We start from the raw sequence: 144,179 nt of genomic DNA on the forward strand, positions 1-144,179 counted from the left end.
AAGTCCCATTATGCATAGCATGACGCCCAGAGGCATGATGCCCAGAGGCTTGTAGTTTTGCAACAGCTGGAGGTCCGCTAATTGCATATCCCTGAGCTAGAGGCTGGAAGGTAGATTGGTGGTAGATCGATCTTTGCAGTGGCAGACTTGTTTTTTTATTTGAGATTTTGCGCCTCGTGAGCTTTATCTCCAGCTACTTGGACCCATAGAGGACCAGGCATCTACTCTTTGCATTGAGGTTGCCACTACTTATTTAACCACTTGCTTACTGGGCACTTGAAACCCCCCCCCAGACCAATTTTCAGCACTGATGCATTTTGAATGACAATTGCGCGGTCATACACTGTACCCACATGAGTTTTTTTTTTTTTTTTTTTTTTTGTATTCTTTTCTCTCACAAATAGAGCTTTCTTTCAGTGGTATTTGATCACCTCCTGTGTTTTGTATTAATTTTTTAAACCACTTAAGATCCGGACCTTTAGGCAGCTAAAGGACCCGGCCAGTCTTTGCGATTCGGCACTGCGTCGCTTTAACTGACAATTGCGCGGTCGTGCGACGTGGCTCCCAAACAAAATTGGCTTTTTTTTTTCCCCACAAATAGAGCTTTCTTTTGGTGGTATTTGATCACCTCTGCGGTTTTATTTTTTGCGCAATAAATAAAAATAGAGCGTACATTTTGAAAAAAAAATATATTTACTTTTTGCTATAATAAATATCCCCCAAAAATATATAAAAAAAAAAATTCTCAGTTTAGGCCGATACGTTTTTATTTTTTTTTTAAATCGCAAAAAGCGTTTATTGATTGGTTTGCGCAAAATTTATAGCGTTCACAAAATAAGGGATAGTTTTATTGCATTTATTTAATTTTTTACTACTAATGGCGGCAATCAGCGATTTATATATTTTTTTTGTGACTGCGACATTAGGGTGGACAATTTTGACACGTTTTGGGACCGTTGTCATTTTCACAGCAAAATTCATTGTTTACTATGAAAATGACAATTGCAGTTTGGGAGTTAACCCCTTGGTTAAAGTGTGACCTTCTCTGTTTCTGACTGTAGGGGGGTGTGACGTCATTGATTGTGTTTTCCCTATAAAAGGGAACACACGATTGACGCCGCCACAGTGAAGAACGGGGAAGCTGTGTTTACACACAGCTCTCCCCGTTCTTCAGATCCGGGGACCGATCGTGGGACTCCAGCGGCGATCTGGTCCGCAGGTCCCGCGGTCACAGAGCTTTGGACCGGGTCGCGTGCACGCGACCCCCACGGCTGGACAACGTACAGGTACGTTGTGCCCAGCCGTGCCATTCTGCTGACGTATATCGGTGGGAAGGGGTCCTTAAGGAATTTTTTTATTTTTTTTTAAGCTAAATAGCTTCCTTTACCTTACTGCAGTACTGGTTTCATGTCCTTATTGTTCGTTTTTGCTTTGAAGTTGCTGTAATTCTGCTGTGATCTCCACACTTCCTGGTTGCCTGTTTCCTTATAACAATCATACTGGGAGCTTTTCACAATGGTCTAAGCTGTCATTATTGTGTGTCTAAAACGTAACAGAACCAATCAGATTAATTTTAAAAACACTGCCCTGGATTTGTTTTTGTTCTGTGTGTCTCTCGTTCACAGGAACATGAAACCAGTTTAAAAGTGAAGCTAACCTACAGGCACATTATATGATTGATTTGTAATCATTTTTAAAAAGAATCAAACTTGTATGTCTCTATACCCTGTAAACAGTCATTTCGGCAAAACATTTTTTTTTTTTTCCTTTTAGTGACCCTTTAACCACTTAAGCCCCGGACCAAAATGCTGCCTAAAGACCCAAGGTTTTTTTGCGATTCGGCACTGCGTCGCTTTAACAGACAATTGCGCGGTCGTGCGACGTGGCTCCCAAACAAAATTGGCATTTTCCCGAGGCGTCTTTCAGGACAGCACCTTGATATCATGATCCTCCCACTCCATCAGGAAACACCTTCTTTCATCCTTTTAAAAGGAGGCCCCTCCTTGCACTCCTCAGTTTTTGTGTTTCCTCCTCCGGAGGGAGCATCTTCTTGGGAAGGGTCTGATGTCTCAGGTGCTGCCTGAGAAACGGACTCTTTTCCTCTTACCTTTTTTTCAGGGACTGTCCGCTCTCCCGTACCACCCGCGCGGCGGTGATGGTAGTCGGGCTCCTCTCTCTCCCGGTGCTCAGTGGAGCCAGCCTTCGGCGATCGTAAGGTGCCTCGTGTTTGCGGGGCGTCGCCATTTTGGCGTAGCCTGGTCGCCGGAGAGGCGCGTCATTTCCGGCGCGCCAGGAGGAGGGGTAGGGCGGACGCTGGAGCCTACTTCCGCTTCCTGGTCCGGCGCAGCGGCGCTATTGGAGTCCGGGAAGCGCCGTGGATGCCACAGAGAAACGCTGATTCCTGCGATGGAGACTGCAGATGCATCAGCGGTGGAGACAGGCACGGGCACCAGCAGGACCTCGGCGGGAAGCAGCAACATGAGTCTGTTTTTTTCCCCAGGGGTGAGGGTTCTCTCCTTTTTGGGATTTCTCTCTCGGTCTCTTCACTTTTTCCCTCCAGTGGCATGGGGGCCTGTCAGGGCACGAGTGGACACCTTTTGTTTCCTAAGTGCACCTAGGTGAGGGGGGGGGTCATGTTTGTTTATTGAGACCGGGTCTCATGCTGGATCCCCCTATATTTTTTTCTTCTCTCCCTGTTCCTTTTTTTAGGTCAAACCTGAAAAAAAGAGATGCCCTTCTTGTAAGGAGAAAATGGGGGAAAGTTGGAAGAAGCCTTGGTGTAAGGCATATATAGCAGCCTTAGTACAGAAGGAGTCAGCCTCAGTCAGAGAGGAATTGATGGCTTCTGTCAAAGATGAGCTTTTGGCCACCTTTCAGACTATGAGAGAGTCGCTAGCTCCTGTCACCATTTCTCAGCCCTCCACATCAGTCTTCTCAGGAGACAGGGTGGGCTCCTAGGCCCTCTGATAACGAGGGGTCCAGGGATAGTCAGCCTCAGGCCCCCTCTAGTGAGGACTCAGAAAATGAGGAAGAAATAGAGCCTCCCTCAAAATTTAAGTTGTCCCTGGAGGATGTGGATGGCCTCCTCAGGGCTATTTATGCCACTTTAGGTCTCAGTGAGGAAAAGAGGGACTTAAGCCTGCACGATCGCATGAATGCCGGTCTCTGCGAGCCCAAGGGGCGTACATTTCCAGTTCACCCGGTCATCTCCGAAACAATCTTGCGGGAATGGCAGGACCCAGAAAAGAAACCATTTTTTTCAAAATCCCACAAAAGGAGGTTTCCCTTTGGAGAAGGTCCATCAGTCGTGTGGAACAAAATTCCTAAACTCGACGCAGCTTTTTCCCAGGTGTCTAGGTCCACAGATTTATCCTTTGAGGATATGGGGATCCTGAAGGACCCGATGGATAAGCGAATGGATCTTCTCCTTAAAAAAGCCTGGCAGTCTATTATGGTTAACCTCAAGCCTGCCATGGCTACCACCTGTGTGGCACGCAACTTAGAGTTCTGGTTAGACAAACTCAAAGCTCATATTGAGGCAGACTCCCCAAAACAGGACATTTTGGACTCTTTTTCTACCATTTCTGCAGCCGTAGCCTATATGGCAGATGCCTCGGCCGAGGCGATCAAAATGTCCGCTAGATCCGCTGCTTTAGCCAACTCAGCCAGAAGGGCTTTATGGCTCAAGACCTGGCCTGGTGACACAGCCTCCAAGAGCAAGCTGTGTGGAATCCCGTTTTCTGGGGATCTTTTCTTCGGCCCTGAACTGGATAGTATCCTGGACAGGACGGCCGACAAGAAGGCCTTCCCGGTCAAAAATAAGAACCCCCCTCCCAAGCGTTTTTTTTGGGCCTTTAAGCAGTGTGATAAGGGGAAAAGACCGCAAGGAAAAAGGAACTGGGCAGCGCAGAAGCGCAAGGGAAAGGGAGTCCTTTTCCATCCTCCTGCGCCGGCCAATAAGCCGCAATGACTCGACCCTGAGGGTAGGCGGGAGGTTACAGGGGTTCCTTCCGCAGTGGTCAGCTGTATCAAACAACCAGTACATACTGACCACTCTAGCTCAGGGATACGCTATAGAATTCTCAGAAACCCCGCCAAAGAGATTTCTGGTCACCCAGGCCCCAAGGGATCCAGTGAAGTACGTAGCGCTAAAGTCCTCGTTGTTGGAACTTCAACAGCAGGGGGTGTTGGTCAGGGTTCCCCTAGTAGAACAGGGCAGAGGGTTCTATTCCCATGTATTCCTAGTAAGGAAACCTACGGGGAAGTTCAGGCTGATATTAAACTTAAAGCCCTTAAACAGATGTGTCCTGTACATGAGATTCAAAATGGATTCAATATTCTCAATCCGGAATCTACTGACGCCAGATTGCTACATGGCGTCGATAGACCTGAGGGATGCGTACCTTCACTTACCTATCTCCCCTCAGTCCCAGACGTTTCTCAGACTGGCGGTAGAGATGGGGGGTCAAGTTCAGCACTTCCAGTACAGGGCCCTCCCCTTCGGGCTGTCATCATCACCTCGGATTTTTACGAAGGTGCTGGCCGAAGCCTTAGCCCCGCTGCGGTTACAAGGAATAGCAGTCATCCCTTACTTGGACGACCTCCTCTTCTTTGCTCCCTCAGAGGAAAAATTGTTGAGGGATCTTTCTCTGGCGCGAACCCATTTGGAATCCCTAGGATGGATTTTAAACCTTCAAAAATCCGCCCTGGTTCCTTCTCAGAAGATTCGTTTTCTGGGATACCAGGTGGATTTGCGGAACCAGAGAATTTTTCTCCCCCCAGAAAAAGCATCCAAGGTCTTGGACACTGTTCGGTTGCTTCAGTCCCATCAGTCTTTGACGGTCAGACAGGTAATGGCATCCCTAGGAATTTTGACCTCCACCATGCCGGCGGTCCAATGGGCGAGGTTACATTTCAGGCCCCTGCAGGCTTTTCTTTTAAAGACATGGGATCGGAAAACCAGTTCTCTGGACACCCGGGTAAAAATACCGGCCCGGGTAGTAAGATCCCTTTACTGGTGGAAGAACCAGCGAGTACTTGCAGAGGGTCTGGAGTGGTCCTTCCCCGTGGGACTAAGGCTCACCACGGATGCCAGCGCCTGGGGATGGGGAGCGCACCTAGAAGAGAAATTTTCACAGGGGAGGTGGTCAAGGGAGGAAGCCCTGCGTTCCTCAAATTGGAGGGAACTAAAGACGGTGGCCCTGGCACTAGTGGAGTTTGCTCCATTTCTCAGAGGCCATCATGTTCAGGTCCTATCGGACAACGCTACAACTGTAGCATACTTGAACAGGCAGGGGGGTACAAGAAGCCCTTCGCTTCTGTCCCTTGCCACAGAGATTCTCTCCTGGGTAGAGAGCAATTTGCTCTCCTTGACAGCCCTACACCTAAAGGGGTCCCTCAATACGGTGGCGGATTTCTTAAGCAGACACCAGATTCGGGAGTCAGAGTGGTCCCTGAATGCGGAGGTCTTCTCAGAGATCACTAGCAGGTGGGGTCTCCCAGAGGTAGACTTATTTGCCTCGAGGGAGAACTCCCAGGTAGGAAGATACTTTTCTCTGAGTCGGGCGGGATGGGTCCCTAGGGGTAGACGCTCTGTCGCATCCCTGGGATTTCCGCCTCTGCTTTGCCTTCCCCCCGTTTCAGCTAATTCCCCTAGTTCTGAGGAAGGTTCAGAGAGAAAGTGTGCCGGTCATTCTCATCGCCCCATTCTGGCCCAAGAGGGCATGGTTTGCAACGCTTCTAGCCTTGTCAACCAGGCCTTACTGGCACCTGCCCCTCAGGCAGGACCTCCTAGTTCAGGGTCCAATTTCTCACCCAGATGTGGCACGGTTGTCCTTGACCGCGTGGCTTCTGAAAGGGAAATCCTGAGTGGAAAGGGGTTCTCCGACCGCTTGGTTTCCACCTTACTCAACAGCAGGAAGAAAGTAACCCGAGCCATTTACACCAAGGTTTGGAAAGTTTTTTCCTCTTGGTGTAGTTCTTCGAGTCAGGACCCTAGGGAACTAAAATCTATCCTGGAATTTTTACATGAGGGAGCTGATAAGGGCTTAGCTGTTAGCACCCTTAAGGTACAGGTATCCGCACTTTCAGTTTTTTTGGAAAGATATGTAGCCATAGAACCATTGGTGGTGAGATTTTTTAGATCTCTTTTGAGGTCTAGACCACCAAGGTTAAAGGGTTTCCCGAAGTGGGAACTCTCAGTGGTCTTGAGATCTTTGGCAAGCAAGCCTTTTGAACCCTTAGGGGAAGCTTCAGTTAGGAACCTTACCTTTAAAACTTTATTTTTAATCGCTATTACCTCAGCACGTAGGATCAGCGAGTTAAAGGCCCTGTCAGTAAAGGAGCCTTATTTATGTATATTTTCAGATAGGGTAGTGCTTAAAACTGACCCTAAGTTTTTGCCCAAAGTGGCCTCTAACAGTAATCGTGTACAGGACATTGTACTTCCCACTTTTTGTTCTAACCCTTCGGGTGAAAAAGAATTATTTTTTCATATGTTGGATGTCAAACGGGTCTTGTTGTATTATTTAGAAATAACAAACCCGTTTAGGCGCTCGGATTCTTTATTTGTCCTTTTCGGGGGTAACAAAAGGGGTCAGCAGGCATCTAGGGGAACACTAGCTAGATGGCTGAAGCTGGCTATCAGGGAGGCTTATTTACAGTCAGGCCTGACTCCGCCAGAAGGTATCCGTGCCCATTCGACCAGAGCTCTCGCAACTTCCTGGGCAGAAAGAGCTGGTGCCACGCCGGAGCAAATCTGCAGGGCAGCGACGTGGTCAAGTTTCCACACGTTCGTGCGACACTATAGGTTGGACCTCGCCTCAGCTAGTGATCAGGCTTTTGGCAGGAAGGTCCTACAAGCTGTCGTCCCGCCCTAAGGTAGTAAGTCTCTGTGGTCCTCTCAAGGTGCTGTCCTGAAAGACACCTCGGGAAAATTCAAGTTAGGCTTACCGGTAACTTGTTTTCCAGAAGTCTTTCAGGACAGCAACGACCCGCCCTATTGTTTGTGATGTACTATGCTGTGACTAACATATATGCTTGTGTGTTCCAGCCGGGGCCGGAGGTTTTCTCTATAACAACTGAGGAGTGCAAGGAGGGGCCTCCTTTTAAAAGGATGAAAGAAGGTGTTTCCTGATGGAGTGGGAGGATCATGATATCTCAAGGTGCTGTCCTGAAAGACTTCTGGAAAACAAGTTACCGGTAAGCCTAACTTGAATTTTTTTTCCCACAAATGGAGCTTTCTTTAGGTGGTATTTGATCACCTCAGCGGTTTTTATTTTTTGCGCTAGAAACAAAAATAGAGCGACAATTTTGAAAAAAATGCAATATTTTTTACTTTTTGCTATAATAAATATCCCCCAAAAACATATATAACATTTTTTTTTTCCTCAGTTTAGGCCGATACGTATTCTTCTACCTATTTTTGGTAAAAAAAATCGCAATAGTCGTTTATCGGTTGGTTTGCGCAAAATTTATAGTGTTTACAAAATATGGGATAGTTTTTTTTGCATTTTTATTTATTTAATTTTTTTTATTACTAATGGCGGCGATCAGCAATTTTTTTCGTGACTGCGACATTATGGCGGACACTTCGGACAATTTTGACACATTTTTGGGACAATTGTCATTTTCACAGCAAAAAATGCATTTAAATTGCATTCTTTATTGTGAAAATGACAGTTTGCAGTTTGGGAGTTAACCACAGGGGGCGCTGTAGGAGTTAGGGTTCACCTAGTGTGTGTTTACAACTGTAGGGGGGTGTGGCTGTAGGTCTGACGTCATCGATCGTGTCTTCCCTATAAAGGGAATGATGCGATCGATGCGCCGACACAGTGAAGCACGGGGAAGCTGTGTTTACATACGGCTCTCCCCGTTCTTCAGCTCCGGGGACCGATCGCGACGGAGCGGCTATAAACGAATAGCCGCGCCGTCGTCCCGGATCGCTCCTGAAGCCACGGGGACCGCCGCATTTACGGGGGGGGGTCCCGATCCGACCCACGTCAAGCAGGGCACGTATATATACGTTGATGTGCCTGCCTGTGCCATTCTGCTGACGTATATGTACATGAGGCGGTCCTTAAGTGGTTAAGTAGTTAAATACTTGTTTATCATTGGTGCACAGTGTACACTATTCAGATATCTCTGCTTAGATCCATATACACACTTTTTTTTGATCATTTACTATCTACTCAGAGTAGTGCGGGAGATTATCATTTATTTTAGGTTACACTGATAGGCAGCACAGCTAGGTGGTACTTATTGGCACCACCTATGGGCACTGGCAGGTGGTACGGATTTTTACAGATGAGGCAGAATTGCCTCATTCTTTTCGGGACCGATGTCCCTTGCACAAAAGCCGATGATCGGCCTTTTTTTTTTTTTTTTTTGCGCTGTCAGTTATCAAGCTTTTGCTTACATCAGGTCATCGGCTGAGAGCTGATCACGTGGTAAGGGTCTGGGATCAGCCCCTTACTCGGATCTGTGACCACCCAAGTCTCAGTGACTCAGCTCGTGTCGCGTGCGAAGGGGAGGATCTCTATTGACTGCCTCCTGGTAATTGAGGTCTGCGCTGTGGCCGTAGCGTGGATCTTAAAGCGGGAGTTTACCCAATTTTTTTTTTTTTTTTTTTTTTTTTTTTTTATATTTTCCCCCTAGCTTCATGCTCGTTTTGTCTAGGTGAATCGGCTATTTGTTTTAAAATATGATCCGTACTTACCCGTTTTCGAGATGCATCTTCTCCGTCGCTTCCGGGTATGGGTCTTCGGGAGCGGGTGTTCCTTCTTGATTGACAGCCTTCCGAGAGGCTTCCGACGGTCGCATCCATCGCGTCACTCGTAGCCGAAAGAAGCCGAACGTCGGTGCGGCTCTATACTGCGCCTGCGCACCGACGTTCGGCTTCTTTCGGAAAATCGTGACGCGATGGATGCGACCGTCGGAAGCCTCTCGGAAGACTGTCAATCAAGAAGGAACGCCCAGTCCCGCAGCCCATACCCGGAAGCGGCGGAGAGGATGCATCTCGTAAACGGGTAAGTACTGCACATATTTTAAAACAAATAGCCGATTCCCCTAGACAAAATGAGCATCCATCTAAGGGGAAAATGTGTTCTACATGGGTGAACCTCCGCTTTAAGTGGTTAATGGAGGGGGTGGCATGATGGTACAATAGTGGCTTTAGCTGGACAGGACTGAATTGTAATCCTTTTTTTTATTCCTGCCCAGCGAGCTATTAGAACAGGCTGAGTATATGAAGGGATTGCCTTCTTGAGCAAGGCTGTGAGGTGAGACTTGGACACCATCTGTAGGTGTGACTGGGTGGCACTAAATGCCTTCAATCCCACCCACCATCAGAGCTGTGAAGGAAGTTTCATCACTTTGCAGAGTCTGAAAGACCTCAGGAGGTGGGTGTTAGACTCTGGCTGCTGTGGGAAGCGTCTCAGTCTACATTGGATTATAGAGAATGTCACACAGCCACACAACTAAACCCAGAATATCAGGGGGACCGCAGACAACAGAGCAATCTGGTACAGGGGTATGATCTATGCTGGGGACTGATCATTTCATTCAGTTCCAGTGAAAAGAAAGGGGCAATTCAGCTTTAAAGTCGCACAGATTTGCATGCCATCCATTGAAATACATGGACGCCACCTTTGTCCATAGTTGTATGACGAGTTGCAGAAACGTGAATGGAGCCTACAAAACTGTCTAACTTGCAAACCATCATTGGCTGGATCATCTGAAAGATAGCGCCTATACGGCAGCCCCAGATCACAATTACCGTATTTATCTGCCTATAGCGCGCACCCCTAATCTGGAAGGGAAAGTCCTGAAAAAAAAAAAGAATTATTTACAGTTTTGGTGTCTTGCCTGGCGGCCTTGTTCGGTGCGCGGGGTCCGTCCAGCCTTCCTAGTGGTGTCCGTCTGTGGCTTCCTCGCGGCGTCCGTCCAGGTGTCCGTCTGTGGCTTCCTCACGGCGTCCGTCCAGGTGTCCGTCTGTGGCTTCCTCGCAGCGTCCGTCCAGGTGTCCGTCTGTGGCTTCCTCGCGGCGTCCGTCTGTGGCTTCCTCGCAGCGTCCGTCCAGGTGTCCGTCTGTGGCTTCCTCGCAGCGTCCGTCCAGGTGTCCGTCTGTGGCTTCCTCGCGGCGTCCGTCTGTGGCTTCCTCGCGGCGTCTGTCCAGTTGTCCGTCTGTGGCTTCCTCGCAGCGTCCGTCCAGGTGTCCGTCTGCGGCTTTCATCCGCACGTTGCCCGGGGTTGCAGCAGTGTTCGTTTTTGAATTGGGCGCCGAGAGGAGCCGGAATTGTCTGTAGACCTCAGAGACTGTACGGCAGTGTTTCTCAATTCCAGTCCTCAGGCCCCCCCAACAGGTCAGGTTTTCAGGATTTCCCTCAGATGAAAAGGCTGTGGTGATTACTAAGGCAGTAAAACTGATCAAATCACCTGTGCAAAATAATGGAAATCCTGAAAACCTGACCTGTTGGGGGGGCTTGAGGACTGGATTTGAGAAACACTGCTGTACGGGATTGTATGGAGGCACAGATCAGGGGAAGGGTATAGAAACATTTTTGCAGAATGGAAGGTCCCAATGAGCACAGTTATCTGTAGATGGAAGAAGTTTGGAACCACCTGGACTCTTCCTAGAGCGGGCCGCCCGGCCAAACTGAGATCGGGGAGAAGGGCCTTAGTCAGGGAGGTGGCCAAGAACCCAAAGGTCACTGACAGACGCCAGAGTTTCTCTGTGGAGAGAGAACAACCATCTCTGCTGCACTTCACCAATCAGGCCTGTATGGGGGGGGGAGTGCCCCCCCTCAGTAAAAAGGCACGTGACAGCCCGCCTGTAATTTGCCTAAAGGACTCTGACCATGAGAAACAAAATTCTCTGGTCAGATGAAACAAAAAATGGTCTGAATGGCAAAAGTCATGTCTGGAGTAAACCAGGCACCGCTTATCACCTGGCCAACACCATCCCCACTGTGAAGCATGGTGGTGGCAGCATCATGCTGTGGGAATGTTTTTAGCAGCAGGAACTGGGAGACTAGTCAGGATCGAGAGAAAGATGAATGCAGCAATGTACAGAGACATCCTTGATGAAAACCTGCTCCAGAGCGCTCTGGGGCGAAGGCTCATCTTCCAACAGAAAAATGACCCCAAGCCAAGATAACAAAGGAGTGATATGGGACAACTCTGTGAATATCCTTGAGTGGCCCAGCCAGAGCCCAGACTTGAACCCACTTAAACATCTCTGCATCTCCCCATTGAACCTGATGGAGCTTGAGAGGTCCTGCAAAGAAGAATGGGAGAAACTTCCCAAAAATGGGTGTGTCGAGCTTTGAGGAATGTTTGTCTTTATGTTTGAATGTCCTTGTCTTTATGGACCTTGCTTTGTGCACTGTTCCAAATCATTTGGTGGGGGGGGATTATGGTGTGGGGTTTTCTCTTCCGTTCATGGACGGACACAGCATCCTTTGACAGTAGGGTTATATCCGCTTCCTTTAGGAGAGTTTAGGCAGAAAAAAAGCACTTTAAGTGTTAACAACACATTCCTCAGTGCAGCTCCTCCCAGGGGGCGTGGCCCCCCCCCCCGGTATAACCCACACCCTGCTCTAGCAGCCTCAGTTTTTTCCTGCCTAACGACAGGAGAGGTCAGGCACTTCTGGAGTCCTGTACTCTGGAGGTTTTTTTCGCTTTTTATTATTTTGTTCCTGCTTTTTTTGAATCCTGTGATTCTTCTATCAACAGCCGACTGGGTGACAGGCTGGGTCTTGACTCTTGTAGTCCCCCCATGTTCGGCCATCGAGCGTGTGCCGGCCCTTAGCTCAGCTTTGGGACGTCCACGACAGGCCCCGTTGCTCCAGGGGCGGCCGGGGGAACTTCGGTTCTAGGGCACGCATATGACCGGGTCTTTTATTGCTTTGTCACAGTGTGTCTGGCCGACAGCCATGCCGTTAAGCGGACGTTGGTTCTGTCTGGGATACCTCCAGCCGGTGGTCGCAGGACGGGTAAGTAGTGGCCCCTTGCTCAGGTAAGTGGTCTGGCTGGAATTTTCCCATGGGAGGTCGACTGAGGGTTTGCCCTGCTTCCCTCTCTCCCTTGTTCCTCTCCCTCCTTCCCCTTTGAGTAGCGGCTGCGAGGGGGAGCTTTTCTGGGGTCTCTTTATTACACTGGGGCCTGTGTGTTCACTGCTGGGTCTTTGTGTGCTGGACTGTGTTACTGTGCTGCTGTGAGCTGCTGGCTGTGTCTGTGCTTTTAAAAGCCGTAGCTGCACCTTATATAGCTCGGTGGCCATTTTCTTGTGGTCCTTGGCGTTTTTTTTCATTACAGCGGCCATCTTGGAATTTCGTTTGGCCTCGTGTGGCCGTTTTAGCAGGGACGGTCAGCAGCGCGACCGGCTTCTCAGCACATCATCAGGCTCCTCTCAGCTCGCGTTGCACCAGGCGGGGTGGTGAGTTCCCTGGGGGCCCTCATGCTCGGTAAAACGAGGTGACCGTGGGTGGTTTTCTGCTTAGCAGTTTGGGTGACACGGCGGTGGGACACTATGGAGCCTGTACAAGGTACTCTTCTCCCCACTAATGCCTGAGTTAACCCTTGATGCCCCTCCCACATCTGTTGAGGGAGTCTTTTATCACCAGGTTTGAAGCAGCTAGTGCCCAGATGGGGGGTAAAAAAGCGCCCCCTCCCTGAGCATGCTTCTGGGGATGCCTCTGACACTGGGCCATGCCCGGCTATTGCGTCTGGTTCTGTGGTGTCAGAGGATGCGGGCTTAACCCACGCGGAGGTTGAGGATGACTCTGCTTCAGGGTCATCTGCTGACAAGGAATTTATTGGAGCTCTTATTTTCTGCGGTGACACATAGAGCTTATAGCTCAGTGGTAGTGTGCCTGCCTTGCATACCAACATTTCATGAAACTAAACGGCTTGAGGTTTTGGCGGAAGTACCAGATGTACCGGTCCCTTTTGGGTTCCGAAAACCGCAGCGCACTACAAATGTGTTCCTTATTTGGACAATTTATTGTTACACCGCAGAATGTTTTTTTTTTGCAGTCCCTGAGTGCTTTGCGACCTGTTATCCCTTTGAGGTGGACTTTGTAAGAAAGTGGGTCTCTCCTCCTGTGGATCCTCCAGTGTCCAGATGGAGCAAAGCCGACACGTTGTCCCTGGAAGGGGCTCCTGCCTTTAGGGACCCGGCTGAGACCGGTCTTGGCTGGGTCTCTAGTGTCACAGACTCTGACTGAAAGGCGAAGCTCCTGCTGCAGGAGCTGGAGGCACAAGATGCTTCCGAGACCTGTAAGGGCCTAGCTGAACAATTGGTTCAGGGTCTGAAGTTCGTCTGTGAGTCGGTCCTGGATACGCTCCCCTTGTGGTGGTGTTTGCGCCGCCTCGTGTGGCGAACATGCTGGTCTGCGGACCAATCCTCAAAAGGGTCCTTGGTGGATTTACCCTTTAAGGGTGGGCGGCTTTTTGGGCCTCCCGGGATGACATCATTAAGGATGCCACAGGTGGTAAGAGCACGCTGCTTCCACAGTCTGGGGAGTGCAAGGAGCCTCGCTGTAAGCAAGGGCCCTCCTTTACTTTCCCGAGCGGTTCGTGTGCCCAGCACGGCGGGGAAAAAATCTGCATGGTGCTAAGACCCCCGCTGCGGGGCTGAGGCACGCCTGGTACCGCAAGTCTAACGGGCCTGCGGATAGTACTGCTTCCGCATGTGGGTCTGCCCGTGTCGGGTGGGGGGCCGGCTTTGTGACTTTGCGGCTCGGTGGAGGTCTCTTCTTTCCGACCGTTGGATTTGCGAAGTTGTTTCCTCTGGGTACAAGATAGAGTTTCTCTCTTGGCTACCAAACAGAATTGTTTCCCTCCAACCTCTGGCTTCCTCCGGTTCGCCGGTTGGCTCTGTTAGGGGCTGTCCAGGTTCTTCTGGTCGGGGGAGTGATTGTGCCAGTTCCCTCGATGGAACGGTTTTCAGGGGTTTTTACTCCAATCTGTTTGTAGTCCCCAAGAAGGATGGGGTCCGTCCAATCCTGGACCTCGAGGCCCTCTTGTTTTGTCAAAGTGCAAAAAAATTCAGGATGGTGTCAATTCGCTCGGTAATAGCGGCACTCCATCAGGGGGATCTTCTGGCGTCCTTTGATGTCATGAACACGTACCTGCATGTACCCACATGCTCAAAGCACCAGAGATTTCTGTGCTTTGCGGTCAGGGAGGACCTTTTTTTCAATTTGTGGCCCTCCCGTTCGGCTTAGTGTCGGCACCGCAGGTTTTCAACAAGGTGCTCGCCCCGATACTGGCCCTGCCGTGGCAGCGGGGGTTTGTTATCGTGGGATATCTGGACGACCTTCTACGAGTTTCTTCGGACTCAAAAATAGTAGGAGGACGTGTCTATCACGTGTCAGACTCTCCAAGAGTTCGGCTGGCTTCTGTATTGTCCAGAAGTCAGTGTTGGTTCCGTCTCAGGGACTGGAATACCGGGGACTAGTCCTGGGTTCCGCCGAGGCGAGAGTTTTTCTCCTAACGGAGAAACTTTGGGCTCTGCATTCTGCAGGGCAGCAGTTGTCGACCCAGAGGTGGTCATCTCTGCGATTCGGCATGAGGGTTCTGGGTCTGATGGTGGCCTCTTTCGAGGCGGTTTCGTATGCCCAATCCCACACCAGGGTGCTACTGAGGGAACTGCTGTCACATTGGGACAAGCTCCCATCATCTTTGGATTACCAGATTCAATTGAGTCAACTGGTCAAGTCTCCCCTGGTGTGGTGGCTGGCGTCTCCGGTGCTTCGGACCGGGAAGTCGTTTCCTGCCGTGCCACTGGACAGTGGTCACGACGTATGCCAGCCTCTCTGGCAGCTAGGGTTGCCACCTGATCCCTTTAAAACAGAACACATATTAATTACACAGGTTCTGAGGCTAATTTAATACAGATATGGCACCAAGTGAGTTTAATTACCACCTTAATCAGCCACAGAACCTGTGTAATTAATATGTGTTCTGTTTTAAAGGGATGATGTGGCAACCCTATGTCTAACATCATTGTGAGACTACAAGAACCAGCATTCAGTATGTTACATCTTCCATGAAAATAAGTATATTGTGGCCCTTTGCTTTTAATCAGGCCCTGGGGGCCCTATTCCTCCCACTGACCCCAATAATGGGGAGGGGCCCTATTCCTCCCACTGACCCCAATGATGGGGGGGCTTATTCCTCCCACTGACCCCAATGATGGGGGGGTCCTATTCCTCCCACTGACCCCAATGATGGGGGGCCCTATTCCTCCCACTGACCCCCAATGATGGGGGGCCCTATTCCTCCCACTGACCCCCAATAATGGGGAGGGGCCCTATTCCTCCCACTGACCCCAATGATGGGGGGGCTTATTCCTCCCACTGACCCCAATGATGGGGGGGTCCTATTCCTCCCACTGACCCCAATGATGGGGGGCCCTATTCCTCCCACTGACCCCCAATGATGGGGGGCCCTATTCCTCCCACTGACCCCCAATGATAGGGGCACTATTCCTCCCACTGACCCCAATAATGGGGAGGGGCCCTATTCCTCCCACTGACCCCAATGATGGGGGGGCTTATTCCTCCCACTGACCCCAATGATGGGGGGGTCCTATTCCTCCCACTGACCCCAATGCTGGCGGCACTATTAGGCCCCCTAATACCAATGATGGGGGCACTATTCCTCCCCCTAATACCAATGATAGGGGCACTATTCCTCCCCCTAATACCAATGATGGGGCACTATTAGGCCCCCTAATACCAATGATGGGGGCACTATTCCTCCCCCTAATACCAATGATGGGGCACTATTCCTTCCCCTAATACCAATGATGGGGCACTATTCCTTCCCCTAATACTAATGATGGGGCACTATTAGGCCCCCTAATACCAATGATGGGGCACTATGAGGCCCCCTAATACCAATGATGGGGCACTATTCTTTCCCCTAATACCAATGATGGGGCACTATTAGGCCCCCTAATACCAATGAGGGGACACTATTAGGCCCCCTAATACCAATGATGGGGGCACTATTCCTCCCCCTAATACCAATGATGGGGCACTATTCCTTCCCCTAATACTAATGATGGGGCACTATTAGGCCCCCTAATACCAATGATGGGGCACTATGAGGCCCCCTAATACCAATGATGGGGCACTATTCTTTCCCCTAATACCAATGATGGGGCACTATTAGGCCCCCTAATACCAATGAGGGGACACTATTAGGCCCCCTAATACCAATCATGGGGGCACTATTCCTCCCCTAATACCAATGATGAACATGGAACTGGGTTTGGGACTTTGAATGAGGCATGTGAATGGCACATGCCTCCATCCCTGACAATTGAAAGAAAGAAAGGGTTGGGACTTTAAATGAGATGCGTGTTGATGCAAACAGTATGTATAAGTAAATAAATAAAGTTGTATAGCGTAATAACCAGGCTCAAACAATGATGGGGCACTATTAGGCCCCCTAATACCAATGATGGGGCACTATGTCTTCCCCTAATACCAATGATGGGGCACTATTAGGCCCCCTAATACCAATGATGGGGGCACTATTCCTCCTCCTAATACCAATGATGGGGCACTATGTCTTCCCCTAATACCAATGATGGGGCACTATTAGGCCCCCTAATACCAATGATGGGGGCACTATTCCTCCCCCTAATGCCAATGATGGGGGCACTATTCCTCCCCCTAATGCCAATGATGGGGGCACTATTTCTCCCCCTAATGCCAATGATGGGGGCACTATTCCTCCCCCTAATGCCAATGATGGGGGCACTATTTCTCCCCCTAATACCAATGATGGGGGCACTATTCCTCCCCCTAATACCAATGCTGGCGGCACTATTAGGCCCCCTAATACCAATGATGGGGGCCCTATTCCTCCCCCTAATACCAATGACAGGGGGCACTATTCCTCCCCCTAATACCAATGATGGGGCACTATTGGGCCCCCTAATACCAATGATGGAGGCACTATTAGGCCCCCTAATACCAATGATGGAGCATTGTTTACTCCCACTGATTCCAGGACATTTTCTGCTCCCACTGGCCACAACCCGTCCAGTGTGCTGCTGTTACTCACTCTCTGATGCTATCTCTTCTATCTAGGGAACTGAAAAGCGCTCCAGGAGAGAAGAGGCCGTCCTTTTCCTGTGCCTGTGTTTTCATAAATCCAGGCACGTGCTGTGATTTGTCAGAACCGATCAGCAGGTCCAAGGCGAAAATGATTGGCCTGGACCTGTAGACTGATCGGTACTGGAGCATATCACAGCACCCGGCTCAGGAACACAGATCGCGTACATGTGATCCTGCGCAGAGCGGCCACCCTGTAGCAGTATAACTGGTATGGGGCGGTCGGGAACTGGTTAATGCGTGAAATAGGTGGCTCAATATTGCAATGCATCATATGTTGGTGTGGTTCGGGGAGGAGTACAATGTGTGTGTCTAACAGGGCCGCCATCAAGGGGGGTACAGGCATTACACCTGTACGGGGCCCGGCTGGCCCCTCTCCCGTTTTTTATTTATTTTTTGCATTACACCTGTAAGGGGCCCAATGGTCCCCAGGGCCCCTTACAGGCCCGGCTGGCCCCTCTCCCGTTTTTTATTTATTTTTTGCATTACACCTGTAAGGGGCCCAGTGGTCCCCAGGGACCCTTACAGGCCCGGCTGGCTCCCCTCCCGTTTTTTTTTTTAATTATTATTATTTTTTATTTATTAATTTTTTGCATTACACCTGTAAGGGGCCCGATGGTCCCCAGGGCCCCATACATGCCTGGTCGGCCCCCCTCCCATTTTTTTTTTTTTGCATTCCACCTGTAAGGGGCACGATTACCCCCAGTCCAAACCCCCCCCCCCCGTTTATTATCTCGCGTCAGAAGAGATTACACTATTTTTTTTTTTGTCAGCACCCCCCCCCTCCCCGGTTCTCTGCTCCATGGGGGCCCTGCCTAAAGCTGTGTAAGGGGCCCCAAAATTTATGATGGCTGCCCTGGTGTCTAAGGATCGGTTGGTGAAGGGACGGTCCGCAGAAACCGCTTTTATGTTTTGTTGAAAAAGCGAAGTGAGAAGATCTATGATATGTAATCATGGTGCCATCGGGGGCCCCCCGCCTCTTCCCAGATGGCAGGCTTCACACCACCCGAAAAAAAATGGCGCTTTATTCAGTGTTGATGCAGGGAAGCGCAGCTCCGGCGTTCTAATAATATGGGTCCCCGCGGAAATCTCAGAGAATGAACATCTGTTCCATCAGCTGTAGTTGGAGCATGCGCAGTTAACACGCTGCTCGCTCTATCAGATGGGGGACCCATGAAGATAGAACAGCGCTGGCCGCGCTCAAATACAGCAAGGTGCAGATGTTTTTTTCTAACGGGCAGGTGTATTATGCTCATCCACGCCGCTCGCTGATAGAACAGCGCTGGCCGCGCTCACTCAATACAGCAAGGGGCGGATACAATTAGAAGAGGTCACGCTCACTGAATAGAAGAAATTTATGATGGCCAGCCTCAAAGGGGCGGGTGCTTTTCTGAAATGCTCGGCCAGCGCTGCTCTATCAGCAAACGGCGTGGATAAGCACAATACACCCGCCCCTTAGGAAAAAACATCCACCCCTTGCTGTATTTGAGCGCGGGCGGATCGGATGTCAGCGGGCATGTCACCGCTGACACCCGTGGCTCCATAGAGGTGCACAGGAGCGCCCGTTCAGGTCCGCCTAAAAAAAACTGGCAGGCGGACCTGACCAGTCCGCACGTGTGACAGAGCCCTTATCCATAAACCATCCCTTTACAAACCACTTTTGTACCGTAGGACGTCATATGACGTCCTGTACTTTGTGTGGGGATATCTGAATGATGGGTGCAGCTAGAGGCATCATTCCAATATCCTTTTTTTAGGCGGCAATTCTGCGCACGATAAGAGCATAGCGGCGGTTCCAGTTAGAGGCACTACAAGTCCAAGCATAGCAGGCTGCTCTGGATAGGTTCTGCATTGCTGGTACTTGTAGTGCCTAACACCACAGATTGTTGTGGGTTGTACAGGGGCAGCTGACAGTTCTGGAGACACGCGGTAACAAGGGAAGTTTGTCAGTAACGTCATCTCCGTGACATTATCCGACGGTTTCACTGCTCTGCATCGTTGCAAATTGTTTGGAATGCAGCGCGCATGCGCAGTGCGAAATTTCTCGGCGGAACGTCACTTTTCCGTAGCAAGATGAGATGGGTAGCCGAATGTGACGAAACACTGTCACATTCGGTCGCGAATTAAAAAAAATAAAAAAGTATCGGTAATCAGAATCGGCGAGTACTTGGTCTTAAAAAAGTGGTATCGGGACAACCCTAATATTTACTAATTTTGGGCCAGTTTTGATAATGAAAAAGGAGAAGAAAAAAAAAAATCAGAAGATATCCACTTACCACCAAATGTAAGCCTAATTTGTCCTGAAAATAAAACGTGGCATAAGGCCCCTTTCACACGGACGGCTGTTCTGCTGCAGTTAAAAGCACGTTTATTTTCTGTGAAATTCAAGACTCCAGGCACAGCGATCAGCTGCATTTGTACAGTGCGATTAGCTGCGGCACGATATTGAACGAGGATCCGACTTGTATCACCGCCAATACCAGGCACTGCGTTTGGTATGAATCATGAGGGGGGAACTCCACGTCAAATTTTAAATAAAAAAAAAAACCTGCATGGGTTTTCCCTCCCAGAGCAGGCCAGGCCCTTGGGTCTGGTATGGATTTAAAGGGGGAACCCCTACGCTGAAAAAAAAACCAGTGTGGGGTTCCCCACAAAAGCCAGACCCTTATGCGAGCACGCAGCCCAGCCAATCAGGAAAGGGGGTGGGGACGAGCGAGGCCCACCCCCAAAGCACCTTGTCCCCATGTTGATGAGGACAAGGGCCTCTTCCCGACAACCCTGGCTGTTGGTTGTCAGGATCTGCGTGCGGGGAGCTCATCGGGACCCCCCCTTTAATAAGAGTGCCCCCAGATTTCAGCCCCCTCACCCTATATGAATGAGTATGGGGTACATCGAATTCACATGAAAAAAAAAACACTAGATAGGTTTTTAAAAGTAATCTGTTAGGCAGCTCCAGGGGTCTTCTTCCGACTTCTCCGTTCTCTGGTACTTTCTGCCGGGCTCCTCCTCCATCTTCTTCCAGCTCTTTTACTAGCGGCGGCCCGGTCTTCGCCGTAATCTTCTTCCCTCTTCTCCGATATTGACACAACGCTTCCTCCTGCTGTAAGGCCGGGTGCGCAACAATTTATATAGGCATGGGGCGTGGTCACCTGGTGATATCACTCAGCGACCCCGCCCTTTATGTTTCGTCACCACCCAGAGCATGATGGGACTGTGACATCATAAAAGGCCCATATAAATTGTTGCGCCCACGCTGCATTACAGCGGGAGAGATCGTCGAGTCAACATCGGAAGAAGACGGCGCAGAAGACCGGGCCGCCGCTAGTAAAAGAGCTGGAAGCAGATGGCGGATTAGCCCAGCAGAAGGCAGAAAAAAACGGAGAGTGGGAGAAGTCGGAAGAAGAGAAGACCGGGCCACCGCTAGTAAAAGAGCTGGAAGAAGATATCGGGAGGAGCCCGGCAGAAAGAACCGGAGAGCGGGAGCAGAGAAGACGGAAGACCCCACCAAAAGGAAAAAAAGACGACCCCCACCAAAAGGAAAAAAAGACGACCCCCACCAAAAGGAAAAAAAGACGACCCCCACCAAAAGGAAAAAAAGACGACCCCCACCAAAAGGAAAAAAAGACGACCCCCACCAAAAAGGAAGAAGAAGACCCCACCAAAGGAAGAAGCCACCCGAATGCACAAAATAGTTGTGATATGTACGGTTTTACTAACATATGTCAAAGCTACAGATCACCTTAACTCCAACCTATCCACCCTGATACTATAAATTAAAAGAAGGGACTCACACATCTGAGGAAAAAACACAACTTTATTTCAGTCGCCCTCATTGACATGGCCGGGTACACTCACCCCGATGCCTGGCATTCTGTTCAGTGCAAGTAGCTGTGCGGAACAACCGTGTCACCGACACCACAGCCAGCAAATAAAGCACATTTCACATAAATATTTAAGGTCATGTTTTAAAAAAGGCATACCACTTTTTTTGTGTTCTGATGAAACCTTCAAAAAAAGGGGCAAAAACACGTTGTGGGCTAGAAAAGAAGAATGGCCCGAGTGCTGTCCGAGAGAGTTGATAACCAGTTTTCTCCATGAACAATATGGATGCTGTGTCCGTCTCAAAATACAAAACTGCTGATGTCGATTCTGGCCAATGCTGGGAGGCTCCGTCACCCACTCAGGGACTCCCAGTGGCAACAGTGTAGATCCGCCCATCCATTTTTCCCCAACCGTGCTGCCTGTGGTGGCTGCTATAAAGAGGTCTCCTTTAGACCCCTTTTCACACTGAGCCGCTCATAGCGTTGGCGGTAAAACTCCGCTATTTTTACCGCTGGCGCTATGGGCGGATTTGCGGCACATTTCTGCCTCTAGCTGGGTTTTTTTTTTCACTTTGCCCATTAAGGCAATCTATCACACAGATGGACACCTTCGATGGAAGCTGCCATTCCTGAACACCTGGGATGCGTCGTAGTACTGCAATGTCATTTGTAGAGCATCTGAACAGATACGACGTCTGACATGAGCTCCCACTAGGGAATTTTCACAAAGGCATTTTGATCAGAGACAAGAGTCCCAGTAAATTATTTTTATGCCAATAAAAATTAGAGGACTGCCACTGGAAACAATTAAAAGATACGTTTTTGCATCAACTCCACCTCCAGCCTGAAAACCCATAGCAGATGTCCTGGTAAGACTTGAGGTGATCACACCAGAATTGGTGATGGGGGTACTCCAATCCTAACTGATTGGATTACTTCTGGTAGACTTGAGGTCACACCAGAACCAGCTATGGGGTACTGTAATCCTAACTGAATAGAGTACTTCTGGTAGACTTGAGGCGGTGACACCAGAACCAGCTATGGGGTATAATAATCCTGTCTGAATAGAGTACTTCTGGTAGACTTGAGGTGGTGACACCAGAACCAGTGATGGGGTACTCTAATCCTAACTGAACAGAGTAGTGCTAGTAGACTTGAGGTGGTCACATCAGAACCAGCTATGGGGTATAATAATCCTGTCTGATTGGAGTACTTCTGGTAGACTTGAGGTGGTCACACCAAAACCGGTGATGGGGTACTCTAATCCTAACTGATTAGAAGACCATCCGATAGACTTGAGGTGGTCACACCAGAACCAGTGATGGGGTACTCTAATCCTAACTGAATAGAGTACTTCGGTTTTGGTGTGACCACCTCAAGTCTACCAGAAGTACTCTATTCAGTTAGGATTAGAGTACCCCATCACTGGTTCTGGTGTGACCACCTCAAGTCTACTAGCACTACTCTGTTCAGTTAGGATTAGAGTGTCCCATCTCCGGTTTTGGTGTGACCACCTCAAGTCTACCAGGAGATGGGGTACTCTAATCCTAACTGAACCGAGTAGTGCTAGTAGACTTGAGGTGGTCACACTAGAACCAGTGATGGGGTACTCTAATCCTAACCGAGTAGTGCTAGTAGACTTGAGGTGGTCACACTAGAACCAGTGATGGGGTACTCTAATCCTAACCGAGTAGTGCTAGTAGACTTGAGGTGGTCACACTAGAACCAGTGATGGGGTACTCTAATCCTAACCGAGTAGTGCTAGTAGACTTGAGGTGGTCCCACTAGAACCAAAGATGGGGTATTCTAATCCTAACCGATTATAAAACCATCCAATAGACTTGAGGTGGTCACACCAGCACCAGCAATTGGGTACTCTAATCCAAACGGATTAGTGTACAGTCTCTGGTGGTTACACCAAAACTGGCGGTGGGGTACTCTAATCCTGACACAAGAAGCCCTACATCAAAGTGGTGCCTTCTGATCAGATGTCGCCTCGGCCCTCTGTTAAAACAGACCTTCCCCCTCAGTGGCATGGTCTGCTGATAAAAAGGCGCTCCTCATTTAAAATACTGCAAGTAAAAAAAAGGTACCTGGGGGGGAACGGGCTAGATATTATACTTCTTTACCCCGACGTCTGTAGTTGACAAGATGCCAGAGAATGCCGAATAGCCCAAATCTTTGGGATAAGATAAAGCGGAGTCATCTTCTTGAGAGATTTGGGCTACTCAACATTCTCCAAGACCCGGCGGCCGGAAGGAGGAAAAGAAGAAAGAAGGAGGAGGAAAAGAAGAAAGAAGGAGGAGGAAAAGAAGAAAGAAGGAGGAGGAAAAGAAGAAAGAAGGAGGAGGAAAAGAAGAAAGAAGGAGGAGGAAAAGAAGAAAGAAGGAGGAGGAAAAGAAGAAAGAAGGAGGAGGAAAAGAAGAAGGAGGAAACAAAGAAAGAAGGAGGAGGAAAAGAAGAAAGAAGGAGGAGGAAAAGAAGAAAGGAAGAGGAAGAAAAGAAGAAAGAAGAAGGAGGAGGAAAAGAAGAAAGAAGAGGAAGAGCAAGAGGAGACCTTTGCCTGGTCGAGGAAAGGCAAGAATATTATCTATTCTCCCCCCCCCCCCCCAGGTTCTTTTATACAGCATTATGGGGAGGAGGAGCAAACTGTATAAGCAATACTTGCCACTGAGGTGGAAAGTCCAATTTAATAATTTCACATACAATATTATCAACAAGAGTTTGCTTTGGAATTAAACAATGTGCGATAAGTCTCTCATTTTTTTTTTATTAATAGTATTACACAAAAAAAAAATATGATAAATAGTATCTGGCAGACTTGCAGATAAGTTACGAAAAATATCCCCCATTCCGACGCGGCGCCTCTCATCTCGGCGGCCCGGCATCGCGTGCTCGACAGCAAGGTGGGGGGGGGGGGGTGTGGAATTTATTTTTATTTATCTTTTTATTTAAATATACAAAGTGATTTTTATGGACTGCTTTCTGCTGCTGGGTAGGGGGGGATTTCGGTTCCCCAGAAGCAGCAGAGGAATTAGGAGAACATTACAGTGTTATAGATCTAGATCAGTGGCACATAGAAAAGGGACAAGAGTGACTACAGTATGGACGGGACGTGGGGAGGGCAAGTTATTTGTAAAAGATATGACTGTGACACAGGTGAGAGCAAAAAAAGAAAAAAAGAGAAACCCCTCCTTCAAAATTAACTTAAAATTTAGCCCCAAACATGCACAAAAAAAAAAAAAAAAAACGCACAATACTGCTTTCTCCTTCAGACGAAAAAAAAAACAATGACCTAGGAATTTGATAACATACAAGCACCCCAGATTTCAAGTATATCAAAATTCCTGCACCTGTTTTGAGCAGGGCTTAGAACTTGCCCTGAAAAAAATGGCAAAAAAATAAATAAATGCCAGTGCAAAAACAAGCCGGACCGGGGGGGGGGGGTTCTGAAGTTGGGAGGCACTTACCCTTCCCCCCCGTCAGGCCCACGCTCTTCTGATGAATAGGATTTATACTGGAATGTGATGCGGAGGAATCAAGATTCTTGTTGCTTGCTGAGGGCCCGGATATTACAGTATAGAGGTCAGAGATTTTTTATTTTTTTGGAGTGAGCTGTCCTCTTGCACACACACACACACGCACACGCACACACACACACACACACAATCTTTCAAAGAGTGGAACGTTTTGTGGAGGGTGGGGGTGCCAGAGATGGCATGGAAGGACATAGGATTCAGGACACACTCGCGTCATACAAAGTCTTTTTTTGTTTTTGTTTTAGGCACTTGGATTTTTTTGGCTGGTGTAAGCCCAATGTTGTATTCGTAAAACCAGTTTGGCAGTTTTTACTGGCCATCAAACAGCTGGGCTTTTTGTTTTACGAAAAAAAAAAAAAAAAAAAAAAAGAACACGTGCCATTATCTTCCCCACTTAGCACCTGCCTTGTGCCCACGTTTTGGGGATACCGCACGTGCCCGCCTAAGCTCGGATCTAGTTTGCCTTGGCTTTGCTGTTCTTGGCCTTTCCGTTTTGGTGGACTTCCCCGTTGGATGCTGCTTGGCTGGATTTCGGGAGGCGTTTTCCTTTGGTGTAGGCCTGGTACCAGAAATTGGAAAAGAGCATGAAGAAGACCGTGCCGTAGATCCAGATGAGGTGGATGAAGATGGGGAATTGGTAGTCGCAGGAGGACATGAAGTAATACTGAGTAATGTGGATGGAGACCAGGACGAACTGAATCTACAGGACAAAGAAAAGTAATGGCTGAAGTATGGAACATGAGATCTGGAGTGAACATGATGTATTAATCTACAGCACTTAAAAGAGGAACTGAACCTTGGAAGCCAAACAGAGGTTTAAAGACTAGTCACCAGTATTAAATCTGTACAATAAAATCCAACAGTGAAATGAACAGTGCAAGAGTGTAGAACTCAAGCAATAATCCCATGCAGATCTTCTCGCTCAGAAGACGTCAAGGTGTGACGAAACAAGTAGGGCGGAGCTGACATTCTTGACATATTCTCTAGAGCAGGGGTGGGCAACCTCGGCACTGCGGCTGTGGTGAAACTACAAATCCCATCATGCCTCTGCCTCTAGGAGTCATGCCTGGGTCTTTCAACGTCTCATGGGACTTGTAGTTTCAAAACAGCTGGAGGGCCGAGGTTGCCTACCCCTGCTCTAGAGTCTGGAAGTGGCTGCTTCAGCTACTGGAACTGGCCTGTATTATTTTAAAGCTCTACTTTCTGTACCTTTGTGAGTATTTTGATAGTTTTAATAATACATTTTAGAGATAGTCTAGTCTAGAGATCGGGGGTCTCAAACTGGTGTTGCAGAACTACAAGTTCCATCATGCCTCTGCCTGAGGGAGTCATTCTTGTAACTGTCAGCCTTGCAATGCCTCATGGGACTTGTAGTTAAGCAACAGCTGGAGGGCCACCAATTTGAGACCCTTGTTGTAGAGTATCCTTGGCTTTTATTTTTCTTTTACATGATCTCTTGGGCGTCCTGGAGGATACCCAGTGAAGACCTGTGTAAGTGGAATATTTTATGGTGCCACGGACGATACCTGCGATATAAAGCGCATACGGACTCGTTTGTAAAATTAGAGTGTCATTGTATTCTTGTGTGTCCATTGGTTAAAGGGTGGAGGATCGCCGTGGTGTCTTCTGAGTGACAGGATCTGCACAGGATTATTGCTCAAGTGCTACACTTTGCATTTCACTGTTAAATAGTGGACTTTATTGCACAGATTTGTACTGATTTTATTTACGGTTTATGACTTTTTAATGAGTGCAGCACGTTTTTCACCTGTTTGTTTACCTATCTATTGGTGTGCTAGCAGTTAGGGTTTCATATATACCAGGGATATGCAATTAGTGGACCTCCAACTGTTGCACTACAAGTCCCATGAGTCATAGCAAGATTCTGACAGCCACAAGCATGACACCCAGAGGCATGATGGAACTTGTAGTTTCGCAACAGCTGGTGGCCCGCTAATTGCATATCCCCGATATAGACCGTTGAGTGCAAATTTTCTGTTATTAATTTAGTCACCAGTATTGCCTATGATCTTCCTGCAGCTTATCTTTTCCCCATTACCAACTTAACCTAACTTGTTCTGCATTGTGTCTCTGTGTGAAGGCGGCCATCTTGGGAGAGGCAAGGCTTGGCTTCCTGTCAAAGCCTCCAGCAAGGAGAACAGTGAGCAGAAAAGTAGGGCCACTATAAATCTCCTAAGACTAGCAGTCAGAGGCAGCATTGCCTTAGATGATCTTACATTGCAGATGTACAGGAGTGCCTGGTCACAGGAAGTGCACTACTACTTTTTGGGAGGAATTCAAAGAGAAAAGCTACATTTTCGGGTGCTGCTTAAGCATAATTAGCATTTCTAAATATCCCCTTACAACATGAGTTTAGGTCCACTTTACTATCAACTTGTTTGACCGCTCTTACTTGCTCTGCAGAAATAAACACCGTCACACACCTTGGTCAGTGCTGCTTCAAAAGATTAGTTAGCTAAAGGCTCAGAATAGGGGGGCTGGTATAGATAGATGGCGGGCACCAACTAGAGTTCAACACCATTCAAAAAATAAATTAATTAATTCATGTTTATATAACCAAGGAAGACCATGTCACCATCTAAAAGGGTGGTGGGATAGATCCATTTTAATGGCCATGGTTTTGGAATAGGTGGTCCCAACTAGTTCATATTAGGTGTGATGGTCAGATGTCTGTAAACTTCTATTTGGGTACCTCCCCTTCCCTGGGGATCAGCTTACAATGCAGGCAGGGCCTGCCCTACCATGGGACCCGGTGGGACCCTCCATCTAGTGTGAAGCGTCATCCTTGCACTGCATCGCCGGCGCCGCTGTCAGTGGAAATGTAGTCAATAACTGGCTGGCCCATTGCAATTCTAGGGGGGAACTGCAGCCCCCAGCATGCTGAAGGGGAGGGAGAGAGAGCCAGGCTGCATTTGGTGAAAGGCAATGGTGACAAGTGACAGGCTGCATCTGGTGACAGGCAATGGTGGCAAGTGACAAGCTGCATCTGGTGACAGGCAATGGTGGCAAGTGACAGGCGGCATCTGGTGACAGGCAATGGTGGCAAGTGACAGGCGGCATCTGGTGACAGGCAATGGTGGCAAGTGACAGGCGGCATCTGGTGACAGGCAACGGTGACAAGTGACAAGCTCGGGGCTCCCACTGATTCTGCATTATGGTGAGTTGAACTATTTCATTATATATTACAACAGTGGTTCTCAACCCGGGGGGGGGGGGGGGGGGGGGGGCCCCCTTGGGGGTCAAATGAGGATTTTCCAGGGGTCCCCAAAACCTGGGCTGTTCCTGAAGCTTGCGGCCGCCCACTCAGCCTCTTCACAGCCGCCCCTTCACTTCACGGCATAGCTGGGGGGCAGTGACTAGAGGTCAGCTGACTGGTGAGGAATGTGAAGTGGGAGGGGCTGGAACAGACCTGCTGATTTCAGCATAGGTGTCACTGCTACGAGAAACCACAAAGTCGGAGACACATTGAGTAACACTACCTGTGATTAGAGTTGCCTTTAAAAGTCCTCACTACAGTTCTCAGATCAGTAGATGACCTTGATCAAGAGCACCTAAGTTGGCTGATCCCAACCCCCCACCAGCACTGCCACTGATCCCAACTCCCCACCAGCACCGCCACTGATCCCAACTCCCCACCAGCACCGCCACTGATCCCAACTCCCCACCAGCACCGCCACTGATCCCAACTCCCCGCCAGGGAGTAAGAGAAGGAATAAAAATAGAGAGCATATGGAAGGAAGAGGAAAAGAGGGGGAGGAACAAAGAAAAAGGGAGAGGAAGAATAAGAGAAAGAACAAGAAAGATGTCTAAGAAGTCTAGAGAGGGATGGGGATAACAAAAAAGAAATTAAGATAGAGAGAGATAAAAGAGAGAGAGAGAGAGAGAGAGAGAGAGAGAGAGAGAGAGAGAGAGAGAGAGAGAGAGAGAGAGAGAGAGAGAGAGAGAGAGAGAGAGAGAGAGAGAGAGAGAGAGAGAGAGAGAGAGAGAGAGAGAGAGAGAGAGAGAGAGAGAGAGAGAGAGAGAGAGAGAGAGAGAGAGAGAGAGAGAGAGAGAGAGAGAGAGAGAGAGAGAGAGAGAGAGAGAGAGAGAGATCCTAAAATGTACTACTATAAGGGGTTTTTAATACTGTACGAGTGGAAGGGACTCAGGGAGCGCCAAGTTTCCGTGGGTTAGGGGCGCAAATTACTTGTCTTGGGTGCCGACAACCCTCGATCGGAAAATAATTTTACCGTTAGGGGTCCCCACAACTCCCCACGACATTTTATCAAGGGGTCACGGCACTAGACAGGTTGAGAATCACTGTATTACAATGTAATAATAGAAATAATGTGATTTGATCATCCTGACACCATATCAATCATAATGTTAGGATGATTTAAGTGCCAACACCAGCCATTCGCCCGACAAATCACCCGCTGTGAGGAGGGGGCACGTCTCTTTGCAGGAAGGGGCACGTCTCTTTGCAGGAAGGGGCACGTCTCCTGCTGAATATATGGGAGGTCTCTTTGCTGGATGGGCGCATTTCATTCTTGGGCCCAGGCAGCACAATGTCTTGGGCCAGCCCTGAATGCTGGTCATACTAAAAGCTTTTAGATGGTGACATGGTCTTTATTTTTTTATGGTTATATAATCGTGAAGACCATGTCACCATCTAAAAGATTTTAGTAGTATGACCTGCATTGTAAGCTGATCCCCAGGGAAGGGGAGGTACCCAATAGAAGTTTATGGACATCTGACCATCACACCTATATGAACTTGTTGGGACAACTTTACAAAACCATGGCCATTAAAATGGATCTATCCCACCACCACCACCCTTTGCAGTTATACCAGTCTTTACTCTTTTGGAAAGGCTTTCCCAAAAGTATGGAGAGTTTGTGGCCATTGTGAGGTCAGGTGCGGACGGGTGATCAGAGTTGGATCGGCGTTCCAACTCATCCCAAAGGTGTTTAGTAGGGTTCAGGTCAGGGCTCTGTGCAGGACACTGAAGTTCCTCCAAACCAAATTGGTCAAACCATGTCTTTATGGAGCTGGTTTTCAACACGGGGGACAGTCATGGTGGAACAGAAAAGGGTCTCTACCAAAAACTGTTACCACAAGGCTGAAAGAGCACAACTGTCTTACAGGGGTCTCAAACTGGTGGCCCTCCAGCTGTTTCAAAACTACAAGTCCCATGAGGCGTTGCAAGGCTGACAGTTACAAAGCATGACTCCATCAGGCGAGGCATGATGGGACTTGTAATTTTGCAACCGCTGGAGGGCCGCTAGTTTGAGACCCCTGGCAATGTCTTTGTATGATGCAGTATAGTACCCTTCACTGGAGACACCTAAAATTAATCATGTCAAGAGGGTCCACAAAAACGTAGGTGCGTGATCAGAAGAAGCCACGATGTCCAAGGTGTATCATTCATTTACTTCTGCATAGCTGGTATACGGGACCAAGTTTGGTTAGACTGCCCCCCCTCTCATTGCTTTGGTCCTCTGGGTATACAGCTGGGAAAACCAAAACTGTGTACTTGCATTTACTTATCTTTCTTACCAGCTGGATGGCGGTCATGTGCTTCTTCCACCAAAGATACTTCTGGAAGCGTGGCCCGGCAGCGGAGAGTCCGTAGTAGAAGTACATGATGACGTGGACCAGAGAGTTGATCATGGCGTGGAAGGATCCCATACCACCTGGCAGAGATAATGGTGACATGGTCAGCATGCCATAGCAGGCACAGTAGAGGTCACATCAAGCCTTAAAGCTTCCAAGGTTCTTACCTGGACCAAACTTAACACCCCACCACCAGCTCCAGGGCAGAACAGAGTGATGGAAGATGTGCAGAAACGTAATCTGCCCATTTTTCTTCCTCAGCACAAAGAAGACCTGCCAAGGAGGGAGACAAAAAAACAGACTAAGACAAAACAGAACACAGGCATGTAAACCCCAAGTGAATGGGACTTTGTTTTCAGAAGCACATAATGTATCAAACAATTGTGAGGTTTAGGGGTGCAACGGATCGTCACCTATCCGTGATCCGAACGGGCCACCCCCTTCGGATCGGGACACACCGCGATCCGCTCCGGAGCCTAGGCCTAGGAAAGTCCCCGGCTTCGGCCTAGCTCCGGAGCGGCGGCCATCTAGTTCCACCCAGTCTGCTTGCCAGAGCCCAGCGTGACACGCCTCCCCGGGGGGGCGTGTCACGCTGTGCACTGGGCTCTGGCAAGCAGACTTGGAGAGGGAATGTTAGCAGTGAAGCACTGGTGCGAGAGGAGGGGGGGGAAAAAAAGAGCACAATTCAGGGGTGGATTAAAGAGGAAGCAGGTGAGGCTGTTTGGGACCTGTTAAAAGTACAATCTTGATGTTTTTACAGCAAAATAAATATATATATATATATATATATATATATATATATATATATATATATATGTGTGTGTGTGTGTGTGTGTGTGTGTGTGTGTGTGTGTGTGTGTGTGTGTGTGTGTGTGTGTGTGTGTGTGTGTGTGTGTGTGTGTGTGTGTGTGTGTGTGTGTGTGTGTGTGTGTGTGTGTGTATGTATGTATGTATGTATGTATGTATATATATATATATATATATATATATATATATATATATATATATATATATATATATATATATATATATATATATATATATATATATATATATATATATATATATATATATATATTATATATTATATATTTATTTATTTATTTTTTTGGACCAATGAAAACGGACCATTTTTTTTTTTTTTGCTGATCCGAAAATGATCCGATCCGTGACTCCTGATCCGAGGATCGATCCGATCCGTGAGTTTTTTGATTCGTTGCACCCCTAGTGAGGTTACAGATGGGGAGTGATCAGGCTGCATTCATGGCAATGGTGAGGCTGCAGATGGGATTGATCAGGCTGCATTCATGGCAATGGTGAGGCTGCAGATGGGATTGATCAAGCTGCATTAATGGCAATGGTGAGGCTGCAGATGGGCATTGATCAGGCTGCATTCATGGCAATGGTGAGGCTGCAGATGGGCATTGATCAGACTGCATTGATGAGCACTGACCCTTATTTTGCTTCAAAGTTCTTTATTTAAAATAAAGGTGCGTGTTATACGCCTGTGCGTGTTATATGCCGATAAATACGGTAATCAGAAACCGGATTGTTGGTAAAAGCCACAACAAACAGGACAACAGAGGTTTGTATTGCTACAATATAAGTTGTTTCCACCAACTATGATCCCTCTATCCATCTCATCCAATTGTCCCTTACAAAATAATATATGACATGGTGGTAGGAGCATGAAGGATGATGCCAGGGGCCACACATTGTGGGCCCCCCTAAATTAAGAAAGTTGACCATCGCTGGCCTGGACAGAAATGGGAATCTTCCATTTCTTGATTAAATTTGCTACCATACAGGATCCCTCCTCTCTATAAATGTAGACAGAGTGATAAACGGTACTTACGGTGTCAAGGAGTTCAATGAATTTGGAGAACAGGAAAAGCCAGGCCACTTGTACCATCTGAAAATGGAAAAATAATGAAAATGTCATTACTCCACATAAACCACCCCGCTCATTATTATAGAGGATCTATATATAGTGCCAACAGTCCTCTGTCCCCCCCCCCCCCAAACTTTCACACCAGAGCCCTCAGTCCTCCCTCCATTCACACCAGAGCCCTCAGTCCTCCCTCCATTCACACCAGAGCCCTCAGTCCTCCCTCCATTCACACCAGAGCCCTCAGTCCCCCCCCCCCACCCCCAAACTTTCACATCAGAGGCCTCAGTCCTCCCCTTTCACATCAGAGCCCTCAGTCCCCCTCCCCTTTCACATCAGAGCCCTCAGTCCCCCTCCCCTTTCACATCAGAGCCCTCAGTCCCCCTCCCCTTTCACATCAGAGCCCTCAGTCCCCCTCCCCTTTCACATCAGAGCCCTCAGTCCCCCTCCCCTTTCACATCAGAGCCCTCAGTCCCCCTCCCCTTTCACATCAGAGCCCTCAGTCCCCCTCCCCTATCACATCAGAGCCCTCAGTCCCCCTCCCCTTTCACATAAGAGCCCTCAGTCCCCCTCCCCTTTCACATAAGAGCCCTCAGTCCCCTCCCCTTTCACATCAGAGCCCTCAGTCCCCTCCCCTTTCACACCAGAGCCCTCAGTCCCCCTCCCCTTTCACATCAGAGCCCTCAGTCCCCCTCCCCTTTCACATCAGAGCCCTCAGTCCCCCTCCCCTTTCACATCAGAGGCCTCAGTCCCCCTCCCCTTTCACATCAGAGGCCTCAGTCCCCCTCCCCTTTCACATCAGAGGCCTCAGTCCCCCTCCCCTTTCACATCAGAGGCCTCAGTCCCCCTCCCCTTTCACATCAGAGGCCTCAGTCCCCCTCCCCTTTCACATCAGAGGCCTCAGTCCCCCTCCCCTTTCACATCAGAGGCCTCAGTCCCCCTCCCCTTTCACATCACAGCCCTCAGTCCCCCTCCCCTTTCACATCAGAGCCCTCAGTCCCCCTCCCCTTTCACATCAGAGCCCTCAGTCCCCCTCCCCTTTTACATCAGAGTTCTCAGTCCCCCTCCCCTTTCACATCAGAGCCCTCAGTCCCCCTCCCCTTTTACATCAGAGTTCTCAGTCCCCCTACCTTTCACACCAGAGTCCTCAGCTCACCCCCCCCCCCCCACCCTCAAACTTTCACATCAGAGCCCTAATTGTGTGTGTATACACACACACACACACACACACACACAAATGAAAATAGAAGGGAGAGAGATTTGTAGTTTGGAGGAAATGTGGGTATGGGGTTTTTCCCCTTCAGTGGGTATTTGAAATGTATGTTGTTGTTATTTGGAAAACCCTGTATAGAAAGGACTAACATGTAATGATGGTTTGCTCACATGCATGTGCGATGTAGCGATCACTATAACAGAGTATATTCTACAGCGATCAGACAGATCCTCACCGCTTATCATTGAAATATCAGCTTGTCTGGTGGAGCGATCGGAAGAATTACGATCACCAAGGCTAGTCGTCACACAGTGAAGAACGGAGTGTACAGTCGTGTTTTATAACGCCATAAAACTGGAGGGACATGGTGGCCGGGGTGGGAGAGTCCTGGCACAGGTTAATAGGGAAAGTAATGAGGATACAGATAAGGGGTGAAGCTGCGTACTTATCACCATGTGCAAAGTTCAGGAGGTGGCAGGTGGTACGAGGCGGCGGGCGGCACTGACCCGATCACTCAATGGATTTTTTGCAGTCACGAGTCATTAAATAAACATTATAAAAGCTCTTCCACCCCCCCCCCGGGGGGAAACTCACTCACCCGCATGCCCATTGGTGAATCCGATTGGTCCACAGGGTCGCACTTCCAGGTGTATCCAGTCAACCAGCCGGACATGAGAAACTAAAGGAGACAAAAAAAACGCATGTTATCCTTCCAGCAGACGCTTCGTTATCAATTTATGACTGTAATCAGCGATATTGCGAATTGATAAACGCCACCGTTTTCTCAGGAGACAACATCTGAAGTGGACTTTATATTCCAATGTTTTATTTTACTTATTACAGATATTTTGATCGGCCATAACTTTATGACCACCGACAGGCGACGTACAGAATATTATCCTGATACAATGGCATCTGAAAGTGGGTGGGATTTGTTAGGCAGCATATTGTCCCTGAAGTTGGTGTTGAACGCCAAAAAAAAAAAAAAAATGGGAATCGCAGTTTGTTGTGTAGTGGGTGTTGTGTTCTTAAAAAAACTTTGATTGAAAAAAAAAATAAAAAAAATTATAAAATATATATATATATATATATTTTTTTATAATATATTATTATTATCATTATTATTATTATTATTAATAAAACACTTTTTACTGCAAAAACACATGCATTTATTATGCTTTTTTGTTTATTATAAAGGTGACCCTAACCTTCAGAATTTTCTAATATAAATGTGTTCAGTGTTCTTTGCTTAGTATACCAAACAAATAGGCGTCAGGTGGGAAGGGGGAGGGGAGGGGGGGGTGGAGTTGGGTAGGGGGCAGAGTAGTAACCTCCTGCCAAAACTCCGATCGGACAAACCCGGATGAGGTGCATGAAATCTATGTGACCTTTGTCCCAATATATATATATATAAATAAAAAAAAATAAAAAAATTATATAATATTATTATATAATTATTATAATATTTATTTTTTATATATATATATATATATATATATATATATATATATATATATATATATATATATATATATATATATATATATATATATATATATATATATATATATAATAAATATTATATATATATATATATAATAAATAAAATAAATATTATATATATATATATATATATATATATATATATATATATATATAATAAATAAAATAAATATTATATATATATATATATATATATATATATATATATATATATATATATATAATAAATAAAATAAATATTATATATATATAATATATATATATATATATATATATATATATATATATATATATATATATATATAATATTTATTTTATTTATTATATATATATATATATATATATATATATATATATATATATAAATATTTATTTTATTTATTATATATATATATATATATATATATATATAAATATTTATTTTATTTATTATATATATATATATATATATATATATATATATATATATATATATATATATATATATATATATATATATATATATATATATATATATATATATATATATATATATATATATATATATATATATATATATATATATATATATATATATATATATATTAAAAACAGCAGGGCCCAATACAATTTTACAGGAGAGAAGTATGGGGGAAATTTACTAAAACTGGCGCACAATCTGTTATGCATTGTAACCGATCAGCTTCCAAACTTCAGCTTGTTCAGTTAGGCCCCTTTCCCACTGTGGCGGGGTCGGCGGTAAAGCGCCAATATTTTTAGCGACGATTTACCGTCGGATCTGCAGCACTATTCGGCCGCTAGCGGAGGTGGTTTTACCCCCCTGCTAGCAAGAAAGGGTTAAAAAACACCGCAAAACGCCTCTGTAGAGGCGGTATAGCTGCAGTGTCCCATTGATTTCAATGGGCAGGAGCAGTGGTATACACACCGCTCCAAAGATGCAGCTAGCAGGAATTTTGCGCCCAGGGCGGTGGCCCCCCTCGCACCCCCCACGCTACGCCACTGTGTGGGACTGCACATCCTAGTATTCTCTAAGATTCGTACTTCCACACACGTCGGTATCATGGCTTCTGTTGGTGTCCTGTGAAATGTCACCCACCTCATAGACAATATAAGCGGACACCCCCACCAGGCTGAAGTTGTAGACCACCATCAAAGGCTTCAGGTCGAAGGGCTTCCTGTTGGCCATCAACCGCGGCCCCAGAGACAGGACGAAGAAGACATAGAACAGCAGAATGGAGCCGGGCAGCCAAGGCGAGTGCATGAGGGGGTAATGGCCTATCCTGGGGTCTGAGGAAACACAAAAAAGGAGGAAAACATGTTATATATAAAACAAGACCTTTGTTAAAAATCAGTTGAATACCCTTCAGCTTTTACATCTTATTTTATCCACAAGTTAAAAACACTATGCATGAATCTACCCATTGCATATAGGGGTGGCCTGGAGAAAGGGGGCGGCGCCTGGGCCCCTGGGTGGCGCTAATGGGGTATCCCTGTAAGGAGACGCTGTTGGGCACCGACAAAAAAGACACGGATTATCAATGTAGATATGTTATCGGCTCTCTTCTCCTCTCCTCCCTGCTGTCAGCATGAGGAAAGGAATGCTGATAACTGACTTCCATTTACATCCACGATCAACTGTGATTGGACACAGCCGATGACGTGGTAAAGATTGGCCCTTTACCTCAATCTGTGATCAGCGGTGCTGCCCGCGATCACGGGAGGCTGTCCTCCCTATAAATGCCATCCACGCAGTGGTGTATTTAGGATTTGTGCTGCCCTAGGCCTGACTTGTGCAACCCCCCCCCCCCATTTAAATATGACCCACCCCTTCCTGTCAAGGCCACACCCCTTGCTGTTTAAGCCCCACCCTGAAATTTTGGAGTGGGGACACTAGTTCTGAGGGCCTGGGGGGGGCAAAGGATTCCCTTAATTTGCATAGATTCCCTCTCACTTCCTGTTTGGATATGGGGCAGGAAGTGGAGGGAAATCTCCACAATGGGACAGGGATAGTAAAAACTGACAGGGGCTATAACCCTCCCTTACTCTATCCAAAATGAAAAAAAAAAAAAGTGTTGGCATGGATGATGAGATTCTTTTCTGCAACTCACTTGATTCCTCCCCCCCCCCCCCCATAAACAGAGCGCGGGGAGCCGTCCCTGCTGGGAGAACACAATGGCCCGGATTCAAGAAGCAATTGTGCCTGTGTAACCATAGGTAAATTGCTGATTCAGGAACATCGTAACGCCGACTGCAGCCTAAAATCTGCGTGGCATAAGGCTCTTATGCCACGCATATCTTAGGCTGCATTCTTGCGATGGCCGCTAGGGGGCGTTCCCATTGTGCTCAGTGTATAGTATGCAAATTGCATACTAACACCGATTCACAATGTTGCGCGAGCCCTGCGTACGCAATTTACGTTGTTTCCGTACGGTGTGTTTAGCGTAAGGCTGCCCCTTCTAATAGCAGGCGCAGCCAATGCTAAAGTATACCCGTCGTTCCCGCGTGGTGACGTTCGAATTTTACGTAATTTGCATAAGTGATTCCTTGCGACGTCATTTGCCGCAATGCACGTCGGGAAAGTTTCCCGTCGGAGCATGCGCTCTACGCTCGGGGGGGAAGCGCCTAATTTAAATGATTCCCGCCCCCTACGGGATCATTTACATTAGGTGCCCTTACGCAGGGCAATTTACGGAGCAACTGCTCCGTGAATCGCGGGTAGCGCAGGAGATTTGCGGGGGCGCAGGGCAAAAACGCTGCCCTGCGCCTCCGTAACTAAGGGGCAAATCTACCTGAATCCGGGCCAATGATTACAGCTAGTGGCTATAGCCGCTGCCAATAATCGCATATTAAAATCTGACATGCTGGTTGTACCCACGTTGATTGATGGATTGACTTGGGTGCAACCAGCCTGCCCATACATGAATTGAATCTTGGGTCGGTCCCTGCTGACCCGGCCGAGATTTGATCCTAACAATTGATTCAAGTTTTATGTATGCACAAGTGAGCCGCCATATTAGCACACAACCTCTACCAGGGGCGGACTGACAAATTATGGGGGCCCCCAGGCAATAGGAGATTATGGGGGCCCCCAGGCAATAGGAGATTATGGGGGCCCCCAGGCAATAGGAGATTATGGGGCCACAGGGCAGCTATAATCTTGGGATTTAAAAAAAAAAAAAAAAAAAAAAAAGATTTTTACATACTGTCCCTGGTTTTACTGAGGCTGGCAACCCTGATGGGGCCCCCTAGTTGAATGGGGCCCGCGGGCAGTGCCGAGTCCCCAAATGGTCAATCCGCCCCTGACCTCTACACACCGGTATTCCTCCTGTGCGGTGTGGCATAATGATTGCGTTTGATGTTCTTTTTATCCCAGTGTACGATCAGAGCTCACTATCCGTGAAAATACAGACAACAGATCATCCTACAGCCGACTCCAGTCATTCAACAGGGATAGTGACTGCACTAACACAGATCGCCACCAGAGGGAGCTTCTGCAAATCTGATTATTAAAGTCGCACACAAGCCAATTTTTTTATATATTTTTTTTAGAGACAGGTTTAGCCCAGTGATCTGTTTTTCCTGGCTGCCTCCTGTCCTTTAGAAACCAAAGGAAGTGAAATAAAAGTTCCCAAAGGGAGGAGAAATCCACACCAGAACAGGTGTCCCCCCCCCCCCCCCCCCGTGGAAGATTTCCCCTTTATTCTGATTTTATTGTTAGCAATAAATGGTGAATCCTTCTAAGGCTCCATTCACACGAATGCGCTTTTTGGTGCATTTTGCAGAAATGCAGGGACATTTTTTTTTTTAACATGGTTTCCTATGGAACACGTTCACATCAATGCTTTTTTGTGCCTCTGCGTTTTTGGAAAGGGTCGGGGACTGTACTTTTAATCCAGAGCACCAAGTGTAATTTCTGTCTGCTGCCTCCTTCCTCTGCCATCAGAATGAGTCACTTCTGACAAGTTTATCTGACACCAAGAGAAAAATGGTGACAGGGGAGCAGTGCCGGCCCAAGACATTGTGCTGCCTGGGACCAAGAATGAAATGCTGCCCCCCGAAAAAAATATCACGCCAACCAAAAGGCCCCCGCATTCATTATTTTATATCATGATAACTAAAGGGGACCCGTCATGGCTCTATACATGTATAAAGGAGTATAAAGAGGACCTGTCATGGCTCTATACATGTATAAAGGAGTATAAAGAGGACCTGTCATGGCTCTATACATGTATAAAGGAGTATAAAGAGGACCTGTCATGGCTCTATACATGTATAAAGGAGTATAAAGAGGACCTGTCATGGCTCTATACATGTATAAAGGAGTATAAAGAAGGCCTGTCATGGCTCTATACATGTATAAAGGAGTATAACGAGGGCCTGTCATGGCTCTATACATGTATAAAGGAGTATAACGAGGGCCTGTCATGGCTCTATACATGCATATAGGGGACCAGTCGTGGCTCTATACATGTATATAGGCATATAAAAGGACCTGCCATGGCTCTATACATGTATCCAGGAGTATAAAGGGACCTGTGAATTGCCGGCGGCCACAATGTCTTTTGCGCAAACTAATGAATGTACGCTAATTGTGTTTTTTTTTGGTACCAAAAATATGTAGAAGAATACATATTGGCCTAAACTGAAGAAAATTGTTAATTTTTCTAAATTTTGGGGATATTTATTATAGCAAAAAGTTAAAAAAATATATATATTATATATATATTTATAGCACAAAAAATAAAAACCGCAGAGGTGTGATTGTGAAATATCACCAAAAGAAAGCTCTATTTGTGGGAAAAAAAGGACATCAGTATGCTGCCCCCCTAAAAGTGCTGCCTGGTACCCATGGTACCACCCGGTCCCATCATAGGGCCGCCCTGCAGGGGAGGGATCTCCATCAGATTGACAGCCTCATCTCTGTTCCTGTGGTCTGTGTGGGAGGGGGGGGGGTCCCTTCAATCAGCTCTCAGAACTCTCCTTACTGAGTTCTGCAGAGTGTAGCTTCAGCTCTCTGCCCCCCCCCCTTTTTTCCGTGGCCCCGGAAGGAAGAGGGGGTGAAGATGGATGTGGCCCTGGAAGGAAGAGGGGGTGAAGATGGATGCGGCCCCGGAAGGAAGAGGGGGTGAAGATGGATGCGGCCCCGGAAGGAAGAGGGGGTGAAGATGGATGCGGCCCCGGAAGGAAGAGGGGGTGAAGATGGATGCGGCCACCAGCAGGGACATCGTGGGCTTCATTTGTAGGCAAGTGCCACATAATAGGCTAGAATTCAACTTTGCAGGGGGGGGGGGGGGGGGGGGTGTTACTACCTTTTTTAAAGGGGCAGAACAGGGGAGTAGAAAATGGAAGTCGAGGCATTTAGCCATTAGTAGGTGTTCCCAGCTATCGAAAGGGCCGGCCCACAGCAGAGTCCGGCCTTTCTGCAAGAAGGGGGATTTTTCTGGCACCGGAATGAGACCCCAGAGTCAGAGGAAGACCAAGGAGACACTTGACAGTGCGGGCCCACTTTTTTCTGACTGCTCAGACAAGCTTTGTAAATTCTGGACTGGGAATAGAAAAAAAAAAGAGAAAGAAAGAAAGAAAGAAAGAAAGAAAGAAAGAAAGAAAGAAAGAAAGAAAGGAGAGAGAGAGAGAATACAAAAAAAATTTAATCTAAATATCCCTGAAAGACAAGGTTATATAAATATAACTTCTAGTGTAGAATCAGAATATTGGAGATGAGCGCCGGTGACCGGTTCTCTTAGTATTACACATTAGGAGTGAAGATAAACAGAACATTTATAGAAGGCGGTAACAGGACCCGGCGGGAATACATGAAGATTAGAGGGTGATAATTAGTGGCTTCCATCTCCAAACATCTGCATTCATGGATGGGAAGACAGAGCAGAAAAGGCAAAAGCCATAATTAAATATTTGCGGGGAGGATTGTGAACCGGGGGGGGGGGGGGGGGGATGAGGCGCTCTATTTGACCCTGCAGATCATCTTCTGTTTTGCAGACAAGGCGACGAGAGACATGCAGCTGAGCAGACAGGTGATCGGGTGTCGGTGGCCGGGAGATTTTCATACGGATAATATTCCATCTACAGCTTTTTATATTATTTGCATCCTGAGTACGCATCACTACAGAGGAGTAACAAGCAATACGGGAGAAAATCAGCCACAGTTCAAACTGGTGCCGAGTTCAATGTCTGACTTCAGGAGGAGAAACCCGATTGGAGCCGGGGGTTCCAGTCCTCCTGCGGTTAGGGGTTCCTTGAGAAGGGAACAGGGGGAGGGGGGTCTCCTCTACACAGAGCGCCAAGCTCAGAGGAGAGGGGTCTCCTCTACACAGAGCGCCAAGCTCAGAGGGGTCTCCTCTACACAGAGCGCCAAGCTCATAGGAGAGGGGCTCCTCTACACAGAGCGCCAAGCTCAGAGGGGTCTCCTCTACACAGAGCGCCAAGCTCACAGGAGAGGGGCTCCTCTACACAGAGCGCCAAGCTCAGAGGGGGGTCTCCTCTACACAGAGCGCCAAGCTCAGAGGGGGGTCTCCTCTACACAGAGCGCCAAGCTCAGGGGGGGGTCTCCTCTACACAGAGCGCCAAGCTCAGAGGGGGGTCTCCTCTACACAGAGCGCCAAGCTCAGAGGGGGGTCTCCTCTACACAGAGCGCCAAGCTCAGGGGGGGTCTCCTCCACACAGAGCGCCAAGCTCAGGGGGGGTCTCCTCCACACAGAGCGCCAAGCTCAGGGGGGGGGTCTCCTCTACACAGAGCGCCAAGCTCAGGGGGGGGTCTCCTCTACACAGAGCGCCAAGCTCAGGGGGGGGTCTCCTCTACACAGAGCGCCAAGCTCAGGGGGGGGTCTCCTCTACACAGAGCGCCAAGCTCAGAGGGGTCTCCTCTACACAGAGCGCCAAGCTCAGAGGGGTCTCGAGTAAAGAACAATGGTAGACTGATCTCCTTCCTACAATGACCACCATGTAAGAGGCAAAATAACATACATGTAAAATAAATCTATCCCTCTGGATGCAACATCAACCAGGAACACTGCCTGCATGGAGTCTGCATGTTCCCCCCAGGTCTGTGTTGCTCCCTCCCTCCACCCAGACCACAGAAGCACAAGGATTGGTAGAATAAATCAGGATTTTGATTAAACTGGTCCCAGACTGAATATTTAAAGGAGACGTCTGCATTACCGCCGGCAGCATCCGGCCCAGCAGCTCCAGAATGGTTACAAATCTCCCGACGCAGAGATGTCCTGTTTGACGCCTCAAAACGCGTTGTTGACATTTTAGAAGTTTATTTTCGTACCAATAAAAAGCATATTGTTTTTACTAATCTACCTGCAATTGATTTTTATTTATTTTTTTAATCTGAGTTTTCAGAGCATTACCTTCCCCAATTAGAAGCATCTCCCAGATTTACCAAATCAGACCCCATTTCTCTTATCCCCCCCCAGAAAACATATCATCAGATGGGTGATCTGTACAATGGCGGGTCTTACCTGCTCCTTTCATGAAGTCATGATAGCGCTGCGCCCATTGTGAGAGCACGGCCTCCATCTTTACAGCTCCTCACAGCCTGTGGACAGAGAGGAGAGACGGGGAGGTTAGAAGAGGATCACATCATCAGCAACTCACAATATGCAGAAAATTATAAAACTGTACAATAGAGAATAAAACACAAGCGGGTATATACAAGCAGAATTTTGTTTTGGATTAGTGTGGAAAGGTCAGAACCCCCGACAGGTCTCACCAAAAATTACTTTCCAACTCCTCTTTACAGAGGCAGCTAGGGGGCAGTAAAAACAAGCAACTGAGCTGTGGTATTATATGCGGTATATATTATTAAAAGGTTTGAATTAAAAATAATGTTATACTTACCTGCTCTGTGTAATGTTTTTGCACAGAGCAACCCTAATGGAAAACAACTTGCTATGAGGGCACTGGTGCGTCCTCACAGAGACACACAGAGCCACAGAGAGAAAGGAAAGAAGAAAAGAAAAAGGAAAAAGGAAAGAAGAAAAGAAAAAAAGGAAAGAAAAAAAGAAAAAAAGGAAAAAAAAGAAGAAAAAAAGAAAGAGAAAAAAGAAAAAAAGGAAGAAAGAAAAGAAAAAAAGGAAAAAAGAAAAAAAAAAAGGAAAGAAGAAAAGAAAAAAGAAAAAAAAAAAAAAGAAAAAAGAAAAAAAAAAAAAAAGAAAAAAGAAAAAAAAAAAAAAGAAGGAGGAAAAGAAAGAAAGAAAAAAAAAAGAAAAAAAAAAGAAGAAAGAAGAGGAAACAAAAAAGGAAAGTAAAAAGAAAAAAAGGGAAGGAAAAAGGAAAAAAAAGGATTGAGTCGACAACACTGTATTCCATATATTGATTTTAAAGGTTGGTTACAAAAAGTGACAAGCAAAACAGCTGCCGCATTTCGGCAACAGCCTTAGTCTTAGCTACAACCAAAGCTGTTGCCGAAACGCGTCCGCCTTTTGCTTGTCACTTTTTGTAACCAACCTTTAAAATTATTACTTTAACCACTCGAAGTGCTAGTCTTTTTCTGGCACTTTTTGTCTACTTCAGACCAGTATTTTTTGCTAGAAACCCCTCCCCAAATATATATTTTTTCTTGCAGCAGAGACCCTAGGGAATAAAATGGCGATTGTTGCTATTTTTTTATGTCACACAGCATTTGTTTAGCAAAATATATATATATATATATATATATATATATATATATATATATATATATATATATATATATATATATATATATATATATATATATATATATATATATATATATATATATATATATATATATATATATATATATATATATATATATATATATATATATATATATATATATATATATATATATATATATAATCTAAAAAACGAATGAATAAAAAAAAAACCCAAAAAAAACACACACACACAAAAAAAAAAACACCACAACATATACCCCAATTTTTTGTAAAATGGGAATTATGTTACGTCAAGTAAACAAATACCCAACACATCACACTTTAAAATTGCGCATGCTCATGGAATGGGTACTTGTATAAGTTCACTTTGGCGCGCAAGCATCGTTCCTTTATTTATTCTGATCACTTTTATTCCTATTACAATGAATGTCTCTCTATTACCTTTAAAAGCAAAGGAAAAAAACTTTTTTTTTTTCCCCATTTTGACTTTAATAAAAAATAGTGTCTTTATATTTGAGAACCGGAAGTGACATCAGAGGTCCATCCACTCATCAAAGGGCATAGAGCCTAGTGGGGGCCATCTTGCCCTCACTCGACTTCCTGCCCAGGCATTACCAATGGCTCCGGAAAGCCCAAAAACAACCGGGAAGCGGTGGGAGGTGTGGGCACATCTCCTGCTGCTTATAAAAGTGATCCCGTGGCGAATCCACTGGGATCACTTTTATTGGAAAGCCGGCTGCCTAAAGGGGAAAGAACGATCCCAGGGTTACGGCTGCAGCTAGAACCCAGGGATTTCATGTAAAACACATGATGTACATTCCCAATTAGGCAGTCGGCAAATGGTCCCTCCTCCAGTCTGTAACAGAGTTACAGGTTTTATTTACTTTTTGTGGGGGGCGCGGGTACAATTATTTATCTGTACCCTCGCCCTCAATCCTTGCATAAGTGAGAACGGCACCCCTTGCCCTGCAGCCTCCTGGGACTCGTCACACGTCCCAAGAAGCTGCTGTACCATTCACATAGCACCATGTGAGCCCGCGCATGCGCAGTGAGGTCCTGGTACTGGTTCCTCAGGAGACTATAGATGGCAACCGTATCCAAAATGGTTGTGCCAGAGACCTGCAGCGGCAAGAACAACGGGCTGCAGGAAGAAATGGCTGCACCCCAGACACTGGGAACTACCCGAGTCTGCAGTATTTGTACAATCATAGTGAAGGTCCTCTATAAATAGAGCCATGTATTGGTTTGTATTCGGATTAATGCGGATCAGACCCAGGAAGGTAGAGCAGGGATTCGGCTCCTTCGTAGGAAGGACGTCATTGCACAACGCAGAAACAAAGGGAGGATTTAGGAACATTTTGTCCATCAACCAAAACCACTAAATTATGAAAGAGCATTTTCAGGGAAGTCAAAGCAATCAGATCTAATAATGCTTTACAGTAAATCGATTCAACTCCTCCACTGAAGCCATAAAGTTTCCTATTTTCTCCCAATCTAAATTCCATACAATCAGCCATGCCAGAATCCAGAGAGAACTCCACAGGGTCACTGCATTCTCCGCTGTATAATGTAAATTTAATTGGGGCATGTCATAACAAGTGAAACTAATTGCCTCCAGGTGTGTTATAATCAACCAGTGATGTGGGAAGACAAAACGTTGTCCGTATTGGCCGATGCGTTTCAAGGGAGAACTCTTCATCAGAGCCCTAAAAAGTAGGGTTGTCCCGATACCACTTTTTTAGGACTGAGTACAAGTACCGATACTTTTTTTTACATGTGTCCCCAAATGCAGCCATGTCCCCCACAAATGCAGCCATGTTCCCCCCATATATGCAGCCATGTCCCCCCCCCCATATATGCAGCCATGTCCCCCCCCCCATATATGCAGCCATGCCTCCCCATATATGTAGCCATGTCCCCCCCCCCATATATGCAGCCATGTCCCCCCCCCCCCATATATGCAGCCATGTCCCCCCCCCCCATATATGCAGCCATGCCTCCCCATATATGTAGCCATGTCCCCCCCCCATATATGCAGCCATGTCCCCCCCCCATATATGCAGCTATGTCCCCCCCCCCATATATGCAGCCATGTCCCCCCCCCCCATATATGCAGCCATGTCCCCCCATATATGCAGCCATGTCCCCCCCATATATGCAGCCATGTCCCCCCCCATATATGCAGCCAAGTCCCCCCCATATATGCAGCCAAGTCCCCCCCATATATGCAGCAAATACTCGAATCGGTCCCGATACCGATACTAGTATCGGTATCGGGACAACCCTACTAAAAAGGGCAAGAAGAACATGTGCTGCTTTTTTATCTTTTAATAAAACTCATGATGGGCTACATGAAAAGGCCTGGTAGGCCAGATTAGGCCAGCAGGACCAGTGTTAAGTCCCGTGGTTTCGTGAAACACTCAAAAAACGTAATACCTGGTGCAAAAAAAAAAAAAAAAACACAAAGGGTGCACACATGGTCCTCCTCCGAAGAGAAAGAACCCTTGCCCAAGACCAAGTACCAAGGTGGGGCTCCCAGAAGGGAGACCCAGACCAGAAGGCCACATACCATCCCAAGACTTTCAGGGCAAGGCCTGAGGACCTGCAGCCTACTAATCGGAATGTGAGAAAGCGCAAAGTGACAAAACGCATATAAAAAAAAAAAAGAAGGAGGGAAGGGGGAGTGGATAAGTGCATAGTGCAGTACCATGGTAGGCCCTTCGGCCACAAAAATTACTGCACCCCTGGACTGCCACCCCGGGGGGGGGGAACATACACCACAAGCTTCTTTCACAGCCTGGCCCTCAGTCATAAGAAAAGTAGCCTTATCCCTACCAGGAAGGTTTTAGAACTCGGAGCTCAAGGAGAGCCTTGCCTACAACTGGGGACAAGCCTGGTACACCACCAGGCCAGAAAAAGGCCCTTCCACCGCCATCACCATTCCTTACCGAACTTATATCAGAAGGAATTCTCACCAGCGCCCCCACCCAACTGGAGGCACCAACATTCTCCCTCCTAAAAACTGATGAGAACAGATACTACACTTGATCGTAGCCGCGGGCCTAGTGTTTGACATATATGCGGCGGACATCTTCCAGCCAAGAAATGAGGTGGTGAACCGCTGGCGGTGTGCAGAGAAAACCCATTTAAATCCAGGAGGGGGGCCGGACCAATTGTGCAAGACTGGAGGGCAGGCCGAAGGTCAGGTTTAAAATTCGGACGTTCCCATAGTGTATTGATCAGTAAATATTGTGCATATTGATTTTACATCTCTTTGTGTGTCCTGGGAGTCGTTATCTGACAAACTATTTGTTCTTTCCATCGAATATTTCCACTTCCACCAACTGCGGTGCCAGACAGTCCCTGACGCGATCACAATCAGCTGTGACTTCTTACCTACAGAAGTATCTGCAGATACATTAACCAGGCAGGTGTCACACACATTGATAAGGAGGAACTATAGAACAGTAGGAGGCATGTGAACCATTCTTCATATATAGATTATGTGTAAAAAATGATTTACAACTCAAAAAAAGCTAATTGGTGCTCCGGAGTCACAAGCAAACCAATGGGTTATGTCTCACAATGTGGGGCCTAATTGAGATCCTTTATCAAAATCATGTCTGTAGTTAAAGTGGCCCTTTTCACCAATTTACCCTCCCCTTCACTTTTACACCTGCACTGTGTTTTTCAGGATGGTGTAGCCCCCCCAGCTGCCCACAGCCTCCTGGATATATCACGTCACGCATCTCAGGAAGCCTTTGCCCAAGCTAGGATGGTGTAGCCCCTGGCCACCCACCGTCTCTTGGATATATCATCTCAGGAAGCCTTTGCCCAAGCTAGGATGGTGTAGCGCCAGCCACCCACAGTCTCCTGGATATATCTCAGGAAGCCTTTGCCCAAGCTAGGATGGTGTAGCCCCCAGCCACCCACAGCTTCCTGGATATATCATCTCAGGAAGCCTTTGCCCAAGCTAGGATGGAGTAGCCCCCGGCCACCCACAGTCTTCTGGATACATCATCTCAGGAAGCCTTTGCCCAAGCTAGGATGGTGTAGCCCCTGGCCACCCACAGTCTCCTGGATACATCATCTCAGGAAGCCTTTGCCCAAGCTAGGATGGTGTAGCCCCCGGCCACCCACAGCCTCCTGGATATATAATTTTCAGGAAGCCTTTGCCCAAGCTAGGATGGTGTAGCCCCCGGCCACCCACAGTCTCCTGGATACATCATCTCAGGAAGCCTTTGCCCAAGCTAGGATGGTGTAGCCCCCGGCCACCCACAGTCTCCTGGATACATCATCTCAGGAAGCCTTTGCCCAAGCTAGGATGGTGTAGCCCTCGGCTACCCACAGCCTCCAGCATATATCATCTCACACAACTCAGGAAGCCTTTGCCCAAGCTAGGATGGTGTAGCCCTCGGCCACCTACAGCCTTCTGGGATATATCACGTCCCACAAGGCCTCAGTCTAAATATAATTTACTGATCGAGCAGCAATGCTGCAAGCACGCGTCAGCTGTAAAATGGTTTGTCTCATCCCTCTTAACTGCATGAGAGCTTGTTCTGTTGATAGACAACAGATTTGCTGGCCAGATCACCAGATGAAAAAAATAGAAACAAAAGCCCCAAAAAATACGACTAAATGCAGCCATCACATCTAAATAGATGTTTGCTTTTGGGTTTAAACCTAGCCATAGATGGATTTATTGTTTTGGTTCTTAAATCAGCCAGGTGACTGAAAAAACATAAAACACACACAAGAACAAAACAAAAAACACACAAAAAAAATAAAAAAATAAATAAGACAAAAACAAACAAAACCAAAAACAAACAAATATACAAATAAAGAACCACAAATAAATGAATAAAAAAAAAAAAAAAAACAACACACACACACACACACACACACAAAAAAGAACACACAAACAAACAAATAAAAAAATAAAACCACACACACACACACACACACACACACACAAAAACAAGCCTAGTCCCCTATCCACACTTTCGAGGTGGACGGGGGAATCCCCGCGCTGCACGATTGTATTCTGACAGCAGGATTTCTCCCAACAGTTCTGTTCGGGAGGAGTAGATCACTCCATCGACTTCTCTTAAATGGGAACGGCCATACATGGATTTAAAATCAGGAACCAGAGGGATTTCGATGTTTAGCCAGCTTCAGTCTTAATCATTTGCATTAATTACTATAAATGTACAGGGTGGGACACTTTGGCATTTCGGTGCATTAATAATGAGTACGAGACGCAGAGTTCCATCTTGGACTGCATGTCCTTGCATGAAACCCCAGCAGGGCTGACACAAGTAGAATCACGTATGATGCCCCCCCCCCCCCTCTAAATTATTCCGAATCTTCTATCGCATTGTCCTGGAATGACTTCTCAGATCTGGGTAGTGTTGGCATTATCCACATTTGTGGTGGCACATTATACACCTCCCGGCATCGCCCGAGATTATCCTCAGACATCTGATCAAGGCCGGTGGGAAAGGCCGGGATGGGTGACAGGCAGATGTCACATGGATGAGACACATCAGTACAACATAGTGTAAAGCAGTGGTTCTCAACCTGGGGGTCGGGACCCCCTTGGGGGTCGAATGACAATTTGACAGGGGTCACCGAATCCTGGGCTGTTCCTGAATCCAGCACCGCTCTCCCATCCTTTATATGGCTACCCAGCAGGACTGTCCCTGGAGCTTGCGGTGGCCCACTCAGCCTCTTCGCAGCCACCCATTCAGTTTGCGCCATGGCTGGGGGGCAGAGACTAGATGTCAGCTGGCTGATGAAGAATGTGAAGTGGGAGGGGCTGGAGGAGACCCTATCTCCTGATTTTGGCATAGGTGTCACTGCTGTGGAGACACCGTGAGTACCATAAGGGGTTTTAATACTGTACTAGTGGAAGGGACTGAGGGAGCGCTAAATGTCCGTGGGTTAGGGGTGCAAATTACTTGCCTTGGGTGCCGACAACCCACGCTACAAAAATAATTTTACTGTTAGGGGTCCCCACAACTTGGGAAATTTTATCAAGGGGTCACGGCACTAGAAGGTTGAGAACCACTGGCGTAAAGCATTCGCCGAGAGTCGATCGTCTCGCTGAGTCCTGCACAGCCTCGGGTCTTCCAGCCGGCAAGGAACTACAAGTGTCAGTATGCCATGAACAATGACCATGACAACCAGGAACAATGGCCAAAAATGTCTTCTACCTCTGTGGCTGTCGGCAATGTCACAGCAATAGAAGAGGGTACACATGACTGAGAACGTGATGTTCTTTCTAAAGTCCACTTAGAAGATTACGTTGGACAAATACAAGCATCTGATTGGCCGAGAGCCTCTCCTAGATTTGATAAGGACTCTCTAGGACACTGGAGGCCTCTTAGAGTCCCTGCTCTCAGTCTATTGCTAAATATCTACAAGTGGCTAATATATTGCATTTTTTATTTAAAAAAGTGTGGGATAAAAAACAAACAAAAACAAACAAAAAACAAACACACACCGCATACATACTCGCCTCCATGCTGAAGCTGTCCCACCTTGGCTCATGGGTCGCCCCCCCCCCCCCACCTATGGCGCTCATGGGTCGCCCCCCCCCCCCACCTATGGCACTCATGGGTCGCCCCCCCCACCTATGGCACTCATGGGTCGCCCCCCCCCACCTATGGCACTCATGGGTCGCCCCCCCCACCACCTATGGCACTCATGGGTCGCCCCCCCCCCCCCCCACACCTATGGCACTCATGGGTCGCCCCCCCCCCACACCTATGGCACTCATGGGTCGCCCCCCCCCCCACCTATGGCACTCATGGGTCGCCCCCCCCCCCACCTATGGCACTCATGGGTCGCCCCCCCCCACCTATGGCACTCATGGGTCGCTCGCCCCCCCTACAGAACTCTGCTGTAAAATCGGAGGTGGGATTGAGGCAGGTATAACCACACAAAGGGCACATTCACACTATGGCATTGCATCAGCACTCATTAAGGTCGCACTCCAATGACATCAGCAAGCAACATATCCCTTCCCAAGATAAAATATCGGATATTTACATTCAAAGTCAGCCGTTACTGGTCCTCTTGTGATAATTACAATGAATGCCTTTGAGAATTTCTTGGAGGAACACAGCTGAAGGTGTACACAGGTGACATTATGCGTGTATGGGGAGGACCCGTCACATGTAAACCTACGAGGGTTATAAATGTCACACGTGGCTGAATGTGGTGACCTTTGAGCTGGTAACACAAGCGACTTTAAAATCACTTTGTAATGTTTCCCATTGTCCTCCCCACCCTCCCCGTCATACCCAATGCCCCTATAAAGGAGGTTATCTACACTGGCGCCTTTTAAAATTGATTACACTGATGTCCTGCTCTGACCGATCAACATCGGAGAGCTCCGATTGGATGTGGTCTGGCTAGCGCTATTAGTATTCTAATGGTCGGATCAGCTCCAGACTGGTGGGATATGCAACTTCCTACATTAAATTGGTTCCAAAAATGAATAAAAAAAAAAAAAAAAAAAAATGAAAAAAAGTAAAGTTTGCCCAATTTTTTTGCATAATGTGAAAGATGATGTTACGCCGAGTAAATAAATACCGAGCATGTCACGCTGTATAATTGCACGCACTCATGGAATGGCGACAAACTACGGTACCTAAAAATCTCCATAGGCGACGCTTTAAACTTTTTTTTACGGTTACCAGGTTAGAGTTACAGAGGAGGTCTAGTGCTAGAATTATTGCTCTCGCTCCGACGATCGCGGCGATACCTCATATGTGTGATTTGAACACCGTTTTCATATGCGGGCGCGTTTTGTTGCGCAAGCTCGCGGGGCGCTTTAAACATTTTTTTTTTTTTGAATATTAAATTGTGTTTTTTTTTTTTACTTTTATTGCTGTCACAAGGAATGTAAACATCCCTTGTGACAGTAATAAGTGGTGACAGGTACTCTTTATGGAGGGATCGGGGGTCTAAAAGAACCCCGATCCCTCCTTTGCACTTCAAAGTATTCAGATCGCAGAAAACGGCGATTCTGAATACTGTGTACTTTTTTAAATCCGGCGCCATTGGCAGCTGAGAAACCCAGAAGGAACGTCATGACGTCGCTTCCGTTTTTACATTGCGGAGACTGAATCAAAGCCGTTTACGGCTTAGTTTCAGTCTGCGCCTGGACACTGTAGGCGCCAGATCGAGGATCGGGTCTCCCGGCCGCGCAATTGTCCGTTAAAGCGACGAAGAATTTCGATGTATATTTACCCAGCTTTAGTCTTAAGCATTAATTACTTTAAATTTACAGGGCGGGTCACTACCATTATTATTATTATACATAAATTTATATAGCGCCAACAGTTTACGCAGCGCTTTACAATGTATAGGGGGGGGGGGGGACAACACAATCACAGTACACTGTGGCAAAGTGCACAATCTGAGGCATTTTGGTGCATTATTAATGAATATTGGCCGGAAACAAGACGCAGAATTCCATCTGCTACAAATCTTGGACTGCATGTCCTTGCATGAAATCCCAGCAGGGCCGATACAAGTAGAATCACGTATGATGCGCGCCCCCCCACCCCCTTTCTAAATTATTCTGAATCTTCTATCGCATTGTCCTGGAATGAATTCTCAGGTACTTATCTGGGTAATGTTGGCATTATCCACCTCCCGGCATCGCCCGAGATTATCCTCAGACATCTCCTGTTCAACGCCGGGATGGGTGACGGGCAAACAGGTTGCTATGGGGGCACTTGCGGAGGACCTGAGGTTTGGGGCTGCTCTGTGCAAACCCACTGCACAGAGCAGTATGTTTTTTTTTTAAATACCTTGACTATCACTTTAAAACCAAATCAAACCTATTATGCATTATAGGTGTTGTAAAGGTTCACAAAAAAAAAAAAAAAAAAAAACACAAACACAAACACACACACAAACACACACACAAACACACACACAAACACACACACAAACACACACACACACACACACACACACACACACACACACACACACACACACACACACACACACACACACACGCACGCAAACACACAAGCAAGCAAACACACACACAAGCAAGCAAACACACACACAAGCAAACACACACAAGCAAACACACACAAGCAAACACACACAAGCAAACACACACAAGCAAACACACACAAGCAAACACACACACAAAAACACACACACACGAGCTGTCTCGGCTCCTCCCCACTAAAGCTAACCCCCTCTGGGAAGCGCTCTCCCAGGGGGGGTTAGCTTGTGGACGCGCTCCCATGCCATACAATCGGCGCCCATAGCCGCCAATTGTATGACTCGCCCCTACCCCCCTGCGGCAGCACCATTGGATGCGATTGACAGCAGCAGGAGCCAATGGCTGCACTGCTAGCAATTATCCAATGAAGAGCCGGTGATCTGCCGATATGGTTACGGCTAACGTGAAAGTTCCTGCGCAGGCGCAATCTGATCTGCCAATATGGTCCCGGCTAACGAGAAAGATCCTTTAAGGACTGCGCAGGCGCAAACTTGCCGACGCAAATCTCCGAACCTCGGCCAGCATCTAGGGCGACGTGGATTTCGAGGAAAGTGGCCAGTCGGCCTCACGTCCTCGCTCCGCTCGGCCTCCTGGCTTTTTTTTTTTTAACATCCTCCAATCCACGGGGATGTTAAAGAATGAGCCTGGATGCCGGGCGAGGTTCGGAGATTTCCGTAGGCAAGTTTGCGCCTGCGCAGTCCTTGAAGGAGCTTTCACGTTAGGGGAACCTTAAGGACAAGTCACCGGCAAGAGCTGGGGAAAAGCAATGCGTCCTCGGAGATTCAGTGCCTTGGCTGTCCGGGACTATCCCACCCAATTGGGCGGGGGGCTTCCTTTATTTTTACCTGGTGATCCACCAAACACACACCCTACCTGGCCTGGGGCGACAACGCTCACTCACAGTGCCATGAGGAGCAGAGTTGTCACCCCAGCTCCCTTGCCCTCTTTTCCACTACTTGGCGAGTCACCAACAAGAAGGCAGTGGTTGCATGTTCAGAGTTTCTACTTACTTCTTCCAGGTTTTTGCCCCATGCGTTTTCTATTGAAACAATGGAATCACAACAAAAAACATCTCAGAGCATGCATTAGGATGAGTGTCAACACATATCATGTTAGAAATTGACCAATAGTGACCCGCCGTTGGTGTCAGTGGGACCAATGGTGACCCATCGTTGGTCTTTACATTGCAGTCTATGGCACTCAAGGCGCATGAAAGTCAGGCCAAAGTGGTGCAGGAAACTTTTTAAAGTTGCTGTGATTTTAGGTCACACATATTACAACAGCGGACACTGAAAAACATGGGATGCGACTTTAATGTCTAAAGTCTCATAACAAGTCACACAAGTGTGCATGGAGCCTTAAAAAAAATGTCCCTATGCAGTGGCGGCTGTGCCCCATTGTGAGGGTCAACTACTCATTTTTGTCAAGGGGAGAAGAGAGCCAAGATAGATTTACCAAATCTGCTGATCCTTCCAGCACTAGACCGGTAGCTGCCACTTCTGCCGCCCCCGGCGGTCTAGCAATTTTGTGCGGTGGACTGTTTTTGATGTCATCACCCCTGGACGCGAGGAGGGCAGAACAGTCCACCGCTGGAAGTTGGGGAGCGCTGTTTTACAGGGGATCGAAGGATGGGGTTAGCAAAAGCTCTACGTTCACCCCTAGACAAAACAAGCAGTTAACCCTGCCAACCAACCTAACCATATCCCGAGTTTGTGGTAACCCTATAGGTTATAAGCATGCGACCTTCCATAGGGACAAGTAGAGAAAAATCTGTCCCCATGCAGTATTTGAAAGGTCACTCAATGCCACGGAGGTCCAAATCCTGGATCCTAAGGTGTCAAGGTCTCAATCCTGAATCCTCTTTAGTGTTCTCAGGGTCCCAATCCTGGATCCTCTTTGGGGTTCTCAGGGTCCCAATCCTGGATCCTCTTTGGGGTTCTCAGGGTCCCAATCCTGGATCCTCTTTGGGGTTCTCAGGGTCCCAATCCTGGATCCTCTTTGGGGTTCTCAGGGTCCCAATCCTGGATCCTCTTTGGGGTTCTCAGGGTCCCAATCCTGGATCCTCTTTGGGGTTCTCAGGGTCCCAATCCTGGATCCTCTTTGGGGTTCTCAGGGTCCCAATCCTGGATCCTCTTTGGGGTTCTCAGGGTCCCAATCCTGGATCCTCTTTGGGGTTCTCAGGGTCCCAATCCTGGATCCTCTTTGGGGTTCTCAGGGTCCCAATCCTGGATCCTCTTTGGGGTTCTCAGGGTCCCAATCCTGGATCCTCTTTGGGGTTCTCAGGGTCCCAATCCTGGATCCTCTTTGGGGTTCTCAGGGTCCCAATCCTGGATCCTCTTTGGGGTTCTCAGGGTCCCAATCCTGGATCCTCTTTGGGGTTCTCAGGGTCCCAATCCTGGATCCTCTTTGGGGTTCTCAGGCGAGTGCTTGAATAGCTAAATTAGACATGGTCTAAAAAAGCTTGGCGGTGGTCCGAGCAGCAGAGGCACCCATTATGTGCATGTGAATCCAGCCTAAGCCATGAGTCTGGAAAATAAATGATCCATGGTGGCCTCTAGTTCCAGGTGATAGGAGTCGATGTGAAGACTTTCAGGGAGGGTTCCCACCTCACCCTCATTAAAAAAGCTTACCATGTAGATAGATACTGTATACGATACCAAACCCGATATCCAGACTTGTCTGTACTTGGCTGCCCACGCACGGTACAGTCCCTTCCCAAGAAGGTGCTCCCACCCTACACAACCAAAAACCTGTGTTAACGCTTAGAGTGACACGAAAAAAGGGTGGGAGCAGGAAATGTTTACATGCATGGAAACCGAACACACTATAACTGCATCCATCACTCAGGCACATTGAGACAGGGCGACTCAGCCTGTCAGATGGGTTACAGAATGTGCATGGTAGAAAGACTGTCTTCCATAATCCTCATCCGATTCCAAGATCAGCAAGAGGCCGAGTCCCGGTCATCCTTCCCATGCAGGGCAAAGTGTCAAGGTCTCTAGAAAGGGTCCACTCCACGCCACCCCAGGATTGCATAAACGCACAAACATAAATATTATAAATTGCTGGGTAATCTTGGGTGGCCACTGCATTACCTCAGGGGTCTCCATACTTTCTAAACAAAAAGGTTCAGCTTATGATCCTTCAGACGTTAGGCTGGCCGGGCTATATTCAGTGGGAATAGAAACTGCCCCAACATCAGTAGGAGTAGACAAAAACAAAGTCTCAGGCTTTGTGGTCAGTGGGAAAAAATAAAAAAAATAAAAAAATTACATAGCACCTGTGGTCAGGAGGAGGAATGACGACCCGCTGTTGGGTGGCAGTGGAACCAGTGGTGACCTGATGCTGGGTGGCAGTGGAACCAGTGGTGACCCGACGCTGGGTGGCAGTGGAACCAGTGGTGACCCGACGCTGGGTGGCAGTGGAACCAGTGGAACCAGTGGTGACCCGACGCTGGGTGGCAGTGGAACCAGTGGTGACCCGACGCTGGGTGGCAGTGGAACCAGTGGTGACCCGACGCTGGGTGGCAGTGGAACCAGTGGTGACCCGACGCTGGGTGGTGCTTCATATAAGTGAAAGGAACACGCATTAATTCCAGGCATGTCACTTTGCCAATGATTTGTCAGCTGCAGGCACCGAAATTTACATGATTGTGCCATCTGTGGGATGGCTTTCTTCTGGCAAGAGATTCAGATGAAGTCGTTGTCAGGGGGGAGTACTGTGATCTCTGGGGAGAGGTAATAATACCTGGAAGTGTTACACTTGGGAGTTAAAAGCAGAGTTCCACCCAAAAATGGAACTTCCGCTTTTCGGAATCCCCCCCCCCCCCTCTGGTGTCACATTTGGCACCTTTCCTGGGGGGCAGATACCTGTATAACTTTGCTCCCACTTATGGGCATAGGTATTCGCGATATCTACGTCACTTTCGGCGCCATCTCCACCACTATACCCCCCTGTTGTCTTCTGGGAGACACACAGGTCCCAGAAGTCAGCAGGGACCAGTAGGATCACGCATGCACAGTAGGGAACCAGAAAGTGAAGCCACAAGGCTTCACTTCCTGATTCCCTTATCGAAGATGGCGGCGGCGGCAGCACCTGAGCGACAGATCGGCAAGTGTCCTTATAAAAAAAAAAGGGGGAGGCGGAACTCCGCTTTAAGCTTTACCTGCTGACTCACAACTTGATCTACATTGGCAGCATTGGTCTATGTGTTCTACATTGATTATAAAAGTTGATAATTGGGTTCATGTTGGGTCTTCTAGATTCTGAAAGACAACCTACATATACAGTATAAGACAAGCAGTAGAGACTGATCTCACTAAACGGTAACGTGGCCGACATCCGTATGCGGATAAGACGGGAGCGGCATCTAATCGACTGATTATTTTATCTACGTTTTGCACTAATAACTGCAGGAAAAGGCAGCTGTAAAGCCATAAACAGTCTCTGCCGATCACCTGCCAGGTGGATGAGAAGGCCCAACCTGTCCATTGTCTACCAGCATTAGGAAGGAGTGCGTCTCATCCAACAGGACAGTGCTCATAAATTCATGTTCTGTACAAGTGAAGATGAATTATTAATACAGGGAGAACTGAAATGTTCTGTTTAAAGTGGGAGGACTCCTCATATCCGCAAGCCTTCGTATCACACCTGTAAATGCAACGACAGACTTATGTATGTAGATACAAGATAATGCTTTCATTGCAGGGCGACAGTCATTGTGAGATGGACAAGTGGAGTGATCTGCTGCGCTATGACGTCACCTGCTTAACCACTTCCATACCAGGCACTTGCGCACCTTCCTGCCCAAGCCAATTTTCAGCTTTCAGCGCTGTCGCATTTTGAATGACAATTGCGCCGTCGTGCTACACTGTACCCAAACTATTTTTTTATCATTTTGTTCCCACAAATAGAGCTTTCTTTTGGTGGTATTTGATCACCTCTGCAATTTTTTTTTTGCGCAACAACTAAAAAAAGACCGAAAATGTTGAAAAAAAAAATGTTTTTAGTTAATTTTTTTTGTAAATAAGTACGTTTTCTACTTTGATTACGGGCACCGATGAGGCGGCACTGATGGGCACTCATAGGCGGCACTGATGGCATCACTTGTGCCCATGTTGCCAGTCAGTGCCCATTTGTGGGCACTGTATGGCATCTATTTTTTTTTTTTACTGCCCTTCCCTGGTGGTCCAGTGTGGGCATCCGAGAGGGGGCTGCGCTGATAAACAATCAGCGCGAACCCCCCTGTTAGGGGAGCCGCCGATCGGCGCTCCTTCACTCGCGAGTGAGGAAGAGCCATCAATGGCTCTTCCTGTTTACATTGTGATCAGCCGTGATTGGACACGGCTGATCACGTGGTAAAGAGCCTCCGCCGGAGGCTCTTTACCGAGATCGGAGATGCAGGGTGTCAGACTGATACCCCGCATCACCGATCGCCGCGCGCCCCCAAGGGCGCGCGCCGGCATGAAATCCTGCAGGACGTTAATAGACGTCCAGTCAGGATTTCACAACCACTTCCCGGACGTCAATTGTCTATTGACCGGGCGGGAAGTGGTTAAAGGGGTTGTAAAGTTTTTTTATTTTCTAAATAGGTTCCTTTAGAGCCTGTTCACACAGGGGCGACCTGTCAGGCGACTCAGCCGCCCGACAAGTCGCGGTCCGCTCTATTCAATGGAACCGTTCTAATAGGAGCGACGCAAGTCGCTCAGACTTAGAAAAAGGTTCCTGTACGACTTTGGGGGCGACTTGCATTGACTTCAATACAGAAGTCATTTTGCAAGTTGCCTCTCAAGTCGTCTTGAGATCGCCTTGCCGAGTCGCCCCCAAAGTCATGCCGCCTGTGTGTGAACCGGCTCTTAAGCTAGTGCATTGTTGGTTCACTTACCTTTTCCCAGGATAATCCAACAGTGACTGTCCATCACTCGCTCCAGACCCAAGCCATTAACTGCTGAGCTTCCCTGTGGTCCTCTGAGGACCAGTTATGACTCCATATCCAATATATTTCTATTAGTATAATATTACTTGTATTATGTATCTCTATAATGGGTCAGAATACTCAAGGGAATTGCAGAGACAGGAAGCTTGTGACCACAGAGAACAGAAGGAGCTTGGTATAGGGGTCAGCCATGTACTCTTCCCCCCCCCCCTCAAAAAAAAAAAAAAAAAAAAAACACACACACTATCCCCCCCCCCCCTCTAACGCTACACCCCAAAAAAATTCTATTCTGAAAGCCCAAAATTGTACCGAAATCCGTAGTCATGTGACACAGTGGAAACCAAGTCTTCTCTCTTCTGAGCTGTAGAGTGGGAGGACCCTTCTTTGGGTACCTACGTTGCTGCCTACGTGATGTGGACACATCCTTTTGGCTGTACCATTGCGGGAAGAGAGTTACTGACTGATCTCACTACGGGTGACGCAGCCGATATCTGGATATGGTGGGAGCGGCATGCTATCTACTGATTAAGTTTTATCTAATTTTTGCAGTTTTATCTTCAGGAAAATGCAGCAGTAAAGCCATAAACCGTCTGCCGATCACCTGCTAGGTGGGACGATAAGACCAAACCGTCATAGTATTAGGTAAAAGTGCTCGGCATTTAACAGGTCTGTCATTAGGTTTTCTATAAATGAAAATAAAAACTACTGATAATTTGGAGCCAACGATCTATTGACTGTACAATGGTAGGTCTCTTAGGATCCCGAAGACCAGATGATGAAGATAAATTAGGTGGAGTGCTAGTCATTGAACAAGACTTCATTTGGTTTTCTACAAGGTGAAGATAAATTGATAGCTTAGAGTCAATTGCCTATTGGCTGTCCAACGGTAGGTCCTCGAAGGATCTGAAGACCAGAAGATGCAATAACTAGGGGACCTGTTGGCAGTGGGTGTAGACTTCAGTGCCATATCACCGGTCTCCACAACTGGGAGAATTGCCAGCGAAGGAGTACAAGGGCGATTTTCCTCCCACAACCGGAGACAACTCTGGTGGATTATAATGCTTTACCATGAAATGGGTCTAGTGTGACATCTGTGGGGCCATTAGGCAGACTGCCTATTGGCTGTCCAATAGTGGGTGCTTCAAGGATCCAGAAGACCGGAGACCGGATGATGCAATGAGAGGTCGGTTGGCAGCGGGTGTAGACTTCCGTGACAGATCACCGTTCTCCACAACCAGAAAAAGGTGTCGACAAGGGGAGTACAAGGATGATTTCCCTCCCACAGATCATTTTGGCGGATTATAATGCTTTACCATGAAATGGGCCTAGTGTGATATCAGAGGGGACCAATCTCCATGGCTGGGACTAAAGGGGATGAATCAGAGATATGTTCTGCCTCTGTTGGTCACCTGCTAGGTGGACAATAAGGCCAAACAGTAACAGTATTAGGTGGGAGAGCTCATCATCGAACAGGACTTCATTAGGTTTTCTACGTGAAGATAAATTTGTGATAATTCGGTGGCAGGTTCTCTAAGGATTCAGAAGACTGAAAGAGCAGCTGATGCAATAACTAAGGGACCTGTGGAAAGCAGATTTAGACTTCAGTGTCGTATCATGAGTCTCCACAACCAAGAGAGGTGCACAACCCAAGACAATTCTGGTGGATTATGAAGTTTTACCATGAATTGGGTCTAGTGTGACATTAGTTGGCATAGTAGACGGACTGCCTATTGGCTGTCCAACACTGGGTCCTCTAATGGTCGAAATGATACAATAACTAGGGGACCTGTTGGAAGCAGGTGTAGACTTCAGTGCCATTTCCCCGTTTTTCACAACCAGGAGAACTGCCATTGAGGAAGTACAAGGGTGATCGCCCCCCACAACCCAAGATCATTTTGGTGGATTATTCTTTACCATGAAATGGGTCTAGTGTGACATTAGTAGGGATATTAGATGGACTGTCTATTGGCGGTCCAATGGTGGGTTCTGTAACGATTAGGGTTGTCCCGATACCACTTTTTTAGGACCGAGTACAAGTACCGATACTTTTTTTCATGTAGTCGCCGATACCGAATACCGATACTTTTTTTAAATGTCATGTGACAGTTTTCAAACCACAATACAGACTAAGGATATTTTCTTTAGAATTATGAAGAACTCTAACTCAAGACATTATAAAAGAATAAAAATGAGTAAAAATGAATAAAAATGTTTTATTTGCTTGTCACGCAGTAGTAAAAAACTCAAAGAATTTTCATAGAACATGTTGATAAATACAAAAAAAGTATTCTATTTAGGTATCGGGAGCATTTGCGCGAGTACGAGTACTCCCGCAAATACTCGGTATCGGTCCCGATACCGATACTAGTATCGGTATCTGGACAACCCTAGTAACGATCCAAAAGGCCGAAGACCAGATAATGCAATGACGAAGAGACCCACTGGAAGTGGGTGTAGACTTCAGTGCCATATCACCGGTCTCCAAAACCAGGAGAGGTGCCGATGAGTGAGTACAAGGATCGATTTCCTCCCACAACCCAAAATCTTTTTGGCGGATGTTAATCGTTTACCATGAACTGGGCCTAGTGTGAAATCATATTAGATCTCCACAGCTGGGACTAAGTCCCCATTCACATCTAGGCGTTTTGTCGCCTGTAGTGCGACGCTGCTGCCGCCAGAGGGATGAAAAGACATTGCCCTCTATGGAGATGGTTCACATCTCCACGCCTGCCGCCTGTCGCCTGAAAAAAGGTCCCGGACCTTTTTTTCCAGGCGGCTTTCGGCGTTCGGGAACCATCTCCATAGAGGGGCACATCTAGGCGGACAATCGCAGCGTTTTGTCGCCGCAAAACGTGGTACAAAACGCCGCTATTTGCCGCCGCAATTCGCGGGACAAAACGCCGCAAATTTGTCTGCCTAGATGTGAATGGAGCCTAAAAGGGGAAGACCCGGGGATCTTTGTCACTGAGTAAAGGAGAGTATTCATATACTGTAGATCAGCTATAGGCATATGCAACAATACAGCTGTTGTGGAACTATAAATCCCACGAGGCATTGGGTGACAGCCCCAGGAGCATTTGCAAGACAGCTCCAGGCATGACCACCCCCCAGGAACAGAGGCATGATGGGATTTGTAGTTTTATCACAGCTGAAGATCCAAGGTGGTCTACCCCTGCTGTAGATGGGGAATGGTGGGCTCTCCACAAGTTCCTGAGTGTCAGAGACAGGCAGTGTCAGTATCTGTGTCGACACCTGCCTCTAATCAGTGGAGTGTGAGCAAATCATTAATTGCCATCAATTTACTGACATCCTCCCCAACGCCCTGCAGCTGGGGATTAATCATTACAAGAGGAGATCTTGGACAGGGAACTGAACGAAAATGGCGGCTCGAGCTGGTGAGACGCACAGCAGCCGACAACCAAAATACAGCAAGCTTCCGTTTTACCTCCAAACACAAATCCATATTTATTATTCTCTCTAGAACTAAAGCACAGGGGGGGAAGAAGTATTTATGTCAGCAGCACTCCGCATGAAAACTTCCTGAAGGGAAACCTGAAAACTACAATGGCCTGGACTGCTCTCCATTTCCTGTGCCATTCAGATACAATTAGTGATTAAGGAGCTGAAGAACGACAGATCACATTTGCTTTGCTCCGAGACAGGTGCCCCTTAGGGCCCATTCATATTATTGCATTAGTGCAACAAGTGGCAATGCATGTTACATGCATCCTATGGACTTTTCTGATGGATGCACGTTGCAGTGCCTTAATGTGATGCATGCAGACGTACCAAAGCAATTCCCCGAGGATCCAATTCTTCCCCCTAAAGTGATCCTGAGCTTTGCCAAGGTAGGGCAAAGCAAGAACAAGTTGAACGAGCTTAGACTAAGGAGAGACACTGGCACTTTGCCCAGTAAATGCAGTGAGAGTGTTTCCCCAATGACCCCCCTCCCTCCTCAAGGTATACTCACCCATCTACAATCTCTTTCCGCCCTACACAGTTGACTCTCTCTAGGTTGCTCTAAGGCAGTGCTGGTCAATTTGCTTTATGTAGTGCGCCTGAGGGGTGGCCCCCGAGAATCATCAAACGGCCACACATATTTAGTTATTGTAATGTTAGAGAAAACTATCAGGCCCTGTACACACGAGCGGATATCCGATGAAAACGGTCCACTGGACCGTTTCACTCGGACATGTCCGCTGGCGGATTTTGATCTGATGGCTGTACACACCATCAGATCAAAACCCCAGCGGAAAACATACGCGGTGACGTGGCCGCGACGTGCGCGACCCTGGAAGGTAAATACTTCCACGCATGCGTCGAATCACTTCGACGCATGCGAGGGATGGGGATCGGTCGGACTTATCCCTGGTGTGGAGTGTAGTGCTCGCCCCCTCCCTTGGACTACAGGAGAGTCAGGACGCTCTCTACGTTGCAGATAAGGAGCTGTGTGTTAGTGGGCTCTCCTGTAGTCCAAGGGAGGGGGCGAGCACGACACTCCGCACCAGGGAGAAAGCCTCGCATTACTGTGTGGAGTTACAGACAGAAGAACAGGAAGTGAGGATTTCTCAGAAGAAATAAGGACATTTAAAAGCAAAATGGAAGGATGAGGTAAGTGAAGGAGGACTGCACTAAGGTAAAGGAAGATATTTAGGAAAAAAAAAAAAAACACGACAATGGATTATTGGACACAAAGGCCAAGGAGCACACTGATCAGGTCAACACTCTACTCATACCCATTGTCAACGCATGTGCACCACAGGATTAGCAACAGCCCTGGAATACAACTGTTATTACAAAATGAACACTAAAACGCCAACTTTATATATAATACAAGTTCTAAAAAGTAAAACTGTTCACTTTCCAAAAATCAAAACATTTATTTTGCCCCCTTCCCAAATCTGAAGGCGTGAATGTATCGCCAGACTCAATCCGTTTATCTCTTCCACGCCCCACCTTGTTTCCACCCACCATCTGTGATCAGAACAGACATTGTTGCTGTAAGCAGATCCAGGCGTGGAGTGAAAAATGTGTCACCATCACAAACACGCTCACACCCTTATTATCATTACAATGGAGGGGAAAGGTGACGTAGACGCTTGTATCGCACAGAGGGCTGGAAGAGCGACCAGGCTCTGTGGAAGTGTCGAGACAATCAATACGAGGCCCAGCAAACCCAACCAACCCACTGGGGGGCTTGTGGCTTTTTAGCAGTTCGGGGGGCTGCAGGAGGTCCACACTGTGGTGCAAGGTTAAGTGTAAGTAAACCCCCCCCCTCCCCCTATCGTTTTCAGCCAAGGAAGCTGCCATCTTTGGCTCAGTTTAATCTAGAACTGCCATGATTCTGCACATGTGATCAGTTTAGACACTAGCCATTGGATGGTTTGACAGTTTGGTTGAGAGCACAACCAATGGGAGTGTTACATTTCCGGCACGTGCCGTAAATGAAACTGTTTTATGGATGGGTTTACTTGGAGAGATACCGCCCATTAACTAAATGTAACATCCAAAACTAAATAAAAGGGGGGGGAAAAAGCAGCTACTCCACAATACTAACAGCAAGCATATAAAAAAGGTAATAAAGCAGTGCAAAAACCAAACAAAAAATGGAATGTGCATATGTGATTCAGTGTGACAAGAGAGTGTAAATATAGATCAAAGTTCAAATTAAAGCTTGTGATGATTGATGTCACTGAACATCCATAAAACAAATCTGTATCCCCACATTCCCACTTCCTGTTAAAACAGGGCGCCCTTCCGCCACCAGGTGGCACCACACAAAGGGGCCTCTTACCAGAAGGGGTTGACCATCAAGTTAGAGATGGTCATGCACGATCAGCTATATCCTCTAGACCAGGGGTCTCCAAACTTTCTAAAGAAAGGGCCAGTTTACTGTCCTTTAGACTTTAGGGGGCCGGACCATCGGAAGTACAAAATGTCCCTTCATCAGTGGGAGAAAACAATTCCCCATTATTGGTCTTAATGGGAGGAATTGTGCCCCATCACTGGTGTCATTTAGTTGGACTTGTGCCCCACTGTTGGCATCATTGGAAGGAATTGTGCCCCACTGTTGGCATCATTGGAAGGAATTGTGCCCCACTGTTGGCATCATTGGAAGGAATTGTGCCCCACTGTTGGCATCATTGGAAGGAATTGTGCCCCACTGTTGGCATCATTGGAAGGAATTGTGCCCCATCGTTGGTGTCATTTTGAGGAACTGTGCCCCATCATTGATACAATTGGTTGAAATAGTGTCCTTTATTGGTGTCAGTGAATAAAATGGTGCCCCAAGGGCCTAATAAAAAAAGGCAAAAGGCCCCACATCTGGCCCCAGTTTGGAGACTACTGCTCTAGACCAGCAATGACTGGACTCCAGTCATGGCCACCATCTGTTTAATTCTGCCAGCATCACATGTATAAATCGGAAAAGATTAAAAAAAAAAAAAAAAAAAAAAGGAGAAGGGGTGCATGCCCTTTTTTTAACCACTTATCTTATTCTTTGACCCCCTGCCACACTTTTGCACTTGCCAATGTTCCTGGGATACGGGTATGATCCTGAAGTCCTCAGAACAATACAAGACCACTTGAGACACTGGCCAACCAGAGAAGCTTTGAGGAACCAGTCATATGGAGAACAGGAAGCCTTTCGGCTCCCCCGGACTGGGCTTGTCTAATCCCCAGGCCGAGAGCCAAATGTAGCACCGTCCCCCCCCCCCACGTAGGCTACTAGAACAGTAGGCAAATTTTTTTATTTTTGGCTCCTAATTTCTTTGTGCCATTTTGGGTCTTACAGGTCAGGTTTGACTTTTCCCCAGCTTTCTAGAGGCTTATGTAACATAGGGAGGGGAGAGTCAAATAGGTAGCTTAATAGTTATTGAGTGCCAGTCAATCGCTGAGAAGCAGTTACTCAGTAGGTGGCTGGAGAGGTGGATAAATACTGTGACCCCAGAGCAGCAGGGTCTTCCTGTTGAAGGGATTTTGGCAAGTCGGTAGCCTCTGAACAAATAGGAGAGAACTCAAGTCGTTATCCATTCAGCAGGAACCACTACATATACAATCTCTGTACGATATCTTCCCCGATGATAGTCACATGATTACTGTACCATGAGCTGCTCTCACCCATCCCCACCAAAGCCTTTTCGGTAAGGCAGCCAATTAAGTTTTAATTGCCAAAACAAACCACAAACGGAGTAGATGTGAGGTGTGCACCTCTGATCCTATACCCGTCACTCAGGAGATGTTGGTTGACCTCGATGACTCAACCTTGGCAGCTCCACCAAAAAATTATAGCCTCCCGGATTGAGAAAACCAAGTGAAAGTGACAAGAGCGCCAGAGGATCGTCATCTTAAAGAGAAGCTAAAGTAGAATTTAAAAATGAAGTGGAAAGGTGACGTAGACGCTTGTACTGCATAGAAGGCTGGAGGGGTGACTTGGCTCTTTGCAAGTGCTGGGACACTACAAGGCCCAGAAGACCCACCCACCGAGGTTTGTGGCTCTTTAGCAGTTGGAGGGCTGCAGGTACTCCATTCCATGTTGGAATGGTTCTTAGAGAGATGCCAGCCATCGCCTATACCAGCCTTTCTCAACCTTTTTACCGCTGGGCAACCCTAAAAATAATTTTCAGGTCTCGGGGAACCCCCGATAAAACCCATTCATTGGGGGTCAGTGGGAACAATGCCCCTCACTTTGGTCAGTGAGAAGAATGCCCTTTTTTACAGTAGTGGTAAGACTGCCCCCCTTGCAGAGAACTATGAAGATCATTGGTGTAATACCACTGGCTCCTCCAAGTGGAATTGGCTCAGAACTATGTAGGCACCATCAAACAGGAGCTAAATCAGCCACAGCTCAAGGAACCCCTAGCCACCTCTGGAGGAACCCTAGGGTTCCACGGAACCCTGGTTGAGAATGGCTGGCCTATACAATCTCCGATGAATAGCTTTCCCAATGGTCACACGATTACTATTCCTGCACTACGAACTGCTCTGATGAACAAAGGTCTCTCCACCAAGATCTTTTCGGTAAAGCAGACCATACATGTTCGAATTTCGAACAAATTTTCTTTTCAAAATAAAAAAATTTTGTGATTTAAATGACACCACCATTGATTTTCGAAATTCGGCCGACCCAGCCTTCAACTTCACCTCATGTTGCTACAGAAAATAATTTGTGGCCGGGAATCTTCTTTTCTTTCCGTGAATTTTCTTTTCTTGCACATGCGCATTCCTTTTTCCATTACATTTCTCGCACGATTCTCCCATCATCGATTAGAAAATAGTTTGTTTTTCAAAAAAGTTTCCAGCATGTCCTATTACTCAAATTTGATTGCCGCACGAAAAACCGGCTGTTGGTGCGAAATTTGAATGAAAATTCTTAGATACGATTTTCGAAAAAAAAAAAAAAAAAAAAAAAAAAAAATTCGACCCGTGTATGTCCGGCATTAAGCAGCCAATTCACGTTAACAGCCAAACGCACCACAAAACAGAGTAGATGTGAGGCGTTCTGATCTGATCCTACATCTGTCACTCAAGAGGTGTTGGTTGGTCTTGAGTCAGGTTCACCGAAAAACGATGGCTTACCAAATGGAGAAAACCCAAGTAAAAGCGACAAGAGCGCTAGAGGATAATCCTAAAGAGGAACTGAAATAGATAAAAGCGGAGTTCCACCCAAAAATTGAGCTTCCGCTTTTCAGAATCCCCCCCCCCCTTTGGTGTCACATTTGGCACCTTTCAGGGGGGAGGGGGGGTGCAGATACCTGTATAATACAGGTATTTGCACTCACTTCCGGGGAGCGACTCCTGTCTAGCCCCCCCCACGCTTTCTGGGAAATACACTGGTCCAAGGAGACAGCGGGGACCACTGGGAAGGCGCCGCGCTACTCGCAAGGCTTTACTTCCTGATTCTCTCACAAGGATGGTGGTAGGGCAGCAGAGAGACGAGCGATCGCTCGGTTCTCAGTGTTAGAGGCGCCAGGGGACAGCTGCATCTATCTAGGCAGGTATGATTAAAAAAAAAAAAAAAAAGTGAAAGGGGCCTTATAATTAGGCCCCTTTCAAACTTCCGCGACTGCAAAGTCACTCAATTTCGCGGTAGCAATTTCAGGGAATGCATGTGTGAACTTGAGGTCTATGGACCTCAACACGCATCAAAGTCGGACCAAAGTGGTACAGGGACTACTTGGAAGTTGGTACGATTTGAAGTCGCACAGATATAAACGGTACTCATTGGAAATCATAGGGGGGGGGGGGGGGGTGCGACTTGTCATGCGATTTTTCAGTCCCAAGTCACAGGACAAGTAGCACACGTGTGAAAGGGTCCTAAATCAACTCAAGAGTACCTGCCTGCCTTATAAACTGGAGTTTAGTTCCACTGTACAAAAAAATAAAAATAGGAAAAACGTTGATTGTAGAAGAGATCGGCGTCCTCTACAATAAAAGCACCTCACCTGTCTGCTACAAGTCTCCAAAGACTGTCCGCCGAGCACAGCATGTGGGGGGGGGGGGGGGGGGGGGGGGAGTATAAAGGTCGCACCACTGGAGTGGAGAGAAGTGGACTTTCATTTCACTTTAACTGACATTCTTAGGGACGGTTCACACCAAGAATTACATGCGATGCGAGTCCATTAATTTGCACTACTTTAACCCCCTTCCTGCCCAGGCCACTCCGAATGACAATTGCGCTGTCATGCGACACTGTGCCCATATGAACATTTTATAATTTCTTATATTTTTTTTTTTAAAACAGATAGAGCTTTATTTTGGTGGTTTTTAAAGTGGAGGTTCACCCGATTTAACAACTTTAGCCTAAATAATAGTCCCCTGGATGTCCGCAGTTCAAAAAATTCTGAAAAATTTAGATACCTTATATTCCTCTCCTGAAGCAGGCACTTCCTGGTTATAGGTGTGCGGGACTGGGCTTGTCGCGATCGCCGCAACGAATTGTGGGATTGATCACGAGGGATCAATAGGGAAGAACTATTGTGCTGGTCACAGCGGGGCGTGTCCTTTTCAGGACGCCGCCGTTATAGCAACTGTACAGTGTTGACGGCGCGGCTCGCCGTCACACTGCGCGGGATAGAGCGGTGAATGCTGGGACATCAGCATTCACCGCATCCCGGAAGGAAATAGAGGAGGGCTTCAGAGATTTTTATAAATTATCCTTTTCGGGCAAACGAAAATCCTGGCGGCTGCAACTATGGGACTAGTGAGTACAAGATGACCTATGTTAACAGCGTTTGAATTATATTGAAAAAAAAAAAAAAAAAAACACGTTTTTCCGCGGAACCCCCGCTTTAATCACCACTGTTTTTTTTCTCCCTATACGAAAAAGACAACATTAAAAAAAAAAAAAAAAAAGTTTTAGCTTGTTATAAAATTTAGAAAATAATAATTTATTAAAATCGCCCCAAAGATGCTGCTTGCAAGACTTATTGTAACGTCACGTAAGCGTACCGCCCCAGTGGGAAGACACTCGGGCTTAGGAGGCGTTTTTCAGGCGCTATGTTTAGCACCAAGACGCCTGAAAAACGCCTTCAGTGTAAAAAGGGGTCTTAAAGGGGTTGCAAAGGTACGATTGCCTCTCGGGGGATCAGGAAGGAATTTTTTCCCCTGCTGTAGTAAATTGGATCTCATGCGCTGTTTGTTTTTTTTGCCTTCCTCTGGATCAACTGTGGGTATGGAGTTGGGTGTATGGGATTGTACTGTGTTTTTTATTTTGTTTGTTTATTTTTTTTGTGGTTGGACTGGATGGACTTGTGTCTTTTTTTAACCTGACTAACTATGTAACTTACCTCATCCTTCCATTTTGCTTCAAAAATGTCCTTATTTCTTCTGAGAAATCCTCACTTCCTGTTCTTCTGTCTGTAACTCCACACAGTAATGCAAGGCTTTCTCCCTGGTGTGGAGTGTCGTGGCCGCCCCCTCCCTTGGACTACAGGAGAGTCAGGACGCCCTCTAACACACCGCTCCTTTATCTGCAACGTAGAGAGCGTCCTGACTCTCCTGTAGTCCAAGGGAGCACGACACTCCACACCAGGGAGAAAGCCTCGCATTACTGTGTGGAGTTACAGACAGAAGAACAGGAAGTGAGGATTTCTCAGAAGAAATAAGGACATTTAAAAGCAAAATGGAAGGATGAGGTAAGTGAAGGAGGACTGCACTAAGGTAAAGGAAGCTATTTAGGAAAAAAAAAAAAAAATTACCTTTACAACCCCTTTAAGGTTTTTCACCTTCATGTATTCTATGCATGAAGGTGAAAAATATTCTGTGTTGCAGCTGCCCCCCATTTTCTTACTCCAATCCAATAATGGGCACGAGTGCAGCAGCTCCAGCTTCTGTCTCTCTCCTTATTGGACAGATTGGCAGCAGGAGCCATTGGCTCCCACTGCTGTCAATCAAATCCTGTGACACGGGAGCGGGGCCCAAGTCAATGGACGCAGCAGCAGGACTCGGGAGCGAGCCTGCACAGACGCCCCCATGGAAAGCGGCTTTCTGTTGGGGCACCCAATGAAGGGGAGGATTCCGGGGGCCGCTCTGTGAAAAAGAATTGCACAGAGCAGGTAAGTATAGACAGGTTTGTTAAAAATAAAAGGATGTGCAACCACTTAAAATTCTTAAGGCTCATACACGCGATCTGACTTCTCTGTGGATTTTGGTCCGAAGGGGGTTGGCCGTGAACTTGTTCTGCTTACAGACGGCAGAACTTTTTCAGCCAACATTCACACAATCACATCGTTTTTAGCAGGGCTGTGGAGTCGGAGTCGAGGAGTCAGAGGAAATTTTGGGTACCTGGAATGGGAGTCGGAAAACATTGCACCAACTCCGACTCCTACTAAATTTAGATTTTTCTACCGACTCCACAGCCCTGGTTTTTAAGCTCTTTACCGCCAGCCTTTGGGCAACTTCTGCTATTGTTGGCTGATCTTTAGCATGGGTTCTGAGCATGTGTGTTTGGACTTTAGTCCGATGGACTTGCGTACACACGATTGGATGATCCTCCATTGGACATTTGTTGTTGAAAAGTTTGAGAGCATGCACAGCGAACATTTTTCCATTGAAAAAACGAAAACAGATGTCCAATGGAGCGTATACACGGTCGGACTATCCGATAAGACACGTCCGTCGGACCGTTGTCGTCAAAAAGTCCGATCGTGTGTATGGGCCTTTAGCGAGTTTGAAAACGACTGCACTACTTTGATGTGGCTTTCTTGCGATTTGAGTGCCAGAGAGTTATGCCGCGTACACGCGAACGGTCAAACCGATGAGAACGGTCTGATGGACCGTTTTCATCGGACCAAAATCGATCGTGTGTGGGCCCCATCGGTTATTTATCCATAGGTTAAAAAAAAAGCCAACTTGCTTTAAATTTAACCGATTGATACCTAACCGATAAAAAAAAAAAAAACGATCGTTAGTAGGCACGACCATCGGTTAAAAAGTCGACGCATGCTTGGAAGCATTGAACTTTTTTCCAGCACGTCGTCGTGTTTTACGTCACCGCGTTCTGACACGATCGGTTTTTTACTGATGGTGTGTAGGCACAACTGACCATCAGTCAGCTTCATCGGTTAACCGATGAAAACGGTCCATCAGACCGTTCTCATCGGATGGACCGATCGTGTGTACGCGGCATAACAGTCACATGAAAGCGGCATCAAAGTCGCACAAGTGTGAACGGAGCCTTGTAGCAATATGGGTGCCGACATCCCGATTCGGGCCTCGCTGCCCGGTAAATCTTTGACCTGGAAACAGCATACAGGATGGGGGAGGGGAGACGTTTCAGACTTTGCCGGCTGCGTATTTGCAAGCCAGCAACAAAAGCATAGAAACCAGGATTAGGTATTTTTTTTTCGAAAGCTCCCAAATTTGCAAGAGCTGCGAGCGTCCCTGGAAGCGAGACGGTTAGAGGTCCTTTCACAAGAGACAGGATAGGAAGGAAGTCTGACGCAAGCATTTCCCATACGATGACCTTGCAAGACCCACAAACGTTACGACACCGCTGACACACTGCCCCCGACCATGGCGCGGGCCTTTCTACCGGTGGGAGTGTCCTGACATCACACACACACACACCATGAGACCAGGCCCCGAGCTTCCATCGCTCATCACAAGAGACCACGCAGCAGTCACATGTCCCAAAGTCAAACTACAAAGCGATCGCTGCCAATGAAAAAACTCATCGGACAGCTCTTCGCGTAAGAAGGAAGGAGACTTCGAGATATAATCTCTAGAAGAAAAACATAAAATGTAAAATCAGTCAAACAGGAATACCAAGCGTCACATCGCTTACCCTCAAACAAGCCACGCCCAGAGTCGTTCGTTGCGCTCAGTCACCTTCTCTCACCTTTCACCTACTTACACAAGTGTGATGGAAAAGGTGCAGCTACCTCTGCAGTGACTTTTTTACAAAGGGCTTAAGTCAGCTCCAGCTGCAAGAGGTCTCCCCTCCCCCACTGAGGTTCAGAGTCCTTCCATGTACAGTCGTGCCCCTCTCGCCTCTTCTACCCACTTGACTCGAAAAATTCCACCTTACTCTCCTCCACCCTTTTCCTGGGCCTCCGAGTAATTACAAACTTCTGGAAATCACAAGCTGCTCGCTAGAATAAAAAATACTTGTGGTGGTTCTAAATAAAGCTGCCGGCTTCTGGGCTTGATTTGGATCCACGACTCTCAGCAAGGGTGGGATTTGTAGTTCAACAACAGCCAGAGTAATAGTGTCTACCCGTACCAACTGCCCAATCCTAGGTTCTGTATTAGTCACCGAAACTTCAATAGAACATCAGGAGGACTTCACATTCAGGCCTGTCGCTACAGGACAGGCAAAACAAACAATTGCTTGGGGCCCCCCCGAGCTGGCCTGGGGCCCCCCCAACTTCCCCTTCCCAGGCTGTAGTGTGGCCGAGCTCCTCTTCCTTCCTCCTGGAGTCCTGTCAGTCCGGCCGGGTACCGCGCGTGGTACAGGAGATTAAGGCCCGGATTCACGTACAGCGGCGTATCTTTGAGCGGGCGTAACGTATCCTATTTACGTTATGCCTCCGCAACTTTTACAGGCAAGTGCCATATTATCAAACGAAAGTTGCGGCGGCGTAGCGTAAATAGGCCGGCGTAAGCCCGCCTAATTCAAATTGTGAAGAGGTGGGCGTGTGTTATGTAAATTAACCATGACCCGACGTGATTAATGTTTTAAACCAACGGCGCATGCGCCGTCCGTGGACATATCCCAGTGTGCATTGCTCCAAAGTACGCCGCAAGGACGTATTGGTTTCGACGTCAACGTAAATTACGTCCAGCCCCATTCACGGACGACTTACGCAAACGACGTAAAATTTTCAAATTTCGTCGCGGGAACGGCGGCCATACTTAACATTGGTACGCCTCATATAGCAGGGGTAACTTTACGCCGGGAAAAGCCTTACGTAAACGGCGTATCTGTACTGCGTCGGCCGGGCGTACGTTCGCGAATTCGCGCATCTACATATTTCTAGGCGTAAATCAGCGTACACGCCCCTAGCAGCCAGCGTAAATATGCAGTTAAGATCCGACGGCGTAAGAGACTTACGCCGGTCGGATCTAATAGAAATCTATGCGGAACTGATTCTAAGAATCAGGCGCATAGATACGACGCTCGGACTCAGAGTTACGACGGCGTATCTGGAGATTCGCCGTCGCATCTCCTTTGAGAATCTGGGCCTCAATTTCCTGTTCCCGGCCGGACTGACAGGAAGTGCACACTGAGTGCTTACTTCCCTTCAGTCCGGCCGGGAACACAGGAAACTAAATCTCCTGTACCGCGCGGTACCCAGCCCGGGTACTATCTGATAGGGGACTAGGGACCCATAATGATAGAACACCGGACTGACAGGAGGAAGAGGAGCTTGGCCACACTACAGCGGCTGCCTACAGGGAAGAAGGGGAGGTGAGAATAGAAAAACATCGGGACTAGGGAGGAGGAGTAAGAACATGGGTGTAAACAATTATTGTAGCGCTAATGTAGGCTTTGCGTGCGGGGGGGGGGGTGCTTGGGGCCCCCCCATTTTGCTTGGGGCCCCCAAATTCCTTCAAACGGCCCTGTTCTCAAGAACGCGTTGGGGACAATCGTGGAAGCCCAAGATCGCTTAAAGTTGCAATGCAATTAAATGGTGGAGGGACAGGTGCAACCAGGCTGGTGCCATGATCCTGTTGTACGCGACCGTCCATTGATGGTCACAGGACTGTTGCAACAACCCAAGATCACTAAAAAAGTCGCAACGCAAGTAAAGAGAGGGACAGGAACAACAATGTTGGTGCCATCACCCAGTCCCCAGGAACTGGTCAGGGATGGCTGCGGGACAGTTGTTGCAGCCCAAGATTACTAGAAGTTGCCATGCAAATTGTGTAGGGACAGGTGCGTCCAGGCTGGTGCCATCCTCTAGTTTCCCAGCAACCATTCAGGGGTGGTTTTGGGACAAGCTTGGCAACCCATACAAATAAATGATGAAGAGGCAGGTGCACCCAGGTTGGTATCATCATCCAGTTACCAAGAACTGGTCAGGGATGGTTGCAGGACAATTGGGGTAGCCCAAGATTACTAGAAGTTGCCATGCAAATAAATGGTCCGGGGGGCAGGTGCAACCAGGCTGGTGCCATCTTCTAGTTCACTGGTTGGGGACAATCGTGGAAGCCCAAGATCACTAGAAGATGCAATTAAATGGTGGAGGGACAGGTGCAACCAGGCTGGTGCCATGATCCAGTTGTATGGGACCGTTCATTGATGGTCACAGGACTGTTGCGAAAACCCAAGATCACTAAAAGTCACAATGCAGGTAAAGTTTCTGAGAACTGGATGATGGCGCCAGCCTTGTTGTACCTGCCCCTCTTCCATTCACTCGCCCTGCCGCAATGGCCCCGTAAGAATCACGGAACAATTGCCGACAACTAGATCATGGCAACAACCTGGTTGCACCTGCCCCTTCACTTGTACAAGTTGCTATACTTGTCCTACAACCATCCCTGTGTGGTTGCTGAAAACTAGACTATGGCACCAACCTTGTTGTACTTGCCCCTCTCTACTTGCATTGCGACTTTTAGTGATTTTGGGTTGTCACAACAGTCCTGTGACCAGCAATGAACGGTCGCGAACAACTGAATCATGGCACCAGCCTGGTTAGACCTGCCCCTCCACCATTTAATTGCATCGCAACATCTAGTGATCTTGGGCTGCCATAACTGTCCCACAACCATCACCGACCAGTTCCTGAGAACTGGGCTATTGCACCAACCTTTTTGTACTTGCCCCTCTCTACTTGCATTGCGACTTTTAGTTATCAGGTTTTCGCAACCGTTCTGTGACCATCGATGGATGGTCGCGTACAACTGGATCATGGCACTAACCTGGTTGCACTTGTCCCTCCACCAATTGCATTGCAACTTCTAGTGATCTTTAGGCTTCCACGATTGTCCCCAACCAGTTTGAGAACTGGATGGAGGCCTCCAATGTGTTGTACCTGCCCCTGTTCCATTGATCTTGGGGTTGCTGCAATAGTCCCCTGACCATCAATGAACAATCGCTGACAACTGGATCATGGCACCAACTTTGTTGCACCTTCACCATTCACTTACATGGGTTGCCACACTTTTCCTGCAATGCTCCCTAAACGGTTCTTGAGAACTGTATCATGGTACCAACCTGGTTGCACCTGCTCCCCCCGCACCATTTACTTGCATTGAAACTTCTAGTCATCTTGGGCTACCCCACTTGTACTGCAACCATCCTTTACCAGTTCCTGGTAACTGGGTAACACCAACCTAGTTGCACCTGCCTCTCCATTATTAACTTGCTTGGCAAGTTTGTCCTAAGACCACCCCTGGATGGATGCTGGGAATAAGAAGATGGCACCAGCCTGGTTGCACTTGCTCCCCCCCCCCTGCACCAGTTACTTGCATGGCAACTTCTAGTAATCTTGGGCAACCCCAATTGTCCTACGACCGTCCCTGACCAGTTCCTGGTAACTGCATAATACCAAGCTGGGTGCACCTGCCTCTTCATCATTTATTTGCATGGATTGCCAAGCTTGTCCCAAAACCACCCCTGAATGGTTGCTGAACTAGAGGATGGCACCAGCCTGGACGCACCTGTCCCTACACAATTGGCATGGAAACTTCTAGTAATCTTGGGCTAACCAAAACTGTCCTGCATCCATCCCTGACCAGTTCCTGGGGACTGGGTGATGGCACCAGCCTGGTTGCACTTGTCCCGCCACCATATATTTGCATTTTAACTTCTAGTGATCTTGGGCTGCCATGACCGTCCCGTGACCGAACGTTTGCCGAGAACTGGATAGTCAGTCAAAGCAACCAATTTTCTATGACTAAAAAAACATTCTATGCAAGAGGACAGACTACAGGCAATTTACAGTCCCGATTACTTGTGTAGTTTAGATCCAAGGTTGGTCATCAACATTACAGAACAGTTTTAGGTTTTTAAAATGATCTCACCACAGAAAGAAAATATATATAGAGGAGGGTACGACATAGCTCTTATCTCAGGGAAACAGAAGACTAATGGCCAGAACGATCCTGCCACCCACGATCAGTCAGCGAGGCTGGCAACCACAGCAGGCATCACCCAAAACATACCAACACCGTTATGGTCTGGGAATCAATGTGGACCCATTAGATCCCATCATACACGCTTTAGGCCCATACACACGATCGGATATTGGACAATTGTTTGATGGACGTGTTTTGTCGGACAATCCGACCGTCTGTACGCTCCATCGGACAATTGTTGTCGGAATTACTGACAACAAAATGTTGGATGGCCATGCTCTCAAATTGTCCGACAAAACATGTGTTCCGCCAGATTATCCTATCGTGTGTACACAAGTCCATCGGACTAAAACCCAAAGTACAAACACGCATGCTCCGAAATAATGCTAAACATCAGACAACAATAGCAGAAGTTGCCCAAAGGCTGGTGGTAAAGAGCTGAAAATCGCGCATTTGGTTTGGTGTATGTTGGCTGAAAATGTTCTGCAGTCTGTATGGAGAACAAGTTCACGGCCAAACGCCATTCGCACAAAAATGCACGGATTTGTCCGATCGTGTGTGTAAGTCTTCACTGCAAGCGTGTCGGCATCTCCAACCCATCATACACAAGGGCTTGGTGACCTAAACTCAACCACTTCAGCCCCAGTGACTTACCGGTACGTGGCGGGTTGAAGTGGTTATACCGGGATGATGCCTAACCATTTTAAACATCACACAAAGCATTTATATACATACAAAAGTATTTTGAAGCCCCCCCCCCTCCCCCATTCAGTTGATATGGACGTAAAAAGGAAGGCCAACACACCCAAATTACGCATGCACAACTTTTTATTTTTTTTACGACACTTTGCGCTGCGCTGGTATAAGGCCCCTATAACACTTAAAGTGGATGTGCCACTAAAAAAATATATTAAAAGCCAGCAGCTACAAATACTGCAGCTGCTGACTTTTAATATTAGGACACTTACCTGTCCTGGAGTCCAGCGGCGTCCGCAGCAGATGACGAGCGATCGCTCGTCACCCTGCTGCTCCCCCCTCCATCCACGGTGAGGGAACCAGGAAGTGAAGCGCTCCGGCTTCACTTGCCGGTTCCCTACGGCGCATGCGCGAGTCGCGCTGCGCCCGCCGATTGGCTCACACGCCGTGTGCTGGGAGCCGAGTGTTCCCAGCATACAACGGGGGACGGACGGGATGTCAGGAAAAAACCCGTCTTTTGCCCGAGACGTGTGGCCGGAAATGGGTGCAAATACCTGTCTGGGTGCCGATCAGCGCGACTTCACTTTAGGGTGGAGATCCGCTTTAAAGCGGAGGTTCACCCATAGAGAACACAAAAACAGAAGGACTTAAAGCGGGAGTTCACCTAATTAGGTTTTTTTTTCTCGTTTTCCCTTAGCTTCCTGCTCATTTTGTCTAGGGGAATCGGCTAGTTGTTTTAAAATATGATCCGTACTTACCGTTTTCGAGCTGCATCTTCTCCGTCGCTTCCGGGTATGGGCTTCGGGAGCGGGCGTTCCTTCTTGATTGACAGTCTTCCGAGAGGCTTCCGACGGTCGCATCCATCGCGTCACGATTTTCCGAAAGAAGCCGAACGTCGGTGCGCAGTATAGAGCCGCACCGACGTTCGGCTTCTTTCGGCTACGAGTGACGCGATGGATGCGACCGTCGGAAGCCTCTCGGAAGGCTGTCAATCAAGAAGGAACGCCCGCTCCCGAAGACCCATACCCGGAAGCGACGGAAGAAGATGCATCTCGTAAACGGTAAGTACAGCTCATATTTTAAAACAACTAGCCGATTCCCCTAGACACAACGAGCATACATCTAAGGGGAAAAGAGAAAAAAAAAACTAATTAGGTGAACTCCCGCTTTAAGTCAGTCTGTTTTTGACCCGCGATAAGATGGGCCAAAACTGGACCAAAATGTGTCCCTATGGGCGGCTGGATGTAAGCAGATGTGTCCAGGTCCACTGACCCAAACTCAGTAAGGATGTGGACAGACATAGGCAGATGCGCATCCATTTACATCCATCTTCTTATAGGGCAGGGGAGCCCAACCAGTGGCCCCGGGGGGCCACATGTGGCCCACGGAGCCCTCCGATATGACCGGCGACCTCCTGCTTTGGCATGGAATAGAATATTGTTATTAAAGGTAAGTTTATTACTAAAACCACAGTGTATATATGGGCATATCTGTTCTGCAGTGGTTACTGGGCTGCTTTTAAACTGATCCACAGGTGCACTGCAGTACTTCTGGGGGTTACCTGCACTGAGCCATAGACTTCTGTTACCTGCGAGCTTGGTGAGCTTTCTGCACCACACCGGCGCTGCAGGTCTTGTTGCGCTCGGAGAAGACTCAAAATTAAGGCTTGGTTTCCACTTGTGCGACTTTTCCTGCGACTTAGGACTGCAAAGTCACATGACAAGCCGTACCCCCCCCCCCATGATTTCCAACGTACTGCTCATATCTGTGCGACTCCAAAGTAGTCCCTGCACTACTTTTGGTCCCATTTTGATGCGACTTGAGGTCTATAGACCGGTCATTTGGAATTATTGGCTTTGCCTAGAGGCTTGGCTTCGGCAGTTCTCAACAAAACCCCAAAATAAGAGTCCCAATATCCTTTATTGTTGAAAATCAGGGAACGTCAATTTCAAGGGACAAAAAAAACAAAAAACAAACGCACTGTTCCTGGAAACTGGTGAATGACACCCGTGACCCAGCTTTGCATACTCATTTGCTACAGCGTTTTATAAATGGACTTGGCACTGAAAATTTGGTTACACAAGTTCCAATGTCTTGGTATATACAGATACCGTAGATATATATATATCAGTAGGGCATTTTTTCAGCAGGAACGTGGGGGAACGCAGTTACGGCACCAAATGTATGTAGGGGCATTAGGTCTGCTGCAGTGGTGTCACTAGAAGGGGCATAGGGGGCCACGGCCCCCAACATTATACTGTGCCCCCTATTAAAAAATAAATAAAAAATAAAATAAAGGACAACGGGAAGGCAGGGACTGAGCTGCTGTATTGCCGGCACCTCCTGAGTCTACTCCCGGCCACTGGTTGCTAGAGCTCCCTCGCATCTAGCAACCAGTGATGTCAGAGCCAGCATCGATCGTTTTCTCCCCCTCCTTCCTTTCTCACACGGAATGATGAGAAAGGAGACACAGCCGATCTGCTCCTTCTCCCCTCCCCTGTGTGCGCTTCGAGGAAAGTCAAGTGTGCAGCTAACAAGTTATTTAGCACCACAAAATTATACTTGGGGACAGTACTGGGAGGTGGGCAGGGGGCAGGACCAAGGGACGGTGCTCAGAGGAGTGTAGGGCGCGTAGACAATGGGGGATTCAGAAGGGGGGAGTTCCTGCGCCTATTCTCCGAGAAAAAAAGCCCTGTATATCAGTCTATTTATACTAAATCATAAAATCAATGAACCCAGCAATGAAAACATTGGGTCACACAAGCTTCCGGGGACAAACCATTTTCAAAAACGTACGATTGTCCCTGGAAACTGGTGACCGCAATGCTGGTGATCGACACCAGTGATCTCATCAGACGATCTAGGCCAGCGATGTTGATCTTCATCACCCCAGATGTTTTGGAACTACATTTCCCATGATGCTGAATTACACTGCAGAGTAGCTGAGCATCATGGGAAATGTAGTTCTTGGCACCCCAGATTTTTTTGGAACTACATTTCCCATGATGCTCAGCGACTCTGCAGTGTAATTGAGCATCATGGGAAATGTAGTTCCAAAAAAATCTGGGGTGCCGAGGTTCCCCATCACTGCTTCATATACCGTATTTATCGGCGTATACCGCGCACTTTTTTGCCCTGAAAGTCAGGGCAAAATCGTGGGTGCGCGATATACGCCGATACCCGTGCCGAGTTTAAACACTGCGCCGGCATATACCGAATGCAGTACACTCGTGTATAGTCGGGCAGGCTCGGCTCCTCCCGCGCTCACGTCCTGTACATCCAGGACGTGAGCACGAGAGGAGCCGAGCCTGCCCGACTATACACCAGTGTACTGCGCTCGGTATATGCCGGCTCAGTGTTCAAACTCGGCGCGGGGATCGAGCGGGGAGGACACCGCAGAAGGACGCCGGACCCGACGAAGAGGACACCCAACCCGACGAGGCCGCCGCGCAAGACACCAAAACTGTAAGTACTAAAATGTTTTTTTGTTTTTTTTTACAGGAATGCGGGTCCACTTTAGGGGTGTGCGCTATATGCCGGAGCGCGCAATACCTCGATAATTATGATACTCGTTAGCTGCAGAATTTTTATGAATGGACTCAGCACTGAAAATCAGGCAACACAAGTTTCCAGGGCCAAAAAAAATAAAAAATAAAATAAATATATATATATATATATATAGTTGACCCCGGAAGCTGTTGAGAGCAATGCTGGTGGATGACTCCAATTTCCACCCAATCAGGTGACGGACGTCTCCACTCTGTTGCTTTGCATGTTCATTAGCTGCAGATTATTATTTTTTTTTTTTTTTTATGAATGGACTCGGCACTGAAAATCAGGTAACACAAGTTTTCAAGGACAAAACACGTATAGGGCGGACCCTGAAAGGTGTTGACGGCAATGATGCTGAGTGACACCCGTGATTAATTTCCACCCAGTCCGGTTCTCCACTCCATTGTTTTACATTCCCATTGCCTGCAAAGGTTTATAAATGGGACTCAGCTCCTGAAAATTTGCCAATACCAGTTTCCAGGGACAAAACTTCTAAAAGCTTAGGGCTGTCCCTGGAAACCGTGACGCTGGTGAAGGACTCATGTCATGTGATCTCGCCATCAGGTGAAGAATGCTCTGCTCTATATACGCTCATTAGGGTGGCACAGTAGTGTAGCGCTGCCCTAATGAGCAGTAAAAAGGGCCGCTGGTTCGAATCCCAACCACGACACTCCCTGCCTGGAGTTTGCATGTTCTCCCTGTGCCTGGGCGAGTTTCCTCCGGGTTCTCCGGTTTTCTCCCACACTCCAAAAGACATGCTGGTAGGTAAATTGGCTTCTGTCTAAATTGTGCCTAGTATATGATGAGTTAGGGACTGATGTGAATGTACAATGTATATGTAAAGCACTGCGTAAAATGACAGCACTATACAAGTACCTTAAATTCTTAACCGCATGGAAAATATCAAATTATCGGAAAGAATACACCACACGCTATATGACACTATGCACCTACACCAAAAAAAATGGTCTCTGTGGGAAGCCTCACTACGGATGTAAAATCCATTACAGGTATTCCGCTTTAGCACATCCACTAAAAAAATTTTTATATTTTTTCCCCCACGGAGATTGTATAAATCTGTAATTCAATTGTATACATTCTCTCACGAGATATATCTTTACTTTTATGTAATGTATGGTGCAAATGACTCTCTCACTTGTTCATTTTTTACCACTGGTAAATGCTTATACTATGACCTTATGCTTCAATAAAAAACGTTTGTAAACAAAAAAAAAAAAAAAGTATATTATGTAAAAAAATAATAATATAATAAAAATAATAATATTTTTATTAATAATATTTGTATTTTATTAATAATATTTTTTATTATTTTTATTATAATAATATTATTATTATTGTATATAAAAAGGACTCAACTCAAAATTTGCTACTACAAGTTTCCAGGGACAAAAAACTTCCAAAGCTTAGGGCTGTCCCTGGAAACCGGTGACAGTGACGCTGGTGAATGACTCATGTCATGTGATCTCGCCATCACATGAAGAACGCTCTTTACTCCGCTGCTCTATATGCTCAGGAGGTATATAAAACAGACTCCGCTCTGAAAAAATTTGCTACTACAAGTTCCCAGAAACAAAAGCACCAAAGCTCAGGGCTGTCCCTGGAAACTGGTGACAGCGATGTTGGTGAATGAATCAGGTGAAGAGAGCTCTTCACTCTGTTGCTTTATATACTCGTTGGAGGTTTATAAATGGACTCTGAAAATTCAGTAACAAGTTTCCAGGGACAGAACCTCAAAGCTTAGGGCTGTCCCTGGAAACCGGTGACAGTGATGTGGGTGAATGAATCAGGTGAAGAGCGCTCTCCACTCTGTTGCTTTATCCATAGGTCTTCAAACTACGGCCCTCCAGGTGTTCAGGAACTACAATTCCCATCATGCCTAGTCATGTCTGTGAATGTCAGTGTGTTACAATGCCTCATGGGATGTGTAGTTCTACAACAGCTGGAGGGCCGTAGTTTGAGGATCCCTGCACGCTCATTAGAGGTTTATAAAATGGGCTCCGCTCTGAAAAAAAAAAAAAAAAAAAAAAAAAAAAAAAATCGCTACCACAAGTTTCCAGGGCCAGAACCTCAAAGCTTAGGGCTGTCCCTGGAAACTGGTGACAGCAAAGCTGGTGAATGACCCCCATTCACTGTAATTCCCACCCAATCAGGCGACCCCACGCTCTCTCTTCTCTATTGTTTTGCATACTCATTTCCTGCAGCCTTTTATAAAATGGACTCAGCACAAAGTAACAAAGTTTCCAGGGACAAAACCTATGAGGCTTAGGGTTGTCCCTGGAAACCGGTGACAGGTGAATGACTCAGGTGATCTCGCCATCAGGTGTACAACGCTCTCCACTCTGTTGCTTTATATGTTTATTAGAGGTTTATAAATGGATTGCGCTCTGAAAAAGTTACTAATACAAGTTTCCAGGGACAGAACCTTTAAGCTTAGGGTTGTCCCTGGAAACCGGTGAAAGCGATGCTGGTGAATGACTCCGGTTTCCTCACCAGGTGAAGAAGAAGGCGGCTCTCCACTCTGTTGCTTTTTATGCTTAGTTTTATAAAGGGACTGCGCTCTGAAAAGTCACTAATGCAAGATTCCAGGGACAGAACCTTTAAGCTTAGGGTTGTCCCTGGAAACTGGTGACAGTGACGCTCTGAAAATTTGCCAATACAAGTTTCCAGGGACAAAACTCTGAACGCTCAGGTCTGTCCCTGGAAACCGGTGAATGCAGACGGTGGAGACAAATCAGCTGATGTTTACCCTTCTGTGTTTCTTCGTTTTTGTTTCACTCTTTTTCCGCTCTACATTTTGATGTATCAGAAATCCGACCAATCAGAACGCGAAGAGTCTCGGTGAGATCTTTTTTAGTAACAAGCTTGAGAATAAACTTCCTGTACAATGAAGCCCCGGGCTGCCGGGAGCGGCCCCGTCCAGCATCACACCCCCTGTCCAGCATCGCACCCCCCGTCCAGCATCGCACCCCCCGTCCACCAACGCACCCCCCCCGTCCACCAACGCACCCCCCCCGTCCACCAACGCACCCCCGTCGCCCTTCTTCCTCTTTTCTTTTTTAAAAGTTCCAGATGTGACGTTTAACCCACGACGGTGGGGGTGAGAGTGCGGCAGTGGGGTGAGAGTGCGGCGGTGGGGGTGAGAGTGCGGCAGTGGGGGTGAGAGCGCGGCAGTGGGGGTGAGAGCGCCAGGGTGGCCTCCTCTCTCCGTCCGGTGCCTGGCACCCTCCTACCCAGTGACTGGCGCGCACACGCACAGCTCTTAACCCTCGCTTGCCCAAGACGGGCAACCCCCAACAAAAAAAAAAAAAAATCCCATCAGCCCTGTCGGGTTTTAGTGGTTTTGTACCCGGCACTTATGAATGATGGCGACTGGGCGCCGCAGAAGTTCTGTAGACGGGCACCCCTGGATTGCCCCCCCCTTGTACCCTTAAAGGAAAAGCAGCTTACCTGGTGGTGCGGAGCGGGGTGTGGTGTGTGCGACTCTCCTGTGCCCTCCTGAGCCTGACGGAGAGGAACGTGAAAGAGGGAGAGGAGGAAGGAAGGAGAAAGAGAGGGAGATCTGGGTAACCACACCCTCCCTTGTGACTCAACTTCACTCTGCAAATATCACAGAGCTGACATCCAGAGAGGGGAGAGGAGGAGGAGGAGGAGGAGGGCGATGCACAGGCAGCAGGGAGGGCGATGCACAGGCAGCAGGGAGGGATCCCAGTGAAGTCACAACAGGAGACAGTGGTGAGGCCCGAAGAACAGGCAGAGCAGCAACATAGGGAGAGCGCCGGACACACCCAGATCTAACTAATCCACCACACCCTCCCTGCAGCTGCATCCATCGTCTCTGATCATATCCTGCTCTGAGAATTCAGGCACCTGTCAGGGCGGCACTACCTGCCTCCTAGCAGGACTACAAGTCACAGCGCTCCACACCATTACACAGCAATTACAACTGACTTGTTGCTTTTTTAGCTGCTGTGGAACTACAAGTCCCAGCGCTCCCGTCATTATTTAGCTAATCATTTTTTTTTAGCTGACTTGTGTTCTACCTGTTGCTCCTGCAAGTCGCTGTGGAACTACAAGTCCCAGCGCTCCCGTCATTTAGCTAATCCTTTTTTTTAGCGCTGACCTGCGTCCTACCTATTACTTCTGCACATTGCTGTGGAACTACAAGTCCCAGCACTCTCATCATTTTTTAGGTCAGGGGTCCTCAAACTATGGCCCTCCAGGTGTTCAGGAACTACAATTCCCATCATGCCTAGTCATGTCTGTGAACGTCAGAGTTTTACAATGCCTCATGGGATGTGTAGTTCTACAACAGCTGGAGGGCCATAGTTTGGAGATCCCTGATTTAGGTAATCGGATTTTAACTGACCTGCATTCCGTTTCTTCTGCACGTTGCTGTGGAACTACACGTCCCAGCACTCCATATTCGTTTTCATAGCTGACCAGTTTTCATGTTGCTCTGTATCCAATCTTGGACTACAAGTTCCAGCACTCCATGGCATTATTCAATCAGTTTTATAGCTGACCTGTTGCTCCTGCAAGCTGCTGTGGAACTACAAATCCCAGCACCCCCATCATTAATTAGCTAATTATTTTTTACCTCTCCTGTGTTTTACCTGTTGCCTCTGCAAGCTGCGGTGGAACTGCTAGTCCCAGCACTTCCGACAACTAGCTAATCCTTTTTTAGCTGACCTGCGTCCTGCCTGTTGCCTCTGTAAGCTGCTGTGGAACTACAAGTCCCAGCACTCCTGTCATTATTTAGCTAATCATTTTTTTAGCTGACTTGTGTTCTGTTGCTCCTGCAAGTCGCTGTGGAACTACAAGTCCCAGCACTCCCATCATTTAGCTAATCCTTTTTTTAGCGCTGACCTGCGTCCTACCTATTACTTCTACACATTACTGTGGAACCACAAGTCCCAGCGATCCCGTCATTTAGCTAATCCTTTTTTTAGCGCTGACCTGCGTCCTACCTATCGCTTCTACACATTACTGTGGAACTACAAGTCCCAGCGCTCTCGTCATTATTTAGGTAATCGGATTTTAACTGACCTGCATTCCGTTTCTTCTGCACGTTGCTGTGGAACTACACGTCCCAGCACTCCATATTTGTTTTCAGCAACTCATTTCATAGCTGACCAGTCTTCTTGTTGCTCTGTATCTAATGTTGGACTACAAGTCCCAGCACTCCTGTCATTTAGTTAATCATATTTTAGCTGACCTGCATTCCTTTCTTCTGCAGGGTGCTGTGGAACTACAAGTCCCAGCACTCCCCGCATTCGCTAATCCTTCTCAACCATTCTACCTGTTGCTCCTGCAAGTTGCTGAGGAACTAAAAGTCCCAGCACTCCCGTCATTATTTAGCCGACTTGTGTTCTACCCGTTGCCTATGCAAGCTGCTGTGGAACTACAAGTCCCAGCACCCCATCAGTATTTAGGTAATCAGAACTTAGCTGGCCTGCATTCTGTTTCTTCTGCAAGCTGCTGTGGAACTACAAATCATTATTTAGCAGACCTGTGGGTTCTACCTGTTGCTGCTGCAAGTCGCTGTGGAACTACAAGTCACAGCACTCCCCGCATTCGCTAATCCTTCTCAACCATTCTACCTGTTGCTGTGGAACTAAAAGTCCCAGCGCTCCCGTCATTATTTAGCCGACTTGTGTTCTACCCGTTGCCTATGCAAGCTGCTGTGGAACTACAAGTCACAGCACTCCATATTTATTTTCAGCAACTCATTTCATAGCAGACCAGTCTTCTGGTTTCTCTGTATCTAATGTAGGACTACAAGTCCCAGCACTTCATGTCATTATCCAGCAATTAGCTTTTGTAGCTGACCTGTTGCTTCTGCAAGTCGCTGTGGAACTACAAGTCCCAGCACTCCATGTCATTATTCAGCGGACCTGTTGCTCTGCAACTTCTGTGGAACTACAAGTCCCAGCACTCCCTGTCATTTTATGGATGTAGCAGGGGCACTGTAGTCCTTAGATGGGACCTCTCCTGGGTCCTTCCCCTGGAGAGGAGGGGCAAGACCCAGATCCCTAACCTGTCATTTGGAATAATTGGCTTTGGCAGTTCTCAAAACCCCAAAACAAGAGTTCACATATCCTTTATTGTTAATATGGCACATAATAGGAATCAAAGCATACCCAACACATTTCAGGGAGCCATGATATCCCTTCATCGGGGCTATACATGAAATAAAAATAACTGTCTCCAAAGGGGGACTGTGGTCAATGGGAGAAGAAAAAGTCCTGGAGTTGGCCTCAGTGGGACGAGCGGCGGCGGCCCCATCCTTGGCGACAGAGGGACGAGCGGCGGCCCCATCCTTGGCGACAGTAGGAGGAGCGCCAGCGGCCCCATCCTTGGCGACAGAGGGACGTGCGGCGGCCCCATCCCTGGCGACAGAGGGACGAGCGGCGGCCCCATCCCTGGCGACAGAGGGACGAGCGGCGGCCCAATCCCTGGCGACAGAGGGACGAGCGGCGGCCCAATCCCTGGCGACAGAGGGACGAACGGCGGCCCCATCCCTGGCGACAGAGGGACGAGCGGCGGCCCCATCCCTGGCGACAGAGGGACGAGCGGCGGCCCCATCCCTGGCGACAGAGGGACGAGCGGCGGCCCCATCCTCGGCGACAGAGGGACGAGCGGCGGCCCCATCCCTGGCGACAGAGGGACGAGCGGCGGCCCAATCCCTGGCGACAGAGGGACGAGCGGCGGCCCCATCCCTGGCGACAGAGGGACGAGCGGCGGCCCCATCCCTGGCGACAGAGGGACGAGCGGCGGCCCAATCCCTGGCGACAGAGGGACGAGCGGCGGCCCCATCCTCGGCGACAGAGGGACGAGCGGCGGCCCCATCCCTGGCGACAGAGGGACGAGCGGCGGCCCCATCCCTGGCGACAGAGGGACGAGCGGCGGCCCCATCCCTGGCGACAGAGGGACGAGCGGCGGCCCCATCCCTGGCGACAGAGGGACGAGCGGCGGCCCAATCCCTGGCGACAGAGGGACGAGCGGCGGCCCCATCCTTGGCGACAGTGGAGAAGAGTGGCGGCAGCCCCATCCTTGGCGACAGTGGAGAGGGGCGGCGGCGGCCCCATCCTTGGCGACAGTGGAGAGGGGCGGCGGCCCCATCCTTGGCGACAGTGGAGAGGGGCGGCGGCCCCATCCTTGGCGACAGTGGAGAGGGGCGGCGGCCCCATCCTTGGCGACAGTGGAGAGGGGCGGCGGCCCCATCCTTGGAGAAAGTGGAGAGGGGCGGCGGCCCCATCCTTGGCGACAGTGGAGAGGGGCGGCGGCCCCATCCCCATCCTTGGCGACAGTGGAGAGGGGCGGCGGCAGCCCCATCCTTGGCGACAGTGGAGAGGGGCGGCGGCAGCCCCATCCTTGGCGACAGTGGAAACAATAAAAAAATAAATACTAGTAGATGTCATTCCTATTCAAGTGTAAAGCCTTGTCCATGTTGGGTGTACACGCATGCGAGGGTTGTGTTTACCTGCAGGTGTACCATGCATCCCTATGCAGGCAGTCCCACTGGTGTCTGCAAGGACAGTCACTGCTTTCACTCTGACACCTGTGTGGATATGCATGACCCTGAACTCACATGGCCACCCGCATGGATGTCAAACTGGGAGCAGCGACTGTGCCCACATAGCCCGCTGCATCCCAATTGATATCAATGGGACTGCCTGCACAGGGACGCAGCGAACACCCGTGCATCCCCATGCAGGTAAACACGGGAGTACGATGTAGTATGTCCTGTGCGAATGACGCCTTGAGGTTTCGCTGAATGTGGACTTTCTTGTAGACATTCAGCTTCAAGTAGAAATGTATTTTATCGCCCTGATGAAGGGGACATTTGTTTTCGAAACGCGCTGGCATTCTTTTGCCTTTCTGTAACGTGTGACGTCTTGCAATGGTTCTGACTGCATCCACTGTGAACGATTCCCCTTTAGGCCAATGCCTGATCTGGGGATCTGCAAGTTCCAGCATGAAACGCCAACAATACAAAACCAGGACAACCGGAGTCGCTGTCACCGGAGGGGGGCCTATGACTGACATGCATGACTATCATGCTGGAATGAACTGAGGTTTACCCAGAAGACCCGGCGTGCATTCCTAACCGATGGCCGTTTGTAAATGAAGAGCTACACACTGGACATTGAACTGCTTCGGAGGACCAGATTAACCCGTTCCTGCGAAACGCCTCGCCTGCAGCTCACGGAAGAGAAGCCTCATCCAAGTCACTAAGTAAATGTCAGGGAAAAAAATTAGCATCACTCTTTGCAAACCTGGCACATTTCCTCACGTTCCAACTCTTTGAAGACCCTGCAAGTACAGAAGACAAGTTGGTCTACCGGAGATGCCTTCAGCTCGTATCTAAAGCCACATTTGTTCATTTTCTTAGAGATGGGGAAGCTCAAAACTGCAGTCATGTTTTTTTTGGGCCATTTGTTTCTCCTTAGGGATACTTCCCCTCACTTCCTGTCCTTAGGCAAACAGGATCTCTTTCCAATGCCGGTGATCTGCCGTGCTGGTTCCAGGTATCATGGAAGTTCCAGCGCATGCGCGAACTGATGCGCTGAGATGGTTCCAGCTATCGGGAAAGTTCCTTCAAGCACTGCGCAGGTGCAAACTTGCTGACGGAAATCCCCGAACTGCGGCCGGCATCCAGGGCGACGTGGATTTAGAGGAAAGTGGCCAGTCAGCCTCACGTCCTCGCTGCGCTCAGACGGCTCGCTTCGCTCGCTCGGCCTCCTGGCTCTTTTTTTAACATCCTCCAATCCACGGGGATGTTAAAGAATGAGCCTGGATGCCGGGCGAGGTTCGGAGATTTCCGTCGGGAAGTTTGCGCCTGCGCAGTCAGTGAAGGAACTTCCCCCATAGGGGAACATTGAGGACAAGTCACTGGTGTTCTATCAATTTGTTCCCTCCGTTGAAAAGTGCAGAACGGAAGGGTACTTCCAGCTGAGTTACCGATCAGCTGGAGTGACGTCACCATAGCGCATGCACACACCGTAGGAGTTTTTTTTTTTTTGACAGCCGATACCATTTCACGGCCATAACTGAAAGCTACGCAAAGAGCAGAGGGACACGGTAGATATCATATTGTGCCTCACTGTAAACCTGCGGCGCAACAGCGAGGCACAATATATCAAATACGGTGGCCCGCCGCTGTTTGCCTAGCATTAAATTGTGGCTGAGAAATGGTATCGCTCATCGAAAAAAGGCTCCTATGATGTGCGCATGCGCTAAGGGACGTCACCCCGGCTGATCTGCAACTCAGCTGGGGTGCCCTTCCGTTCTGCGCATTCGCAGGCACTTTTCGACGGAGGGCACAAATCGACAGAACACCGGTTTCATCCCCCCAGTAGACCGTGCTGCAGGGACAAGGGTGCCCACTGGTAGATTTCCCCTCTCTGGTGGCAACTCAAAATTTGGGATTTACCCGTCCTTTCATTGATGGCCTGGATAAGTCGCACACCTGAGAACGTTCCAGAAGGGGGGGGGGGGGGGGGGGAGGAGAGAGAGAGAGAGAGACAGAGACAGAGACAGAGACAGAGACAGAGACAGAGACAGAGACAGAGACAGAGAGAGAGAGAGAGAGAGAGAGAGAGAGAGAGAGAGATCATGTTCTCTACAAAACAGCAATGACTTGAAAATCCAGATACGAGTCCTTTCACACTGGGGCGGTTTTCAGGCGCCGTTGCTTCGCCTCCCCCACCGTACGTCAAGGATGGGGCCCGGTTGCCTCCCGCCCCCCCCTACCGTATGCCAAGGATGGGGCGCCGTTGCTATCCCCCCTACCGTACGCCAAGGATAGGGCGCCGTTGCTTCCCCTACCGTATGCCAAGGATAGGGTGCCGTTGCTTCCCCCCGAAAAAGAAAAAAAAATAGAATTACACCCCCCCCCCCCGCTCCGCCGTGCCTACTAGCATAGGGGGGTTGTATTTTTTCCCATCATCTGTGCCCCTTCTGATGATCATGTGCTGGTCGGAGCGGAGGGAATATTTCTTCAGTTTCGGGTGCATGCCCATTCATCTCCACTCGCATGTTCTTCTGCCTTGGCTCAAATCCTGGCCAGCTACTTGCCTATCTCCTTGCCTTCCCTGGCGGAGTGATCTTCCTCCGCACCCCATCCAGTAGTAGCCGGTGACCTGACGATATGGTTCCGGCTATCGCAGGCGCAATCCTTGCCGACGGAAATCACTGAACTTCCAGGGCGACGTGGAATTTGAGGTAAGTGGCCAGTCGGCTACACTCGCTCGGCCTCCTGGCTCTTTTTTTTAACATCCTCCAATCCACGGGGATGTTAAGGAATGAGCCTGGATGCCGGCCGAGGTTCAGAGATTTACGTCGGCAAGGATTGCGCCTGCGCAGTCCTTACAGGAACCATCTCGATAGGGGAACCATACCGACAAGTCACCGGGGGCCCGAAGAGTAAGGATGAGCTCCGGCGTGTTCGCATAGAACACGTGCGGAGCCCGCCAGGAAGTCGGCACCCGTGCTGCGCTAATCACAGCCAGGCAGACATTTTCTGATGCTCGGCAGCACAGATCGGGAAATGTCTACCTGGCTGTGATTAGCGCAGCGCGGGTGCCGACTTCCTGGCGGGCTCCGCACGTGTTCTATGCGAACACGCCGGAGCTCATCCTTACCGAAGAGTAAGACTTGAGAGGCTGTGAGGCGGGCGGCGACGGGCAGAGAGTCGCTGATTGCCGCCATTACTAGTAAAGAAAAAATATGTCCCCGGATTTCATTATAAAAACCTGGTCACCTTAGTGTAAGCTCCATGAGGGCAGGGGCTGATATGAATGTACAGTATATATATGTGTGTTGCAGAAATATTTGGTGAAATATAAATAACAAAAAACAAATGGGAAATCCTGAAAATAACAATAAGAATCCCTCCAGCTCAGCCTTCTCCCCTCCCCCATCACTTACCTCTGCTCAGGGCCAATCCTCATCTGATGGGTGCTCAGTGCTGCATGATGGGACCACTCACAGGAAGCATGTGACCAGAGGGAGGAGCTGAGAGGAAGAGAAAGAACAGGCCACACCTCCTGATAGAGATTGGACACTGGATGGTCAGCAGGTGTAATCCATCCTCTGTAGGCCCAAATCTGGAGAACAATGTTCTTCACCCCATTCAAGTTCAGATTTCATTTAAAGTGTCATTTTTTTTATATTTCCATCTATTAAATCTTCTGCCCTTGTTGTTGTTTTTGTTGTTTTAACTTTGGAGAGTAAAACTTTTTTTTTGTTTCTGACAGTAAATCCCTTATACAGCCCACTTCCTGTTTCCTGTCTGGTCATTAGCCTAAGATTATGACATCATGCACAGATCTCTCTAACTCTCCTGAGAGTTTGCCAGGAAGGGAGGGGGGATAAGTCATAAGAGGGCCAATGAGAGCTGCAGAGCTGGAGGTGTGTGTCTTTGTAAATCCAGGAAGTGAACAGGCAGCAGCTTCAGCTGCCCACAGTTAACCACTTCCTGCCGGCCGTACGACTATATACGGCCGCAATGTGGATGCCAATTGCCGTCTATATACGGCCTCCAGCCACTGGGGGGCGCGCGAGCGCCGCCGCATCACTGAGATGCCGATGTGCGTGCCTGGCGCTGCAATGTCCGCCAAACGCCTGCGATCCGTGGTTACACAGACAAGGACGTGGAGCTCTGTGTGTAATGATGGGGTGTAAACACAGAGCTCCACGTGCTGTCAGGGAGAGAGGAGACCGATCTGTGTCCCTTGTACATAGAGACACAGATCGGTCACCTCCCCCAGTCAGTCCCCTCCCCCCACAGTTAGAAACACTATGCAGGGTACACATTTAACCCCTTCCTCACCCCCTAGTGTTAACCCCTTTCCGGCCAGTCGCAGTATAAATGTGAATGGTGCCAAAAAAGTGTCCGCCATAATATCGTAGTCCCAATAAAAATCGCAGATCGCCGCCATTACTAGTAAAAAAAAAATAATAAAAAATATTAATAATTCTGTCCCCTATTTTGTAGGCGCTATAACTTTTGCGCAAACCAGTCGCTTATTGCGATTTTATTTTTATTTTTTTTACCAAAAAAATGTAGAAGAATACGTATCGCCCTAGACTGAGAAAAAAAAAATGTTTTTTTTAAAAAAATTGGGCTATTTATTATAGCAACAAGTAAAAAATATTAGGGTAGATTCAGGTACGTGCGCTTCTTCTTACGGCGGCGCAGCGTATCGTATTTACGCTACGCCGCCGTAACTTACAGGAGCAAGTGCAGTATTCACAAAGCACTTGCCCCGTAAGTTGCGGCGGCGTAGCGTAAATGGGGCCGGCGTAAGCGCGCGTAATTCAAATGTGGAAGGGGGGCGTGTTTAATGTAAATGTATGATGACCTGACGTGATTGACGTTTTGTACGGACGTCGCATGCGCCGTCCGTGTACATATCCCAGTGTGCATTGCTTCCAAGTACGCGTAACGACGTATTGGTTTCGACGTGAACGTAAATTACGTCCAGCCCTATTAGCGAACGACTTACGCAAACAACGTAAATAATTCAAATTTCGAAGCGGGAACGACGTCCATACTTAACATTGGCTGCTCCTCCTAATAGCAGGAGCAACCTTACGCAGATAAAGCCTTTACGCAAACGACGTAAAAAACTACCGACGGGCACACGTACGTTTGTGAATCGGCGTATCTAGGTAATTTGCATATTCTACCCCGAAAACAACGGAAGCGCCCCTAGCGGCCAACGTAATATTGCACACAATTCTACGCCGCCGCATTCAAGTTACGTCGGCGGAGGAAGCCTATTTTTTTAGCGTATCTGCCTTTGAGAATCGGCATAACGATATGCAGGCGCGGATTTCAAATTACGGCGGCGTATCTGGAGATTCTACGCTGCCGCATTCAAGTTACGTCGGCGGAGGAAGCCTATTTTTTTAGCGTATCTGCCTTTGAGAATCGGCGTAACGATACGCGGGCGCAGATTTCAAATTACGGCGGCGTATCTGGAGATACGCCACCGTAAAAGGTACGTGAATCTACCCCAGTGAATTTTATTTCAAAATTGTCGCTCTTTTTTTGTTCATAGCGCAAAAAATAAAAACCGCAGAGGTGATCGAATACCACCAAAAGAAAGCTCTATTTGTGGGGGGAAAAGGACGTCAATTTTGTTTGGGAGCCACGTCGCACGACCGCGCAATTGTCAGTTAAAGCGACGCGGTGCCGGAAGCTGAAATTTACTGCGCGTATGTGCCAAGTAAGCAAGTGGTTAAAATGGTCGCAGCCAGACTCAGTGGAGAGTATTTCTGCAGCATATTTGGCAAATACAGAATCACAGTACAGTGGAACCTAGCCGTAACTTAGCAGGGAGCATGCATGACCTCTGCAGAGAGACCTCTGTTTACACACAGAGAGCAAGGGTCCTGGAGCATGCTGGCAGGGTACGTGCTTTCCTACCCAGGCTGTGGCTGCTTTCTAAGAAAACAAACTGTAAGGCATGAAACACCTTTTGTTTTGATGCACCTGGAAGGTATTTAGCTGAAAGTTTAATTGGCCAATAAAAAAAAGAGTGTTGGCACATCAGGAGCCGGCGTCCTATGGTGTGTGTGGTACAGTCAGTTACAACTTTGGAGAATCTTCCTCCGGAGCGGTTTTAGTGCAAATGGTCCCTAAAAGGCTCCCTGGAAACAAAGTATCAACAACAAACCATCACAAGTCCCCAGATGCTCCTTAGCTGTAAAAAGGCACCGAATGGATCTCTTGGGGGAAACTCTAGGAAAAGAATATTAGCGGTGATTGTTTTTAGAAATAATTTGGCCTCCGGAGACCAGAGAGACAGATTTATCAGAGGCCCCCCAGAGGTGTCTGTTTGTGAAGTGAATATGTTCTTCAGGCGCACACTTCATCTTCATTCATCACACGGGTGTAATAAAATCCTCCTCCCTACGCCGGATCTATCTGCCAGGATTTGGTAGACAATTTTACATGAAGCGCGTTTCTTTTCACATGGTGGGGTTATTGCAGGGCTCAACAAAATCCGGGCGCCAGGTCGCAATTGCGACAAGAAATTGTGACCTGGCGCCCGCCGGTAATTGAGGCCGTGGCTTTCCGGCCTACAGGCCGCAAAGCCGCTGCCTCAATTACCGGCCATCGCGGGCCCGCGATCCTGTGTCTTCGTGCGCCCCTACCTCCCCTGCCGCGCGATTGCGGTGGGCCCGCGACGGGCGGTAATTGAGGCCGCGGCTTTGCGGCCTTGTAAAGTCCCAAGCTTCCTTCTGTGACCTGGCGCCATCTGGTAAAGTAAAACAGCAGATCTAGGGGCAGATTCACAAAGATCTGCACCCGCGCAGCGTATCTGAGATACGCTACGCCGCCGTAACTTACCTGGCTTTGGTTTGAATCCTGAAAGAATTTGCGCCGTAAGTTACGGCGGCATAGTGTATCTCTTAAGGGTAAGGGCGTGGAATTCAAATGCGGCGATTAGGGGGCGTGTTTCATTTAAATGAAGCGCGTATCCGCGCCGAACGAACTGCGCGTGCCCCGTCCGTCAAAACTCCCAGGGTGCATTGCTCCAAAGGACGTCGCAAGGACGTCATTGGTTTTCACGTGAACGTAAATGGCGTCCAGCCCCATTCACGGAAGACTTACGCAAACAAAATAAAAAAATTCAAATTCGACGCGGGAACGACGGCCATACTTAACATTGCGCACGCCACCAGATAGCAGCTTTAACTATACTCCGAAAAAAGCCGAACGGAAACGACGTAAAAGAATGCGACGGCCTCTCGTACGTTCGTGGATCGTCGGAAATAGCTAATTTGCATACTCGACACGGATTACGACGAATTGCCGAAGAATTGCATCTAAGATCCAAAGGCGTACGAAGATGTACGCCTGTCAGATCTAACCCAGATGCCGTCGTATCTTGTTTTGAGGATTCAAAACAAAGATACGACGCGGAATTTTGAAAGTACGCTGGCGTATCAGTAGATACGCCGGCGATACAAGAATTCTAATGCTGTATGACTAGTAATAATGTCGAATCTATTCTCTATAATGTCGAATCTATTTTCTCATAAATCGAAATCTATTCTCTGTAATGTCGAATCTATTATTTCTATAATGTCGAATCTTTTCTCTATGATGTCGAATCTTTTCCCTATAATGTCGAATCTTTTCCCTATAATGTCGAATCTTTTCCCTATAATGTCGAATCTATTCTCTATAATGTCGAATCTTTTCCCTATAATGTCGAATCTTTTCCCTATAATGTCGAATCTATTCTCTATAATGTCGAATCTTTTCCCTATAATGTCGAATCTCTCTCTATCGAATTTTTACCGCAACGAAAACGAAAATAAAGCATTTTTTTATGTCGGATCTTTCGGTTTTCGTTTCTTGCACTTTTGTTATCGTTTGTTAAAATGATAACGAAAAAAACAGATTTTCGGACGAAAATGCATTCTAACGAAAACGAATGCACATGTCTAGTGAGGAATGGTGAAGAGATGAGTGGAGAGGAGCAGAGATATAGAGAGGTGAGAAAAGAAGAGCAGTGAGAGGGGAGAATAGATATAGAGAGAGAGGTGAGAAAAGAAGAGCAGTGAGTAGGGGAGAAGTAAGAAATGTGTGGAGACGAGTTGTAAAGAGAACGGTATAGAAAGGAATGGAGAGAAGCAACAAGAAAAGGAATCAGTCGAGGAAATGAAAGGTGAGGAATGGTGAAGAGATGAGTGGAGAGGAGAAGAGATATAGAGAGGTGAGAAAAGAAGAGCAGTGAGAGGGGAGAATAGATATAGAGAGAGAGGTGAGAAAAGAAGAGCAGTGAGTAGGGGAGAAGTAAGAAATGTGTGGAGACGAGTTGTAAAGAGAACGGTATAGAAAGGAATGGAGAGAAGCAACAAGAAAAGGAATCAGTCGAGGAAATGAAAGGTGAGGAATGGTGAAGAGATGAGTGGAGAGGAGAAGAGATATAGAGAGGTGAGAAAAGAAGAGCAGTAAATAGGGGAGAAGTAAGAAATGTGTAGAGACGAGTTGTAAAGAGAACGGTATAGAAAGGAATGGAGAGGAATCAGTCGAGGAAATGAAAGGTGAGGAATGGTGAAGAGATGAGTGGAGAGGAGAAGAGATATAGAGAGAGAGAGGTGAGAAAAGAAGAGCAGTGAGTAGGGGAGAAGTAGGAACGGTGTGGAGACGAGTTGTAAAGAGAACGGTATAGAAAGGAATGGAGAGGAAATGAAAGGTGAGGAATGGTGAAGAGATGAGTGGAGATCTTATGATACTTGATCTGATTTCCGCAGCACTTGTTAGGAATCAGAGGAGGTTTTGGGCTGAGGTCTCACATTCCTCACCCAGAAAATGGCACAAATACCTCTCCTTTCTGTCACTACCAGTGGGCTGTAACTCATTCACCCTCCAAGTATGTGAAAGGTCCTGTGCGCTGCATTCCTTGTATCCTGGGGGATGGGCAGACAGCCAGGGCTGGGGTTAAGGTGTGTACATGAAAGGGGGAGGGGGAGGGGGGGGTATGCGTCTGGCTGTGATGGGGGGGGGGGGGAGTGGGGTGGGTGGGCCACCTGTGAATCTTTCCTCAGTGAAATGTGTGTGGACCCGGGGAGGAATGTCAGAACATGCCAGCCCAGGGAGGAGACAGTCCCATCCATTGTTCTGGGGACACTGCTCTATTATATGGATGTAACACCATATTCTACCATCTATACAACGCCGGGCAGTGTGTGCGCCGCAGGGAGGGAGGCCGCCGCACACTCACACACTGTGTACCAGAGGCAGCGTCTGACCGCTTCTGGCACCGACGTCCGCACAACACACCTTTGCTTCGCACCCCGCCGGCTCAAACATGGCCGCCAGGTGACCAGAAACTGGCCCGTGAAAATGTCAGATGTCAAAGAGAACCTGTCACTGTCCATTTCAGGTCAAAATAACAGGTTCTCCTAATAGGGTATTTAAAGAGGAGTTCCACCCAAAAATGGAACTTCCTCTTAACTCACTTCTCTCCCCCTTACATGCCACATTTGGCATGTAATTTTTTTTGGGGGGGGGGGAGTGGGGGCTTCAGGAGAAGGGGACTTCCTGTCCCACTTCCTCCTTCCGCCAAGGGGCTGCAAAGGCGATACATCATATCGCCTTTTGGCAGCCCCTCCCTGTAGGCGATCGCCTGGGACACGTGACAGGTCCCCCAGGCGATCGCCTGTCCAATTAAACAGCGCAGCGCCGGGCTGCGCGTGCATGCGCAGTGCCGCTGGCGCATGCGCAGTGGGTGCCCGGCCGTGAAGCCGAAAGCTGTCACGGCCGGGTGCCCACAGTGACAATGAAGACGCCGGCCAGGGAGGGGGGAAGAGGAGCGGACCCCCGGCCGGCGCGTCGCTGGAACGCTGGAGCAGGTAAGTGTCAGTTTATTAAAAGTCAGCAGCTACACTTTTTGTAGCTGCTGACTTTTAATAAACTTAAAAAATGGGTGGAAAACACCTTTAACCACTTCAATAACGGGCACTTTCGGCCATTCCTGCCCAGGACAATTTTCAGCTTTCAGCGCTGTCGCACTTTGAATGACAATTGCGCGGTCATGCAACACTGTACCCAAACTACATTTTTATAATTTTATTCCTATAAATAGAGCTTTCTTTTGGTGGTATTTGATCACTTCTGGGTTTTTTATTTTTTGCGAAACAAACGAAAAAAGTTTTTCTTCGTTTTTGTCATAAAATGTTGTTTTCCCCTTCACCGACGGGCACTAATGAGGCGGCACTGATAAAGTGGCACTGATGAGGAGGCACTGATATGTAGAATTTATGGGCACTGACGGGCGGCTGTGATGGGCACCGACAGGTGGCACTAATTGGCACTGACGGGCAGCACTGATGATGAGGTACTGATAGATAACTGACAGGTGTTACTGGTGGGCACTGATTGGCACTGTGGTGGGCACTGATTGGCACTGTGGTGGGCTCTGATTGGCACTGTGGTGGGCATTGATTGGCACTGTGGTGGGCTCTGATTGGCACTGTGGTGGGCACTGATTGGCACTGTGGTGGGCTCTGATTGGCACTGTGGTGGGCTCTGATTGGCACTGTGGTGGGCACTGATTGGCACTGTGGTGGGCTCTGATTGGCACTGTGGTGGGCACTGATTGGCACTGTGGTGGGCTCTGATTGGCACTGTGGTGGGCACTGATTGGCACTGTGGTGGGTTCTGATTGGCACTGTGGTGGGCATTGGCACACTTTATTGTGGGGACACTGCTGGGCACTGATTGGCAGAACTGAGGGGGCTGTGCTGATAATCAATGTGCTGATTATCAGCACAGACACCCCCCCCCCCTCCCGACAGGGAGAGCCACCGATCGGCTCTCCCTGTCAGCATGAACCAGCACTTCCTGGTTCCCGCGATGATCAGCTGTGATTGGTTACTGCTTTAATCACAGGCAATCACGGGTGCCTGGCGGACATCACGGCCGCCGGGCACGCGCACCGGGTGCTGATTGATGCCGCGCGTGCCCCCTAGTCATATGACGTCCACTCAGGATGGGAGATGCCGTCTGTGGATGTCATTTGACAATGGGCGGGTAATGAAGTGGTTAAAAAATACATACAAAATGTGTCACTTTTATTCCTATTACAAGGAATGTAAACATCCCTTGTAATATAAAAAAGCGTGACAGGTCCTCTTAAATATGAGATCTGGATTTAAAAAGACCTCACATTTCATATTTACACTAAAATCCGCCCTGGTATGATATGAAGACGGGTGGGGATCATCTTCCACTTACTCGTCTCCATACCCAGCCACCAGAAGGACCCGATCGCTTCCGCCGCTGGCGATGGCTCCGGTAAGTGGCGGAGGTCACGGGAGAGCGATGGGAGGCGGTCGCCTGCTGCCGACCGATAATGGTGAACTCACTGCGAATCCGCCGCAGAAACCACCATTATCGGAAACCGGACCGCCGGCTGAAGAAGAGGATACCGGGGGTTATGGCAGCTAGCTGCAGCCATAACGGAGATATCCCTCTTTAACCACTTGCCTACTGGGCACATACACCCCCTTCCTGCCCAGGCGAAATTTCAGCTTCCGGCACTGCGTCACTTTAACTGGCAATTGCGCGGTCGTGCGACGTGGCTCCCAAACAAAATTGACGTCCTTTTTTTTCTCACAAATGAGCTTTCTTTTGGCGGTATTTGATCGCCTGTTCGGTTTTTATTTTTTGTGCTATAAACAAAAAAAGAGCGACAATTTTGAAAAAAAAAAAATATTTTTTACTTTTTGCTATAATAAATATCCAATTAAAAAAAAAAAAAAAAAATTCTCAGTTTATGCCGATACGTACTCTTCTACATATTTTTGGTAAAAAAAAAAAAATCGCAATAAGCGTATAGTGACTGGTTTGCGCAAAAGTTATAGCGCCTACAAAATAGGGGACATAATTATGATTTTCTAATTTTTTTTACTAGGAATGGCGGCGATCTGCGATTTTTATTGGGACTGCGACATTATAGCGGACACATCGAACACTTTTGACACATTTTTGGGACCATTCACATTTATACAGTGAACAGTGCTATAAATATGCATTGATTGCTGTATAAATGTGACTGTCAGGGAAGGGGTTAACCACTAGGGGGCGGGGAAGGGGTTAAATATGTAGCCTAGTGAGTGTTCTAACTGTGGGGAGAGGGGGGTGACTGGTGGAGGTGACCGATCTGTGTCCCTATGTACAAGGGACACAGCATCGGTCTCCTCCTCTCCCTGACAGGACGTGGATCTCTGTGTTTACACCTCATCATTACACACAGAGATCCACGGTCCTGCTCAGTTACTGGGCAATCGCGGGTGCCCGGCGGCCATCGCGGCCGCGCATGGTGTTCCCAGTAATGCGACGGGTGCGTGCCCCCTGGCGCCTTATAAAAAACAGGACGTCATATGACGTCCTGTCAGATCAATTGAGCTACCTTGCCGCCGTCATTTGACGGCGGCTGGTGGCTAAACGACGCATATCGGCGTGCGGCGGTCCGGAAGTGGTTAAGATGTTTTCATGTCTTTAACCCAGATGTCAGTATCCGCAGAAAACTATGAAGATCATAAAATCCGCTCAGAAGTTTTACGGCTGATGTGAGATAAGATTCCGCATAGAACGATATCTCTGGGGAGAATGGTGGACTTGGTGCGACTGGTGAAGCAATAGGAAGAGACAAGCCTTCGTTCCTCTGCCGATCTATTGGCCATGCAACGAGCCTGGTGATGTATTGTAGACTGAGCAATTTATGACACATATCTCTCAGATAACCCGGGTCATAGCGACTTACTCAAGCCGATAACCTTCAGGATAAAGCAGCACGTGACTCCGGCCTATCGATGGAGAACGTTAGGGATGATGTCTTCCTCGTATCGCAATGCTAAGGGGCATTTCACAAGGCGGTACTCATCGATTCCTTGAGCAAACGACCCTTTGAACAAAGGATCATCCCTTAAACAATGACGTTCTCTGTTGTAAATATTACTCATTCATAAACTACACACAAGAGGATGGAAAGGAATATCTTCATTATGTTCTTGGGAAATATCCGTGTGCGTTGTGTACAATCATCTTAAAGCTGAACCTCAGGCAAACACTAAAGCGGGTTCCTATGGTAGTGAGCCCTTGTAGAACGTCAACTCAGGGATTCCCCGCCGTAGGGCGTAGAGTCTAAGTGCCAGCCTGCTTCTTCACCAGGACTCCTGATGGTGAGGATGGACTTGCAGGAAGCTAGAACCCACTCTCAACCCCCCAGGTACGCCCAACTGACCATAGGAGACCATTGGGTGTGTAGAGTACAGGAGACAGAAGAGGATCATGAAAACAAGCCAAGGTCAGGGAGGGCGTCAGGCAAGCAGAAAAGGTAGACCAAGCCGAGATTGGTACACAGGAATTCAGACACAGATTCAGTGGCGGCTGGTGCTCAATTTTTTTAGGGGGGGCGCAAACAAACTGAAAAATTTGGGAAAACAAACCCTATTAATTGCAGCCACTGTACCAAACACAGCCACTGTGCCCATCAAACACTCCCACTGTGCCCCATGTGCTGCCACTGGGGCCCAAGTGCTGCTACGATGCCCCAAGTGCTGCTACGGTTCCCCCATGTGCTGCCACTGTGCCCCAAGTGCTGCCACTGTGCCCCATGTGTTACCACTGTGCCTCATGTGCTGCCACTGTGCCCCAAGTGCTGCCACTGTGCCCCAAGTGCTGCTACTGTGCCCCATGTGCTGCCACTGTGCCCCAACTGTTGCCACTGTGCTCCATGTGTTGCCACTGTGCCCCATGTGCTGCCACTGTGCCCCAACTGTTGCCACTGTGCCTCATGTGCTGCCACTGTGCCCCATGTGCTGCCACTGTTTCCCCAAAGTGTTGCCACTGTGCCCCATGTGCTGCCACTGTGCCCCCGGTCATCTGCTTGGCACTTACCTTGTCTTGGGTGGGCAGCGGTGTCCTCCATCTTGCCCGCCCAGTCCTTCTCTCGTCCTCTGCTGTGATTGGACACCTGATAGGCGTCCAGTCACAGCGCCTGACGCTTCAGCCAATCAGGTGACAGGTAACACAGACCCGGTGCACCTGATTGGCTGAGAGGCGGGTCAATGTTAGGAAAGTGAATTCCTTCACTTTTCTAACATACAGCTGAGTGAGAAGTGAACGCACAGCGTTGCGCCCGCTTCTCACGTTTTTGGGTGCCTATTAGAGCTTATGGCTCTAATCAGGTGCATCCAAAAATCACCCCCACCGCTGTAATTCAGGTGTCCGGTGACCGAAAAGGGTCCGGACACCTTAATAGGGGGTGTGAGCAGCGACCATAGATGGATTCCTGCAATGCATGAGAGTGACAGGAGAGGGGGGCGGCGCTCCTGCGCCCTTTATGGACTCACCGCCACTTCACAGGATACATGTAATGCAAGGAAAAACTAGGAGCTCAGAGAAACTAGGAAGTTGCTCAGGCAACACGGGCTGCAGAGAGCATGTCTTCTATAGGGAAGCAGACGGTGTGCGGACCAGGAAGCTACAGAAGGGAAAAATGGAACTTCGCTCTTCCAATCAACATTGATTATTTTGAATCCTCATGCTACTAGCATTAGTAAACAGATAGGAAAGTATATCATATTTACCTGTTTATTTCTCATTCCCTCAGTTACTTCCTGGTTTCTTGCCCAGACAAATGATGTCACACATCTTAGATTTCTTCAGGAGGGGAGGAGTTTTCTCAGCTCACACTCTCCTGCATTTATGCCTAAACTAAGGGCAAATGGATTCCAGGAAGTAAATGCTACATTAAAGCGGAGTTCCACCTAAAAATGGAACTTCCGCTTAATCCACTCCTTCCCCCCTTACATGCCACATTTGGCATGTAATTATTTTTTTTGGGGGGGGGTCAGGAGGAGTGGGACTTCCTGTCCCACTTCCTCCTTCCGCCGAGGGGCTGGTAAGGCGAATAGCTTAATCGCCTTATTGCAGCCCCTCCCTGTAGGCGAGCGCCTGTCCAACCGGATGGCGCCGCACCGCTCGCGCATGCGCAGTGCCGCTCGCGCATGCGCAGTGGGTGCCCAGCCGTGAAGCCGAAAGCTGTCACTGCCGGGTGCCCACACTAGGAATGAAGACGCCGGCCGGCGAGGGGGGGCGAGGAGCGGAGCCCCGGCCGGCGAGGAGCCGGAACCGTGGAGCAGGTAAGTGTCTGTTTATTAAAAGCCAGCAGCTACACTTTTTGTAGCTGCTGACTTTTAATAAACTTAAAAAAAGGCTGGAACACCCCTTTAATCATTTGCCCTTATTCAAGATGGCCACCGCCAGAAATGCTGGGAGATGTTTTTCAAAGTGATTTCTCATCAAAATAAAGCACTTCATTTGGTGGAGGGGGCATTATGGTGGGGGGTTATTTTTCAGGGGTTGCGCTTGGCCCCTTACTTCCAGTGAAGGGAACTCTTAAGGCGTCATACCAAGACATTTTGGACAATTTCATGCTCCCAACTTTGTGGGAACAATTTGGGGACGGCCCCTTCCAGTTCCAACATGACTGCGCACCAGAGCACAAAGCAAGTTCCATAAAGAAATGGATGAGCGAGTTTGGGGTGGAGGAACTTGACTGGCCTGCACAGAGTCCTGACCTCAACCCAATAGAACACCTTTAGGAAGAATCATGGCGGAGACTGCGAGCCAGGCCTTCTCGTCCAACATCAGTGCCTGACCTCACAAATGCTCTTCTGGAAGAATGGTCAAACCTTCCCATAGACACACTCCTAAACCATGTGGACGGCCTTCCCAGAAGAGTTGAAGCTGTTATAGCGGCAAAGGACGGGGCCAACTCAATATTGAACCCTACAGACTAAGACTGGGGTGCCGATCCACAAAGAAATTACGCCGGCGTAATTTCAAAATTCCCGCGTCATATCTTTGTTTTGAATCCTCAAAACAAGATACGACGGCATCTGGTTTAGATCCGACAGGCGTACGTCTTCGTACGCCGTCGGATCTAAGATGCAATTTTCCGGCGGCCGCTGGGTGGCGTTCACGTCGTAATCCGCGTCGAGTATGCAAATAAGCTTTTTCCGACGATCCACGAACGTACGAGCGGCCGTCGCATTCTTTTACGTCGTTTCCGTTCGGCTTTTTCCGGCATATAGTTAAAGCTGCTATCTGGTGGCGTGCTCAATGTTAAGTATGGCCGTCGTTCCCGCGTCTAATTTTGAAATGTTTACGTCGTTTGCGTAAGTCGTCCGTGAATGGGGCTGGACGAAAACAGTGACGTCCTTGCGACGTCATTTGGAGCAATGCACCCTGGGAGTTCTGAAGGACGGGGCATGCGCAGTTCGTTCGGCGCTTCATTTAAATGAAACACGCCTCCTACTTGCCGCATTTGAATTCCGTGCCCTTACGCTGCGAGAAATACACTACGCCGCTGTAACTTACGGCGCAAATTCGTTGAGGATTCAAACTTATGCCAAGTAAGTTACGGCGCCGTAGCGTATCTTAGATACGCTGCGCCGATGTAGATCTTTGTGGATCTGCCCCCATGTGCGTGTAAATGTAGTCGTCCCAATACTTTTGGTGATTATAGTGTATATGAGAATCGCTGTGTAAATTGACTTCACTATACAAGTATCTGTAATAAATAAATAGAATATACACTCTGTATAACACTGCATGCAGATAGAAATTCTGGTGTGATGAGAAAAGGCGTGGTGAACTATGCTATGTTTGGCCCCATGGGTATCTCAGGAATAAAATGTGGGTGTGAATTGTTTCATGTAAAGCTGAACCTCTATAAATATTATGCATAGAAGTAAAATACAGAATTTTATGTCTCTTTAGGTTTAGAACTGTGTGGTGACTGGAGTGCAATGGGGTGTGTCTTAGGACCATCTGCTAAAGGTCATGTTGGTGAAATAAAAGGATTCTAGACTGTAAGCTCTAAGGAGCGGAGCCCTCTGATCCCTCCTGTATCGAATTGTATTGTAACTGTACTGTCTGCCCCCATGATGTAAAGTGCTGCGAAAACTGTTGGCGCCATATAAATCCTGTATTATAATAAATTGTACAACTACTAATGGTAGGTGGATCCTCGGAGCCCTTCGGAAATGCTCGGAAATAGTCAGTTGCCGAGGTTTGCTGAGCTGTCCCCAAGGCTCTCCGGCGCCCCCCCCCCACCTCTGGCCACATGCGGTATTGAATGCCATTAAAATCAATGCGGAACAAATTACGTATAAGCCAAGGCACCTAATTTTACCACAAAAAAATTGGAAAACGTATTGACTCGAGTATAAGCCTAGGGCAGTGATGGTGAACCTTGGCACCCCAGATGTTTTGGAACTACATTTCCCATGATGCTCAACTACACTGCACAGTGCAAGAGCATCATGGGAAATGTAGTTCCAAAACATCTGGGGTGCCAAAGTTCGCCATCACTGGCCTAGGGTGTCCATCTGCATGCCTCACTGTGCCCATGACTAGACTGACGTTTAACATGGGAGTCTATGGAAGGGGTGCCTGGGTTTGAAAATATGTGCCAAGTTCCGGGTCCAGGGGACCTACGGCCGGCCGGTACCGGGTCCCCAAAGTCACCGGAGAAATGACCGTTTAACATAGGAGTCTATGGAAGGGGTGCCTGGGTTTGAAAATATGTGCCAAGTTCCGGGTCCAGGGGACCTACGGCCGGCCGGTACCGGGTCCCCCAAAGTCACCGGAGAAATGACCGTTTAACATATGAGTCTATGGAAGGGGTGCCAGGGTTTAAAAAATCGGTGCTCCCCGGCCGTAAGTCCCCCGGACAACAAACTTTGCACACTTGTAGAGGAAGAGAGGGGCTACATGTGTGCCAAGTTTGGGGCCCAGGGGACCTACAGCTGGCCGGTACCAGGTCCCCAAAGTCCGGGAAATCAGGCACAAAAAGGTGACTCGAGTATAAGCCGAGGGGGGCATTTGTGCTGAAAAACTCGGCTTATACTCGAGTATATACGGTAATGTTATATTTATTTATTTGATTTCTTTTTGTTCTCTTTTATGTGGTCCATTGACCTGGGTTATATATGAAAATACTCAATAAATAATATAAAAAAAAAATAAAAGACCTATACATTTTTAGCAGGTGCTCCCCCTGTACACATCCATTATGGGTGGGATGAACATCAACATGAGCCCCCCAAATAAGATCTATGAAGCCAGGGGAGTTTGTTTGGCCTCCTGGGATCCACTGACACCCCAAGGATCACTTGATGATGATGACGGGTGAAAACAAGCGATGACATTCCAGAGTCTCACTTCTCACATTGGAGGATAATAGGCGGAAGATGTCTCGCTGTGACGGCTCAGTGATAATGAAAGAAAGCGACCTGACAGGCCGGGAGGAGAGCCAGACCCCGGATCCTACAAGGGGCGGCCTGTCAGAACACACCACATGATCAGAGGGACGGCCTGTCAGAACACATCACATGATCAGAGGGACGGCCTGTCAGGACACATCACATGATCAGAGGGACGGCCTGTCAGAACACACCACATGATCAGAGGGACGGCCTGTCAGAACGCACCACATGATCAGAGGGACGGCCTGTCAGAACACACCACATGATCAGAGGGACGGCCTGTCAGAACACACCACATGATCAGAGGGACGGCCTGTCAGAACACACCACATGATCAGAGGGACGGCCTGTCAGAACACATCACATGATCAGAGGGGCGGCCTGTCAGAACACATCACATGATCAGAGGGACGGCCTGTCAGAACACATCAAATGATCAGAGGGGCGGCCTGTCAGAACACATCACATGATCAGAGGGACGGCCTGTCAGAACACACCACATGATCAGAGAGACGGCCTGTCAGGACACATCACATGATCAGAGGGACGGCCTGTCAGAACACATCACATGATCAGAGGGACGGCCTGTCAGAACACATCACATGATCAGAGGGACGGCCTGTCAGAACACACCACATGATCAGAGGGACGGCCTGTCAGAACACATCACATGATCAGAGGGACGGCCTGTCAGAACACATCACATGATCAGAGGGACGGCCTGTCAGAACACACCACATGATCAGAGGGACGGCCTGTCAGAACACATCACATGATCAGAGGGAAGGCCTGTCAGAACACATCACATGATCAGAGGGCCGGCCTGTCAGAACACACCACATGATCAGAGGGACGGCCTGTCAGAACACACCACATGATCAGAGGGCCGGCCTGTCAGAACACACCACATGATCAGAGGGCCGGCCTGTCAGAACACACCACATGATCAGAGGGCCGGCCTGTCAGAACACACCACATGATCAGAGGGCCGGCCTGTCAGAACACACCACATGATCAGAGGGACGGCCTGTCAGAACACACCACATGATCAGAGGGACGGCCTGTCAGAACACACCACATGATCAGAGGGACGGCCTGTCAGAACACACCACATGATCAGAGGGACGGCCTGTCAGAACACACCACATGATCAGAGGGCCGGCCTGTCAGAACACACCACATGATCAGAGGGCCGGCCTGTCAGAACACACCACATGATCAGAGGGCCGGCCTGTCAGAACACACCACATGATCAGAGGGCCGGCCTGTCAGAACACATCACATGATCAGAGGGCCGGCCTGTCAGAACACACCACATGATCAGAGGGCCGGCCTGTCAGGACACATCACATGATCAGAGGGACGGCCTGTCAGGACACATCACATGATCAGAGGGCCGGCCTGTCAGAACACACCACATGATCAGAGGGACGGCCTGTCAGAACACACCACATGATCAGAGGGACGGCCTGTCAGAACACATCACATGATCAGAGGGACGGCCTGTCAGAACACACCACATGATCAGAGGGCCGGCCTGTCAGAACATACCACATGATCAGAGGGACGGCCTGTCAGAACACACCACATGATCAGAGGGACGGCCTGTCAGAACACATCACATGATCAGAGGGCAGAGACTCCTTTTCTTTGTTTGGATTTCCGTGTTCCTTTTTGAAAATATTTGAAGAGGTTTTAGAAGAAAAAAGAATGTAATCAATAATATAGTCAAGAGGCAAAGATATGGTACAGGGGTTCATAGAAAATGCACTGGCTTCTATGGGGGTAAACAGTGCCCCATCATTGGTGTCAGTTGTAAAAATAGTGCCCCATCATTGGTGTCAGTTGTAAAAATAGTGCCCCATCATTGGTGTCAGTGGGAGGAATAGTGCCAGTAGGAGGAATAGTGCCCCCTTATTGGTGTCAGTGGGAGGAATAGTGTCCCATCATTGGTGTCAGTGGGGGAAAAGTGGCCCCATCATTGGTGTCAGTATGAGGAATAGTGCCGATAGGTAGGGAGACCGCCGCTCCAGGTGAGCACAGGCAGGTAATCAATGTCCACTCAGGAATCACACGGGTGCTGGCAATGCATAGAATTAAGCAGGTGGGAGAATGGATGGACAGCCGCACTCCAAAAAGTCTTGTTGAAAAAAGACGTGCTCTTTATTGTAAAAAGGAAAAAATGCACAGCACACAACAGCATACAGTGGGATAGACAGCTGACGCGTTTCGCATTAACAACTAATGCTTAGTCATAGCTACCCATCATTGGTGTCAGTGGGAGGAATAGCGTCCCATCATTGGTGTCAGTGGGAGGAATAGTGTCCCATCATTGGTGTCAGTGGGAGGAATAGTGTCTCGTCATTGGTATCAGTGGGAGGAATATTGCCCCTTCATTGGTGTCAGTATGAGGAATAGTGCCCCGTCATTGGTGTCAGTAGGAGTCGCCAAGGCAGCCCGTGCTCGGAAGTAGGACAGGAAGTCCCACCCAAACCAGTCACCCACTCCCGCCCTCCGTCCCCAAATGTGGCCTGTCAGGGGGCGAGGGGTGCCTAAAGCGGACGTTCCACTTTTGGGTGGTAGTAGTATAACATTGCAACTACTAAAGGGTGTCCCGGCCCCAACCCTCCCACAGTTCTGGGAAAGAGACAATAAATCTCTTTGCATTCAAGAAGTGTCTGGCACCCATGAATCTACCTTGCCTTACACCCAACATTGCCTCGTAACCCACTCTACAAAGAAGGATGTCTGCTGTCCTGAACTCCGGAGGTCACCATTAGGGATCAGAGGCCCCGGGACCTGACTACATACAATAGAAGGTAAACATTCCGATCACAAATGACAGAAACCGGATTGTCTTGTCTGACTTGGGAGACACGGCCAAGTGATCATGTAGAGGTAAGGGAAGAGCCGATCGTCATGTAGAGGTAAGGGAAGAGCCCATCGTCATGTAGAGAGGGAAGGGAAGAGCCGATCGTCATGTAGAGGGAAGGGAAGAGCCGATCGTCATGTAGAGGGAAGGGAAGAGCCGATCGTCATGTAGAGGGAAGGGAAGAGCCGATCGTCATGTAGAGGGAAGGGAAGAGCCGATCGTCATGTATACAGACTTGTCTGCACGCCTCCTCACTTACCACGGGCTGCCTGACAAAGCAGATGACAAGAGACCTGACAATCCCAGCCAGTCACATGTTTATTAGGATGCAAATCTGTATTTCCCAGCACCCCCAGCACCAGGCCTGGACCGAGCAGTGCGGGAAGGGGGGGGGGGGACTGCGCTGCGCTTCTCGTCCTCCTCTGGCCCCCTTTACATTACACAGCACCCTGCATCTCTGGGCCCCTTTACATTACATAGCACAGCACCTCTGGGCCCCTTTACATTACACAGCACCGCACCTCTGGGTCCCTTTACATTACACAGCACCCTGCACCTCTGGGTCCCTTTACATTACACAGCACCCTGCTCCTCTGGACCCCTTTACATTACACAGCACCGCACCTCTGGGCCCCTTTACATTACATAGCACCCTGCACCACTGGACCCCTTTACATTACACAGCACCGCACCTCTGGACCCCTTTACATTACACAGCACCCTGCACCCCTTTACATTACATAGCACCACACCTCTGGGCCCCTTTACATTATACAGCACCCTGCACCTCTGGGTTCCTTTACATTACACAGCACCCTGCTCCTCTGGGCCCCTTTACATTACACAGCACCCTGCTCCTCTGGACCCCTTTACATTACACAGCACCGCACCTCTGGGCCCCTTTACATTACATAGCACCCTGCACCACTGGACCCCTTTACATTACACAGCACCGCACCTCTGGACCCCTTTACATTACACAGCACCCTGCACCTCTGGACCCCTTTACATTACACAGCACCCTGGACCCCTTTACATTACATAGCACCGCACCTCTGGGCCCTTTTACATTACACAGCGCCCTGGACCCCTTTACATTACACAGCACCCTGCACCTCTGGGCCCCTTTACATTACACAGCACCCTGCACCTCTGGGCCCTTTTACATTACACAGCACCCTGGACCCCTTTACATTACACAGCACCCTGCACCTCTCGGCCCCTTTACATTACACAGCACCCTGCAACACTTTGCCCCTTTACATTACACAGCACCCTACAGTTTGTTACACAGACATCCCCCTAACAGTTCTGGACCCCCTGCATGTTACACTGGGGGGGATACGTGACATGCGGCCCGCCGGGCATATACCCGGTATGCCCTATGGCCCGTCCGGGCCTGCACAGCACTCTGCACTAGAAGCCAGAAAACACGGACTATGAGAACTCTTTCTGATGTACTGAAAACAGAGATCTCGGTTACATGCAATTGTGGAAGCCCCGTGCCGCAGCCAGGGCTGTCTTTAATGTTGATTGGATCCTGGGCAAAAAAATTCTTGCCCCCCCCATGCAATTTTCCCCTCCACCTGCTCTGAGACATACAATGAATATCAGCTAGACTTAAAATCAGTTTACTGTATCAGATCAGGCAGTGATTGTGATTGGTTGCCAGAGGTTACAGCACACATTACCACTTACTGACTGGTTGCTAGAGGTTACAGCATACATTACGGCTTACTGATTAGTTGCTAGAGGTTACAGCACATGATTTCTTCACCGCAGAGGGACATGATATACATATGATTGCCACCCTTTATTTACATATGAATGCTGCCGGCCTCAGCTATTTACATATGAATGATCCCCTTATTTACATGTAAACACAGGGTCTTCAGGTCACCTGTACACAACAATAGGGCAGCATTAGTAGCAGCACCTCACACTGAGGGGCCCTCAGGGTGCTGAAACATCCTAGCACCCTATACTCAGTTCTTCTATGAGGATCTCTCAGCCATGATGCAATCGGCGGGCTGCATCATGGGAGGAGTTAGGTGGAAAGGTGGGTGTCAATCTGGAGCAGTGGGTGCTCATAGGCTGGCTGAATTTGCATACAGTCCACCCTAGGTAATGCCCACAAGTTATGCTGCGCCTCCATGATTGAAAGAACTGAAATCCAATGAATGAAAGGGGTGTTATCAGGGAAATAGACACGCTGATGCACATGCGCAGCACCGCGAATAGCAATGACGCCCGCCCGCCATGATGATTGCCCAGCCTATTTAAACCCGCTGCTGACACTGGCGCATCGCTGGTGTATCTTCAGCTTGTCCTGCATTCCTGAGTTCCGTGTATCTGCTGTTCCTGATCGGTGTACTGACCCGGCTTGCCCTGACCTGATCCTTCTGGCTAGATCCTTGGCTTGCACCTGACTTCTCTCCGCCTGCTTCCTGCATCTGATCTCGGCCTGGCTACTAGATTTGTTTATCTTGCTCCCTGAACTTGACTCCGATTCTAGACTGATCTCCTGTGTTAAACCCTGGCTTGGCTCCCGACTCCGCTATCTAGTCTGCCCTCCGGTTCCTGCTTCCTGGACCACCCAAGCACGCCTGTCTCCAGTTCCAGCTTCCCGGCACCCCTGCTTCTGTGGGCACCACACCTGCTGCGTCACCATCAGTGGTGTGCTGTGCTCGGCCGCAAGGGGAGCCCTCCTAGCATCTCGGCCTTCTACCAAGTTCCTGACAGGCGTGCTGAACGTCCTCCAGCCAGGGCCAATCACTCGCAGGTTATTGCCCTAAAAGCGATTACATGCGAGTGGCCGCAATTAGCTGCAGGAGCTGTCAGCCCCCCCCCCCCCACTGCTGTTCCCACATATGATCACACACGGTGCGATTGTAGGTTGTGGATGAGGTCTTACAGATTTCATTCTGTATATTTTATAACCTGCAGAGTAATTGTCAATTTTTGGCATGCGTTGAATGAGGGTTGGGCTGTTTTTATAAATTACACTCGGCGTTCCTAACTCCAGGCGAATTTGCTCTCAGTTTATTACGAAATCTGTTTTCATGTACAATAGGCACTCTTAAAGATTAGGGAGGCTCGGGTTCCATGTTAAATATACAGAACCGAAAGATCTGCGTTTATTAGATTGGATTAACCAGGGCTCGACAAAATCCGGGCGCCTGGGCGCAATTGTGACAAGAAATTGTGACCTGGCGCCTGCCGGTAATTGAGGCCGCGGCTTTGCGGGCTACAAGGCCGTGGCCTCAATTACCGGCCGTCGAGGGCCCGCCGCGATCCTATGTCTCCGTGTGCCCCCACGCGATGACACGGCGGGCCCGCAACAGCCGGTAATTGAGGCCGCGGCTTTGCAGCCTTGTGAAGGCCCAAGCTTTCTTCTGTGACCTGGCACCACCTGGTGGTAGCCGTTGGCATTACAAGTAAAACAGCAGTTCTAATATGTTTTCTTCACTGGCCCGGATTCAGAGAGCAATTGCGCCTGCGTAACCATAGTTACGCAGCGCAATTGCTTGCTTGCGCCGGCGTTACGAATGCTCCCGATTCAGGAACATCGTGACGCCGACTGCAGCCTAAAATCTGCGTGGCATAAGGCTCTTATGCCACGCAGATTTTAGGCTGCATTCTTGCGATGGCCGCTAGGGGGCGCTCCCATTGTGCTCAGTGTATAGTATGCAAATTGCATACTAACACCGATTCACAATGTTGCGCGAGCCCTGCGTACGCAAGTTACGTCGTTTCCGTACGTCGTGTTTAGCATAAGGCTGCCCCTTCTAATAGTAGGGGCAGCCAATGCTAAAGTATACCCGCCGTTCCCGCGTCGCGAAATTTGAATTTGAATTAGGCGGGAAAGCGCCTAATTGAAATGATTCCCGCCCCCTGCGGGATCATTTAAATTGCGCTCGCTCATGCCGGGCAATTTTGCCGGCGCGCCCTCGCAATTTACGGAGCTACTGCTCTGTGAATCGAGGGCAGCGGCGCAAAATTGTTGCCCTGTGCCTCCGTAATTTATGCACAAATCTTACTGAATCTGGGCCACTGTTTTCACTGCCATCTCCTTCCCTCTAATTAGAACCCCCAAACATTATATATATTTTTTATTCTAACACCCTAGAGAATAAAATGGCGATCGTTGCAATACTTTCTGTCACACCGTATTTGCGCAGCGGTCTTACAAGCGCACTTTTTTGGGGGAAAAATACAATTTTTTTTATAAAAAAAAAATAGGATAACAGTAAAGTTAGCCCAATTTTTTTTTATATTGTGAAAGATAAATGTTACGCCGAGTAAATTGATACCCAACATGTCACGCTTCAAAATTGCGTCCGCTCGTGGAATGCCGACAAACTTTTACCCTTTAAAATCTCCATAGGCGACATTTAAAAAATTCTACAGGTTGCATGTTTTGAGTTACAGAGGAGGTCTAGAGCTAGAATTATTGCTCTCGCTCTAACGATCGCTGCGATACCTCACATGTGTGGTTTGAATACCGTTTACATATGCGGGCGCTACTCACGTATGTGTTCGCTTCTGCGCACAAGCTTGGTGGTACGGGACGGGGCGCGTTTTCTGGCTCCTAACTTTTTTAGCTGGCTCCTAGATTCCAAGCAAATTTGTCAAACCCTGGGATTAACCATTTTCCGACTACGCACGGCAGCTTTACTGCTACAGTGTGGGCCAACTGTGAGATGTATGTATGTATGTATGTATGCATGTATGTATATATATATACACACACACACAAATATACACTATACACACGATTCTGCATTTCCGTTGGTGTGCACGCCACAGTACAAGCTGATCATCCATTGTTCGGCACCCGCTGAAGGGCGAGGAGGAAGACAGGACAGAGCAGTGTGTATGTAAACAATACAGAGCTCTGTCCTGTCAGTAGGGACATACTGCCATTTGTTTCCCTGCAATGCAGGGAATACAATCCAGCACATCCCTTAGTAAAAGCCCCTCACACAGCACACAAACACTGGTTAGGCACACATTTAACCCTTTGATCACCCCTAGATTGTTAACCCCTGTCGAATGAGACAGGGAAGGGGTTGGGACGAGCGCCAACAGATTACATACAGCAGAATCTGTTTTCACTGCGGCCTCTTTAATACAAAGCCCCGCCTCCTATGGACAGAACATTCATCCAATGGCAGCGCAAAAGACGGGACTTCCTATTACAGAGGCCGTTGGGCAAACAGGAAATTCACCTGTATGTACGGCACTCGACCTGTCTCCTCAAAGGCAGCCAAGCATGTATATCTTTTGTGGCCGCCGGCGCTTGGGGATTTGTTGGGGGCCACAAAAGACATACATGTCCAGTTCGAAACCGGAACGCGGGCCGGACTTTGGACATGCCTGCTCTATTCACATGAATGGGTAGAGCAGTGGTGTGAGCGTATGGCATCATTAATACACCATGGCAGTTTCAGATCAATCAGAAGCAGCTTCCTTGGCTGTAAAGGTTAGGAGGGTTTAATTTCCACTTTAAGGCTGTCTGCAGATCGGCCTCTATAAACTTGTCAGTGCCTAAAATGGGAGAACAACTGAGCATGTGCAAAGGAAGGTGGGACAGTATTACTGGATTTGGAACAGTATAGACACTTCTTTTTAAAGTAGCAATGGAGGATCAGCACTTGCACTTTTTGTATGACACTGCAATTGAAATTGGATTGCCTGGGACTCACACTGTTTTGGACTTTTACGCACATTGCTGTGGATCACTTATAGAAATGTTCCAGCACAAGGAACTGTATCTGCACATGTTGCTGTTTTTTTGGATCTGCCTACGTTGCACATAATATTGTTGTTTGATGTACTTTATACTATATATCACTGAATATTTACATTGGTTTTTTTTCTCAGTTTTTTTTTTCTCATTGGTTTACAAGGATATTTTTTTCACATTTGGATTGCTGCACTTGGTATTTATTTGCACTGTAGAGGAAGTCATATTTATTTATTATTGTAGAACATATTAGTTATATGCACCTTCTATCTGAATTGAATAGTAATTTTAGAGTGAACTCCCTTATAATAGTGTGTGAACACTTACTAGGTGGCTGCTACACATTTGTTTAGTTTTTTTTCCTGCACTTTTATGCACATTGCTGTGGATCACTTATACACATTTTACAGCACAAGGAACTGCATCTGCACATGTTGCTGTTTTTTTTGGATCTGCCTACTTTGCACATAATATTGTTGTTGTTTGATGCACTTTATACTATATATCACTGAATATGTTTATATTAGTTTTTATCACTTATCAGTTTTTTTTTTTTTTTCTTCTCATTGGTTTACACGGATATTTTACACAGGATTAGTTTTTTCACATTTGGATTGCTGCACTTGTTATTTATTTGCACTGTACATTTATTGTTGAAGAACATATACCGTATTTTCCGGCGTATAAGACGATTTTTTGCATCTAAAATCATGCCCCAAAAGTCGGGGGTCGTCTTATACGCCGGGTACCTGTCTGTCAGACGGCGGCCATCCATTATTCAAAAGCCGCGCCTCCTCCTCAGACTGTTCCGTGATAGGCGGAACACTAATTTTCCCAGCAGAGCCCCTGTTCAGTGTTCCGCCTATCACGGATGCCTTCTCGGCCTCGGAGGAGAGGACATCTGTGATAGGCGGAACACTGAACAGAGGCTCTGCTGGGAAAATTAGTGTTCTGCCTATCACGGACCAGCCTGAGTAGGAGGCGCGGCTTTTGAATAATGGACGCCCGCAGCCTGAGAAACTCTGCAAACAGGAGAAGGTAGGAAGATATCGTCGAGGCAGGCATACTGGCACAGCGAGGCAGGCATACTGGCACAGCGAGGCAGGCATACTGGCACAGCGAGGCGTCGTCTTATACAGCGAGTATATCCCAAAACCAGCATTTTAGCTGGAAAATTAGGGGGTCGTCTTATACGCCAGCAAATACGGTAAGCTATTTTAATTTAATAGTACATTTTAGAGTGAGCGCCCCAATACCCACTTCTTATATTCTTTTTCAAGTATAACCAAAGAGAAAACGTATTTATTTTTTAGCCTTGGATAGAGTGGAGAGGGATTAGAACACCTGTCAGTTTTTAAGCCATGACGAAATGCGCGTGTGAACCCTGAAAGGCACTGGCTGCCTTATTCCAATGATCATTCAGTGCAAACATCTCTCTGGACTCCATCACCATTGTTGTGGTGTTCTTCGGTCCCTTTTCACACTGGGGTGCTTTTGCCATGCTTTTCCAGGGTGACAAAAAAGTGGAAAACAACACCCCAAAAAACGCCTATGTAACTATTCCCACTGCAGGTGTCCTAATCTTTGAAATTTCCTGCATGCTGCGTCTTTTGTGCAGGTTTTCAGAAGTGGAGCAAAAAAAGGCAAAGTCAATGGGAATGCATCAAAAGTGTGAAAGGGCCCTTAGTGCTTTCTACATATCTATATACACATACAAAAACAGATATAGAGGAAGTCAGTGTTAAATAATATTAAATCTGAAGCCTCACTGAAAAAAAAAAAAGCTTTATTACTGTCCAACCTAGGAGTACAAAAAGATAACCATGGAACGCTATTCAGCGTTGAACCCAAAGTCCTCCTGTAGATGTTGCTTGTTGTCCTCAAGAACAGGGAATCTGCTTTCCAGATAATGTTAGCAAGGTATATCGGGGCAGTGTACTTGCACCCAGTTCCTGTACAAGTGAAAGAGTCCTCAGCATGGAGGAGAATGTTCATGAAGCTACGACCTCCATCATGCCGAGCCGGCAGTGGTGTACTCTGTGCGTCTGATCTGTCTCTTCATCGCTGATATGGATGCATTGAGGCCGACTTAATGTTAGTTTTAATATTGCTGGGCATCTTACCTGAAAAGTAAAAGAAAAGTATACAGAGTTAAAGAGTCAAAAAAATAAAAATATGGGAAAAGACTGAAGATATTGACCAAAGCAGGCCTATACCTGGCTGTCCACCTTGTGCCATTGGTACGCCAGTCATGTGCTGCTGGTTAGGACCCATGGACATTTGCCCCTGCTGCATGGACCCAGCTCCCTGTAACATCCCGCTGCCCCCGGGTTGTCCTGCACCCATAGGGCCTGGAGGACGACGGTTTGAAAGTCCTTTCCCAAATGCCACGGCGGCCACAAGGGCATTAGTGTCCGCAGGGTTGTAGGTCTGCTTGTTCTGACGTAAACCTAGAAAACAGAAAGGCCGTAGGGTAAGGAACGCAGCCATCACTCAACTGGATCTACAAAAGGCAACAAAAAATAAATACTTTTCTGTGAGGGTTGGTTTAAGTGTTCAGAGAAGCTGTTCCTATTAAGTAGCAATGAATTATTTAAGTAAATAACATTTTCCTGTACAGGCATACCCCACTTTTAAGTACACAATGGGACCAGAGCATGTATGTAAAACGAAAATGTACTTAAAGTGAAACAATACCTTTTTTCACTTCTAGGGTGTAGTGGGGGGTCAGGAGCTGTAGTGGGGGTGTCAGGAGCTGTAGTGGGGGTGTCAGGAGCACACTGGAACAGGGTGGGGTATGCTCTCGGAGCTTCAGCTCCTTCTGCTGCGGCTGCAAAATGTCTGTAAAGTACTTATAAGGCACTTTACATACACTCGCAGGTATGACCTTACTCGCGAGTGTATGTAAAGTGAGTGTACTTAAAGCGGGGTATGCCTGTATATTCAGAAACAATATTTCCAACAAACACATAAACTAGCTATTTAGATCAGAAAAAATAAAATAAATTGTACCGTGCAATGGAGGACAGACAAATTAGTGCAGTGTATGTGTAGTAAGTGTGGTGCAGTGTAGTGCTATGTTTGCGCTGCGATGGAGCAAAGAGATTGTAACACGGCTCTAGTGCAGTATTGCTGAACAAGGGTATTATGGCACCCTGGGGTACCATCTGGATTTCCCGGGTTGCTATGAGCAGGGGACCCAGTTTGCCCAGGATCAGTGCCATGAGTTGCCACGGAGTGTGCGAGTGTACCGCCAGCACCATAGTAACCAATGACGCTCTAGTGCCAAGATGCATTGCGTAATTTCATGGCAACACACAACTCTGATCCAGGGCAGGCAGCATGCGGGGCTACTCTGAGCATTTAGGAAAATACAGAAGCTTCCTCCACTCCTCTATCTCCCGCCCTCTGCTGCACTGCTGGGGCTAAAATGTAGAGCTCTGATGTAAAGAGGGGATTGTGTGATTGGGGGGGGGGGCACTGTGACATGGTGGGGGGTGTGGTGGTCTGTGCTACTGATGGGTTCTGTGATAAGTAGCTTCTAAAAAAGTACAGGGGACCTCTGATGTAATGCGGGGGCCCTCTGATGTGATGTCGGACTAACGCAAAGGAGGGACTCTACCGTAAAGGGGAACTTCTGACGCAGAGAGGGAGACCTCTAACACCCAGGGTGGAGGGGGGGGGGTTACATCTGATGCAAAAGGGGATCTCTCATGTGATGGGGGGGGGGGCCCTGATGTGAAGACGTACTCCAACGCAAAAGGGGGAGCTCCGGCGCAAAGGTGGGGGCGGAACCTCCGGCGCAAAGGGGGGACAGGACCTCTGGCGCAAAGAGGCCACGCTGATGTGATGGGAGGCCCTCCGATGTGAAGACATACTCCAAAGCCTCGTACACAGGATCGGATTTTCCATGGACAAAATGTAGGACATTTGTCCGAAGGGCATTGGCCAGGAACTTGTCTTGCATACAAAAATGGCACACAATTGTTGGCCAACAAACACAAAACTACGTGTTTTTTCAGCTCTTTAGCGCCAGCCTTTGGGCAACTTCTGCTAATGCCGTGTTATAATGAGAATTGCTTCTGAGAATGCGTGTTTGTACTTTGGAGTTTTGTCTGATGTACACACGATCGGATAATCGGATCAGATAATCCGACAACACACATCTGTTGTCGGAAAATTTTAAAGCATGCTATCCAACATTTGTTGGCGGAAAATCCAACAACAATTGTCTGATGGAGCGTACAAACGGTCGGATTTTCCGACAACAGCCCGTCATCACACAATTCCCATCAGAAAATCAGATCGTGTGTACGAGGCTTAACATAAAAGGGGGAACTCTGACGGAAAGTGGGGGAGACTCCGATGTGAACTTAATTTTTCATCAGGCGGTTGTGTACATTCTGGGTGCCTGAAGATTTTGCACAATTGTAAAGGGTGCCATGACTGAAGAAAAGTTGAAAATCACTGCTCTAATGGTACAGTTTTTGAATATAATTCTAAACAGACACTACATTTAGTTATGAGAAACAAAAAAAAAAAAACTTCATTTAAAGGATAAGTTCACCTCTGCGGACATGTTACACCCGTTTTAAGGGTAGAACAAGTAACGTTACCAATGCTGCAGCTGCTACACAAGACCCCCCCCAGCTCCCTGTGACAGCAGAACTGGGAGAAGTTCCCTGTACTAGCTGTCAGTTTTTCGAAATAAGCACAGCCGCGTCTCTTATACACAGAGCTGTGTGTGAAAGAACTACAAGTCTGGAGATCCTTTGCGGTTGTCGGCTTGTATTTCTCAGTGAACTACCCTAGTGCTGTGGAGAGCCATCAGTGTATCGGCTTGTCCGTATGGGATGTACAGACACACTGACAGGTCTGCAGGAGACCTGCATGGCACCAGCGACCTGCTGATCGTTGGCGCAATGTTTACAGGCTCTAAAAAATAGAAATTTAAAAAAATACCGTATTTATCGGCGTATAACACGCACAGGCGTATAACACGCACCCTAACTTTAAGAGGGAAGTTTCAGGAAAAAATCCACAGCCCCCTGCGTATAACACGCAGGCACAGCTTACCCTCTATTTTCAGGGTAAAAAAGTGAGTGTTATACGCCAATAAATACAGTAATAATAATATATTTATTTTTTTAATGAATGCACATTTATTTTGCCTGCATAAAAAAAAAAAAATCCCTTTTTTTTTTTTTTAAGTGAACTTATGCTTCAATTGACATTTGTCTTCTAGTATCCCTGTAATACTTACTTGCAACATCCGAGTCCCTTTCCTCCTTTATAATCTTCTCCAGCAGGTTGGTGCACAGCTTGTTCATGGTTTGGACTTGTTTCTGAAAAGAAGATGATTTATTTCAATTTCTCTCCTTGGGACCCGCCAAAAAAAAAAAAAAAGAAGCAAATCCCAGCATGCATACGGTAAAGGCCATCAAAGGATGAAGGAAGACAGACTGTTCAGGCACTCGAGATGACAAATGAGGGATAACTAAAGCAGCGCAGTGCATACCTGTGCCGCTTCAGGGGTGAGCCGGGCCGCGTCGGTGGTCAGCTGCTTTTCCACTTCTTCCACTTCAGGGTCAGGCTTGGTTCTCAGGTGATCGGGTACCACTTCATGGCTGAAGACCGGGACTCTTCCTTCCGTCAGGCGCTGCGCACATGAAAATTGGTTTTATTTAGGCCTTGTTCATACAGGCGTACTATAGCGCATGCTCATGTGTCTGCCCTCACAGGGATACACAGGTGCTCCAAGCATCCCTGTATAGAGAGACCCAATAGAGATGTAGCAGCTGCATGAACACAGCAGCTTCTCCAAATTTGACAGCTGTGCTGGGGTAGGTGCACATTTGGGGCCATGATATTGGGAGCATTGTCTGTTCAAATGAATGGGTCTCCCTGCACGGAGTGCAAAGAAAACCGGAGAATCCCTGTGAGGGCAACCACAGCTCTGACACAAGTGTACACTATACAGTGGAACCTCGGATTACAAGCATAATCCGTTCCAGGAGAATGCTTGTAATCCAAAGTACTTGCATATCAAAGCGTGTTTCCCCATTGAAGTCAATGGAGACGAAAATAGTTTGTTCCGCATTGACTTCAATGGCGTGCAATACCGCATGCGGCCAGAGGCGGGGGGACGTCGGAGAGCCTCGCAATCCGAGGTTCCACTGTAGTATGTCTGCGAAGTCCTTATTCTGTGGACAGATGCAGATCCGACTTGTGAGAATACAGAGGGATCCGTACTCACCATGATCTCCTCATCGCGGTCCGGTGTCAGCAGAAGCGGGATGATCACCTGGTTTTTCAGCAGTGGCATCTTTTCATTTTTAAGCACTTTATTGAGCGTGCTCAGTTGACCGGAGAGCAGCGCAAAATTGTCCAACACGGACGGCCTACGAAGAGATAATAGGAGAAAAGGAAATTGTGGACGGCCTTGCAAGAGGAATCCTGAAGGTGCTTCTTATGAAGCCCTGAAAATAACATTATGGAGAGGGAGGTAATGGAGAAATGGAGGCGACGGTGGAAGGACAGTAAGATGGTGGAAATTCCAAAAAATGCCTGCGAAATAAAATAGCGGGGTACACAAAGGAGGTGTTGTGTGTAAGGAGCACCGCCTATCTATATTAAAGGAGTTGTAATTAAAAAAAAAATTCACCTTAATGCAATCTACACATTAAGGTGAAAAAACATCTGATACTGCCACCCCCCCCCCCCCGTTATACTTACCTGACTCCTCGAAAGTCCCGCGCTCGGTTCCGAGATCCTCTTCGCCCGCTCAGCCTGGCCGCTGATTGGCTAGAGCGGATGGATTGAGAGCAGCGCAGCCATTGGCTGGCGCTGCTGTCAATCACATCCAGTGACGCGGCACGCCGAGAGGCGGGCCCGAGTTTACAGTGACCGTCTATGGCCGCTCGCAGTATCACGGGAGCGCGCCCGCAATTACTCACCACCATGTGACCTCTCTCGCATGACTGTGGTCAGTAAGGATGAGCTCCGGCGTGTTCGCATAGAACACGTGCGGAGCCCGCCAGGAAGTCGGCACCCGCGCTGCGCTAATCACAGCCAGGCAGACATTGTCCGATGCTCGGCTGCAGAGATCGGGAAATGTCTGACTGGCTGCGATTAGCGCAGCGCAGGTGCCGACTTCCTGGCGGGCTCCGCACGTGTTCTATGCGAACACGCCGGAGCTCATCCTTAGTGGTCAGTACTTGCGGGGAGGACCAGAGACAGCTGCCGAGGGACCCCAAAAGACGTGGATCGGGGCCACTCTGTGCAAAACGAACTGCACACTGGAGGTAAGTATAACATGTTTGTTATTTTAAAGGAAAACATTTTTTTCCCTTTACTAATCCTTTAAACAATAGCCCAGTATATGTCTAGCACCAGGATCTGAAAAACATTTCACCAGGCCAAGCTGGCCAGTAACGGCTTTATGTATGCTTGGGGGGGCAAAGGGTAATTATATGTATCTGTGAAGCTCTGGATTAGTCAACCTGTTCCTTTATCCTGCATGGGCAGCCCCACTTGAAAGCGACCCCGTCACCCACTTAGAAATTTTTAGGTAAAAGCACAGAAAAATAAAAGCAAGAGCCAAGAAACTGACATGTGAAAGATGATTTTGTTTAGGGGTTGAGTTCACTGGTACCGCTGAGGTTAGCTGGTGGTAAGTGACTGTTACGTTTTCCAGGTGAAACATTTATGCAATAAAAGTCATTTGTATTGGGATTGTGAGCTCCGAATTTCTGGTTCTGCGACCCCAACATCAAAAAAAGAAGAAGAATCATCTGTATGACAACGTGCTGAGGCTCTGCCCACCCGAGACTATAGATACTCGAGTATAAGCCAAGTTTTTCAGCACATTTTTTGTGTGCTGAAAATGCCCCCCTCGGCTTATACTCGAGTCACCTTTTTGTGCCTGATCTCCTAGATTTTGGGGACCCGGGACCGGTCAGCCGTAGGTCCCCTGGACCCCAAACCTGGCACACATGTAGCCCCACTCTTCCTCTACAAGTGTTGTCTGGGGGACCTATGGCTGTGGAGCACCGATTTTTCACAGCCAGGCACCCCTTCCATAGACTGCCATGTTAAACGGTAATTTCTCTGGTGACCCGGTACCGGCCGGTCGTAGATCCCCTGGACCCGGAACTTGGCACACATGTAGCCCCATTTCTCCTCTATAAGTGTGCAAAGTTTGTTGTCTGGGGGACCTACGACCGGGGAGCACCGACTTTTCAAAGCCTGGCACCCCTTCCATAGACTCCCATGTTAAACGTCAGTCGAGGCATGGGCACAGCGAGGCGTGGACACAGTGAGGCATGCAGATGGACACCCTAGGCTTATACTCGAGTCAATACATTTTCCCATTTTTTTGTGGTAAAATTAGGTGCCTCGGCTTATATTCGGATCGGCTTATACTCAAGTATATACGGTATGTACCTGCTGGGGGTGGTGACCAAACTATGGGCAACATCCCTTCTCCTCTGCTCTGATCACAAAAACCACATCCTCCAACTTTCTTCAATGAACAAGTGGCCAAGACATTCCAATCAGTTCCTCTCTTCTACCGTCGCCCCCTACTGGTGCCTCTTCTTTAGATCAGGACCCAGACAACTCATTTCACCTGTTGGTCCTCTTAACCAGCCAGCAGGAGTTCATCCAATGCTATAGACATCAGTGTTGCGGTTTAATCATTTATCTTTTTTTTTTCCGTTTCCCTGGGTCTCTCTCCCGCCTCCTCCACAAATTATGTCATTATGAGGACCTAGACCACTCAGTAGAGAAATAATTTTGTTAAACCTCTAGCCTGGCGTAGAGGACAGTACCATCGAGTAGATTAAGAGTCTGGGACTCCGAGGTACTGCTTAAAAAAAAAAAATGCGCTTCATGCGCTGCAGTTAGCTCTAGGTCTGTTGAATAATGGTCAGGATGCCCCTACGGCTGTGCACATTGTTATTGCCTAGGCATTGAGTCTTTGCTCATTTATCTTCTCGCTGTACAGGGCCGGACTGCTTGCTTTTTCTCTCTCTTATTTTACTTTATGACCATGTATGTTTATGCTGTCTGATTTTTGACATGTATTACTGCTATTTGTTGAATGTACTTTCTACGATAATAAAAGGACTGAATAAAAAAAACAAAAAAAACCTAGGTTGATTAAGGAGAATATGTTGAGACCGGCTAGAATGGGGAAGGGAAATGTATGTGTATTTTTATACACATACAATGGGGCGTGAGAGTCCCCGGAGAGCCGAGGCTCTCATGCACATCGCTGGATCAAGATGGGGGCTCAGGCAAGTATTGGAGGGCTGCTGCACAGAAGATTTTTTACCTCCTGCGTGGAATGCAGGAGGTAACAAGCCTTGAGTCTTTAGAACCACTTTAAATATTTGACATACCATTAATAACAAACACTGAATGTAGGAAGAGCGAAAATTAAGAAGAATAAACATATGTTTAATTAAAATTCTTCATGGAGACAGACCGTAGCTCCTCTTTAATAAGCTATGCGGTGTGGTGTAAACACACAAAACGAACACCAAGTACAATAAAGAAAGTGACCACAAAAAAAAAAAAAAAAAAAAGAAGGAATATGCAGGGTCCTATGAAGAGAGAAGACCTTGGCTCCGGTCCCTCGGGGATCAGACTTCTGATTGGGACAGAGTGTTCATTTCATCCAACCAAAAATGTGTGGGCCCCATTCTTCGGGAGACGAATGGGGCCACCCAAGTACTAGGTATGGCTCCCCCAAAGGGAGATCTCATAGGAGGGGGAGAAACAGACCACAAACAGACCTAAACTTTCAGGGCAAGTCTGAGGAGCTACATCATACTTATCAGGAGTGAGTAAAGTGCTATGTGCAAACATTATAAAAAGAATAAGTGCTTTAGAGCAGGGGTCTCCCCACTTTCTAAACAGGGGGCCAGTTTACTATCCCTCTGACTTTAGAGGGGCCGGACTGAGGCCTTTGGGAGTAGAAAGGTCCCAATGTCAGTGCCCCATCGTTGGTGTCATTGGAGCCAATTGTTGGTGTCATTTGGAGGAGTTGTGCCCCATCGTTGGTGTCATTGGGAGGAGTTGTGCCCCATCATTTTAGCAGGTGACACCTCTATTATACACATATTCTGTATACACATTTTTTGTTGATCTGTGTTTTTCTAAGATTTGCCTGGAATATTCATGTTATGACGCTGACAACGATGAAGGTAAAACAAAAGGTAACTGGTAACGATGCTCAATCAGGAAAGGAGACTGGGAGAGCTACTGGGATGTGTGAAAGATGGACAATGAAAAAGGTGTCATCTGTATAATTAACATGGATGAAGACTCTACAATAGTTCTGAAACCCAACCCCCCCCCCCTGTACAATGTTGTATTATTCATAAAGGTTAATTAGGAGTGTGTGTTAACTGGAAGTCATATACCTGAGGGGGTAATGAGCACATCTGCGACACACGGCCCAGAGCAGGAAGCGCCACGACCTTCATTACCGTAATGACTAAAAATAAAAGAGTCAGTCCACCCAATAAATTTCCGCTTTGGGTAGATGCTGGAGAATTAAAGGGGAACGCTGGGCATTTAACCCCATACAGTCCATTGTCCTGCAGGCTTCTAGCCGGTCTGGTGACATCACAACAGTCACCGCTTCCTACACCGACTGCAGGTAGGGGGGGGGGGGGGGGGGGGGGGGGTTAGCATTCTTCCTAGGACATGCTTTTCATATATATTATTATTCTCCATGACTGCGCCATACTTACCAGCGTGTCTTTGAAGTGTGGGAGGGGACCAGACTGGCCTCTCAAAAATGCTACATCTTTGCCATTCTGAAGCTTCCCTCCAACCACTTTGCATATTATTTTATATATACTGTGATTCTGTACTTGCCAAATATGCTGCAGAAATCTCCCTCCCCTGAGTCTGGCTGCAGCCATTATAATTGTGGGCAGATGAAGCTGCTGTCTGTTCACTTCCTGGATTCACACAGAGGCACACCTCGGGCTCTGCAGCTCTCATTGGCCCTCTTATGACTCACCCCCCCTCTGGCAAACTTATCACGAGAGAGAGAGAGAGAGAGCTGTGCATGATGTCATAAGCCTAGGCTAATCACCAGACAAGAAACAGGAAGTGGGCTCTATAAGGGATTTACTGGCATAAAAAAATGTTTTACTGTCCAAAGTTAAGACAACAACAACAAGGGCAGAAGATTTAATAGATGGAAAGATGAAAAAGACTGAAGGTCCGCTTTAACCACTTAAGGACCCCTTCACGCCGATATACGTCGGCAGAATGGCACGGCTGGGCACAATCACGTACCTGTACGTGTCCCTTTAAGCCCAGCCGTGGGGTCACGAGCTCGCCGCCGCACTCGCGACCCGGTCCGAAGCTCCGTGACCGCGCCCGTGGGACCCGATCGCCGCCGGTGTCCCGCGATCGGTGACCAGAGCTGAAGAATGGGGAGAGGTGAGTGTAAACACACCTTCCCCGTTCTCCATTGTGGCGCTGTCATTGATCGTCTGTTCCCCGATATAGGGAAAGACGATCACTGATGTCACACATCCAGCCCCACCCCCCTACAGTTAGAAACACATATGAGGTCACACTCAACCCCTACAGTGCCCCCTAGTGGTTAACCCCTAAACTGCAATTGTCATTTTCACAGTAAACAATGTATTTTTATAGCACTATTCGCTGTGAAAATGACAATGGTCCCAAAAATGTGTCAAAATTGTCCGAAGTGTCCGCCATAATGTCGCAGTCACAAAAAAAAAAAAAAATCGATAATTGCCGCCATTAGTAGTAAAAAAAAAAAAATCATTAATAAAAATGCAAAAAAATTACCCGCTATTATGTAAACGCTATAAATTTTGCGCAAACCAACCGATAAGCGCTTATTGCGATTTTTTTTACCAAAAATATGTAGAAGAATACGTATCGGCCTAAACTGAGGAAATTTTTTTTTTTTTTTATATTTTTGGGGGATATTTATTATAGCAAAAATCTAAAAATATTGCATTTTTTTTCAAAATTTGTCGCTCTATTTTTGTTTATAGCACAAAAAATAAAAACCGCAGAGGTGATCAAATACCACCAAAAGAAAGCTCTATTTGTGGGGAAAAGGGACGCCAATTTTGTTTGGGAGCCACGTCGCACGACCGCGCAATTGTCAGTTAAAGCGACGCAGTGCCGAATCGCAAAAAGGGGCAAGGTCCTTAACCTGCATAATGGTCCGGGTCTTAAGTGGTTAAGCAAATGTATTTTTTTCGCTCTGTGGCAAACTTTCTTTCCTGAAGATCCTGTCATTATCGGCACTTCCTGTTGCAGGCTGACCCCTGTAAGTTACTGCCTCACAATTCCCAGCAGTGTTGTCATCCTGCTGTGTTCCCCTCTTCAGTTGGCCAGGGGGGCTGTACCGAATCGGCAGTCCAATGGGCAACTAAAAGAGCGAGCAGAATCACAACCCCCCCACATTTTGATCATTTGAATGCAGTGATTGTATATTGCTGCTCACCAGGTCAGGCGCTCGAAATCGTTCTCCAGCCTATGAATGAAGCCCACCAAGGCACTCTTTATATCGGAAACCTGACCAATGAGGGTATCCAGGCTGCTCTCCAGCTGCTTCTCTTCTCGCTGCGGAAAAGAAAAACAGAAACTCAGAAAATGAATGAGAAATCCAGGAGACCCTCCACCACCATTCCTCATAAACACCAAAGCAAAGATTTATATCCAACCCCTCGGGGATACAGGACGTCTGTTCACGGAACTCTCATGGAGGGGGATTAGAGGAGGGAATTTCTGCTGGGAGGGTGAATTTGGGCTATTTACTTATACTAGGAGAGATAATATGTGTGAAGGGAGGGGGATCGGTGCTAGGAGGGAATTTTTTTTTTGGGGGGGGGGGGGGGGTTCAGCATGAGAAGATTTGTGTATTGGGGGGTGGGGAGGTGAGAGGACTTGTGCTGGAAGGGACATTGATGGGGGCGAGTTGGGGGAATCTGGGCAGGGGAGGGAAACTTTTTTGGGGGGGGGGGGGCTAATTGGTGCTTGGAGAAAAAACTTGGGGGGGGGGGGGGGGTTTGGGCAGAGTGGACTTATGCTAGGAAGGAAGGCTGTGGGGAGAGGTATTTGAGATTGGTGGGGGGACTCAGGTTGGAGTGGGCATTTGTGGACAAGAATGGGAAATTTGTGTTGGGGGGAATCAAGTAGGAAGGGGTGGATTGGCGGGGAAATTGGGGGAATTTAGTCAGGGGAGGGCTTATGCTAGGAGGGAAATTTGCGGAGGGGTGGGGGAGTATTTGTGCTAGGAGGGGAATTGTTTTCCATTTAAGCTTGGAGAGCTCCCTCTTGCCACATATGTAACAGTAAAATCACATGTCTCAGTGATCCCCTGCGCACTTATGTCCGTCATCCCCTGCGCACTTATGCCCGTCATCCCCTGCGCACTTATGCCCGTCATCCCCTGCGCACTTATGCCCGTCATCCCCTGCGCACTTATGCCCGTCATCCCCTGCGCACTTATGCCCGTCATCCCCTGCGCACTTATGCCCGTCATCCCCTGCGCACTTATGCCCGTCATCCCCTGCGCACTTATGCCCGTCATCCCCTGCGCACTTATGCCCGTCATCCCCTGCGCACTTATGCCCGTCATCCCCTGCGCACTTATGCCCGTCATCCCCTGCGCACTTATGCCCGTCACCACCTGCGCACTTATGCCCGTCACCACCTGCGCACTTATGCCCGTCACCACCTGCGCACTTATGCCCGTGATCACCCGCGCACTTATGCCCGTAATCACCCGCGCACATATGTCCGTGATCCCCTGCGCGCATATGTCCGTGATCACACAAACCAATTATTATACACTCAATGGATTTTTTTTACCAAAAACATGTAGCAGAATACATTTTGGCTTAAAGCGGAGCTCCACCCTAAAGTGGAACTTCCGCTCATCGGAACCCTCCCCCCTCCCGTGTCACATTTGACATCTTTCAGGGGGAGGGGGGTGCAGATACCTGTCTAAAGGCAGGTATTTACACCCACTTCCGGCCACACAGTCTGCGGGCAGGACGTCAGATCGTGTTCTGGGAAACACACGGCTCCAAGAAAACAGCGGGGACCAGTGAGCACAGCGCAGCGCGACTCGCGCATGCGTCGTAGGGAACCGGGCAGTGAAGCAGCTTCACTTCCTGGTTCCCTCACTGAGAATGGTGGTGGGGGCAGCAGAGTGACGAGCGATCGCTCGTGCTCTGCTGCGGACAGCGCTGGACTCCAGGACAGCTAAGTGTCCTTATATTAAAAGTCAGCATCTGCCGTATTTGTAGCTGCTGGCTTTTAATATTTTTTTTTTCGGCGGAGATGCTCTTTAAATGACAGAATTCGATTTTATTGGAATTCTTTTAAAATAGAAAGAAGAAAATTATTTTAATTTTATTTTTTAATTTCTGCTCTTTTTTCCCCCTTATATCGCAAAAAAATAAAAAAACGAGTCGTGAATAAATACCTCCAAAAGAAAGCTCTATTTGCGGGAACAAAATGATAAAAATTTCATTTGGGTACAGCGTAGCGTGACCGCGCAATTGTCACTGAAAGTGCGAGAGCGCGGAAAGCTGAGAATTGGTCTGGGAAGGAAGAGGGCGAAATTGTCCGGTATTGAAGTGGTTAAAACAGGAAGTTATGCTTGGAAAACCAGAGAAGAAATATTGTCTACACCGACTACAATGGAATACATGTCAGCCTGACCCCGCTACACCCCAGAGGAGAGTCCGCACTCCACATCAACACTTCTCACTCTCTATTCAATACTGTGGAACCTTTCATCAACCTTCTGATAAAAGGGGAGATACACTGAACTTTGCTATCCCATCCACCAGACCTCCGGAAGATTTACCCCCCTTCATAACCTGTTAAAGCGGTTCTCCACCCTAAAGTGGAGTCCCGCTGATCGGAACCCTCCCCCCCTCCGATGTCACATTTGACACCTTTCAGGGGGAGGGGGGTGCAGATACCTGTCAGGTATTTGCACCCGCTTCTGGCCCAGCATTCACGGGCAAAAGACGGGCATTGCGTCACATCCCGTCGCCCCCCTGTTGTGTGCTGGGAACACTCGGCTCCCAGCACCCAGTGGGAGCCAATCGGCGGTTGCGGTGCGACTCGCGCCGTAGGGAACCGGGCAGTGAAGCCGCAGCGCTTTACTTCCTGGTTCCCACAGCGTGGATGGAGGGGGGGGGCAGCAGGGTGACGAGCGATCGCTCGTCATCTGCTGCGGATGGCGCTGGACTCCAGGACAGGTAAGTGTCCTAATATTAAAAGTCAGCAGCTGCAGTATTTGTAGCTGCTGGCTTTTAATATTTTTTTTTGGCGGAGCTCCGCTTTAAGCCCCGGACCATTATGCAGCTAAAGGACCAGGCCCCTTTTTGTGATTCGGCACTGCGTCGCTTTAACTGACAATTGCGCGGTCGTGCGACGTGGCTTCCAAACAAAATTTACGTCCCCCCCCCCCCAAATAGAGCTTTCTTTTGGTGGTATTAGCTATGCGCTATAAACCAAAATAAAGCCACAATTTGGAATTTTTTTTTTATATTTTTTACTTTTTGCTATAATAAATATCCCCCAAAAAATATATAAAAAAAATAGGATATTTTGTACTCACCATAAAATCCTTTTCGCTTAAGTCCATGGACGGACACAGCTCCTTAAATCTTGACAAGTGGGTTATGTTCCCTGTTTACAGGAGAGTAGTCCTCTCCTGTAAACAGGGAACATAACCCACTTGTCAAGATTTAAGGAGCTGTGTCCGTCCATGGACGATAAGAGAAAATGTTTTTGCCTCAGTTTAGGCCGATACGTATTCTTCTACTTATTTTTGTTAAAAAAAAAAAATAAAAAAAAAAATCGCAATAAGCGTTTATTGATTGGTTTGCGCAAAAGTTATAGCGTTTACAAAATAGGGGATAGATTTATGGCATTTTTATAAATATATATATATTTTTTTACTCGTAATGGCGGCGATCAACGATTTTTATCATGACTGCGACGTTATGGCGGACACATCGGACACTTTTGACAAATTTTTTGGACCATTGTAATTTTTATAGCGATCAGTGCTATAAAAATGCACTGGTTACTGTGAAAATGGCAGTAAAGGGGTTAACCTGTAGGGGGCAAGGAAGGGGTTAAGTGTGTCCTATTATGTGTTTCTTACTGTAGGGGGGGGCGTGGCCGGACGTGTGACTTCACTGATCATCGTTCCCTATGACAGGGAACAGACGATCAGTGACAAGCCACGGAGAAGAACGGGGAAAGGTTTGTTTACACTCACCTCTCCCCGTTCTTCAGCTCTGTGACCTGATCGCGGGACACCGGCGGCAATCGGGTCCTGCGGTCACGGAGCTTTGGACCGGGTCGCGAGCACGCCACCGGTGGCGCGCCGACGACCCACGGCTGGGTTCTTAAAGGGGACGTACATGTACCCTTGTGCCCAGCCGTGCCATTCTGTCGACGTATATCGTCGTGCGGTGGTCCTCAAGCGGTTAAGTGATGATGTAAAGTGCTCGTGCTTAATTAACGTCTCTTGTGCAGACGTGATTAGACTGGGTGCCCCACATAGATGTGCACTCACCCCTGGATGTTGACCACAACTTCCTGATGAAGGCTCTGTGATAGGCCGAAACGTTGGGATATTACTGCGTCATCGCGATACTTCTGCCCATTCAAAAACTACCCGGGAATCGAGCTGTGAGTGGCGGTTTCCTATGAAAGGGCCGATTACCCATCACCAATCACCTGCTACACATGCCAGGTCTATAAGGCACTTGTAAATGTGAGTGGAAATACTTTTAATTGTGTATTGAATACATTTGTTTTAATGGCATTGCAGTCCGTTGGCAGCGCGCGTGTGCGTCCACCGACCCGGAAGTGCAGGAGCACGTGTGTGTGTGTGTGTTCCTGCACACAGCAACCACCCTGTAGCAGTAAAACTATTATAGGACGGTCGTAAAATATCGGCCTCCTTCAAATTGATGTCATTAGAAGCCCTGACAAGGGGTCAGGGGTCCAAACTCCTCCCACTCCCCCCCCAATACTTCACACAGAGGATCTGACGATACCCCCCCCCAACTAGAACCCCACTACCACCCCAACTAGAACCCCACTACCACCCAACGAGAGCTCTCCTACCCCCCAACTAGAGCTCTCCTACCCCGATACCCCCCAACTAGAGCCCTACTACCCCCCAACTAGAGCTCTACTACCCCAATACACCCCAACTAGAACCCCACTACCCCCCAACTAGAGCTCTCCTACCCCGATACTCCCCCAACTAGAGCCCTTCTACCCCAATACCCCCCAACTAGAGCTCTACTACACCGATACACCCCAACTAGAGCTCTACTACTCCCCCCAACTAGAGCTCTCCTACCCCCAACTAGAGCCCTACTACCCCCATACCCCCCAACTAGAGCCCTACTACCCCCCCAACTAGAGCTCTCCTACCCCGATACCCCCCCAACGAGAGCCCTACTACCCCCCCAACTAGAGTTCTCCTACCCCGATACCCCCCAACTAGAGCCCTACTACCCCCCAACTAGAGCTCTCCTACCCGGATACCCCCCAACTAGAACCCTACTACCCCCCAACTAGAGCTCTCCTACCCCAATACCCCCCAACTAGCGCCCTACTACCCCGATACCCCCCAACTAGAGCTCTCCTACCCGGATACCCCCCAACTAGAGCCCTACTACCCCCCCAACTAGAGCTCTCCTACCCCGATACCCCCCAACTAGCGCCCTACTACCCCGATACCCCCCAACTAGAGCTCTCCTACCCCGATAACCCCCAACTAGAGCCCTACTACCCCCCCCCCCCAACTAGAGCTCTCCTACCCCGATACCCCCCAACTAGAGCTCTCCTACCCCCCCCCCCAACTAGAGCTCTTCTACCACCCAACTAGAGCCCTAGTACCCCCCCAACTAGCGCTCTCCTACCCTGATACCCCCCAACTAGAGCTCTCCTACCCGGATACCCCCCAACTAGAGCCCTACTACCCCCCCAACTAGAGCCCTACTACCCCGATACCCCCCCAACTAGCGCCCTACTACCCCCCCCCAACTAGAGCCCTACTACCCCGATACCCCCCAACTAGCGCCCTACTACACCCCCAACTAGAGCTCTTCTACCCCGATACCCCCCAACTAGAGCCCCACTACCACCCAACTAGAGCTATACTACCCCAATACCCCCTAAACTAAAACCCTACTACCAACTCCTCCCAATACTTCACACAAAGGATCAGACTGGAGTTCTACTTTAACCCTCTCCTGGGCTGGGAGTTGTGTATCCTCCGTTGTGGGTGTGAGGTGCCACATTCCTCCCTTCTCCCCTCAGTCTCTTATAGCAGACAGGCCCGCTCTGGAGCCTCACAGACGATTTGCAGAAAGTATAAAGAACGATCATCTCATCTCATCTCACCCACCTGCATCCTGTATCCTCCGCTGCTCTCCGCTCCTCCTCACCATGGAGACCGGGCCACTTCCGGCGCGCAGCTCCGACGTCATCAGCACGGGCGCATACAGGAGGGGGAGGGGCTACGGAGTCCCCGTGAGGAAGAGCGGAGACCACGCCTCCAGAGCGGAGAACCCCGGAGAGAGGGGGGGCGGGGAGAACCGGGGATGGCGGAGAAAGGCGACTGTGAGGTACAGGAGAGTCCCCGAGCGGGGAGGAGTGTGTGTGTCCCCAATAAACCCCAATTAGAGGCTGTGTGACCCTAATACACCCCAATTAGGGGGCTGTCACCCCAAACTGAGACTATCTCACCCACTGCACCCTACAACAGGGGTCCTATCACCCCAATACACCCCAAACCTGATCTCTGCACCCCTAAACTGAGCCAGATACCCTCCAACCAGGGCTGTGCAATCCGGATACCCCCCAACTAGATCCCTACTACCCCGATACCCCCCCAACTAGAGCCCTACTACCCCGATACCCCCCAACTAGATCCCTACTACCCCGGTACCCCCCCAACTAGATCCCTACTACCCCGATACCCCCCCAACTAGAGCCCTACTACCCCGATACCCCCCAACTAGATCCCTACTACCCCGGTACCCCCCAACTAGATCCCTACTACCCCGATACCCCCCCAACTAGAGCCCTACTACCCCGATACCCCCCAACTAGATCCCTACTACCCCGGTACCCCACAACTAGATCCCTACTACCCCGATACCCCCCAACTAGATCCCTACTACCCCAATACCCCCCAACTAGAGCCCTACTACCCCGATACCCCCCAACTGGAGCTCTACTACCCCGATTCCCCCCAACTAGAGCTCTACTACCCCGATAGCCCCCAACTAGAGCCCCCAACTAGAGCCCTACTACCCCCCAACTGGAGCTCTACTACCCAGATACCCCCCAACTAGAGCCCCCAACTAGAGCCCTACTACCCCGATACCCCCCCAACTAGAGCCCTACTACCCCGATACCCCCCAACTAGATCCCTACTACCCCGGTACCCCACAACTAGATCCCTACTACCCCGATACCCCCCAACTAGATCCCTACTACCCCAATACCCCCCAACTAGAGCCCTACTACCCCGATACCCCCCAACTGGAGCTCTACTACCCCGATTCCCCCCAACTAGAGCTCTACTACCCCGATAGCCCCCAACTAGAGCCCCCAACTAGAGCCCTACTACCCCCCAACTGGAGCTCTACTACCCAGATACCCCCCAACTAGAGCCCCCAACTAGAGCCCTACTACCCCGATACCCCCCAACTAGAGCTCTACTACCCCGATACCCCCCAACTAGAGCCCTACTACCCCCCAACTGGAGCTCTACTACCCAGATACCCCCCAACTAGAGCCCTACTACCCTGATACCCCCCAACTAGAGCCCTACTACCCTGATACCCCCCAACTAGAGATCTACTACCCCAATACCCCCCAACTAGAGCCTTACTACCCCGGTACCCCCCAACTAGAGCCCTACTACCCCGATACCCCCCAACTAGATCCCTACTACCCCAATACCCCCCAACTAGAGCCCTACTACCCCGATACCCCCCAACTGGAGCTCTACTACCCCGATTCCCCCCAACTAGAGCTCTACTACCCCGATAGCCCCCAACTAGAGCTCTACTACCCCGATAGCCCCCAACTAGAGCCCAACTACCCCGATACCCCCCAACTAGAGCCCTACTACCCCGATACCCCCCAACTAGAGCCCCCAACTAGAGCCCTACTACCCCCCAACTGGAGCTCTACTACCCAGATACCCCCCAACTAGAGCCCTACTACCCTGATACCCCCCAACTAGAGCCCTACTACCCTGATACCCCCCAACTAGAGATCTACTACCCCGATACCCCCCCACTAGAGCCCTACTACCCCGATACCCCCCAACTAGAGCTCTACTACCCCGATACCCCCCAACTGGAGCTCTACTACCCCGATACCCCCCAACTTGAGCTCTACTACCCAGATACCCCCCAACTAGAGCTCTACTACCCCGATAGCCCCCAACTAGAGCCCTACTACCCCGATACCCCCCAACTAGAGCCCTACTACCCCGATACCCCCCAACTAGAGCTCTACTACCCCGATACCCCCCAACTAGAGCCCTACTACCCCCCAACTGGAGCTCTACTACCCTGATACCCCCCAACTAGAGCCCTACTACCCTGATACCCCCCAACTAGAGCCCTACTACCCTGATACCCCCCAACTAGAGATCTACTACCCCGATACCCCCCCACTAGAGCCCTACTACCCCGATACCCCCCAACTAGAGCTCTACTACCCAGATACCCCCCAACTTGAGCTCTACTACCCAGATACCCCCCAACTTGAGCTCTACTACCCAGATACCCCCCAACTTGAGCTCTACTACCCAGATACCCCCCAACTAGAGCTCTACTACCCCGATACCCCCCAACTAGAGCTCTACTACCCTGATACCCCCCCCCCCCCCCAACTAGAGCCTGACTTCCCCGATACCACCCTGCTAGAGCCCTACTACCCCGATCCCCCCCCCCCAACTAGAGCTCTACTACCCCAATACCCCCCCAACTAGAGCTCTACTACCCTGATACCCCCCAACTAGAGCTCTACTACCCTGATACCCCCCAACTAGAGCCCGACTTCCCCGATACCACTTTGCTAGAGCCCTACTACCCCGATACCCCCCCCAACTAGAGCTCTACTACCCCAATACCCCCCCAACTAGAGCTCTACTACCCCGATATCCCCCAACTAGAGCTCTACTACCCCAATATCCCCCAACTAGAGCTCTACTACCCCAATATCCCCCAACTAGAGCTCTACTACCCCAATACCCCCCCAACTAGAGCTCTACTACCCCGATATCCCCCAACTAGAGCTCTACTACCCCAATATCCCCCAACTAGAGCTCTACTACCCCAATACCCCCCAACTAGAGCTCTACTACCCGATACCCCCCAGCTAAAGCCCTACTACCCTGATTACCCCAACTAAAGCTCTACTACCCCAGTACCCCCCAACTAGAGCTCTACTACCCCGATACCCCCCAGCTAGAGCCCTACTACCCTGATTTCCCCAACTAAAACTCTACTACCCTCCAAATCGGAGCTCTACTACTCTACCACATTCTATCTACACCCTCTGTCAGTGTACCCCCATACCTTGTACACTCCCTGGCAGCATAGCCCCCATACCACCCAAACCCCCCCTGTCAGAATACCCCCCTATACACCCTCTGGTCAGTATGCCCCTATACCATACTATAGGTATACCACATACACCCCCCTGGTCAGTATACCCCCCTATCCCCCTGGGGTGTTGGAAGACCCCATTGTTGTGTTGGGGGGCTCACTATACATCAGACCTCGGTTTGTTATTGGAGGTTCCATCCTCTCTTATGAGGTTTAGTAGAGACCTCTGTAGATACGTCCGTCACTGCCGTCCTCTGAGGACCTTTATTGATGAATTGTGCAGAGCAGTGCCCACCATGAGCTGTGTATGATCTGCCCTGCGGGTCCAAAGACACAGAGCGGGTCACACACAGCCTTACCCTCATTGTCATCAGAGAAATAAACAAATCACAACTGTCTTCATTGTGCTCCAATGTATAAAATCTGTCCATGTGTGGTGTGGAGTGTGCAGGAGACGGTGGAGGTCTCCTATGGGGGGGGGTGATCCCTCCCAATCCCCCTCTTCACCCTGCTGTTGGAGGAGGGGAGTTTACAGAGAACTAAACAGTTACATTTGAAAATGTAACTTTTTCTGTATCTTCTGTTTACCTGACAATTATCACAAGTAGATACAATGTAGCTCTTCGTAATCATTTGCTTTTTGGATAGAGTGGAGAGGGATTAGAAGTGGACTTTCAGTCATATTCTTTTCAACTTTCCATCTATTAAATCTTCTGCCCTTGTTGTTTTATCTTTGGATCGTAAAAAAAAAAAAAATCTGCCATTAAATCCCTTATACAGCCCACTTCCTGTTCCCTTATACAGCCCACTTCCTGTTCCCTTATACAGCCCACTTCCTGTTCCCTTATACGGCCCACTTCCTGTTCCCTTATACGGCCCACTTCCTGTTCCCTGATACGGCCCACTTCCTGTTCCCTGATACGGCCCACTTCCTGTTCCCTGATACGGCCCACTTCCTGTTCCCTGATACGGCCCACTTCCTGTTCCCTGATACGGCCCACTTCCTGTTCCCTGATACGGCCCACTTCCTGTTCCCTTATGCGGCCCACTTCCTGTTCCCTTATGCGGCCCACTTCCTGTTCCCTTATGCGGCCCACTTCCTGTTCCCTTATGCGGCCCACTTCCTGTTCCCTTATGCGGCCCACTTCCTGTTCCCTTATACGGCCCACCTCCTGTTCCCTTATACGGCCCACCTCCTGTTCCCTTATACGGCCCACCTCCTGTTCCCTTATACGGCCCACCTCCTGTTCCCTTATACGGCCCACCTCCTGTTCCCTTATACGGCCCACCTCCTGTTCCCTTATACGGCCCACCTCCTGTTCCCTTATACGGCCCACCTCCTGTTCCCTTATACGGCCCACTTCCTGTTCCCTGAGAGCTGCAGAGCTGGAGGTGTGTGTCTGTGTAAACCTGGGAAGTGAACAGGCAGCTGCCGACAGTTAAAATGGCTGCAGCCAGACTCAGTGGAGGGAGATTTCTGCAGCATATTTGGCAAATACAGAATCGCAGTACAGTGGAACCTCAGATTGCGAGTAACGTGGTTAATGAGCATTTTGCAATACGAGCGCAGTGTGTTTTAAAAAATCCTGACTCGGTTTGCGAGTGTTGTCTCTGGCTGCCCTTTGGCCTTTCCGTGTATTTCCGAGGCTCACCGGCGCCCCCCACCTCTGGCCACATGCGGTATTGCATGCCATTGAAGTCAATGCGCAAAAAATTATTTTCGTTTTCAATGACTTCTATGGGGAAACTCGCTTTGATATGCGAGTGCTTTGGATTACAAGCATTCTCCTGGAACGGATTTTGCTCGTAATCCGAGGTTCCACTGTATATATAAAATAATGTCCAAAGTGGTTGGAGGGAAGCTTCAGAATGGCAAAGATGTTTTTATTACAAATTATGCAGTTCCTCTTTAAAGTGATACTAAAGTGTTTTTTTAATTTTTTTGTTTAAAAATATTAAACCTGTTATACTTGCTTCCTCTGTGCAATTGGTTTTTCACAGAGCAGCCCAAATCCTCCTCTTCTTTGGTCCCTCGCCGGTGCTCCTGGCCCCTCCCTCCTGCCCCCACAGCAAGCAGCTTGCTATGGGGGGCACCCGAGCCAAGCCACTGTTGTGTGTGTCCATTCAGACACAGAGCCACAGCCCGCCCCACCCCCTTTCTCTCCTCATTGGCTCGCTGACTCACTTCCAATGAGGAGGGGGGTGTCCCGGGCACACTACTGTGGGCACCCGGCTGTGACGGCTTGTTGCCTCATAGCCAGGTGCGCACTGAGCATGCGCGAGTCACGCTGCGCCTCCTGAATGGTCGGGTAATATTCTGGGACAGGAGAACTTCCTAGGTCTTCCTCCTCTGACCAGCTGTTGGGCCCTCCTCCTCTGACCCGCTGTTGGGCCCTCCGCCTCTGACCCGCTGTTGGGCCCTCCGCCTCTGACCCGCTGTTGGGCCCTCCGCCTCTGACCCGCTGTTGGGCCCTCCTCCTCTGTCCGGCTGTTGGGCCCTCCTCCTCTGTCCGGCTGTCGGGCCCTCCTCCTCTGACCCGCTGTCGGGCCCTCCGCCTCTGACCCGCTGTTGGGCCCTCCGCCTCTGACCCGCTGTTGGGCCCTCCGCCTCTGACCCGCTGTTGGGCCCTCCGCCTCTGACCCGCTGTTGGGCCCTCCGCCTCTGACCCGCTGTTGGGCCCTCCTCCTCTGTCCGGCTGTTGGGCCCTCCTCCTCTGTCCGGCTGTTGGGCCCTCCTCCTCTGTCCGGCTGTTGGGCCCTCCTCCTCTGTCCGGCTGTTGGGCCCTCCTCCTCTGTCCGGCTGTTGGGCCCTCCTCCTCTGTCCGGCTGTTGGGCCCTCCTCCTCTGTCCGGCTGTTGGGCCCTCCTCCTCTGTCCGGCTGTTGGGCCCTCCTCCTCTGTCCGGCTGTTGGGCCCTCCTCCTCTGTCCGGCTGTTGGGCCCTCCTCCTCTGTCCGGCTGTTGGGCCCTCCTCCTCTGTCCGGCTGTTGGGCCCTCCTCCTCTGTCCGGCTGTTGGGCCCTCCTCCTCTGTCCGGCTGTTGGGCCCTCTTCCTCTGTCCGGCTGTTGGGCCCTCCTCCTCTTTCCGGCTGTTGGGCCCTCCTCCTCTGTCCGGCTGTTGGGCCCTCCTCCTCTTTCCGGCTGTTGGGCCCTCCTCCTCTGTCCGGCTGTTGGGCCCTCCTCCTCTGTCCGGCTGTTGGGCCCTCGTCCTCTGTCCCGCTGTTGGGCCCTTGTCCTCTGTCCTGCTGTTGGCCCCTCCTCCTCTGTCCCGCTGTTGGCCCCTCCTCCTCTGGCCCGCTGTTGGCTCACTGACAGTCCCATTCACTTTAATGGGACGGCTGGTGATGCTGCAGTGACACAACAAGGTGAGGGACGTGGCGGCAGAAGGTGATTGGACGCCTGCTAACAGTTGCTGCCATGATGGGTCTGAAATGACAGGTGCTCTTTAAATGTAAGGACTTATTCTTGCTGGTAGTTAGAATCTTAAAAGTGGTTGTAAATCCTATCAAAAAAAGAAAAAACTTCAAGACAAAGGCATAATGAGCTAGTGTGGGGGGGCAGAGGGACCTTGTCCCAGCACTGGGGTACCATGGTGGCTCTACCCCATTCCCCATCTATTTACCTGTATGGGGGAGGGGCTCGGGGCGATCGCCCCCATTGTGTCCGGATCTCATTTATGACCCCCTGATTAATGTTTAATTATTAATGGTTCACATGGAGTCTCGGTAGAAGAATCGGGTACAAAGTACTGATGGCGAGCGGAGAGCGTTTACAGAGTGACGTCAGCGGGGGGGAATGAGACGAAGGCGCACTTCTCTACACCAGTCTCCTGTACATCGGGCGGGTCTTTTGAATGACTGAAGATTGTGCACGAGCGATCGATGAGATAACAATCGGGTTTTCCAACTTTGTATAATTTAACCACTTCCGGACCGCCTCCTGCACATATACGTTGGCAGAATGGCACGGCTGGGCACAAGCACGTATATATACGTCCTGTACTTGTATCCATCCGTGGGTCGTGGGCGCGCGCCCGCGGCGCGCTCCGGGACCGCGGGTCCCGCGGACCCGATCACCGCTCGAGTGCGGCGATCGGTCCCCCGGAGCTGAAGAACGGGGAGAGCCGTGTGTAAACACGGCTTCCCCGTGCTTCACTGTGGCGGCGTATCGATCGCGTCATCCCCTTTATACGGGAGACACGATCGATGACGTCACACCTACAGCCACACCCCCCTACAGTTGTAAACACACACAAAGTGAACCCTAACTCCTACAGCGCCCCCTGTGGTTAACTCCCAAACTGCAACTGTCATTTTCACAATAAACCATGCAATTTAAATGCATTTTTTTGCTGTGAAAATGACAATGGTCCCAAAAATGTGTCAAAATTGTCCGAAGTGTCCGCCATAATGTCGCAGTCACGAAAAAAATCTCTGATCGCCGCCATTAGTAGTAAAAAAAAGAAAAATGCAATAGAACTATCCCCTATTTTGTAAACGCTATAAATTTTGCGCAAACCAACCGATAAACGATTATTGCGATTTTTTTTTTTTACCAAAAATAGGTAGAAGAATACGTATCGGCCTAAACTGAGGAAAAAAAAAAATTATATATGTTTTTGGGGGATATTTATTATAGCAAAAAGTAAAAAATATTGCATTTTTTTCAAAATTGTCGCTCTATTTTTGTTTATAGCGCAAAAACTAAAAACCGCAGATGTGATCAAATACCACCAAAAGAAAGCTCTATTTGTGGGGGAAAAAGGACGCTAATTTTGTTTGGGAGCCACGTCGCACGACCGCGCAATTGTCTGTTAAAGCGACGCAGTCCCGAACTGTAAAAACACCTTGGGTCTTTAGCCAGCATATTGGTCCGGGGCTTAACTGGTTAAAGAGGATCTTCTGTGCACCACAAACTAAAAAGATGACTGAAGGTCCGCTTTAACGAAAAGTCTCCCTCCTCCTCTCCTGAAAACTCCTGGGGTGTATGACATCATTTGCCTAGGCAAGAAACCAGGAAGTAACTGAAGAAATGTAAAAAAAAAAGAAAAAAGTTTGAAACCAGTAAACATAATATACTTTCCTATCTATTTACTGACGCTAGCAGCAGAAGGATTAAAAATAATGTTGACTGGGAGAGGGAAGTTGCACTTTAAAAGTCAGCAGCTACAGTATTTGAATAGACTGTGTGCAAAGCCACGTGGTGGCTCAACGCGATTGGCACTGCGCTGACAAGCCATTCACCTCTGCAGCCAGGGGTTCTGATCCCGGTCTCGGCTACATGTGAATTGAGTTTGGTGGTCTCAGCCCGGCTCCCGGTGGGTGTGCTATGCGAGGTAAGCCTGCGCTTAGTACGCCCACCCCCCTCCCACAAAAAAAACACCACACCTACACGCACTCGAAATTGGGTTAACATGCACGCACTTTGACCACGCGGTCTTTAAAAAGAGAGGCGAAGGACTAACGGGGCTGGTTGAGCGGGCCAATCCTCTCACTCCCTTATAGGGAGTCCCTCTGCCCCGTTGGGCTTCAAAGCGGAGCAGGTAGGGCGGGCTGTGTGGGAGGACCCCCTCACACACCCGCCATTGCCACCCGGGGCATGGAGAAAGGTGGCAGATTGCCTCTGGGGGAGGCCTGCCTACTCCCAACTCCTGCAGTCCGGCTCCTCTCTCGAGTACACGCACAAAATACACTTTAAAAGAAAAAAAAAAAAATGCTCTGAAGAGTGATCCAAGCCCTAAAATTTGGATTTCAAACTTGATGATCCATAATCTTGGGTTCAGCACTCCACCAATGTCTTTTTTTTGCCCAGTCCCCAGGACTAGATCATGAGATGATCATCAGAAATGGGGTCAGCTGATGTGACTGTGGAGAGGATCATACACTGACAGGGACGGAGATTCACAGAGACATGAGAGCGTTCTGATAGAGATGGAATAATACAGCCGGGATGGTTGTACACAGAGCTGCCCCCCCCCCCCCCCTCCTCACATTCCATCCACATCCCATACATTCTTCACATTCCCTTTCACCAAGTCAGAGTTTTCAGTATTTTTTTTTTTTTTTAATGAACAAAATATTTACAAAAATGTGAGGGGTGTACTGACTTTTGTGAGATACTGTATGTCCGGCGAGTAAATTGTAATGGTATTAAAACTGCTGTATCCTAATACAATGTTACCAAATAATTATTTTATATTGCATTTATTTTATACATGTAACACATCCACACATCATAGTATAGTAACCTAGTAATACCATCTTCTTGATCCAAAAAGACCAGGGGTGCCCAACCTTTTGAAGCACGAGGGCCACTTAAGCGACTTGGTAACCGGTCGCGGGCCACAATCAGCGGAGCGGGCAGATGTCAGGTCTGTGTCCGCTCTGCATATGCAGAGCGGACACGGACACAGCCTGATATATACACACACACACAGGGCTTTTTTTCTCGGAGAATAGGTGCAGGAACTCCCCCCTTCTGAATCCCCCATTGTCTACGCGCCCTACACTCCTCTGAGCACCATCCCTTGGTCCTACCCCCTGCCCACCTCCCAGTACTGTCCCCAAGTATAATTTTGTGGTGCTAAATAATTTGTTAGCTGCACACTTGACTTTCCTCGAAGCGCACACAGGGGAGGGGAGAAGGAGCAGATCAGCTGTGTCTCCTTTCTTATTATTCCGTGTGAGAAAGGAAGGAGGGGGAGAAAACGATCAATGCTGGCTCTGACGTCACTGGTTGCTAGATGCGAGGCAGCTCTAGCAACCAGTGGCTGGGAGTAGACTCAAGAGGTGGAGGAGGAGCCGGCAATACAGCGGCTCAGTCCATACCTGTCCCCTGCCTTCCCGTTGTCTGTTTTTTTAATTGGGGGTATAATGTTGGGGGGGGGGGGGGCATGGCCACCTATGCCCCCACTAGTGACACCACGTCAGCACACCTAATGCCCCTACATACATTCAGTGCCGGAACTTTTTTCCCTCACGTTCCTGCTGAAAAAAATAAATAATATATATATATATATATAAACACAGCATGGTACAGACAAAAATTGGTTGTGATATTCCTAAGGTATAAACATGTTAGTGGCATCAAAATATCTTGGCGCGTTTCGTGGAAGACCTCCACTCATCAGGAGCAGATACGAAATAGATATCTATAGATATTAATGGATAGTTGTAATGAACAATGGGTCTCGTAAGAGAGAGGTGGTGGGAAGGGGAGGGGGTAAAAAATAAAGAAAGAAATATTAGCTGTGTTGCTCGGGCCAATACTGAACAGATATGACAACAAATGTACTGATATTCAGACGTGTAATCCGGTGTTATTTTTATGTACAGCTGGAAGAAGCCGGACAGGTGTTCCTGCTCATGAAGAAAGATTACCGAATCTCCCGGAACGTTCGCTTGGCTTGGTTCCTGTCAAACCTCTATCAGCCCATCTCTTCAGTTCCCGAATCGGAGCAGGTATGTATGGACTGATAATAATAATAATATTATACAGGATTTATATTGCACCAACAGTTTGCACAGTGCTTAACCACTTCATTACTGGCCACTTAACCACTTCCGGACCACCGCATGTACATTTACGTCGGCAGAATGGCACGGACAGGCACATTGCCTAGACGTGGGTCGGGGGTCCGATCGGGACCCCCCCCCCCCCGCTACATGCGGCGGTCGGTAAGCCTCAGGGAGCGATCCAGGACGAGGGCGCGGCTATTCGTTTCTAGCCGCCCCCTCGCGATCGCTCCCTGGAGCTGAAGAACGGGTAGAGCCGTATGTAAACACGGCTTCCCCGTGCTTCACTGTGGCGGCTGCATCGATCGAGTGATCCCTTTTATAGGGAGACTCGATCGATGACGTCAGACCTACAGCCACACCCCCCTACAGTTGTAAACACACACTAGGTGAAC

General features: G+C 48.6%; 3 protein-coding genes and 1 non-coding gene across 8 annotated transcripts in view; 1 reads left to right on the forward strand and 3 right to left on the reverse strand.

Moving 5' to 3' along the window:
• Window positions 1-23,552: 23,552 nt before the first annotated feature.
• ELOVL1 (ELOVL fatty acid elongase 1) lies at window positions 23,553-91,099 on the reverse strand. Of its 2 annotated transcripts, none has more exons than XM_040360887.1 (8): window positions 83,590-83,739; window positions 42,197-42,273; window positions 35,809-35,999; window positions 33,808-33,888; window positions 31,964-32,020; window positions 30,276-30,381; window positions 30,052-30,188; window positions 23,553-25,192 (listed from the first exon to the last, which is right to left on the reverse strand). In XM_040360887.1, exons 2-8 carry the CDS (start codon window positions 42,252-42,254, stop codon window positions 24,947-24,949), a joined length of 876 nt encoding a protein of 291 aa, XP_040216821.1. In that variant the 5' UTR covers window positions 42,255-42,273; window positions 83,590-83,739; the 3' UTR covers window positions 23,553-24,946. The 2 variants fall into 2 exon arrangements, with proteins under 2 accessions (XP_040216821.1, XP_040216822.1); XM_040360888.1 differs by lacking the exon at window positions 83,590-83,739 and adding an exon at window positions 91,075-91,099 and having other exon boundaries at window positions 24,947-25,192.
• On the reverse strand, window positions 40,083-40,212 carry LOC120946429. Its single transcript, XR_005750751.1, has one exon. It is a non-coding gene; the product is annotated as a small nucleolar RNA SNORA35 (small nucleolar RNA).
• A 25,245-nt stretch (window positions 91,100-116,344) lies between the features above and the next one.
• MED8 (mediator complex subunit 8) lies at window positions 116,345-133,155 on the reverse strand. Its single transcript, XM_040360889.1, has 7 exons — window positions 133,048-133,155; window positions 127,090-127,208; window positions 120,832-120,976; window positions 120,094-120,234; window positions 119,839-119,920; window positions 116,792-117,025; window positions 116,345-116,698 (listed from the first exon to the last, which is right to left on the reverse strand). Exons 1-7 carry the CDS (start codon window positions 133,051-133,053, stop codon window positions 116,634-116,636), a joined length of 792 nt encoding a protein of 263 aa, XP_040216823.1. The 5' UTR covers window positions 133,054-133,155; the 3' UTR covers window positions 116,345-116,633.
• The window catches only part of SZT2 (SZT2 subunit of KICSTOR complex), a 223,145-nt gene continuing 212,117 nt past the window's right edge, over window positions 133,152-144,179 (forward strand). For 2 of the 4 annotated variants that reach the window (XM_040360883.1, XM_040360884.1), the window contains exons 1-2: window positions 133,152-133,267; window positions 143,605-143,730. In XM_040360883.1, coding sequence (XP_040216817.1) covers window positions 133,244-133,267; window positions 143,605-143,730 — 150 coding nt within the window. In that variant the 5' untranslated portion in view covers window positions 133,152-133,243. The remainder of the gene's footprint in view (window positions 133,268-143,604; window positions 143,731-144,179) is intronic. The other 2 variants (XM_040360885.1, XM_040360886.1) reach the window with 1 other exon arrangement.

This window comes from Rana temporaria, chromosome 7, assembly GCF_905171775.1.
Source record: "Rana temporaria chromosome 7, aRanTem1.1, whole genome shotgun sequence".
NCBI lineage: Eukaryota > Metazoa > Chordata > Amphibia > Anura > Ranidae > Rana > Rana temporaria.

Coding starts and splice junctions, on each gene's coding strand:
- ELOVL1 (XM_040360887.1), bottom strand. CDS start 42,254: ATGGAGGCCGTGCTCTCACAATGGGCGCAGCGCTATCATGACTTCATG. Junction 33,889..35,808: donor CCGCTTATATTGTCTATGAG/GTGGGTGACATT, acceptor TGTCTCCTTTAG/TTTCTCATGTCCGGCTGGTT. Junction 25,193..30,051: donor ACATGACCGCCATCCAGCTG/GTAAGAAAGATA, acceptor TTTGTCCTGTAG/ATTCAGTTCGTCCTGGTCTC.
- MED8 (XM_040360889.1), bottom strand. Junction 120,977..127,089: donor GATTTCGAGCGCCTGACCTG/GTGAGCAGCAAT, acceptor ATCTCTTCGTAG/GCCGTCCGTGTTGGACAATT. Junction 120,235..120,831: donor ACCGCGATGAGGAGATCATG/GTGAGTACGGAT, acceptor TCATGTGCGCAG/CGCCTGACGGAAGGAAGAGT.